The sequence below is a fragment of the Rattus norvegicus genome, chromosome 19 (assembly GCF_036323735.1).
Source record: "Rattus norvegicus strain BN/NHsdMcwi chromosome 19, GRCr8, whole genome shotgun sequence".
Taxonomy (NCBI): domain Eukaryota; kingdom Metazoa; phylum Chordata; class Mammalia; order Rodentia; family Muridae; genus Rattus; species Rattus norvegicus.
In genome coordinates, this window is record NC_086037.1 from 41,244,433 (window position 1) to 41,383,631 (window position 139,199).

General features: G+C 49.7%; 5 protein-coding genes, 4 long non-coding RNA genes and 2 other non-coding genes across 22 annotated transcripts in view; 4 read left to right on the forward strand and 7 right to left on the reverse strand.

Annotated features, from left to right (window-relative positions):
* Positions 1–21,483: 21,483 nt before the first annotated feature.
* On the reverse strand, positions 21,484–27,004 carry LOC134483629 (uncharacterized). Its single transcript, XR_010060448.1, has 2 exons — positions 23,694–27,004; positions 21,484–21,962 (listed from the first exon to the last, which is right to left on the reverse strand). It is a non-coding gene; the product is annotated as an uncharacterized LOC134483629 (long non-coding RNA).
* A 1,501-nt stretch (positions 27,005–28,505) lies between these two features.
* Positions 28,506–46,899, forward strand: LOC134483630 (uncharacterized). Its single transcript, XR_010060449.1, has 3 exons — positions 28,506–28,760; positions 29,310–31,071; positions 46,704–46,899. It is a non-coding gene; the product is annotated as an uncharacterized LOC134483630 (long non-coding RNA).
* Positions 46,900–58,254: 11,355 nt separating this feature from the next.
* Positions 58,255–87,751, forward strand: Adgre5 (adhesion G protein-coupled receptor E5). 7 transcript variants are annotated; one of them, XM_063278115.1, is made up of 20 exons: positions 58,255–58,388; positions 59,121–59,262; positions 66,952–67,002; positions 67,194–67,316; positions 67,719–67,871; positions 69,618–69,752; positions 71,403–71,549; positions 72,177–72,317; positions 72,396–72,442; positions 72,539–72,616; positions 73,363–73,528; positions 73,599–73,715; positions 73,830–74,053; positions 75,998–76,165; positions 76,900–77,091; positions 77,275–77,501; positions 77,582–77,651; positions 77,740–77,831; positions 77,940–78,108; positions 78,216–87,751. In XM_063278115.1, the coding sequence occupies exons 2-20, from the start codon at positions 59,232–59,234 to the stop codon at positions 78,528–78,530; spliced, it is 2,646 nt and encodes an 881-aa protein (XP_063134185.1). In that variant the 5' UTR covers positions 58,255–58,388; positions 59,121–59,231; the 3' UTR covers positions 78,531–87,751. The 7 variants fall into 7 exon arrangements, with proteins under 7 accessions (XP_063134185.1, XP_063134186.1, XP_006255340.3 ...); XM_063278116.1 differs by lacking the exon at positions 69,618–69,752 and having other exon boundaries at positions 58,270–58,388; positions 78,216–78,314; positions 78,392–87,751; XM_006255278.4 differs by lacking the exon at positions 58,255–58,388 and having other exon boundaries at positions 58,894–59,262; positions 78,216–78,314; positions 78,392–87,751.
* Positions 58,422–66,508, reverse strand: LOC134483332 (uncharacterized). The gene is made up of 2 exons (XR_010060183.1): positions 59,348–66,508; positions 58,422–58,905 (listed from the first exon to the last, which is right to left on the reverse strand). It is a non-coding gene; the product is annotated as an uncharacterized LOC134483332 (long non-coding RNA).
* Positions 75,550–75,622, forward strand: Trnaa-agc20 (transfer RNA alanine (anticodon AGC) 20). The gene has a single exon. It is a non-coding gene; the product is annotated as a tRNA-Ala (tRNA).
* On the reverse strand, positions 79,033–86,981 carry Ddx39a (DExD-box helicase 39A). Of its 2 annotated transcripts, NM_053563.2 has the most exons (11): positions 86,683–86,981; positions 82,723–82,934; positions 82,363–82,490; positions 81,628–81,720; positions 81,176–81,359; positions 80,441–80,559; positions 79,933–80,064; positions 79,739–79,848; positions 79,511–79,655; positions 79,269–79,416; positions 79,033–79,179 (listed from the first exon to the last, which is right to left on the reverse strand). In NM_053563.2, exons 2-11 carry the CDS (start codon positions 82,928–82,930, stop codon positions 79,163–79,165), a joined length of 1,284 nt encoding a protein of 427 aa, NP_446015.2. In that variant the 5' UTR covers positions 82,931–82,934; positions 86,683–86,981; the 3' UTR covers positions 79,033–79,162. The 2 variants fall into 2 exon arrangements, with proteins under 2 accessions (NP_446015.2, XP_038953975.1); XM_039098047.2 differs by lacking the exons at positions 81,628–81,720; positions 82,363–82,490; positions 82,723–82,934; positions 86,683–86,981 and adding an exon at positions 80,769–80,829 and having other exon boundaries at positions 81,176–81,312.
* A 1,023-nt stretch (positions 87,752–88,774) lies between the features above and the next one.
* Positions 88,775–88,881, reverse strand: LOC120098747 (U6 spliceosomal RNA). The gene has a single exon (XR_005497155.1). It is a non-coding gene; the product is annotated as a U6 spliceosomal RNA (small nuclear RNA).
* A 13,136-nt stretch (positions 88,882–102,017) lies between these two features.
* On the reverse strand, positions 102,018–116,323 carry LOC120098561 (uncharacterized). Its single transcript, XR_005496885.2, has 4 exons — positions 116,231–116,323; positions 115,978–116,012; positions 103,322–115,927; positions 102,018–103,057 (listed from the first exon to the last, which is right to left on the reverse strand). It is a non-coding gene; the product is annotated as an uncharacterized LOC120098561 (long non-coding RNA).
* Pkn1 (protein kinase N1) lies at positions 102,423–130,400 on the forward strand. Of its 2 annotated transcripts, none has more exons than NM_017175.2 (22): positions 102,423–102,617; positions 109,040–109,340; positions 111,344–111,495; positions 112,435–112,579; positions 115,044–115,189; positions 115,571–115,784; positions 116,825–117,019; positions 119,503–119,612; positions 119,698–119,841; positions 122,747–122,822; positions 122,906–123,047; positions 123,137–123,230; positions 126,888–126,967; positions 127,040–127,115; positions 127,205–127,296; positions 128,252–128,428; positions 128,548–128,610; positions 128,724–128,800; positions 129,077–129,219; positions 129,477–129,584; positions 129,682–129,762; positions 130,125–130,400. In NM_017175.2, exons 1-22 carry the CDS (start codon positions 102,597–102,599, stop codon positions 130,326–130,328), a joined length of 2,841 nt encoding a protein of 946 aa, NP_058871.2. In that variant the 5' UTR covers positions 102,423–102,596; the 3' UTR covers positions 130,329–130,400. The 2 variants fall into 2 exon arrangements, with proteins under 2 accessions (NP_058871.2, XP_006255307.1); XM_006255245.4 differs by lacking the exon at positions 102,423–102,617 and adding an exon at positions 107,772–107,904 and having other exon boundaries at positions 130,125–130,399.
* Positions 130,401–130,550: 150 nt separating this feature from the next.
* Positions 130,551–135,161, reverse strand: Ptger1 (prostaglandin E receptor 1). Of its 2 annotated transcripts, NM_001278475.1 has the most exons (3): positions 133,578–133,852; positions 131,657–132,624; positions 130,551–131,231 (listed from the first exon to the last, which is right to left on the reverse strand). In NM_001278475.1, exons 2-3 carry the CDS (start codon positions 132,605–132,607, stop codon positions 130,965–130,967), a joined length of 1,218 nt encoding a protein of 405 aa, NP_001265404.1. In that variant the 5' UTR covers positions 132,608–132,624; positions 133,578–133,852; the 3' UTR covers positions 130,551–130,964. The 2 variants fall into 2 exon arrangements, with proteins under 2 accessions (NP_001265404.1, XP_038953429.1); XM_039097501.2 differs by having other exon boundaries at positions 130,965–131,231; positions 131,657–135,161.
* A 531-nt stretch (positions 135,162–135,692) lies between these two features.
* Gipc1 (GIPC PDZ domain containing family, member 1) overlaps positions 135,693–139,199 on the reverse strand; it is an 11,954-nt gene continuing 8,447 nt past the window's right edge. For 2 of the 3 annotated variants that reach the window (XM_039098035.2, XM_017601372.3), the window contains 6 exons: positions 139,185–139,199; positions 138,308–138,493; positions 138,033–138,213; positions 137,283–137,395; positions 136,469–136,550; positions 135,699–136,367 (listed from right to left, as the gene is read on the reverse strand). The exon at positions 139,185–139,199 is cut by the window's right edge and continues 306 nt beyond it. In XM_039098035.2, coding sequence (XP_038953963.1) covers positions 136,216–136,367; positions 136,469–136,550; positions 137,283–137,395; positions 138,033–138,213; positions 138,308–138,493; positions 139,185–139,199 — 729 coding nt within the window. In that variant the 3' untranslated portion in view covers positions 135,699–136,215. Of the gene's footprint in view, positions 136,368–136,468; positions 136,551–137,282; positions 137,396–138,032; positions 138,214–138,307; positions 138,494–139,184 lie in introns of all 3 variants that reach the window. The other variant, NM_053341.3, reaches the window with a different exon arrangement.

Here is a 139,199-nt window from a genome sequence, read left to right on the forward strand (position 1 = left end):
AGTTCTGACACAGAGGTGGAAGAGGAATTGTTCCAGGGCTAAAACTAGCCCAAGAGGAGGTAATTGGTCTCTAGGGCTGCAGCTCCCACCTCTGCACATCGTCTCCACCAACCAGTCACTCTGTAGGCACCGCTACTTTCCAGGATTCTTGTTGATGGGAAGCCAGAGACAAGGGGCTCACTCTGCGGCCAGCTGCTCTGGAACTACGTAGGACAGATTGCCTTGAACTTGTGGCAATCCTCCAGTCTCAGGCATGAAAAAGTACTGGAGACTGCAGTGGTGTTGTACTTTGAGGAAAACTTTGAAGATCTTTCTATTTCTACCTTTCAGGGCTAGGACGGCAGGTGTGCACCACCACACCTCCAACGCCCTCTTCTGGCCTTCAAGGGTACTGCACACATTAGAGAGAGAGAGAGAGAGAGAGAGAGAGAGAGAGAGAGAGAGAGAGAGAGAGAGAGAGAGAGAGAGAAGCAAATGTGTAGAAGTCAAAGACATTTGACTGGTGGTATGGCTTGGTAACAAATACCTTTACCTGTGGGAAGATCTGTTTTGTCTTTTTTAAAAACGAACTTACTAGAAAAAAAAAATGCTGGGCATGGTGGCACACGCCTTTATTCCCAGCACTCTGAAGGCAAAGGCAGGCAGATCTCTGTGAATTCAAAGCCAGTCTGGTCTACAGAGTTCCAAAACAGTCAGGGCCACACTCAGAGAAATCTTGTCTTGAAAATAAAAAACAAAAACAAAAGAACAAAACAAAACAAAACAAAAAACCCAACAAGAAAATAAAACAAAAACCAAAAAAATCAAAACACTTAATAGGCTTTAAAAATTTCATTATTTACCGCAAGGCCCTGGGTTCGGTCCCCAGCTCCGAAAAAAAGAACCAAAAAAAATTTTTTTTTCATTATTTTATGTGTATAAGTTTTTGCCTGCAAGTATTTCTGAATCGCCCGTGTGCCTGGTGTCCGTCAGGAGAAGACACTGAATCCCCTGGGACTCTAGGTACAGGTAGTTGTAGCCACCATGTGGGTGCTGGGATTCGAACCCAGGTTCTCTGCAAGAGCCAGTGCTCTTAACCTCTGAGCCAATTTACAAGCCCCGCCCCCTTGCTTAATGGAGATGTGATTTTACTATGTACTCTGGTCTGGCCCCAAACTTCTGCCTCAGCCTCCTGATTAAGGACTCAGGGGCCCTCCAACTATTTTTTTTTTTCTTTTCTTTTTTTTTCGGAGCTGGGGACCGAACCCAGGGCCTTGCGCTTGCTAGGCAAGCGCTCTACCACTGAGCCAAATCCCCAACTCCTTCTCCAACTATTCTTTACAGACACCATCTTACAATGGTCTCAATTCAACCCCGTCCACTTAGCTTCCCGGAAGCAGACCTCAGTTTCCTTTGGGGATCCCATTCTCTGATAATCTCCTTTCTCTTTAGAGAAAATGTAACTTCCATGTTTGTGGGTCCCAGTTTTAAAGTTCAAGATTCAATCATAGCCATCCGGGGACCCTGGCCCTCAATTCTTCCCTTCAGCCTAAACTACCATCAGCCATATAGTCTACCCACTAGGGAAGACCACAGGCTAATCAACCCCCTTGGCACCCCAGGGAGGCTTCTGGAAAATAGCTAATTACTTCTCACACCCAGAGCCAGGCCATAGCCCGGATGGGGTTGGCGGACCTGCCGCCACTTACACACTAGTACACACCAACGCCGATAGAGTTTTAATTCCACGGCTATGCTTTGATTAGAGGGCCGACGTCTTGTGTGCGACCTCGGGGACCTCATTATTTTCCAAACCCAAGTAAATACGGTGTTCAGAGAGCAGGAGGGGCAGTGGGTTGGACGGAGGCAAGGACCAACAACATCTACAGAAAGAAACCAGACCTTGATGAGATTTTCAGTAAGACGCAAACCTCCCACCACCCCACCTCATCCCGCCCCACCCACCCTACCTCAGCCCACTCCACCTCAGCACACCCCACCCACACAGGCTAGCTCAAGCCTAGCCTACAAGCAGATGCTAGGCTGCAGGCAGGCTTGAGGTAGAGTAGTGCGAGTGAGAAGGGCACTGTGGGATGGAAGGGTTGGGGCAGGGTGGTCCTGGATTTGCTCAGGAATCTGGGTGTCTTAAAGCCCTGGGGAACATCTTGACTGTGGAAGGATGAAAGTGTACTTGGTCAGGGGCAGGACTGTGGCCCGGCTGACTAGAGGGAGGTTTTGAGAAAGATCTAGAATTTTTCTTTTCAAGTTACAGTTGCTTGCGTATTATTTATTCATTTATTTATTTTTAAGATTTATTTATTTCATGTATATAAATACTCTGTTGTTTTTCTCGGACACATCAGAAGAGGGCATCGGATCCCATTACAGATGGTTGTGAGCCACCACGTGGATGCTGGGAGTTGAACCCAGGTCCTCTGATTGAGCAACCCTGCTTGTGTATTTATTTGTGTTGGTGAGTAGCCCACGAGTACCATGACACGTGTGTGGAGGTCAAAGGCAACTTCTAGGAGTTGGTCTTCAGCTTCCATCATGTGGGTTGGGGAATTAAGATCAGCTCGTCAGCCTCGGTAGCGGGCACTGTCAGCTCCTGAGCCACCTTGCCTTCCAAGATGGCGGCGGCGGCTGCAGCGGCGGCGGTGGCGGCGGCGATGGTGATGATGATGATGATGATGATGGTGGTGGTGGTGGTGGTGGTGGTGGTGGTGGTGGTGGTGGTGGTGGTGGTGGTGGTAGTGGTGGTGGTGGTGATGATGGGTTTCTCTGTGTAGTCTGGTCTGTACTAGCACTCGCTCTGTAGATCAGACTGACCTCAAACTCACAGAAATTCTCCTGCCTCTGCCTCCCAAGTGCTGGAGTTAAAGGTGTGCAGCACCTGACATTCTCTATTAAGATTCCTTTTTACTATTTAAAATTGTTGTGCTGGGTCTGGAGAGATGGCTCAGTGGTTAAGAACCTGGATTCTTCCAGAGGACACAAGTTCACTTCCCAGCACCCACATGGTATCTCACAGCTGTCTGTAACTTCACTCCCAGAGGATCCAACTTTGTTTTCTGACCTCTGAGGGCACTGTTCCTCCACGGCGCGCACACATACTCACATATATATATATATATATATATATATATATATATATATATATATATATATATATATATATATATGTATATATGTATATATATATATATGTATATATATATATATATAACTTTGTACATGTTCTTTAAATAATTGTTTAAAGATGTATTTATTTATTCTATATAAGTACACTATAGCTGTCTTCAGACACACCAGAAGAGGGCATCAGATCTCATTACAGATGGTTGTGAGCCACCATGTGGTTGCTGGGAGTTGAGTTCAGGACCTCTGGAAGAGCAGTCAGTGCTCTTAACCACTGAGCCATCTCTCCAGCCCCTTTTTACATGTTCTTATACATGTGTTTGTCTGTGTGTGTGTGTGTGTGTGTGTGTGTGTGTGTGTGTGTGTGTGTGTGTAAATTCTTGAGCCTGAGGAGTCTACAAGAGAGTATTGGATTCTGGAGTTGGAGTTATAGACCAAAGGAAAAATTCCCTCACAGCTTAACTCTGGGAACTAGTGTTTCTCTGAGTTACTTACAGGAGCTTGGATGACTCAAAGGGACTGATTCATCAAAAACCTGAAAGCCTGGAGCTCTTTTCATGAGTGGACGTGCTACATCCTACGTATCTGGAAATCCCCCTCCCCCAGTGTCTCGTGTAAAAGGAGGAGCAGATGGGGAAAGTGGGGTACACAGTGGGAGACCAAACTGGAAGGTGTTGGTGCCTTCCCTGTCAACTTCCTCCTCCAGTGGAAGTGGGTTCTTGAGCAGCCACCAGGCTGAGGAACTCTTGCATGACCGGGGCCCTGGAGCTGAGGCGACTGAAGAACAGAGCATGAATTCCGGATTCCTGAACGGGTGGAATGAATTCTCAATGGCTCATGAATTCTCTGAGCCATTGCCCCCAATGTCATAAGAACAGGATCAAACACACCCTCCAAAACAGGCCAAGTCAACTTTGGACCTCACTGAGTTAAAGGGGAAGAAATGAGGGTGGAGCTGACACACTTCTGGATTAAGAACATCTGGAGCAGTGACAGTGGTGGTGCACTGCAGAGGGAGACCAGTGGACCTCTGTCAGTTCAAGGCCAGCCTGGTCTACACAGAGAAATCTCCCTGCTTTGAACTCCTCCCCGCACTCCCCACCCCACACCCCCCAAAAAAAGAAAAAAGAAAATCTGGAAAGGAGAGCTGGAAAGATGGTTCAGTCAGGGAAGGGCTTGCCAAGCCAGAATGAGGACCTATGTTTCAGTTCTCAAGTGAGTGTGTAGTGTGCACCTGTAATCCCAGAGCTGTGGATGTGGAGACAGGCGGATTCCTGGAGCTCCCCCGCCAGCCTCAGTTCCAGGCATGGGAGAGATCCTGTGTCCAAAAACCAGGTAGGGAGTGCCAAGGATCAGGGTGCCTTCTGGCCTCCACAAGAACATGCATTTGCATGCACACCTCATGCAGGTACACCTCACATACATGCACAAACAACATACATGCATAGACACATACATGCACAGACACGTACATAGATGTACAAAGGGCTCATTCGAGAGCCAGGCATGGTGGTCCGCAAAGACACATATACAGTAAGGGCTGGAGAAGGGCCTCAGAGAGCTTCTAAAGAGAAAAGAATTTAGTGTCTGGTTGGGGAGGGGCAGGAAACAGGATATGGGAAAGGGTTGTGAGCAACTGGGCTTTCCTAGTCCCTTTGTCTAAAACACCCCTCCACTTCCCTTGGCCCTACCATTGTTTTTAATTTGAGGTTTGTTTGTTTAAGGCAGGGTCTCCTGTAGCCCTGGCTGACCTTGAATTTGCTTTGTAGCAGCTGACAACCTTGAATTCCATTCTTTAACTCCAGATGTTAGGATTGCTGGGAAGTACCATGGTGCCTGGGAGGGGACAGGGAACTCTGGAAGGCAGGGCTGGGCGACTGTAGCGGTCGCTAATCCCCATGACATTAGTCACTTGCTCACTGTCAGCATGGCGGTAGTCCGCTCTGAAGGGCCACTGTCCTGCCTCCAGGATGCCAGTGATGCAGCCTTGGGCCATCTCCTAACTCAAGGCCTTGACAGAATAGAGGAGGAAGGAGAGACCCAGAGGGCACAGGCCTTCCCCCACAGTCATGAGGATTTCTCTGACAACTCTCACGGGCACACTCAGAGGTGCTAGTCACAGATCTCCCTGGTGTGTCTCAGTCTAGTCAAGCTGATGACTCAGATCAACCGTCACGTTTAATGTTATGTTGATTGTCTAGGCATTTTGTTACAACAGAACGCTGAGCGACATATCACTTCTGTGATTTGGAACTGTGTCACTGGGGATGGTGAAGTCTTGTCCCAAGCATAGTTGATGCTTTACAACATGCTACTCAGTAGCCCAAGGCCTTGGATTCCATCCTAACACTAAAGAGGGTGTTGGGAGGGGGGATTCCTGGTTCTCTATGAAGAGGTTGGCAATGCCCTTGACCCACATTCAATTGGAATAGGAAAAGTGTCTTCAGGCATGACCTTGTGACCTCATGTCCCTGGAGACCAAGACATCCTTTCCACTTGGCAACCAGTTATTCACTTTTGCTGTTTTGAAACTAGATCTCGTGTAGCCTGTGGTTAGCCTAGGACTTCCTGTGTAGCAGAGCTGGCCTTGAACTCCTGATAGTCCTGCCTCTCTCTCTCAATACTTGAGATCACCAGTGTGTTCCTAAATGGAGACTGTAATCAGCAGTTCTTGTGAGTCTGCATATAAAATCATCTGTAGGGGCTGAAGAGCTGACTCAGAGGTTAAAAATCACTGGATGCTCATGCAGAGGACCTAGGTTTAATTCCAAGCACACAAGTGTTGCCTAACAACAACTGTAACTGTCACTGTCTTCTGGCCTCTGGGGACCCACAGGGTGCTCAGGCATACATGCAGGCAAATTCATGCATATGAAATAAAATTAATGAAAATAAATCTTTAAAACTGACCTGAGGACTTAACACCCTCCTCCCCCAAGTTTCTCTGGGGTGAGACAAAGAGTTGGCCCTTTAAAATAATTCTAACATTCTGACGTAGGTCCAGTGTGTAGCTAAGGAAGACATAGTTGATTTCCTTTGTATTGTATCTGAAATACCAACTGAACCCTTCCTGTCAAAATGCCAGTCACATTTGGAAACACCATGCAGGAAACTCCAGAAACAAGAGGATGGGCTGTAGTTCAGTAGGATCCTCGCTTAGCACTCACTTTGACCTCCATCCAAACATAAACTGGGTGTGGTAGTACACACCTACAGTTTCAGATCCAGGGAGGTGGAGGCTGGAGGATCAGAAGGTTAAAGTCATCCTTTGTTATGTGTTAGTTTGACCATAGGCTCCCATATATGTTTGCTGTTTGGCAAACAGTGGAACTGTTTGGGAAGGATAAGGAGGTGTGGCCTTGTTGGAGGAGGCGTGGCCTTGTTGGAGGAGGTGTGCTACTCTGGTAGGCTTTGAGGTTTCAAATGCCCAAGCCAGGCCCAGTCTCAATCTTTCTTCCCACTTTCTGTAAATCAGTATAGAAACTCTTAATTACGGCTCCAGTGCCATGCCTGCCTGTCTGTCTGCCTGCCTGACTGCTGCCATGTTCCCTACATGATGGTTATGGACCAATCCTCTAAAATTAAGCAAGCCCCAGATTAGATGTTGTATTTATAAGTCACCTTGGTCTTGGTGTCCCGTCACAGCAATAGAACAGTGACTAAGACAGCTACATAGAGAATTCAAGACCAACCTAGGCAACATGAGACCTTGTCTCCAAAAAGTAAAAAAAAAAAAAGGGCAGAACCATGCTGGGTGACATATTACATGCACACCTTTAGTTCCAGCACTTAGGAAACAGCAGATCGGGCTGGAGAGATGGCTCAGCGGTTAGAGCACTGACTGCTCTTCCAGAGGTCCTGAGTTCAAATCCCAGCAACCACATGGTGGCTCACAACCATCTGTAAAGAGATCCGATGCCCACTTCTGGTGTGTCTGAAGAGAGCTACAGTGTACTCATATATAATAAATAAATTTAAAAAAAAAAAGGAAACAGCAGATCTCAGAATTTAAAGCCAGCCTGGTCTATATAGCAAGTTCCAGATGTCAGAGCTATATAATGAGACCCTTTCTCAAAAAACAAACAAACAAAAGAACTCACATAAAAAGCCAGACTACTGGTGCACATCTGCAACACCAGCACTCCTATGGCAAGGTGAGAAGTGGAGACCAGAGACTCACCTGAAAGCTCATAGCCAGTTGGGCTGGAGCACACAGTAGGATGGCGGGAAAAGACCCTGCCTAACGAGGGAAAGGAATACTGTCCTCTGACCACACAGGACACGGCATGCATACACCTGCACAAACGCGTGCATACACACATATACACATACACACACACACACACACACATATATACACATACACACATACATACTACACACACATATGCACACACATATATACCCACATATACACCTACATGTATACACACACATATACACACATACAAACATAAACACACATACACAAATATACACACATACACATATACACATACACACATATATACACACATATACACGTACATATATGCATACACACGCACACATGCACATACACATGCGCACACACATATACACACATATATACACATGTATACACAATACACACATACACATACATATATACACACGTATACACACACACAGACACACACACACACCTTTGAACTAGGTCTTAAAGCAATAGAAGTGAATTCTCTCACAGTTCTGAACATCAGAGCCTAAAACCAAGGTGTCCCAGGCCACTATGAAGGTCCTTCAAGCTTTTCTAGATTCCAGCAGTGGCTCCTTGAGACAGCCTTCAAGGCCTTTCCCATGCGTGTCCAGGTTTTTCTTTTCTCTGTCTTCTATGAGAACATTTGTCATTTTCTAAGGCTATAGAGTTAATCCAGGATGATGTCATCCTGAGATCTTTTCTGTAATTACATCTGCAAAGGCCTTTCTAGAAATTACATCCCATTCACAGTGTACAGGGTTTAGGGCTACGATATATTAGGTTTGATTTTAACTTTTTTGTACAGGGTCTCATGTATCCCAACTGACCTCAGACTTACTATGTAGTCAGTGATGACCTGGGACTTTTAGCCCCTTTGCTTGCTATGCTCGGCTGGGACTGCAGGCATGTGCCTGCTTATGGGATGCTGGGGATTGAACCCAGAGTCGTCCCAACCCTAGATAGACCTTTGCTACTTTGTGGGTGCTTTTTCCTTTACCCTTCTCTACCCTTCTTCATGTCTTCCAGCAGGACCCTAACACCAGATAGGAGTGAGAAGAGAATAAAGGGGAAAGGAAGACCATGTTAGTCTTAGACTGCTTCCTGTTGATTAGACATGTCCAGTTCCTGGGGCAAGTTTGACGTTTGCCATCAGGACATCTAATCTCTTCTTAACAAACTTTACAGACAACGACCAACAGCAACAACCCAACAACCACCCCCTTTAGGACCCTAGCATTTATATATCCCTTGGGAAGTCCCCGGAATTTGCTGAAACTATCTGCAGCTGGCAAAATCACAGCTCTGCTAGAGCACGAGACAAATCATAGTCACCTGCTGTGGACAGTCTGAAGCAGCCGCACATCCCACACCTGGGATTAAAATGAAAATATATTTTTATAATATTTCTGTGTTTTTTTTAAAGAAACCAAAATTCTCAGTACAGAGACCTTCCTAATTCATCTGCTAGACGTTGTGCCAGATGCCACCACACCTCTGTACCTCTTGGGACAGCACACAGCAAATGCTCGATGATTGGAAACTACTGCTACTCCCACCCCCAACCCCAGCTCCTCCAACAAGTAGGCTTTCGAGGCTCAGGCACAATGTCTGAGCCCGGGATTAAGATGGAGGGTCTCAGTTGCTCTTACATAACTGGCATCAGAAAGAAAATTGTGGTCAGGTATGGTGGTACATGCCTTTTGATCCCAGCACTTGGGAGGCAGAAACAAGAGGATCTCTGTGAGTTCTTGGCCAACCTGGTCTACATAATGAGCTCCAGAACAGCCAGCGATACATAGTTAGACCCTGCCCCTCAACCCCAAAAAGAGAAAGAAAAACAAGGTGCTCATGGGGGTGTGGCAAGGGCTGTCTCCAACACACTGGGATTAAAGGTGCACACACTCTGAGACTGGTAGAATCTTCATCTTTAGGAATGCGTTGTGAGGGGTTGGGGATTTAGCTCAGTGGTAGAGCGCTTGCCTAGGAAGCGCAAGGCCCTGGGTTCCGTCCCCAGCTCCGAAAAAAAAAAAGAACCAAAAAAAAAAAAAAGGAATTCGTTGTGGGTGTTAATTCTTGCTTGTGTTAATCTGTTTTTGAGGAAGCTGTGTTGTCAGGTTTTTTTTTTTTTTTTTTTTTGGTTCTTTTTTTCGGAGCTGGGGACCGAACCCAGGGCCTTGCGCTTCCTAGGTAAGCGCTCTACCACTGAGCTAAATCCCCAGCCCCTGTTGTCAGGTTTTGAACGAGGGTCTCCTTGCTGCTCCTGCAGGAAGCCTGGATTGACTGATTCTCAGCACCTACATGGTGGCTAACAAACATCTGTGACTCCAATTCCAAGAGATTGAATCGTCGCCTCCCCCCCCTCCCCCCCCCAGCTCCAGCCATGGTGCTTCTCAATCTGTGTGTCACAACCCCTTTGGGGTTGAATGACCCTTTCACAGGATCACTTATCAGATATTTACATTAAGAGAATATCTCAGGGTTGGGGATTTAGTTCAGTGGTAGAGCGCTTGCCTAGGAAGCGCAAGGCCCTGGGTTCGGTCCCCAGCTCCGGAAAAAAAAAAACCAAAAAAAAAAAAAAGAGAGAGAGAGAGAATATCTGATATTAAAGAAATTGGGCGGGGTTGGGGATTTAGCTCAGTGGTAGAGCCCTTGCCTAGGAAGCGCAAGGCCCTGGGTTCGGTCCCCAGCTCCAAAAAAAAGAACCAAAAAAAAAAAAAAAGAAATTGGGCTGGGGGAGGCAGGAAGGAGGGGGTCCACATTGCCCTGACTCTGTGGCACTTTCCCATGTAGGGCTGTCTCAGTCCATTTTCCTCAGACCCATCCTAATAAACACCCACTTGCACTAGTTTTTGCATGCCTCAGTGTCGCCATCTGTACAATGGGCATGCTTTCAAGGGATCATATAGGTAGCTAACTGTCCAGTGCATGATGCCCAGCATTAGTAGGGACTCTGTAGAGTGTGTCTGTACTAGCACTGGGTGAGCAGAGGGAAAAAGAAGGCTGGAGCAAGCCCTGGGGGCAGGCTTCACTCTACTACAGCCCTTGGGAAGACCTGTAAGAGAAAGAGAGGTGCTGAAACTGTCCCCTTTCACAGACCCAGCCCTCCCCACCCCATCCACAACTGCAGCCCACCGGAGAGTTGGAAGCACCCCACCCCCCAAAAAAAGTATCACCAGAGGGAAGCCTGCCAGGCACAATTACACTTTCATCCTCATTAAATGACATCTTCATTCTAATTAGAGTTTTGCAGCCTCCAAGCAATAAGGGCCCATTACTCCCCAGCTGCAGAACCAGCAGGCCACCCTCTTCCTACTCTGCCGCAGACAGCAGCTCCATTCTGCTCTGGGGCTCTCTCTGGGGCAACCAGAGAGAAGCAACATTTACTCCTTTCCTCATGCTCTGTGGTCTGTTCTCCCCAAAACCGACAGCCACCCGTGATGGCACAGCTTCTCACATCCAGGTCCGAGGACTGGTGCTGGCTGCTAGGATGAGCAGACAGCAAAGCTCCTGCTACGAATGTGGTTCGTTTAGTAGAGTGGTTGCCGGGCATGCGCAAAACCCTGGATTTGATCCTCATCACGCGGAGCACGGAGTAAACTGGAGGACAGTGATAAACACTTGTAAACCCATCGCTTTCAAGGTGGGGCAAAAGAGGATCAGGAGTTTAGAGCTTGCCCCAACTGTATAGTATAGTTTAAAACTAGCCTGGGCTACCCGAGACCCTATTCAAAAAAACAAAACAAAATAAAGCCCAAAACAAACAAACAAACAAAAAAAGCCACTCATTGGCTCTGTCCCATCCGCCTGCTTACAGTATAACCATGGTGACAGGCTGAACTGCAAGGTGCATAATGGCAGCTGACGATTCGCTGTCATTACTGTCCCCATTCCTGCCTCAGCGCTGTCTTCTGTACTTGTGTGGCAGCCGTGGCTACTCTCTGCTGTCAACTGGAAAGAGGAAAAACCGGAAAGAGGAAAACTCACACGAGGAACTGTGTCCATCACACGGTCTGTGGTCATATGTGTGGGACATATTCTTGATTAGTAACTGACACAGGAGGAATGGAACTGTGCCTGGCAGGTGGTCCTGGCTGCTGCGTGAGGAAGGTAGCTGATGTGGGCCTACGAGCCAATCAGCAATCAGCTTTCTTCCATGCTTTTAGGTTTCTGTTTTAGGTTCCTGTCATGGGTTCCCTCAGCCATGCACGGTAATCTGTAATCTGTAAAATGAAATAAACCGTTCCCCAATTTGTTTTTGGTCATGGTGTTTATCACAGCAACAGACAGGAACGCGTGACACAAATTGTACTGAACGTTAGCTGTTGCTGACAGACCTGGCTGTGCTGTTTCAGGGAGAAAAGTGGATGTTTTGGGAACTTGGGTCTAGAAAAGCCACTGGGTGCTAAGAACTAATAGCCTGTTCTGTGGGAGACTGGAAGATGAGGCTATGCGGAGAAATTCGGATGTGTAGGCCTGGCTCCTTGTTCTGACCCAGGTTGAGTGTTTCTGTCAGAGCCATGGAGTGAATCGTTTGAGTTGACATGTGTGGAAGGAAACCCGTGCTTTATTAGGTTGATCCGTGTTAGCCACTGTGGTGAATAAAAGACATCGCTGAGGCAAACTCTTCTGGGATGTGTTTTCTCTGGGTCAGAACATAGATGTGTGGTTCAGTCGGGGGCTAGGGCTACACCCGAGCTGGCGGCAGAACTTCACAAATAACGTGTAATAGTCTGCATGTGCTGAAGAAGTCAAGGAGAATAGGCTTGGCACTGTCTGGTAGGTTCCAGGTTCCTATAGAGACCCGAGGGAACCATTGGTGAAGGTTCGGACCAGCATGGTGGAGACCCCAGAATAACAGAGTTGCTAGGCCCAGGGGATGTCCGCCAAGAGCAGCACCAGGTACGACTGGAGCCAACCTGAGCCTATGAGACAAACTGTGTGCCATGAATGCCAAAGCCAGAGAAGTGGTGTTTCCCAAGGCCTTTGCAGCCCAGAAGATTATTGGTGAGTCCCAGATGTTCAATATTAAATTTGTGGGTTTTTTAGTATTCATTTGTAGTTTTTAAAAATTTTTTAATTAAAATTTAAAAATTTTAATTTTTAAAAATTTTAATTATTTTTAACCTTATTTTTAATGATGATTAGGGATGTGTGTGTGCCCACAGAGGCAGCGATGTCTGATCCCTTGGAGCCAGGGTTAGAAGCTTGTGAGCTGCCTAGCATGAGGGCTAGGAACTGAATTTGGGTCCTTTGGAAGAGCAGGAAGTGCTCTCAGCACGGAGATGTCTTTGTGCTCCCAGACACTGAGCTTTTTACACTGTTAGATTTTGCTTTTGCTTTTATATCATGGTAACTGTGCCCTGGTTCTTCCTTCTTAGAATAAGGAAGTATATAACTTATATTTTATTTTACAAGAGCCTACAGTTAAAGACACTCTGGATTTTTTTTAAAAGAGACATTAAACTTTTAAAGTGTTGAAATATTTAAAGTCTGTGAGACTTTAAAAAGGAACTGTATTTTATATTGTGATATTAGCATGAGATCTTGGGGATAAGGAAAGGTTATGGTTTAAACCTGATTGATGTGACTGTGTGTCAAGGTGACAAGGCGGAGCCCCATGCTGGCTATGTTGGTTATCCTCTAGACAATCCTGGAAAGGGAGAAGAAACCCAACTGAGGAACAGTCTCCATCAGATTAGCCCGCAGTTGGGTCTGAGTAGCAGTTCCTTGGTTGTTGATTGCTGTGGAAGCCTCCCACAGTCGGTGGTCTGAGCTGTAAAACAAAGCTAACTGAATGTGAGTCTGGGGTAAGCTAGTGAGCTGCTTTCCTTCATGGTTCTGCTTTCTGTTCCTGCCTGGAGTTTCCACCCTGATTTCCCCATCTGACATGGACTGTAGCCTATAAACTAAAAAAAAAAAATCCTTTCCTCCCCAAGATGATTTTGATCATGGTGTCTATCTTAGCCACAGAGAGCAAACTATAATTCAGGAAAGTAAGGACTGGAGAGGAAGAGATATATCAAGATTAACATATGAGGGGCTGGGTGGCTCGGGGGTTAAGTGCTTGTGCATGAACCTGATGACTTGAGTTTGCTTCCTGGAACCCACAAGAAAGTAGCATGGGAGAACCTGACTCCACAGAGTCATCCTCTGACCTCACATGTGGAGAGATATTTACACCGGCACTGTGGCAGGTGTAACACCCGCAACACACACACACACACACACGCACACTCACAGACACTCATACACACTCACACATTCACACACATTCACACACACTCACACACACTCATACACTAACACACGCTCACACACACATTCACACACTCACACACACTCATGCATACTCACACTCTCACACACACACACGCTCACACACACTCACACACACTCATACACTCACACACGCTCACACACACACACACTCACACACACACCAGACACAAAGCATGCACATCAATAATAGCGGTTGGGATAATTTGTAAGAGAGAAGAATCTATTCTCTCTCTCTCTCTCTCTCTCTCTCTCTCCATACATACATACATACATACACACACATACACACACACACACACACACACACACACACACACACACACACACACACGGCTGGAGAGATTGCTCGGCAGTTAAGAGCACTTGCTGCCCTGTCAAGAATTGGAAATTGCTCTGTGCGTGCCTGTAATGACAGTTCTAAGCAGAGGCAAAGATAGAATCAGGGGTCTAGAGAGATGGCTTAGTGGTTAAGAGGCCATTACTGGTCTTGCAGAGGACCCAAGTTCGATTCCCACCCAGCACTGATATCAGACAGCTCACAACCACTTGTGACTCCAGTTCCAAGAGTCCTCTGCCCTCCTCCTACGCAGACATGTGCACATACACATAAATACTAGCTTAGAAAGTATTTTTAAAATATGTATAAAGCTAATGGGTTTATTGACTTCCAACCTCAGAGTGACAGGGGAGGACACTCACCTGACGGCTTCTTCAGCTGTCCGTCACAGTGCACACACATTTGTGCACACTCACATAGACGCAGGCATGTGTACATACAAGTACATTTTAAATTTACCATACAAAACAGACTGGTTTGCAGAGAGAGAGAGGGAGAGACAGAGAGACAGAGAGAGAGAGACAGAGAGACAGAGAGACAGAGAGACAGAGACAGAGAGAGACAGAGAGACAGAGAGACAGAGAGAGACAGAGACTAGGAAGTCTTGCTCACTTGGGCTTCCTGTAACAAACAGAGCATGCTCAGGAAAGCCCCTCAATACACAATCATGGGAGAGGCGTGTGCTGTGGAGATGACCTGTAAAGGTCATGAGGTGCTTTTTGTGCTTTTCTCTCAGCTCACTAGTCCATGATTAGTCTCCATTCTCTAGAACACCTTCCTTGATTTAAAAGCCCATCCCTGGGGTTGGGGATTTGGCTCAGTGGTAGAGCGCTTGCCTAGCAAGCACAAGGCCCTGGGTTCTGTCCCCAGCTCCAAAAAAAAAAGAAAGAAAAAAAGAAAAAGAAAGAAAGAAATAAAAGCCCATCCCTGTGTTTTGACCGTTCAGAACATTTGCGGCTCTTTTTAAGGAGCTGGGTTTCATTCCCAGCACCCAAGTGGCTGTTGACAATCATTAGAGACTCCAATTGCAGGGGATCTGATGCTTGATAGGCATTTCCCGCCTTGGTGGCACAGATACAGACCAGATTAGACCAGATTAAAAGTAGAGGAAGGGGGTTGGGGATTTAGCTCAGTGGTAGAGCGCTTGCCTAGCAGGAGCAAGGCCCTAGCAAGGCCCTGGGTTCGGTCCCCAGCTCCGAGAAAAAAAAAAAAAAAAGTAGAGGAAGGAGGGTTTACTGGAGGCAGCTCTGGGGTGGGTTCGCTGATCTCACAGGTGGAGGTCAGGACGTCACACATCCAGGCTAAAGCAAGGAGATTTTATGGGCCCTGGGCATGGGATAATGATGTCTGAGCGAGGAGCTCAGACTGTCTCCATCCATGGTCAAACCTGAGCCCCTGGGCGGGCACTCCTGGGCGAGTTGCCGTAAATGGGGAGTAATGACACATCAGCCTAGAGTTTTCTCCAAGCAGACTGGGAGTTTTGTCTGTGAGGGCAGGAGTTGGGAGTAGGAGGGCAGATGGGGTGGGGGTTGGGGGGGGTTCCCAGCTTGTGCAGGGGATAAGCAGGGGTTCCAGCCTAATAATGCTCTTTTCTGACCTCAGTGGACACTGCACACACATGGTAGGTGTATATCCATGCAGGCAAAACACCAAACCTAAAACATAAACTAAGTAAATCTGGGGCCAGAGAGGTGGCTCCCAGGCTAGGAGCACTGGCTTCTCTCTCAGAGGACCGTTTCCAGTCTCTCATGGACATGCACGCACAAACATATCCACATAAAATAAAACGAAAACAATCTAGAAAAAGTTTTGAAACCATAAACTATATCTCTCTTCGTAACTGTATATCCCTACCTCCAGAGAAGGCTGTACTCACATGGGCAGCGGCTAAGCTTTAAGTGGGCCTTTAAAGTCTTTTACTATATTTCACTTCTCTGCTCTGCATGTGTAGGCTTAGGCATATCGAGGTGCACATGTGGAGGTCAGAGGGCAACTTGTGAACTTGGCGTTTTCTTCCATTCTGTAATCCCCAGAGATACAAACCAGGCTATCAGGCTTGGAAGCACACAAGGTAAGGCCTGGGTGGGACAAAAAAGCCATCTTACCTGCTCAGGAGGGGACACAGCTAAGCTACACTCGCTTGCACAGCATTGCCACTCCTCTGTAGGGGAAATGGGGCTCTGTAGGGTGTCAAGTGTGGGTACATGGTCAGGCGCTGACCTTGCCTGCTCAAGGTCCAGTACTGAAGACTAAGGCTAAACTGTACGTGCTGGCACCTCCCGTAACCCAGCACTGGGAAGCTGATCGAGGACGGGTGGGTTTCACTGTGAAATCCTAGAACCCTTCATCAGAGAAAACATTCTCTTACCACGAATACTACACCTCCAAAACTGTGTTTGCTTACGTGAATGTCGGTGCACGTGCACAGAGGTCAGAGGTCAGAGGTCAGGGTGTTGGTCCTCACCTCCTGCCTTGTTTGGTCTCCTGTTTGCTGCTTGCTCACCCCAGAAGCCAGACTTTAAATCTCTGAGGATTCTCAGGCTGTGCCTATGATATCTTGTGGGGACACTGGAATCCCAGATATGCATGGAGTGGTGGGGTTGTTAGGGATCTGAGTTCAGGTCCCCAGCTTTGCATGACAAAGGTTGTATCCACTGGGACCCACTTCCCAGCCCCCCTCCCCAGTTGACATCAATAGTCACTGTGCTCAGCTACCAAACTTATGAGTTTAGGACCATACTCTATTTCGCCTTTGTCATAAAACATTTTATTTACTGTTACATTTATGAATATCTTGCCTGTGTATATTTAAGTTTGCCACTTGTATGCTCATGGAGACCAGAAAAGGACATTGGATCGTCTGGAACTAGCTTTGCAACCAGCTGTGAGCGGCCATTGTGGGTGCTGGGAATCGAACCTAGGTCCCTGGCAAGACCAGCCAGTGCTTTCTTCTGAGCCATTTCTCCAGCCCCCTTTAGCAATCCCGTTAAGTGTGAACCAGACGAAGCCCCATTTTACAGACTAGGAAAGTCTAGTGGGTTATGTAGAGCGCCTGTTTCAGATCACAGTGTTGGTAACTGACAAGCCCTTGCCTCTTAGTCCCCACTGCCAACTTCCCTTGTGTTACTGTGTGCCATGAAACCTCCATGACCATTTATCTTCCCCAGTGACTCTGCAAAGAAAAAGTGACCCTCGTGTCACAGATGGGGAAACTGAAGCAGGGGTGAAAAAGAATTTACTGAAGAGTTTGACTCTGTGTGGAGTAGTGGTGACCTTTGGGGAGGACCCCAGGTCGCATCTCTTGGCAGGTGGGAGAACAAGCCCAGGAGGAGGTCCGGACCCAGGCTTTTGAGCTTCGGTGGCTCCTAAAGCTTACAGTGAGGTGATATCACCCATGGACCCTGCTTTTGGCTCCAGCTGGGACCTCAGACCCTGAATGTCACATCCTAGGGACTCACACCAACCTCAAGATCCTTCAGAGCTTGGGGACCTGTGACTGGCACATTGCTGATCCTACAGGGATTATTAATTAATGCTAATTGATGGATCTATTTCTAGATCCAACCAGCCCTTTTGGGCCTAGATTGTCCACAGGAGGAGAAATGCGAGAAACTTGGCATCATGCCAAGGAACACAGCCTTCACCTGCCAAGAATCCTCTTCAAGGATTTATGGATGATAAGGGGAAACTGAGGCACAGAAAAGCTTATCAATCGTGGAGTTTCCTGAGTGCTGTCAGGCAGGCTATGGTGGTATATACCCAGAATCCTAGCACTGGGGAAGCTGAGGCAGGAGGGTTGCCATTAGACTGAGGCTAGTCTGGGGTCCAGGCTACAGGCAAAAGAATCAGGAGATCAAGATCAGCCATGACTATGAGCTAGTTTGAGGCTAAACTGGGCTACGTGAGTCTCTATCCCAAGGGGGGGAAAAAAAGCAATTGTCATTTGAAAAGAGCAAAGGGATACAAGACATAGACCTTGGAGAACTGAGCTCCCTCCCACCCCAGGCCTTCTTCTCTTCTGTCAATAGGAACAAGAGAGGTTGCAGGTATTGGGAACACCCCAGACAACTGCTACATCTCAGCTACATTTGTAGCACTTTTTAAAAATTTGGGGGGTTGGGGATTTAGCTCAGTGGTAGAGCGCTTGCCTAGCAAGCACAAGGCCCTGGGTTTGGTCCCCAGCTCCGAAAAAAAAAAAGAAAAAAGAAAAAAAATTGGGGGGCTGGAGAGAGGCTCAGTGTGAAGAGCTTAACACTGCTCTTGCAGAAGACAGGAGTTCAGTTTCCAGCACCTATGCGCTCTCAGTGCCCTGTAACTTCAGCTCCTGGAGATAAGATTCCCTCTCCCGCCATCTTTGGGCGCCTGCACTAATATGCACAAACCCATATGGGTGGGTGCGCGCGTACACACACACACACACACACACACTCACACGTAACTTTTAAAAATAGTTTACATTGGGGCTGGGGATTTAGCTCAGTGGTAGAGTGCTTACCTAGGAAGCGCAAGGCCCTGGGTTCGGTCCCCAGCTCCAAAAAAAAAAAAAAAAAAAAAAAAAATAGTTTATATTTAAAAAATATTTTTATTTAGTGTGTATGAGCCTGGTGGCTGCAGACACCCTTGAACTGGACTTACAGACAGCTGTAAGCCTTCGTGGGATCACTAGGACTCGAACTTGGGTCCTCTGCGAGGACCGCCAGTGCTCTTAATGCTGAGCTATCTCTCCAGCACCTAAAAGTCTTTGTTTTTTATTTGAAAGAAGGCAAGATGGCTCAGGTCTGTAATCAAGTACAGGGTAGGTTGAGGAAGGAGGCCGGCCACAGGATACTGCCATGTTGGAATCTCAGGCCATCCTAGGCTACAGGGTAGGACTTTGTCTCAAAGTAAAATTCATTTTATAAATTGTGTTTTAGGGGTTGGGGATTTAGCTCAGTGGTAGAGCGCTTGCCTAGGAAGCACAAGGCCCTGGGTTCGGTCCCCAGCTCTGGAAAAAAGAAAAAAAAAAATGTGTTTTAAAATCTTTGAGACGGGCTCTTCCTCTGCGGCCCAGGCTAGCCTACAATTCACTGTCCTGTGGATAATCTTGGTTGTTGACCTGACAGTAGGAATTAACTGAAGTCCAAGCAGCCGGAGACACCTGTGAGGGTTTTTGTCTTCTTGATCAGATCCACCTTAAATCTGGACCATACCCTCTGGTGGCAGCCTATATAAAGGATGGAGAAGCCAGAAGCTCTGGCTCTTGGCTTGCCTGTCCTCACAGTCACTGGTAAACTCGTTCCTTGGCTGGCATTAGAGCCTACTTCTTTGGGATTCTGGTGTACACTGAAGATTCCCTGAGGCACTCAGCCTTGCGGGTGGGACAACTGTTGGCTCCTTGAACTTTCTGTGGGGAGGCAGTCATGGTTACACTAGCCAGACCACAGGCACTCTGATTAAACTCCTCTTATATATCCATAGATTTAATCTATAGAACCTTGGATAATTTACCTCCCAGCTCAGTCGCTAAGTGGTAAGAGTGGCATTGTGTGCCACTGCCCCCGGGTTATGTGTGTGCCACTGCACCTGGTTCGTAAAGTATTACTTAAGTAGAACAGACTACGTGTGGTTGGTTTCTAGTAGACAACCCCTGTTTCCGGCTCCTCTCTCTCAGGCCACCCTGTGCCTCAGTTTCTTTCCTGAGCACAGAAGGAGCAGCTCTGGCAGCTTCTCCCTCTGGACCAGATTCAGGCAGAAACCATCCCTGTACTCTAACGTTGGAGAGTCCAGTGGGAAATCACTTCCAATCCATCTTACCATGGGTAGCAGGGAGATATTTCTCTGGCCTCCGATTGAAAACAGAAGTTTCCTCCGCATTCGTGGAGACGGAGCAGAAGGATAAACAAAGACAGACATGCTCGGGCCAGAAAAATCCGATGTAAACACATCGCGGCAGACAAACACACGGGCATGCCAAACATACACACAGCCGGCTGCAGCCACCCGCTTGGGCTAGGGTAGCAGGCTCACTGCGTCCAAAGAAGCCTTCTGGATGACCACAGTAAAGGTCAGCGGTGTCCCTGAGTAGATGCTCTGGGCATGACCTCATCGGACGTACAAGCTCTTGAGTGTGCCCAGCCACAAGCCAGAAGTTCAGGGATTAATACACCACAGAGGGAGGAGATCTCTGGCGAGGTTAGTGGGTGAGCACACGGCCCAGCACCCAGCCCCAGCAGGTACTAGTCATAGAGACCCAGTGGCTTCTCAAGTGTCTCTATCCATAAGCTTCTCCTACCCATAAGCCTTTCCTACCCATAAGCTTCTCTCCAAAAGTCTCCTGGGATTATTAGCTGAATCAGGCTCTAGCCGCCCCCCCTCCTTGAGTCCTGATCTGATCTTGATCTAGGTAAAGGCACACGCCAGTTTATAAAGTCCTATGTGGGTCTGCCCAATAGACATTCTCTCCTTTTTCCTGACTATTCTTCTCCTAAGGCCTCCTTGTGCCTCAGTTTCCCTCCTGTACATTGTGGGGGTGGGGTTCCTGGAAGGCCCTCTGGACTCTGACCTCGGAGAAAGCAGGTATAACCCTGGAGTGGGGCTTGCAGTCGGGCAGCCATGGTTCTTCAACAGGCAAGGAGCCCACTGGAGATAGAGGTAGCATTGGGGTTCAGCTTCAATGACCAGGGACCTACCCAACATCCTCCAAACCGCAGGATGATCTCCCTCAAACAAGGAGCAAATGCCAAGAGACTTAGGAACCCTGGAGACCAGTTGAGCCGGATACCATAAAGCACTGAGCCAGTGGTGGTGGGAGCATTCGAGGCTGATGTGTCTCCCACCAGGGTGTAGCCCACCTGAAAGAGGCATTTTATAGTCTGGGGACGCTCCTGTGCCAGGGTTTACCAATGCTTTCTGAGGGGGAAGGGCTGGGGATTGAACCCAGGACCTTATTCTGCATACCCAGGAATAGTCTATCACTGGGCCACACCCCTGGCCCTAAGCTGTTTGTTTCTTTTATTCCACAGGTTTCATGGAGCCCAGGATGACCTTGAATTCGATACGAACAGGGTCCTCTACTTGTGAGTGGCAGATGACAGGTGACTCTGGTCTTGATGACAAGAGCATTTCTGATTTTATGCAGCACTGGAGCTCCAACCCAGAGCGGCATGCATTTTAGAAAAGCGCTCTACCAACTTCAGCCTACATGGTTGGTTGGTTATTTATTTATTTATTTATTTATTTATTTATTTATAGATAGGCTCTCACCATATAGCCCTGTCTGTCCTGGAACTTCCTGTGTGGATCATGTGGAGCTCAAATTCATGGAGATCTGTCTGCCTTTTTAATTTATTACTGGTGGAGGTAGCACATGTGTGGAGGCTAGAAGACAACAGCACAACCTGTTCTCTCCTCCCACCTTCATGTGGTTTCAAGGGTTTGAACTCAGGTCGCCAGGCTGAAATGTATTTTTATGATAGGTCACCCATTCATCTGGTTTATGAACCTGAGCAAGTCATGTGGCTAGCCCGAGCCTCAGTTTCTCTGTACAATAGAATACAAAAGCTGTGTTAAGTTTAATAGGATACCCACCTAGTAAGCTCATCCCTGCGTCCATAAATTGAGCATAGATTACACAGCTAGGAGATGGGTAGAGAGGGCACCTTCATCTCTACCTCACGCATGATCAAAATGCTTCCCAATCAAGCGGTGGACTCTGAAAAGGCGAAGTCTACAGGCCTCTTGTCTGCAAAAAACGCACACGGACAAACCACTAGTGACCGGTACCGCGACTGCTGCAGCGCGGGGAGCGAGCGCCATCTGTGGGCCGACAAGTGGAGGTGCAAGCGGCGCCTGCGAAAGTGGGTCACAGCCACCTCCTCCCCGCCCAGGGCGCACCCTCCCCCATCCCCAGGAGTAGTTTTAGAAACAGCTCACGTTTATGAAATTCTCCTGCAAAGGACGCTTTCTCAGCCAGAATTCGTCCACGTATTCATGCAACAGACATTTGCTGAGTGCCACTGCGCTTGTCCTGGTCTGGGGTCAGAGACAGGGAAGAGAGCATTTAAATCTGACAGAGCTCCTGCTCACATGAGGGTGGGGGTGAGCTCAGGAGGTCAACTAGGACCGGACAAGACAATTGCTGGCTTCAATAAGTGTCCTGAGAAGAAGGCCAACAGAAGGATGAAGTGACAAGCTCATGACTGAAGAGCCAGACCATAGGTTAGAGAGGGCTCAAAGGAGGTGTGGCTTGTGCAGAGGGTTGAAGAGCTCCGAGCCACCCCGTGAGCCATGAGCGACGCTCCAGGTGCCAGTACACACGCGCGCGCACACACACACACACACACACACAGAGAGAGAGAGAGAGAGAGAGAGAGAGAGAGAGAGAGAGAGAGAGATATTACATTAGGCTTTCTAGTTAGATGTGGCAAGTGTAAAGGCCCTGGGGCAGGCAAGCTTGAAGTTAAAGTGCTCTCCCTCTTTTAGATTTCTCCTATGTGCATGACTGTTTTCCCTACCTGTGTGTGTGTGTGTGTGTGTGTGTGTGTGTGTGTGTGTGTGTGCGCGCACCCCAGTTGACAAATTCTTATAAGAGAGATCAGGGGCTGGAGAGATGGCTCAGTGGTTAAGAGCACTGACTGCTCTTCCAGAGGTCGTGAGTTCAATTCCCAGCAACCACATGGTGGCTCACAGCCATCTGTAATGGGATCCCATGCCCTCTTCTGGTGTGACTGAAGACAGCTACAGCATATATACATGAAATGAATACATCTTTAAAAAAAATAAAAAAGAGAGAGAGATCAGGGTGGCAAGAACTGAGAGTGGGATGGTATCAAGACACCCCACCTTGGACAGAAATTTGCAGAAGAATAAGCCTTACTTACACTGAGCCAAAATCTATGGGTCACCAACCCGCTCTCAGCTGCCATGTGACTCACAGAAAGGACCCCTGGTTTATATGTAAGCCTAATTATCACTCTCTTTGGCCTTTGTCCCTGACCACAAAATTTTAAAAATGTATGAAGCTAGATGAAGTTGTAGAGGCAGGAAGACCAGGCAATCAGGGCCATCCTTAGCTACATAGTAAATTTGTAACTATTCTGAGTTACATGAGACTATTCTTAGTGTTTTGAGACCCTGTCTCAAAAGAATAAATAAAGTTTAAGAAGCCACAGGGTGGCAGGGGGTAGAGCATCTCTAGTCCCCTCCCACAGCAGGAGGCTTTTACTCCAGTCCTCAGTAACCTTGCTTGCTCTTGAAACGTTAAAATAAAAGTGTTCCTTTACTGTATGCTACTACAGATTAAGCCTACTGCTTCCTGCACGTGAGGCGATGATACCGCTCATTCTCAGACTCTCAGGAAACTTCACAGCCTGGCCTTGAGCCTGCTCTGTAGCTCAGCCAGACCTTGGACTATGGTGTCCAGCCTCCTGAGCAGCTGGGGTGAGTGACAGGTATGTGCCATACAGTGGCTTATTTGACTGTATAGACCTGGATTAGTCAACCATGAGCTATGTGACAGGCCTGGCCATCGGAATTCCATCCTTGTCCTCTGTCTCGCTTCATGGCAGACTCCAGGTTCTGCATAGCCATTTTGACTCTGGAGCCAATGCCTGGCCACAGATACTTAGAGTTAGTACAGGCCCAAGCAGGCTCCCTGTCCCCAGACAGCCTGCATGGCTAGGTGGTATCCTTTCTTCTCTGAGGCCTGAACCTCTGTTACCATCCCATCACCCCCGAGAGAGCTGGTTTCCCTGAGTTCTTTACCTCAACCTGGAGCTGCAGTGTGAAACCTCTCGGCCAGACCAAAAATGTCCTCAAACCAGAGGTGGTGGCACACGACTGTATCCTGTTCACCGAGGAAGCTGAGGCAGGAGAATCTTGAATTCACAGTGAGACTCTGCTTCAAAAGAAAAAAGGATTCTGCAAGCCCCTTATGGTAGACCCCAGCCTAGCCTTCTCGCATCCCAGCAGTTTTGTGTACTCTCACCAAGAATGACTTGACTCCAGGAACACTGCTTCTTTCTATACTTGAGGTGCCCCTGGCCAGACTGATGGCCTCCCCAGCCTCCTAGGAAAGCCAGGTCCTTCTCCTTGCCTGCTGGTGCGCTTAGGGAGGGGCGGAGCCTCTAGGGCTTCTAATTATGGCTTCAGCAGCACAGACTTAATTACTGCCTTGCGAAGGGTTAATTACTCCTAATCGGTTGGGAATCAGGCAATTTCCTCGCCTCCTGAGAACCAAAATATTTTCCCTTCTTAAAACCCCCTCACCCCCTCTCTTTCCTTGGGCTTTTTCTATTTTGCCTGCTTGGAGGGTCTAGGCCAACAGGTCAGAATCAGAATTCCCACTGGGAGCCAGCTTGATGGAGCCTGGTGGTTCTGACTTAGGGAATCAGCAGATTCAGAGGACACAGGTTCTGGTCTAAAGCAAATCTGAGGACGACCTTCAAGGGGTGGTCAAGAGCTTGTGTGAGAGGCTCCAGTTCCTTGGGCTCTAGTAGAATCCTGTCCCACCTTGGGCGACTTCCGGCCAAAGCTGATTGCTCTAGACCTCAGTCTCCCCATCTCTAAAAGTGCTGGCACCTGGGGTTGGGGATTTAGCTCAGTGGTAGAGCGCTTGCCTAGCAAGCACAAGGCCCTGGGTTCGATCCCCAGCTCCGTGAAAAAGAAAAGAAAAAAAAAAGTGCTGGCACCTGCTTGGGTGGCTTTGTAAGTGGCAAGGTGGCCTTTTGGGTGAGGGTAAGCAAACTGACACCTACTTGGGTGGCCTTGCAGTCAAAGGACCAGGGAGCAGAGAGTGGATGGGGCATGGTCTATTCCATAGTTAAGAAAGCTGGAGGAGAGGGAGGGTAATGTCAGGCTGGGAAAAACGGCCCAGGCCCTCTAGCAGGGAACCAGAACACACACACTTGATTGAGTCCTAAGCCCAAGAGACCTGGAGAGACATTGTTGCTAAAACTGTTAGGAAAGATAAAATGTAGCCTTGTGTCACCTGTGTGCAAGAAGGTGCTGGGTGATTCATTCTAAGATGTGGTGCAGACTGGAGGTGAGGACAGAGTTGGGTAAGCACTGGTGGTCGCTGAGAACTGACCTTCACCTACTTCAGACTGTTTTCTCTCCCACTGTCTTTCAGTCTTTGTCCCTGAACCAGTGTCCTTGAGGTTCCCATTGTTACCCTTTCCATGAGGAGCTGCCCACGCAGCTGCCCTAGCATCTCCTGAAGCCTGGGTCACCCCGAGTGAGGCTGCCTTGTGGTGGGTACTGTTGACTCTTCTCTCCATACTGTGGGGCTGGCCTGTGGAGAGGGAGGTTGGGGCACGGAGCCCAACCTCTGAGGACCTTGCAGTCAGCTGGTTTTGTTGTAGGCAAAGCTGCAGGCAGGTTGTATTGGAGAGGCAATCGAGGACGCAGAGCCACTGATGGGTAATCTGATAAGGTCCAAGACTGGATCTCAGCCCTAAGGGGATTGGCCAACTTCCTGTTTACCAAGATGCCAAAGACCAAACTTTCTATCTTCTCCCCTGCTCCAACTCTAGTGAGAGAGAGTGGTCAGGGAGCACCGGGGAGCCCAGAGAGTTCCAGAGCTGGCTACTGATAGTGTTAGGACCCAAACTGAGCCGAGACCCTGGCTTCCAACCCCAGAACCGCTAGGTGTGGCTTGTGTGTGCACATACACACAAACATACACCTGTGCTCCTGTGAGTCTGCACATGTGCATGTGACTGCATGTGTGTGTGTGCATATGTATGTGTGACTGCAGGTATAAATGTATATGACTCTACACATGTGTGAGTGTGGAAGCCACAGGAGAACTTCAGGTGTCCCGCCTCAGGAGTCATCTTGGTTTTTTTGACATGTGGTCTCTCCCTGCCAGCAAGGCCCAGGGGTCCTTCAAGCTCACCCCCCCACCCCCCAGTGCTCACACACATCCTGCATTTTATTCTGTGGGGATTGAACTCAGGTTCTTGTGCTCACAAGGCAAACGCCACCTATTAAGCCATCTTCCCAGGCCCCAAACTACTAACTTTAAAGGAGACACTGGCAGGTTTATGTATCTTTTTAAAAACATGGCCTTTCTATATTGCCCAGGCTGGCCTCAAACATAGGCAACTCTCCTGTCTCAGGCTGTCAAGCACTAGAATGTAAGAAACTGGTCTTGTGTGGTTTGCTGTCAGCCCGACGAAGATCTGAACTTCGCACCGCCTTCCCCTCCCCTCCGTGCCATTTGTATCAATTGTGAAGTCTAGCCCTTACCAGTGAGAAGACGCATAATTACCACTTACATATGGAGTAGAAAACAGGCAATTCTGATTAATATGTTTGCTAGCCCATTTTGAGTTCTGGTATTCCCCTTTTACAAAAAAGAAGAAAAAATCATTTTGCCAAGTTAGTTTCCCTTTGTTGATGTCCTCCTTTGTGGGACACCAAGATTATTATTTTTCCTAAGAATTTGGGTGTTCTCCAGAATTTTAAATACATCTGGGAGATTGTTAAGATCCTTGCCATTGGAGAGACATGGCCCACACCTGTTGTGGTGGCCCCCAGTATCCGGGAGAATGACACTTTTTTTTTCTTTTTTTTTTTCCAGAGCTAGGGACCAAACTCAGGGCCTTGCGCATGCTAGGCAAGCGCTCTACCACTGAGCTAAATCCCAACCCCTGAATGACACTTTTTTAAATCAATAAGGATCCCAGGAACTCAAAAATATTGTGACAAAAATAAAAAGTTGAACAAACAGAAGAAAACATCCTGTGCACAAGGTTAATTTTTCTGTTACCTTGATGCACATTCTGCATATCTGGAAAGAAGGATCTTCAATTAAGAAAATGTCTCTATCGCTTTCTTGATTGCGGAAGGGCCACAGTGTGGAGAGGAACGTCCACGGGACCACCAGTCATCAGTGGGCTCTGAACACTTCTCCAGTCCCACTGTTTCTTTCACGGGTTACAGTGTGTATGCAGGAACCCAGGGGAGGTAAAATGGGATCCAGATGGCACAAGTTGACATTCATAGTTGTGACAGTTGTGACTTTAACCTCTTTTCTTGGGGTGAGACCCTGGAATTTTGCCTGTTTTTTTGCTTGCCTTCCCTCCTTCCTCCCTCCCTCCCTCCCTTCCCTCCTTCCTCCCTTCCTTCCTTCCTCCCTCCCTCCCTTCCTTCCTTCCTTCCTTCCTTCCTTCCTTCCTTCCTTCCTTCCTTCCTTCCTCTCCCCAACCCCTTTTTCTTCCGGGTGGTGGTAGACCTTTATCTAGGCTGTGCATTCAGGCCTAGTACCTAGTCTACTCTCATATCCATGCTAAACTAACTCAATGCTTTTTCCCATTACCACGACCCATCATTAGATCAACAAACGCCCTAGAATTTTCTGCACCACAGCCATTCAGTCAGTCTGCACCTTCCAATGTTCTTCTTCCAATTTCCCCATTTATCTTTATCCTTCTCTCCCTCCAATTCCTTCTCTCAATTTCTTTCCTTCCTTCCCTCCCTCCCTTTCTCCTTTCTTCCTTCTCTCCCTTCCTTCCTTCCTCCCTTCCTTCCTTCCCTCCCTCCCTCCTTCCCTTTCTCCCTTCTTTGGTCTTCACCTTCCTAATGCCTAATCTGGATGTAGAAATGGGGTCTAGGGAAGTCTCCGCCCTGAGCTGTATTGATTTCCAAGGTCAATGCATTTCCATACCAGACCCAGGAGGTAACACTTGACCTCTGTGATTCTCTTCTACTTCTCACTCACTGTGTTCAGCTTTGACACCTTGTTTTACATGATGCATCCACTGGTTTCTAGAGGGGACTTGAGAACCTTCTCGGCCTCCTGTGTACAACAATAAAAGCATCAAAGGGAGCTGGCTGATTGCTGAGATGTCTAGACCTGGACGCTTACATGATTTGCGGTAGCCCAGGGAGAACTCGAGAGAGCACTGATCCCAAGTGGGTGGACAGAAGAGATGGCCTTAGGTGTGGGTGGTTACCCTTGGAGCCAGCCTGCTTGGGGGACACTGAAGACCACAGCTATGCTAGGTCTTCATTCCTGCTCTTTCTGCCCGTGTCTCCCAGTCTGCTTTTCTCTAACTGACACAGAGCACTCTTTCCCTTTTCCACACTCCTCTCCCTGCTTGTCTGCTTTTGTTTCTGCCCCCATGGAGCCCTGGGCACCCTGTGCTTTTGCTCTCCAGTTACTCCTACTTGGACAGACTAAGGAAAAGAACAGCTAAGGCCACCCCTCTCTAAGCTCCTAACTGCATCGCCACGGTTTTACCAACCCTTCCTTAACTGAGTTCTGCTGCTCACACCCTTTCTTTTTTTTTTTTTTTAATTTTTTTTTTGCTCACACCCTTTCAAACCATAAGTGCTGCTAAGACAGATCACTCTGTGTGTTCTATTAAGACGGTGTTTTCTATAAGGTTTACCTGGGAAATGAAAAACCCTAGAGTTTAACAGTGTGTACGCTGCCATTACTACCTTAGCCTAGGTATATCGTTTGAAGTCAACTGACTTTTATTAAAGTGGTGTTGCCCAGACAAATGGCTGCCACTGGTGTGACTTCCTACAAAAGATCGTCACCGCTGGAATTGTTGATCATTGTTCCTTCACAGAGGAGGGCGTGGCAGGGTCACTGGACCCTCACTGAGCATCCAGCCTCTCTCTCCCAGCCAGCTGTGTGCAGTTCTGCCCTAATTGCACTTGGCCTCAAGGTCTTAGCGGGGAGTTGGAGTCTAACAGTGGAGGAAGATTAGGGCGAAGAGCCTCCATCGACTAAGCTATTGGGGAGTCATCGTTCATGCTGGGTGCAGACTCTCCAGCATGGCTGCCTGTCAGTAACCCCTCAGCCACATTCTGTCAGTAAGCTCTTGGGTTCTCCAGGGTGAACTTTAGTGAAGTCAAATTTGGTTTACCATTGGGATGCTATGAAGAGGGTAGATGTTGCTTAATCCTTTCCTGGGGTGTGGGAGGGATATTCTCACAATACCTGGTAAGTTTCTTACTGTTATTATGTCCCATGATAAAATAAATAAATAAATAAATAAAAATGAAACCAAAAGGCTAATGCAAGTTACAAAGGTCCAAGCAAATGAAAGGGGTAATATCAAAATTTCTAAGGTCAAAGTTCAATACATTGCTGTCAAACCCCTGTTTACATCAATGGAGTTTAAAAAGTTTTAGGTTTTGCTTAACTCTGTCTAAATATAACACAGTAGGTAAAAGTACCAGACTGGGTAGCTGACTCTGGATGTCCATAACCCATGGTTGGAGGCTATGTTAATGTGGTCAGAGAGTTTAAAGGGAAAATATTTTCCCTCCTTGTCCTCCAAGTTCAACTAGACTGCAGTGGGTTATGGGACTTGCCAACTGTCCTGTAACTGTTGGGAGTCACCTGCTCCCTTCTTTCAGGTGGCCATGGAGATCCCACCTGATGGACTGTAACCAGGGTCCAGTCTACAAAGAAGAGGGCCAGCAGAGTGGGAAAATGTCCTCCCTGGTTCCGAGTAAAGCTTGAAGAGCCAAGTAAAGCTTTTGACTTAGTCTCACATAAAAGAAACAACTGGGAAAAAAAGAGGAGGGAACCAGAGGTCCCTCTCAAACCCAGGTGACCCCTGAGGACCAGAGACTCAACTGGCCTCAACAGTTAAAAGAGAAAAGGTTAACACTGGCCACCAGCACACTTCTCACTGCCCAGCAGGAAAACACAACCAAAGACCAATGATTGGTGTTTGCACGAGAGTCTAAGGGGTCACTCCCCAGACATTAGGCTTAACTCCATACAGGCCACTGTTTAGACAATTACTCCTCACTAATGATTGACATCTCGATAAGAAAAATGCTGTCCGACTTAAGGCCTCCGACCTCGGCTCGCTGTGGCACCTGCCTGCTGCCCACACGAGGGAGCCACTGTTATTCTCACCTTAACCTAAAACACAATGACAACTAAATATCTCTTCTCTCTACCCAGAAGACATAGGGGAGGGACCTCACACTGATTCGAGCCACTCCAGCATCTAGCAAGGTCCTGAAAGCAGACCCTGGGCTCATCACTCTGGAGACCAGCTTTAGAGGCCAAAGACAAACAAGGAGTGCAGTGAATGGAGCTCTTGTGAGCCCGTCAAGAGATCCTAATGGAGCTCGATTTTGACATTTAAAATCTTGATTCTGACTCCTGGTTCCCCGCCTGGGCCTTGCTATGCTAACCGACTTCCTCCACTTCTCCAGTCCTTGCTACACCCGACAGTTATACAGACGACACTGCCCGTGCATTTGGGGCGTCTTTTTTCCTAATAGGGCCACTAGAGATGAACCCTGACTGCTGTACCTAACGAGCCCTTTCAGCTACAAAGAGTCAGACCAGTGCTTGTCTGTCTTTATAACAGCACTTTTCTCTTCAGGAGGACTTTTTTAAAAAGTCAGAGAAGGGGAAACTGGGTTGATCAGTCTGTCTTGTCTTGAACCTTCCCTTCTCCTCTGTGCTGATTGGTAAGTTGAGTCAGATTGTAGCATTTCGACCCCACTAACAAGATGAGATGTAACCACCACCTTCATTAGGAAGGCAGGTGCCATTTTGCTGACTGTGTGGCCTTGCCTAGCTTCTGGTTGTGACGCAATCATTCCGTAAGAAGATCTCACCCTGACAAATTACTTTTACCTAGGTCATGTGTTCGTTGTGACACCTGAAGTATTCTTTTCCTACCTTGGGGTTCCCTGCTCATTCTCGGTACAGCCAGGGATGGAGCCCCACTCCTTGTGTCTGTGGAGCAAACGCTCCAACAGGCTGCATCTCCAGTCCTGCATCTGGAGGCCTGTAATGGGCAAATTACATGGTGCGTAAATTGTGCCTCAACAAAGCGATTAAAATGTCACCAGAACAAACCATAGGGATCGTCTTTCAGCTCGTGGGTGGGTTGACAAATACCACAGACCCTACTCTGAGAAGCCTTGGGGGAACAAACCAGAGAAAACTCTCCACTCTCCACTCGGGCCAGACGGTATCTGTACCTGTCATCCCAGCACTCCAAGCTAGAGGATCCAGCTGGAGGCCAGGTCGGCTGCGTGGCTGAGGCCTGGCCTGAAACAACGCACAGGTGGAGGATGTGAGATGCCCCAGTTGCTGAAGAGCTTGCTGTGCAAACACACGGACCTCGGCATGAGTCCCGGAACCCAGGTAAAACACTGGGCGGCTCATCTATAATCTTGGCACCGAGGGGTGTGACGGGGTGGGGGCTGGGGGAGGGGCGGGGGCTGGGGGTAGGCAGGTCTTGGAGGCTCACTGGCCAGTTGGGTCCTTGGTTCCACGAAAGACTGTGTCTCAAAAAAATGTGATGAAGAACTATTAAGGAAGATACGTGGCATGGACCTGTGCACACAGGCCAAGAAGCTGGGAGTGTTTGCTTTTGTCTCTAATCCCAGCACTTGGGAGGCTGAGGCAGGGGATTGCTTTGATTTAGAAGACAACCTATCTTAAAAGCAAAACAAAACAAAACCCCCAAAACAAGAGAACCCCCACCTTCCACAGGGCAGACAGGAAGCAAGATAAGCTAACATGCTGACAGTTGTGTTAAGAGAAAGGAAGCAGGGAAGGGTGGAGTTTTGTGTTTGCTTTTTCATTTGAGATAGAGTCTCAAGTATCCCAGGCTGGCCTCAAACTACATACATAGCTGAGGCTGGCCTTGATTGAACTCCTAATTCTCCTCCCTCCGCTTCCTGAGTGCTGATACTGCACACGTGAGCCACCAAGACTCTGGAGCAGTTTTAAGCAGGGGCATCTGGGGACGGAAAGACGCAATGTGGGGGCTCTGTGGAGAAGACTGCCAAGCAAAGGGATAAGCAGAAAGAAAGGTCCTGAGGCAGGGAACAGAAAGAAGACCGACCGTGGGGCTGAAGGGAGGAGGGAACACAGAGGTAATGGGACAGACCTGTAGGACCACAGGGAAGACTCTGACTTGGCACTGGCCAGAGAGAAAAGTAGGTGGAGCTAAGGGGGAGGAGCCAGCTGAGTGCGCTGGTTCCCGGGCCCAGAATGGTGCAGGACCAGGTGGAGGAGATGGCGAGCAGGTAGATCCTGGGCAGAATTTGAAATCGACACCTCAAAGTTTACTGGTTTGATGTTGAGGAACACGAACTCCAAGAGCTTAAACATGAGCTGCTGGGCCAACTAAGGCTCGCAGAAAGGGAAGGTGCTGCGGTTGGCGATGGCCGTGTCCCAGAGAGGCTGCCCAGGCGGCCGTCTTCTCCACCTCTCCCTTTTCATCCAACCTCTCTGTCCACAACGGCTCCCCTGGGACCCAGTCCAGGAGCTTCTAATTCCTTTGTCCTGAACTCAAAGGGCACAAGCTTTCTCCTCAGCCACCACCAGCCAAGCCTTATGTGGAAATGTTCGGATGCCGAGGCAGCAAGGAGGCGTGGCGTCTCCCGAGCCGGTGTGGACTAGCTGCAGTCTGGCCCCAGCAGCTCAGCTCCCCACTACTCTCCCTCACACTTCCTCTCCACCCTAGATCTATGGAGTTCAGAACCCGCCTTCATCTCCCACCGCTCCTCTGGTTCTCTCTCTGATGACCACACAGGGATGGGTCCCATACCCCTAAAGGCTTTGGTTTGACTGTGTGCAGCTAGCACCAAGGTGTTGCGCCCTCCCCAGGCTCTCTTATCCTGTGCTTTTAAGCTTTCTTTTCTTTCCCATCTAAGCATCCTTCATCCCCTCCTTCCTCCAGAAAAGGATCCTTCATTCTTGCTTCTTTTCCTGAGCACAGCCCTGAGGCTACTACAAAAACAGAAAGAAAAAAAAAAAAAAACCAAAAGCATAGAAGATAAGTTTTGTAAAGACCTCGCTGGGCATGGTAGTGCATGATTTTAATCCTAGTACTAGGGAGGCAGGTGGATCCCTGAGTTTGAGGCCAGCCTGGTCTACAAAGTGAGTTCTAAGACAGCCTCACGAAAAAAAAAGGAGGAGGAGGAGGAGGAGGAGGAGGAGGAGGAGGAGGAGGAAGAGGAAGAGGAGGAGGAGGAGGAGGAGGAGGAGGAGGAGGAGAAGAAGAAGAAGAAGAAGAAGAAGAAGAAGAAGAAGAAGAAGAAGAAGAAGAAGAAGAAGAAGAAGAAGAAAATTGTAAATACCTTAATACCTTACCAGGATAGGATAAACCAGCTGTGATTGACCCTCAAACCTAAAAGAGCAAACAAATGTTCCCATTTTACAGATTGGAAGACTGAATCACACAGAGAGAGCATAGCTTGCCAAGATCACACAGCTACAAAACAGCAGAGGAGGACCAAGCTACTCTGCCCTACCCCTTGAAACAGAAGGCAGCTGAGGCTTCCAGAGCCTCCAAGCTGGAGGAGAGATAGGAAGTAAATGATTAAGAAGGCATAGCAAAGGGGCTGGGGATTTAGCTCAGTGGTAGAGCATTTACTTAGGAAGCGCAAGGCCCTGGGTTCAGTCCCCAGCTCCGAAAAAAAGAACCAAAAAAAAAAAAAAAAAAAAAAAGAAGGCCTAGCAAAGAGGCTGGAGGGAGGTATGGCTCAGTTGTTAAGAGCACTGGCTGCTCTTCCAGAGGCCTTGGTTCTCTGCCTGGTCTACTGCTAACCATCCATGACTCCAGTCCTGGCAGGTCGGATGCTCTCTTCCAGCCTCCGAAGGAACGTGCAAGCATGTGGTACATGTGTAGACCTGCACTCCATCCTGCCAGATCCATACACGTAAAACAAGACAGTATTTAAAAAGAGGGAGAGAGCACTGGGGAGTAGCTCTGCATGTAGAGCATTCGCCATGCAAGCATAGGCACCGGCGCTCAGTCTCCAGAGCATATGTGAAAACCCATGCCCGTAGCAGGGCTGGGGAGGTGCAGATCCTGGAGCCCTCTAGCCAACCAGCCTAGCAGCTCTCAACCTTCATGCACCATGAGGAACCCTGCCTCAAAAATATAATGTGGGCAGGTGTGCTATTAGACACCTTATCCCAGTACTCAGAAGGCTGAGGCAGGTGGATTTCTATGACTTCAAGACTGGTCTACACAGGAAAACTCTGCCTCAAAATTAATTATTCGAGGGAATCTCTGCTACCTCTGGGGCCAGCAGAGTAGCAACCTGAGTCAAGAAGTTCATCATGACTAAGAAGCAGTGTTGGTTCAAACTTTGGGAGTCTGACCCCAAGCAGTTTATTTTAGGCATATTTAAGCACAGTACAATTTGGTGAAAATTTCCTGGTGATAATTAACTCAATCCTGTGTGCACAATAAAGCTTAAGACATGGCTATATTGGAGATCTTTGTAAATAAAGTATATGTGACAGTTTCCATCCAGATGGGGTTTGTACATTGACGACATGTGACAACTTTCATAAAGATAGGTTCTTACAGATTGACAAGTTTGTGATAAGGGTCTGGGGGAGGATCCTGTGAGGCCACACAGATCGCACAGAGATCACCGAGCTATGAGCAACATTCTCCCCCAGCTCTCTGGGCAGAAAACAGGTTATATGACTCTCCCTTTGGATACAACTCTGTGTTTACTATCCTTTTCTTAGTACTTATCCGTGAGGATTTATCTGAGACCCTCTGTCTTAGTCAGGGTTTTACTGCTGTGAACAGATGCCATGACCAAGGCAAGTCTTCTAAGGACAACATTGAATTGGGGCTGACTTCAGTCCATTATTATCAAGGAAGGAGCGTGGCAGCATCCAGGCAGGCATGGTGCAGGAGAAGTTCTATGTCTTCATCTGAAGGCTGCTAGGAGAAGTTTGGCTTCTAGGCAGCTAGGATGAGGGTATTAAAGCCCACGCCCACAGTGACACAACTACTCCAACAAGGCCACACCTCCTAACAGTGCCACTCCCTGAGCTAAGCACATTCAAACCATCGCACCCTCAGAACCTTCCACAATTAGCTAGTTAAAAAAAAATACAGGCCAGGGACAGGGGCACATGCCTTCAGTACCAGCACTTGGGAGGCAAACACAGGGGATTCTCTGTGATAGTGGTCTACGTAGTGACATCTAGGGCAGCCAGGAAGACTTTGTCTCAAAAAAAAAAAAAAAGTGTGGGTTGTGATTGAGAAAGACACCGCTAGCCTTCACATGTGTACATACATACCCATACACGGACACACAGACACAGACACAGACACACAGACACAGACACAGACACAGGCATACGCGCGCGCGCGCGCGCACACACACACACACACACACACACACACACACACAGCCCCAGAGCACGCTGGGACAATGCTGTACACATTGTTACAATGTATGTTGAAGTTGAATAGGAAAGAACGGCGCCTGCCTAAGGAAGCCTCCAGACTCAGCTTTCCCTAACTCTGCTAACACCGGCAGGGGCAGACTAGCCTGAGACCCTGAAGTGCATATCTGGGAACAGAGCTCCAGACAGAGAAAACAACCACAAAGGCCTTGAGGTATGACTGAGTATCCCAGCAGAAAACCAAGGTCATAGTATGCTAGAGGTCTGTCACTTTTGGATCCTGTGACAGAAAGGGTCCTGAGGACACCCCTCAAGTTGAGGCCTGAAGAACTGGGCTGCTGACTGAGTTGCACACCCAGAATGGAAAATGGAGGACAATGGCAGAGGCCAACTGGCTAATGCCTTCCCTGGAGTAGCTTAGATGTCTCTGTCCCCTCGGCTTCTGTATTAGAGGTTTGGTCCTTGGCAAGTGGGCACTGAAATGGTAAAAACTTTAAGAGATGCAATTTGGTGGTAGTGGGGGATGGTGCAGGTTCATGGACCAGAGTTCAATTCCAATCCCCAGCACCATGAGAAACTGGGCACATGGGGCTGAAGAGGTTAAAACTTTGCTGCTCTTACAGAGGATCTGGGTTTGGTTCCCAGCACAAGACAGCTCACACCTGTCCTTAACTCTGGCACCAGGGGATTCAATGCCCTCTTCTGACTTCTGAGAGCACCAGGTATACACATAATATACAAACATACGTGCAGGCAAAACGTCCATATACATAAATAAATGTTTAAAAGGGAGAGGGTCAGTATCTGGAGAGATGGCTCAGTGGTTAAGTAAGAGCTGTGTGCTCTTCCAGAGGACCCTGCATGGCTTTAGGGGTTAACCTAACTGGGGCAATGAGGGAACAAAGAAAGCGCACGCTTCCATGCCCAGAAAAGCTAGATTTGGGTAGGCTGTGCTTGCTCTGAAAGAGAGAACCAACCCACTCAGCAACACTGTCCAGAGACAGCCTGTTTGCTCTGAATACCTGAATTGAGGAGGCAGGTCATGCTACACAGCCAATCTCAGGAAGAGGTCTTGGAAGAGGAGCAGCCAGACTGCAGTCATCCCAGAGGAGGAAACTGTGGTTGACAGTGTTTATACACCCTGGTGAATCGTTCATAAACACTGAACTTGGACCAGAAGAAGGTTTTGCCTTTACCTGGGATGGACTTTGCCAATCCCATGAGGCACTGGGATCCTAAATGTGGCTACACCCATATCAACAATACATATTCACTCAGGATTTAATCTGCTACTTGCACATTGTTTCAGAGCTTCCTCTGCTCCCCCACAGTTCCCAGCACCCATATCAGTTGGCACACAACTGACTGTAACTCCAGCTCCAGGGGAGGGAATGCCCTCTGTCCTCTTGGGGCACCTGTACTCATGTGCACATATCCACACAGAGGCACACACACACACACACACACACACACACACACACACACACTTTAAAATAATAAAAATAAATATTCAAAATATAAACTGAAAATCTGAACATGTGGGAGTTCGTGTTTATAACCCTAGCTCTGGCAAGCTGGAGACAAGAGGATTCCTGGGGTTCGCTGGGCAGCCAGTCTGGCCTACTTGGTGAGCTCCAGACCAATGAGATATCTGTCTCAAACCACGAGGGGGACAATGCCTGAGAAATGACAGGCAGCCAAGATTAGACTGACCTCTGACCTGCACATGTGCAAACATGTGTGTAAATTCACAGCTATATTTACATGAGTACATATATACACACATCAAGAGAGGGAAAGAGGGTGGGAAGTGATTTAGTGCTGGCTCCTTAGGTCACCTAAGCCCTGGCAGAGGCTGCTGGACCCAGTCTCTCTCTGATATCTTGTCCTGTGTTGTGGTCCCGTCTCAGCACACATTTCCAGTATTGTGATACCAACCACAGGCCCAACCCATGTCTGACCCTGTGCCTCGGTCTTGAACTCTAAGAACTGTGAGCTAAATATCTTTTTTCCCCCAGTTTTTCAAGACAGGGCCAAGTTGGTTAGGCTGACTTGCCCAGGGGTATCAGGCATCTGCTTCCCTCCACCGCACAGCACTGGGAGTACAAGGAAGTGAACCACGTCCTTGTCATGCCGTTCTGGGGTTGACCTCAGGCCCTTGTCTGGCACCATAAACAGGTTACCGTCAGAGCCATCTTCCCGGCCTTCAGTTTGATTCTGACAACAGAATGTGATCCTGGCAGAATGAATGCTCCTTCTGAGATTGGGCTACAAAAGGCTGACATGTCTTGCTAACACACACACACACACACACACACACACACACACACACACAAGAGGGAGAGCCTAAAAATTAAAATTAGAAAAATAATTAAAAATAAAAATAATAAAAGCAGTGAGGCGGTAGTGTGGTAGTGTGCACCTTTAATCACAGTCTGTGGTGATGTGCTGTCAGCAACGGAAAACACACAGGCCCAGCAGTGCGAGCATATGGCTATATGGCTGCTTTGGGCTTCTGAGCTGACTGAAGGAGCTTGACAGAGAACACACAGGCCTTCACCCTGAGGTGAGGGAGCTGGTTCCGTGTCACTAAACTGGCTCTCTCTCCTCCAACCCACCCTCCTCTTACAGCCTCTCTACAGCTGGGATTATTGTGACCCCATACCCGGCTGTCCAGTGTGAGAGTTCTCTGCTAATTCTGGCTAGCAGCCTCCTGAGCAGAATGCATAAATAAGTCTTTAGTAGGAGAGAGACCAGAAGGAGCCAATATGGATAAAGACCAAATACTGCCCCACCCCCCTTGAAATAAGATTTCCCTGTACAGCCCTGGCTGTCCTGAACTTGCTCTGTAGACCAGGCTGGCCTCAAACTCACAAAGATCCTCCTGCCTCTGCCTTCTGAGCACTGGCATTAAAGGTGTGCACCACCACTGCTGGGCAGAGCTGAACTTTATTTCAAACATTGAAAGTTTAATTAATTATCTTAGGTCTGCTTTTTTTTTTTTTCATTCATTTTGAGTTTTACAAAATATGACTCATCAGTAAAGGTTTTTCTCAAATGATCCTGATGGTGTGAGTTCAATCCCTGGACCTGTATGTATGCTGAAGTGGGAGAGTCATTCTTGGATTGCGGTCTTAGGGTTTCCATTGCTGTGAATAGACACCATGACCAAGACAACTCTTATAAAAAGAAACATTTCATTGGTCAGCTTACAGTTCAGAGGTTCAGTCCATTATCATCATGGCAGGAAGCACCTTGGCATGCAGACACAGTGCTGGAGAAGGAACTGAGAGTTCTACATCTAGTTCTAGGGCAACCAGGAGGAGACTCTCTTCCGAACTGGGCGGAGCCTAAGCATAGGACCTTAACGCCCACCCCCGCAGTGACGCACTTCCTCCATCAGAGCCACGCCTCCTAAGAGTGCCACTTCCCATGGGCCATGCATATTCAAACCACTATAGTTGCCCTTCCTTACCCATCCTGCCCCAACAACAAATAAAATGTAATTGTTTTAAGTCCTAAAGGACATTATTGCTTTTGCTTCCTTGCAAGTGTGTGCCCTCCCTTGTGGAATGGGAACGGACGGGGGGGGGGGTGGGGGGCGTATTGTTGGGAGGTGTTGGGGGAAGGGAGATGGGGAGACTCTGGGTATTGTTCCTCAAGCGCTGTCCACCTGGGGTTTTCCTTTCTTTTTTTTTTTCTTTTTTTTCGGAGCTGGGGACCGAACCCAGGGCCTTGCGCTTACTAGGCAAGCGCTCTTCTGCTGAGCTAAATCCCCAACCCCGCCCTTTTTTTTTAAGGTTATTTATTTACTGGGCATGATAGCACACACCTTTAATCCCAGCACTTGTGTAGTGGTGGCAGGCAAATCTCTGAGTTGTAGACCAGCCAGGCCTACACAGAGACTGTCTCCAAAACACGCGAGTGCGTGCACGCATGTCTGAGACCACACGTGTGCCTGGTATACATGAGGGCCACAAAGGGGTGTTGGGTGTTCAGGAACTGGAGTTACAGACAGATATGAGACAGCATGTAGGTGCTGGAACTGAATCCAGGTCCGGTGCATGAGCAGCCATTGCTGTTGACCACTAAGCTACCTTTCCAGCTCCATCTTTTTCTTTGAGAAGGGACCTGAAGTTTGGCAGCTGGGTGAGTAAGTCATCCAGGGACCATAGGTTCTTGGATTTCTGTCCCTGCAGCAGAAGGCTACAGATGCTCTGACCTGAGTGCCCAGAGTGTGTGGGAGGGATGGGGGGGGGAGTGGGAGGGGCTTTCTCAGTGATTCATCTCCTCAGTTAGCCCAGGCCATCCTCCTGCCTCGGCCTCCCTAGGCTGAGATTACAGGTGTGAGACATACTTGTTTCAGGGCACTAGATTAGAATTATTAAAATCTTCTCTATCAAATGCTATTAGACATGTTTAGGACAAGGAATTCAAAACGTTTATCTTCCTTACTGTATACGAATTTTTCAAAAGATTATTTATTTATCACATGTAAGTACACTGTAGCTGTCTTCAGACACCAGAAGAAGGCATCGGATCCCATTACAGATGGTTGTGAGCCACCATGTGGTTGCTGGGAATTGAACTCAGGACCCCTGGAGGAGCAGTCAGTGCTCTTAACCACTGAGCCATCTCTCCAGCCCTAGTCTAAAACTGTGATGGCCTGGAGCAGTGACCTCTTTCCCCTTCCTCCATCATTTCTAGTGTGTCAATTGTTTTAAAACCAGCCAATTGGATAAGACTGTGAGGTGGGACCCCATCCAATGGGGAAAAGATGCGGTCACCACCTGAGTTAGAATAGAACCCAAACTTCCTGTCTCTGTTGTGTTTGTTCTTCTGAGAGCGCCCTGGTGGTCAAGAGTAAAGTTCTGCTGTTCTGACTTTTCTAGACTCTGCAGCTGGAGTAGTGGGCTCTTCCCACCCTGAACTTACTTCTTACAATTTGGGGGGTCATCCAGGTCCTAGCTCACATGGGGAGTGCTTCAGATCACACCCAGGGAGATAGCCAGGTGTTCCACCAGTATGTGTGTGTGTGTGTGTGTGTGAATGTGTGAGTGTGTATGTAAATGTGCATATGTGTTTGAGTATGTGGGTGAGTGAGTGTATATGTGAGTGTGTATACATGAGTGTGTGAGTGTGTGTATGTGAGTGTGTGAGTGTGTGTATGTGAGTGTGCATGTGTGAGTGAGTGTATGTGAGTGTGCATGTGTGTGAGTGTGTGTGTGAGTATGTGAGAATGTAATTGTGTATGTGTGTGTATGTGTTTGAGTGTGTGAGTGTGTGAGTGTGTGTATGCATGTGTGTGAGTGTGTGTGAGCGGGTGTATATGAGTGTGTAAGTGTGTGTGAGAGTGTGTGAGTGTGTGTCCATCCTCTGGCACCATCCACACTGGCAAAAGAACCTGGGGGTTTAAAAGTCTCTGTGAGCATAGGGCAGGCTCAAAGGAACACCCTGTGCACAAGCCAAAGGTAAGAATTGCTGTGGGAATAGCAGAGTTCCTGTGGCAGTTGATCATCTAGGGCTGTGTTTGGCATGAAACTGGGTATAAGAAATTTCCATAAAAGGGCACTGAGCACAGGATAAGCCAGGATGGGAAATCACCAGGGAAAAAGAGCCACTTGGGTCTTTACTTTCTAGATGCTGGGACATAAAGTGGCTAAGGAAAAAACACTGTGATACTGTCTTTTTCTGGATTATTTTATTTGTGACATCATAAAGATAGTGGGTACCACGTGATTTCATCACTGTCTCCTTTGATGTAACTGCATACACCAAACGATAGCTCCCATAAACTTCAAGGTGCCCTGAGCCCTCCCGGGATTTCCCCTTTTATAGTATAAATAGGAGGTAACACTTGATTTTACCAAGTTTTCTGTGTCCCACATTCTCTAAGCCACCGTACTTAATCCAAGATTGTGTGGGGTAAAGAATGCTAAGTCCTCTCTAACTCAGGCAGCGTCTGAGTGCTTTGCCTCCTATCAAGACAGAGAAATGTAAGAGGAAGTGACAGGTCATAAACTTGGAGAAAGGAGTCAAAGGGGACATTCAAAGGAAGTATTGGGAGGTTAACCCACAAAGGTGCCAAATCCTTCCCTAATGTACATGATCATCAGACGTTAACTGATTTTGTTAACATGGAGGGTTCCAGTTTGCATGTTTGTAAAGGCAGGTATTTCTGTTGGCTTGATCCTCTTCAATAATTACACACACACACACACACACTCACATACACACTCACACACTCACACACACATGCTCACACACATTCACACACTCACACCCAAACACACTCACATACATACTCACACACTCCCACTCACACACACTCACACTCATACACACACTCACACACATACTCACACACTCCCATACACACACTGCCTGCCATTCATCAGCAGTAGAGACATGAGGGGTGATCCTTCAAAACAGCTGTCGTGTCTGATATAGGTTACACACGTGCACACACACATTTTTTTCTCCCATTAATTCCTTTTCCCAATACACGACCCAATGGATGCTAAATCTATCCCGGTCATAAAGAAGTAAGGGAGTCAGGTGCTTCAGTCTATCTAGCTGTCTCCGGATCCTTTCCAATGTGAACCAGCGGGTTCAGTTTTGTGAAGGAACAATACTTTTGTGCACACTATTATTTATCAAAAGACACACAAAGATGTCTGTGCTGCAAAAACTAATGGGTTGTTTGTCCATGGATAAAAGGACACTCTGTGTGAAAATCTCTCCCTAGGAATTGGAGCACTGTAGTTTGAACGGGGATTCCTTGTGAGCACTGCCGGATGCTGTCACCATTGCTTGGTAACATCTCGCTGTGTGTCTGTTACACACAGCTATGGCAGTGACCACGTGTACTGTATGTACAATGTCTTGTGCTTTCTATAAGGTTCACCTGGGAAAGCCTCACAGTTTAACATTATGTCCCAAGTAGGATTCATTTATTGTATTATCGTATGAATGAAGTTTCTAATTCAGCTCTATTAAACTGGTGTTGCATGGCGCTTCCCTAAGCCAAACACCGGCCATTTCATAAGAAGGTCGGCTGTGTCTGCCTACAGAAGATGACCACTGCTGGGATTGTTACTGTTGGTGCTGCTTCACAGAAGGAGGGGGTGAGGAGGGTCCTTGAACCCTCACCTGAGTATCCAGTCTGCCTCCCAGCCAGTTGCAGTGACTCTGTCTGATCACGGCTGCAGGAAGACAAGGAAGAGACTCTGGCAGTGAGGAAGGTGCTCCTGTGTGCTGGGTTCCCCAGGGTGAACTGTGATGAAAGGAGCTCTGGTTTGTCATTGGGACCACACCCCAAGACTATGGTAATGTGCTCGGAGAGATTAAAAGAGAGAAGAACTTCCCCTCTTGCCCTCCCTGGTCAGTGAGGTCCCAGGGTCTTCTCTCAATGTCCCGTAGGAGAGTTACCTGATCAGGGAGGCTGCGAAGACCCGCCCAGTGACTCTAACCAGTGCTCAGCCTACAATGATAAGTCAAAACAGAGAAAAGATTTCCTTAGTGCCTCACAGAAGTCACAGTCAAGCAAGGCTCCGACTGATCCCCACAGAGATGGAACAACTGGCAGAAGCCAGGCTAGAGTTCCTCTCACACCCACCTAACCCCTGAGGCCTAGATCCCCAACTGGCCTTGACAGTACAAAAGAGAAAAATTAATTTTGGATACATTCATGGTTTTGAACACTGATGAATACATATATGTATACCTATACACATATACACATATACACATATAGATATACATATACACACATACATGCACGCATATATGTACATATACATATATATGCATACACATATATACATATACATATACACACATACACACATATATACACATGTACATATATACATACACATATATACATATACATATACATACATATATATGACCAAAGACTGATTGCCAGAGTGCAAGGACCCATACTCCCAGACCTTAGGTGTGACTTTGTATAGGATGCCACTTAGATAACTATGTCTTACTAATTGCTCATTGGGTAAAAAGTGCTGCCCAGGAGAAAGCCTTCAGACTTGGTTCATTATAACAGCACTGGACCTGGAAACAGATCTCCTACTGTTCTAACCTGAAAGTTAACCGATTGCTAAATATCTCTTCCTCTCTACCCAGAAGCTGACTCTAGCTGATGCAATAGGTATCATGGGGCATGAAAGCAGGTTGGGGTCTGGCTTGAGACCAACCCTAGAGTCCAAAGAAATACAAGGAGCCCAGTCGATGGGGATCTTGTGACCCCATCCAGGGCTCTGATGGACTTCCATTGGGATTTTTCCCCTTTTAACTTTATTTCTTTGAGGCAGAGTCCCTCTGCATATCCCTGGTATAGACCAGGTTAGCCTCAAAATCAACAGAGCTTCCACTACTAAGTGCTGGGACTAAAGGCATGCGCCACCATGCCTGGCTGAGTAGGGCGTTGGGGACTTGTCTGTGCCCTAGCTTCTCCTGGCTCTCTATGTAAGATCTGTGGTGCCAATAATGCTGTCTTTATCTCTCCTCAGGCCCTTTCCAGATGCCCGTCAAGCACCTCCCTTCCTGCCTACATCTGATAATTGGGGCCTCTTAGATAGACCCCCAAACTGCCACACCTGACACCCCAAATGGGGTGGAAGAAGCCACACCATTCACTACTCCAATCCCATAATGACCTTTAGGGTTTCCTCATGGGGGAGGGGGGGTGAGGGATAGTGAGAGCAGGAGGTAGAAACTGACCCGGAAGTTGAGGGTATAAAGACCTTAAAGAAGAGCAAGCCATCTCTTTCTCTGACTAAAAGCCGGGGAAGTCCTTGGCACTCTTGGCAGCCTCACCCTAGCCAGAGGTCAAAGATCCCAAAGTGTTTGGGGAACTCTGAGCTCTAATCTGGCTCCTAAATGATTCTAGGGAAATTTCATTCAAGTTCCAATGAAGGCCTGTTAGGGAGAAGCTGGTTAAGCATCTCTGGCCTGGTTCATGAGAACAGAATCTCTGGCCTGGGTGCAAACTTAACATTCCAATGGGGCTGGGTCAGTCTGCTGGCTAAGGAACCACCCCCAGGAAGGTGGGCTCAGCTTAAACCATGCTAACAAAATACAGGGAATAATTAATTTCTTATACTAGGTGCCTGACATACATGTAAACAAAACATTGGTGTGTGTGCATGTTGTCATCCCAGCACAAGGCAGCCGAAGCGGGAGGATAGTGTGTTCAAGGACAGCCTAAACCACATTCTGAGGCTCCGTCTCTAAAAACAAAGAACAACAGAGAGACAGAGACAGAGCTCACAGCATCAGAAATGGCGGGATTAAGTGGGAAGGTGTGGCTGGAGGCCTTAGTAACAGGGTGAGGCCTTGTACAAACAGCTGAGGGAGGAGGTGAGAGGGGATGTGGGTATTTTGGGGGGGGGGGAGGTAAAAGCTTGCATGCAGAGGAACAACCCTGCAAGTGCCCTGAGGCGGAGCTTGGAGGAACACCTCAGTGCAGCCTTGCTGTACTGAAGCTCCAAGCTGGGGTTTCTCTGCTAACACTAGAAAGGTGAATGTTGTCCTTCTTAAGATCTAGACAGAATAGAACACCTCTGGTCCGGGGTGGGTACTTTGTGACGTTGTGATCACCAAAGACTAGAATTTAGCAAGACAGTCTCAGGAGTGCCACTTTTAATCCCAGCACCCCTGAGGCAGAAGCTGGCAGAAGTTTGAGGCCACCCTGGTCTACATAAGGAGTTCCAGGCTAACCAAGATTACACCATACAACTGTCTCAAATACAAGCAGGCTGGGAAAATGGCTTGTGGTTAAACTGCTCTTACAAAATACCTAAGTTCGATGTCCAGCATTCACATCAGGTGGACCATAACCGCAGTACCCAGCTCTAAGAGAACCTGCACCACGTGCATATACCCATGCACACAAGCACACATATTAAAAATGAGAATAAGCCAAGGAAGGGGCTCACATCTTTAGCCCCAGTACTCTAAGGGCAGAGGCAGGCGGATCTACAGAGCAAGTTCTGAGACAGCCAGGGCTACACAGAGAAACCTTGTTGCAACCCCTCCCCCAATATCTATCTGTCTGTCTTATACCTACATATTTATAGACATATGGAGAAATTTATTCTATAAGTTCTGGTCCTCTAGAGAGCCCTGATTAATACACCGAGAGAGCATAAGGCATAGAGAGAGAGAGAGAGAGAGAGAGAGAGAGAGAGAGAGAGAGCGCGCGTAGGGGCGTAGGGGGTCGTAGGAAGCATAGGTAACTGGCAGGAGGGAATCCCCACCCTCACTCCCACCCTCACCCTCACGCCCCCTGGATGGGCTTTAGGTAGGGGAGAAGGTGAGAAGGGCAGGGTGCCGGGTGCCAGCATGGACTTTGAAATGCGTAAGGGATACGTGTAATACTGAAGGAGCCTGGGGGTCAGCATGTGCTTTGATATGCTGACAGGTGCCACAGGTAGCCATATGTCCCTTCTGCCACAGGTAAGACAAGTGACTCCTTTTGATAGATGAGAATCCGTCATGGGTTCCAGAGGAATACAGGCTTTAATCTAACACCAGAAACCCTCCTACCATCCAGGTCGAGCTCACTTCCAAATACGTAGACAGCCTGAGAAACTTAACTGTATACTGTTATCTCCTCCCTGTGAAAAATCCTGTGTGTGTGTGTTCTCTCAAAGGTAGTTACCCCCGTGACTCAGATTCCTTCCAGAGTCTTCTGCTTCTCCTTTTCACTGATAAAATACATCAGGGTGGTAAAGCCCTGCTCCAACCAATCGGATAGATGCAGTCACCACCCACATCAGTAGTAAAAGACAGACGTCTTGACTTTGTTTGTATGTTCCTTTGAGGACAAGATTATCCTTTATCTCCAGTATTCCTTAACAGTTAATACAAAGGGACCTGGGTTCGATTCCCAGCACCCACATGACAGCTTACTCTAACTGTCTAACTCTAGTTCCTGGGGATAGTGCCCTCTTCTGGCCGCGGTGAGTACTGCATGCAGGTGGTACCCAGTCATACACAGGCAAAACACCCACACACATACCCTGATTTAAAAATAAATAAAGATGGGGTTGGGGATTTAGCTCAGTGGTATAGCGCTTGCCTAGGAAGCGCAAGGCCCTGGGTTCGGTCCCCAGCTCTGAAAAAAAGAACCAAAAAATAAATAAATAAATAAATAAATAAAGAAAGAAAGAAAGAAAGAAAGAAAGAAAGAAAAAGAAAGATGAAGAAGATTTAACACAGAAGTGGGGAAAGTACTTGTGGGCCTTCCAAGTCTGGCGCCTACTTATGGCCTCTAAGGGCACCTGCATATGCATGCACAGGTGCAAACATAAAATATTAAAATCTTTAAAAAGAGTTAATTCAGTTGGGCCTGTCAGTCACCTCAGGAAGGAGGATTCACCGAAAACCAAGCTAATGAAACTGGAGAGATAATTACCCCCTTAACGAGATAATGTTCTTTTCCTTCCCAGAAACCCCTGCTCTCAGCTGTCCCTTACAGAACCACCCCCATGTAGTTCTGCTATAGGTGCCCACTTTTCTCACACACACACAAAACATAACTTTTTCTTTTTTTCTGTCTCTTTTTTCCCAAAATCCAGACACACATTTCCTGCCACTCTAGGCTTCCTTGAAGACTTCCCACCTTACGCCTTTGGCTGCTTGATGAACCCCGTTGGATCCCAGCTCAGAAAGTACAGCTTCGCCTTCTCCAGGCAGCTGCCAAGATTTGCAGCTCTCCTGATCTGTTGTTTCCTCATAAACTCTAATTAAATTGTCCCCAGGCTTCCTTCTGAATCCATTTCTAAATCCTTTTATTAATGAGACTAATAAATCAGTAAGGGCTCTTAGCTTCCCTGGTAACGTTACATAGTGGTAAGGGCCAGGAGAGAGAGGTGTAGCCTAGGGATTGAGGCCACACGGAGGGTCTGGGATTTTGCTCTGAAAGGTGGGAATCGAAGAGGATTTTGAGTTCAAAGGTATCACATGACCAAGGAGGGGACAGTCTGGTTTTTTTTCCATTTTTGAGACACGGTTTCACTATGCATTTCTCAGGCTGGCTTGGAACTCAGAGATCTCCCTGTGCCTACTTCCCTAGTTCTGGAATTAAAGTTGTACGACAGCATGTTCAGTTTATTACATTTTTTTAAAAGATTTATTCATTTATTATATATAAGTACACTGTAGCTGTCTTCAGATACACCAGAAGAGGGCATCAGATCTCTTTACAGATGGTTGTGAGCCACCATGTGGTTGCTGGGAATTGAACTCAGGACCTCTGGAAGAGCAGTCGGTGCTCTTAACCACTGAGCCATCTCTCCAGCCCAGTTTATTACATTTTTATTTGTGTGTGTGTGTGTGTGTGTGTGTGTGTGTGTGTGTGTGTGTGTGTGTGTATTCCGGCGCGCTAGCGCACAACGTTCACAGCATATGGACGCTGGGTGACAGCTTTGGGAGTTGATTCTCTCCCTCCACTGTATGTATGGCCTGAGGATCAAACTCAGGTAATCAACCTTTATCTGCTGAGCCATCTTTCTGGCTCAGGGCATCTGGATTCTTGAATTAACCCAGAAGTCCTGCCTCAGGGTAAAAGAAAACATCATTGACCCCTACCCTGTCTTGTCTGTGACCCTGGGCAATTTCTTTCTACTCCAGTCTCAATTTCCCCACCTGTAAAGCTAGATACAGCCCTTCCTGCTTGGCCTTCTGAAGCCAGAGGCTACTCAACTCCGAGGGGCTAGGAGAGCAGGTGTAGACCATCCTGTGTGTCCTTCCCGCACCTACGCATGCACCTGTGCCTACAACCACAGTAATCCACCGCCTGCAACACCTTAACAATCACAGCCTCCCTCATGGCTGAGAGACTTGTTACTTTGCTTTGTTTTGCTTGTGGCCGCCCTGGGGATCCCTATTGATAAGCAAGGACTCTTTACAGGGTGACACCCCAGCACCAGGTACACATCTCTCATGCACCCCTCACTCTCCCTCATGTTCCCTGATTCTAATCTAGGAAACTTCCTGCTCCAGGCGTGCTGCAGCCCCAAAGCCTCTGGCAGAAGCCTTTCTCCAAGCTTGGCACACTCTTTCTTACTAAGCTATCCTCTGGCTCTCCTCACACATGCCTCTTTTCTTTTCTTTTAAAAATATTTTTTTTATTTTGTATTTTTTTTTTTTGGTGAATGGCTTTTTTCTTTTCTTTTCTTTTCTTTTTTTAAAGATTTATTTATTTCATGTATGTGGGTACACTGTCGCTGTCTTCAGACACACCAGAAGAGAGCATCGGATGCCCATTACAGATGGTCGTGAGTTACCATGTGGTTGCTGGGATTTGAACTCAGGACCTCCAGAAGAATAGCTGGTGCTCTTAACCGCTGAGCCATCTCTCCAGCCCCCACTGACACCTTTTTCAAGTATTATCCCTTCCTTCAGCATTGTTTTATTTGTACCCCCTGATCTCCCTCCTTTGCTTTCCCTGTTTCTCCATTCCAAACATTCACCTTATTTTAGCATTCTTTTTTTTTTTTTTTTTTTTCTTTTTTTCCGGAGCTGGGGACTGAACCCAGGGCCTTGTGCTCGCTAGGCAAGCGCTCTACCACTGAGCTAAATCCCCAACCCCTATTTTAGCATTCTTATCCCCATCGCCTTGCTTTCTGCCCGTCTGCAATGTCTGCCTTGCAGGGCAGGCTTTTGGTGGGGTAGGTTCACACATACACATTTCCTAGATCGTGAGCAATGTGTGCAGTGGACGGGCTCACCGACTGCTCAACGGACAAACGTGGAAGAAGGAGAAAATGAGTACCTTGTCTCAGGGCTGTGTAGCTGTGGATGACTTTAACTCTCCATCCTCCTGCCTCTGTACGTGGGCCTGACACAGAGTTTTCTGAAAGTCTCCTGACAACCCACAGGCTCACGCTTTGAGAGTGGTGGGTGCACAGCCCACGTGTCAGTGTCGGTACAGCAGCACAGGATGCAAAAGAAACAAAGACTCAACTGAGTGCCTGAGAGGGGGCCCACACCTTTAGTCCCAGCACACAGGAGACAGAGGCAGGCAGATCTCCGAATTTGAAGCCAGAGCGGTCTACAGAGTGAGTTCCAGGACAGCCAGGACTACACAGAGAAACTACACAAACAAAAAATCATCTGAGAGAGAAGGCACAGTCATGCAGTGGGTGAGGGGAGGGAGCAGTAGTCCTCCCAGGAACGCTGGAATGGCTTCAGGAACTAATATTTTTTTTAACAAGTGTCTGCAGAGGCAGACTCCTATAGACTTGCCTGTATACTTTTAAAAACAGGATTTATTTATGTTTTTAAATTATCTGGGGGTTGGGGATTTAGCTCAGTGGTAGAGCACTTGCCTAGCAAGCAAGCGCAAGGCCCTGGGTTCGGTCCCCAGCTCCGGAAAAAAAAAATTATCTGTGTATATGAGCATCTGTGTGTAGATATGTACACATGAGTACAGGTACCCGAGGAGGCCGGAAGTGGGCATCCTATCTCCTGGAGCCGGAGTTCCAGGGGCTGCTAACTAACCCGTAAGTCCTCTGCACTTCAGCAAGCTTTCTTGAGAGCTTGTGTGCAGGTTCGAGCAGGGGAGCGCAGTACTCATAAACCCTTGATCCAAGACCACCTCCTCTATTCGGGGAAGGTCGTTCTTTTTGACTGAGTGTGCAGATTCAGGCTGGACACGCATAGAGCGGTGAGGGAAGAAGGGGACACTACCCAGCCAGATCAGCCGAATCAACCCTGGTGACCAATGGGGTGACAGATGTCAAAGCCAGATGGACTTCACATCCCAGCAGCAAGCATTTTTAACTGAGCCATCTCTCCATGCCAAGCCAGGAACTTTTGGTGGGCTTGGGGTTCTTAGCCTCGCCACCAGGCCTGAGCCCTCTTTCTTATTTTTTCACCTTCATTGTGCGCCCACATTCATCCAGCTGGCCCTCCAGAACCCTAGGCTCCAGCTTACAGGATGCCTGGAACTCCACAGAGGGGAAAGGGAAGACTGCCTTTCTGAGAAGGTGCTGGCTGAATTGTGCCTGAGACCGCCCGCCCCCAAACCCCTCCTGACAGGAAGCTCATTTCCTCAGCTTCAGAGAGACACGGTGCTTCAGCTAAGGGTGAGAACTCCTCTGACCACAACTCTGAAATACCTGTTGCTCAGGGAGCCGTATTCACTGCCACCAGGACTTCAAACCTTCATCTAAAGCCAGAATGACAGTCGGTTCCAAGGGGGTTTAATACCATTGTCAAGTTGCTAATCGGAAACTGACACTAAAGTAACCCCTTGCTTGCACCCTTCTGGTCTGCCTACTCCACTCTGGAGGAAGGTGGGCCAAGAGCCCAGCTGGGACAGGAGATGGTCCCCACTGACCCCTGCACCTCCACATCTTCAGTGCTGGGTTGGTTGGTGCTGCAAGAGGCCTGGCTACTTAGTCCTTCTAGTGACTGAACAGTACTCAGCTCCAGAGAGGTCCATTGTGTTTATCCACTAACATCTGCTGACTGACACTTGCATTGTTTCGGCTGTGGGCTACTGTGAACTGTGCGCCTATGAGTAAACATTCGGGGTCCCTTCTGTCAGTTATTTTATTTGGAACAAAGTTTGCACCTGTTTACTGTGGATGCATAGGCCTTAGTGTCCATGTCCAAGGAAGTCCAAAGATAGCTTCTGGAATTTGGGTCTCTCTCTCCTTCCACCACGTGGCTTCTGGACATCTGAGATCCTCAGACTTAGAAGCAACTCAGTGAGTCATCTCTCGATAATTATTTTAAAATTATGTTTTCTTCTCTAGCCCCTGACTGGATGGAGTATTCTAGGCAGGTATTCTAGGCTGAACCACACCCCTACCCTCCTCTCCTTTCACTCTGTGCCACCGAATAAAATGGCATTCTCTCCGGGTAGCTGAAAGACAGTTTGTGTGTGTGTGTGTGTGTCAAGGTCATACTATCAGTTATGGGGACCTCACAGTCGTGATCCTCCTGCTTCAGCCTTTGGTTGCTGGTCCGCTGGGATGGTTGCTGGGTCTGCTGGTATGGTGGCTGGCTGACATCTTCCTTTTTAGGATTTGACACGTGGTCCCCAAGGCTGCGTGCACACGCCCCAACTGGATGAGCAGTTGGTTCTGCCTCTTTCTGGGATGGTCATGACTGTCGATAGCTTCCCCATCCCTGGTGCCCAGAAAACCCACCCAGAGGTGTCTCAGAGGGAGGAAGCTGAAGGTCTGGGAGAGATTGGCCTTGGGGCTCACTGTGAACCCCTTTTTTCCCTAGCATCTTGCAGGCAGGTGCAAGGGCCAGGACACCCCCATCACCCTAACTTTGCCACAGGTTCCCAGACAGCTCCTGTAGAACGAGGCAGGGGTCTGCCAGTCACAGGGACACACCAAGTGTCCCTGGTATCTAGCAGGGCTGTGTGCAAAGCTTCAAGTTGCCTGTGCCCAGTCCCACCCATTCCAAACACTGACAGCTGCCCCTTCTGTAGCCAGCTGGCCCAGCCCCTCCCTCTCTTTAGTTCTTCCCTTCTAGGCTTTGTTGGCCCTTCCTCCTTCTTTTGTTTTATTTCAAAAACAGGATTTCACTCTGTAACCCAGCCGGCCTTGAGCTCACTGGGTAGCTTAGGCTAGCTTTTAACTCTCGCAGGGTCCTCTTATCTCCTGCGGAGCCTCTCCAGTGCTGTGATCAAAGGGGTACCCACCCCACCCCCTCAGCTCTTATCCTCCTTAAAAAGAAAAGAAAGAAAGAGTTGAGGCAGGTAAGGTGGATCATGGGTAAAGGGGCCGGCTGCCAAGCCTACTGACCAAAGCTAAAGGGCTAAGTTGGAGCACACGTGTTGAAAGGATAAAGTAAATCCTGCACTGATGAGAAGTTGTCCTCTAACTTCCCTTCCACACATGTGCAAGCCAAGACCTGTGCACCTCTCCCACACACCACATACCCTCAGAAAAGAATTGGTTTTTTTTCAAGACTTACTTGGTCTTGAAAGAAAGGTTGGTCTTGGCCTCAGAGGTTGAACTGCCTCTGCCTCCCAGCCCTGAGTAAAGGTGATGCGAAATAAAATTTTAATGTAAATAAAGTCAACGATTAAGTAAAAAAAAAATTTGTGCCGGGCACAAATTTTAGTCCCAGCAACACATGGGAGGCAGAGAAAAATGGAGCTCTGTGAATTCAAGAGCCAGTCTGGTCTACAGAGAGAGTTCCAGGACAGTCAGGACTACACAATAAGGACTATCTCAAGAAAAAAAAAGTGTGTGTGTATCTATTCACCTGTATGCACAAATGTGTGGGTGCTAGAGCTCTACGTCTACTCCAGAGTCACGTGTGTGCATGAATGTATGCAAGTGTCAGTCATTTGCTACTCTGATTATCTTGTTGGAGCTGAAGACCAACCCCAAACTCAGTAACCTGAGTTTTTGAGACAGTCACTCTCTGAGAACCTGGAGCCTGTCCGAGGGCCCCCTGTCTCCCCCGAGCTGGGATTACGGGCATGCGTCACTACACAAGTGTTCTGGGGGATCGAACCTGGGTCCTCAGGATTGTGTGATTGGCAGAGCCATGTCCCCACCCCTTTGCTTCTTCTGCTTCTTCCTAAAGCTTTCATTTATTTATAGTTCTTGTTTCTGTAATTTTGAGGCGAGTTTTCACCACGTAGCCCAGGCTGACCTCAAGTTCTTAATCCTTCTGCCCTAAGATTCCCCCACATTGGGGATTTTCGGTGCACTTCCTCCTGGCTCCTTATGTGTCTGTGGTGCTGTGGATACAACCACAACCTCTTGAATTCGCCCCTCAGCTTCTAAAGTAAATAAAAGGAATGCATCATGGAGACCCAGCCATCTTGCTGGCTCCCCTTTTTCACAACTGTATAACATTCCAAAGTACTTTACACAGTACTGCTGAGGAAGGGTTAAAGTCGCAATCACAACCCCGCTCACGATGATCAACAGTCGCTCACAGTCCAAGGCTGTGGCTCTGGGTGCTACCTACACTTAGCCACTTAGCCCAAGGGAGACTCTGGGTTCCATGGGGGGGGGGGGCAGAACAGAAGGAAGAGGAGGAGGTGGGGAAATTCCACAATTTTCCTGTTAAGAACCTCAGGCTTGAGTTCTCCCACTCTGCCCCAAGTCTTGGTGATGGATGCTTTCTGGATGGGGTGCAGCTGGCTGTGAAGAGCCTTGCGTGCAGGGCTTCCTGTGGAACTGTGTGGCAGCAGCTCTTTTTATCTGATCTATTTATAACCCCAACCCCCACTGCTGCCCGGCCCCCAGCTGTTGCCACCAGTGAGCTAAGAGGCCATGGGAAAGGGGAAGTGTGTTGCTAGGTGCTAGGCTTGTTGGGGTTCGGGGTTGCCCCTGCAGTTTCCTGAAACCTTCATTTCTTAGAAGCTGAGAACATTCAGCGTCATGCCCCTTTCCCATGTTGACAGGGAGAAGGGGAGGTGGGTATGAGACCTAAAGCCCTAAAGGGGTGCACTGCCCTCCAAACTAGTTTGTCTCTCCCAGGGGCCATCACCCCTAGGGCCTTTCCACACATGTGGAAGTGACTTTGACTGCTGCTTGCCCCTCTCCTGCCCCTCCCCTTCTTTCCTCCCTCCTCTGCCCCCACCCCCCAGACTTTCCCTACATAGCCTGGCTATCCTCGAACTCAGGATCTTCCTGCCTCAGTCTCGCAAGTTCTGAGTAGGAGACAGGCTGCTGTTGCACTTCTCCCACCAACCTTTCCCAGTTTTCCAGGGTTGAGAATCCCCACAGCTCCAGCCCCAGGGGACTGTCAGGCTGGGTGATCTTAGGGGCAGTGACAACTCAGGTGGCAGGTGCGCTTCCCTTCACTCTACTTGAGGCCCGGGGCTCCAAATAGCCTAACTTCTATATTTAGGCGCTGTCGCAGCACTGTCAATGACTATAAATACAGACACTGCGTTGAGTGCCGACTCCAGGCAGACTGGGATTCATTAGACAGGGTGAGGAGGAGACCGCTGCGGCCAGGAGGAGTCTACAGCTGTGAGGCGCCAGACTTGGGGGAACCCGGGTGCTGGGGACTGTAGGAGGAAGAGCACGCTTCCCTCCCTTTTCCCTCTCCCGTGGGGCTTCCTGGCTCGGTGACAGCTGTCCCGGCTCACAATTGTGCGCCCGCCCTGCTGGAGCCCAGGGCTCGCTCATCCGCGCAGAGCTGCCCGGCCCCTTCCTCTGCCATTGTCTCCAGTCGGTGGCATCCTGTTATGGCCCCTCCGCCCGGGATCCTATTCGACCCCTGCCCTGCCTAGGTTTGTGCATGTGCTGTTGGACCTGTGCTGGTGGGGCATCGAGGTCCCCGCCTGCTCGCCACACCCCAAAGGCAGCTGCTGGTCTTTGCGTCGCTGTGATGCTCCGATGCTCTGTGCAACTGGGCTGGGTCACTCCCTCGGGATCCTAATGAGCTCTTGATGTCCCTAATGGGGACACTAAGGCCCAAAGAAATATCACTTCCCCAAAAAGGGCAGAACTTTGCCTAGACCCTCAGATATCGGGTAGATTGGAGTGCTTTGTGCCACCAAGCGAGTCATTATGCTCTTGGGTGCCTCCGTTAGTGGAAACCATACTGCCTGCTTCCAGGAGCTATTGGTAGGATGAATGTGTTCCGGGGTTGAATCGCTGGAAAGGCTACAAAGAAATCGCAATGGCTGTCGGTCTAGTCAGTAAAGACGCTGGATTCTAGGCTCCATCTCAACACTTCAGGAAAAAGCAGGATGCACAGTAGCGCGGGGTAACTATTGCAGCTGTAATAAGGATGATTATGATATGGAAAGGAGACCATACGGCTCAGGGCTGGCTGCTCCTAGGCTGCTAGGGTACGTGGTGACTTGAATCCTAGCACTCAGGAGGCAGAAGTGGCACATCTCTGAATCTGAGGCCAGTAAGGTCTACAGAGCAGGTTCTAGGACAGCCAGTGTTACCCAGAACCCTGTTTCCAAAAACAAAACAAACTATAGTTCTGGTTGCTCTTGCAGAGGACGTGAGTTCAAACCGTAGTACCCACCAGGGATTCAGTACTCTTCTCTGGTCCCCTTGGGCGCCTGCATAAACATGTACATGCTCACACAGAGACATACCAGTAAACAAAAAAATTAATTAATTAAAATAAAATTGTACTAAGAATAAAAAAAAAAAAAGATAGGAACCTGAAGCCTTTCTCCTGTTACTCTGTCCCCTCCGCACTCTGTCCCTCAAAATACTGGAGTTTGTAGCTCAACTTTGCTCTTTTGGGGGTTCCTCTTTTCCCACCCTTTATTCCCTCCAACCCTGTCTCACCTCCGATCACTAGATAGGAGAGAAAGAATAGAGGGAGGGAAGGAGGGGGGAAGGGAAGGGGAGAGAGAGGGGGGCGAGAATCCTTCAGTCTACTTTCTTGTTTCAGCTTTGAGCGTGGCTACTAACAAACCTCAACCAACCCCCACCCCCACCCCCACCCCCACCAAACGTCAACATCTATCTGGTTGTGAGCATTTATATACCCTCTGACAAGTTCCCAGAATTCCGAATGTCACACAATCACAGAAGCTATCTGTAGCTGGAAAAACCTCCTTCTAGCTAGAGCACCAGGCAAATCCTGGTCAGCAGCTGCCAGCAGCTGTGGACAGTCGGAAGCAGTCCCACATCCCATACCTGGAATCAGAACGAAAGCATATGCTTATAATATTCCTGTGTTTTTAAAGAAGCCCAAATTCCAGAATTCTCACTACGGGAATCAGATTTTTATTCCTGTTGATTTGTTTTTATTTCATGTATATGCATGTTGGCCTGCATGTGTGTTTGTGTACCACATGCATGTCTGATACCTAGGGAGAGCAGAAGGAGTTACAGATGGTTGTGAGCCACTATGTGGCCTGGGAAGCAAACCCAGGTCCTCTGGAAGAACAGCCAGTGCTCTCAACCACAGAGCCATCTCTCCAGCTTTTTTTGTTTGAGACCCACTCCATCCATGCCCTGGTTGGTCTGGAATTCCCAGCAATCCTCTTTCCTTTGCTCCTGAGTGCTGGGATGACTCTGGTGGGCCACCACACTGGGCTTTTTTTTTTTTTAATCTAGTTTTTGTTTTTGAGACAGTATCTCTTGTAGCCCTGGCTAGCCTTGATATGTGAAATGGTCAGGGTTCTCTAGCACAGCAAAGCAGATAGCATGGGTATTTTGGGGGCTTTATTAGAGTGACTTGCAGCTGGTGGTTCAGGTAATCCAACAATGGCTGTCTTCCTGACAGTCCAAGAATCTAATAGTTGTTCAGTCCATGAAGCCAGAGGCCTCAGCTGGTCTTCAGTATACATCAAAATCCCAAAGAAGTAGGTGCTAATGTCAATGAAGGCACAAACTTGCCAGTGGCTTTGAGGTTACTACGAGGAGGTGTGGCAGATTGAAGGTGGGTCTTCCCAGTTCAGATGATCTAATCAACTATAAATATCTCTCACAGGTATGTCATAGTCTTAAGCTTTTCATTTATTTCAGAGGTAGTCAAGGTGACAGCCAAGGACACCCACCACATCATGTGAACTAGTTAGTCCTCTCTTGTCTTGAGCTCATAATCAATCCCCCTGTCTCTACCCTCCTAGCACTGGGATGACAGACATGAACCACCATACTTGGTTTAATCTCCATTCAAAAGACAGAAAAATCAAGTCCCAGGGAGGCTCTGCCTGCCAGTCTGCGGGACATTGTGCCCCAAGGTTACTCCATTTTTGGAGAAAATAAGACCCAAATTCCACTTAAGCCTCGGAATGGCCCTTTCCCCTCCTACCTTCCTCTCTGCTGGCTCTTGTGCAAACCCCACGGGATTAAACCCTGAACTGAGGCTCTGCTCTCTCATAGCAACTCACTCCTAATGTGGCCACTGGTCATTTTTTAATGTCGCCTATGAATTACTATGTACCACACATGTTCTTTTCCTTTTTTAAGATCCACACACCAAGGTTTAAAGAGAAACTTCTATCATGCTTAGAGTTCTTGGCCCTAGTCTTCACTCCACAAACCTAAGGTTCATGGACTTTTCACTACTTGAAATATGGGTGGGGAAGTGGTTTAGTGTAAGGATGGGAAGGAAGATACACCAGAATGGAATTGTCAATATTTTTTAACCCTTCGAAATAGATGAAGAAAGATACTTATATATGACAGTCAATGAATCGTACCTAACACATTTAAATTACCATTATAATTCACAAGGTAAAAATAAAGATTTAAACTTATTTAAAATGTAAGACCTATGTAAGAAGCTGACTTTTTCCAAATAAAACATTTATCTTATTTTTATGAAATGTTTCCTCTTCTATGTGTTTATTTGACAGGAATTCTGTCTTTTATTATTCTTTTAAAGATTTATTTACTTAGGTAGGTATATGAGTAAGTTGTCCTCAGACACACCAGAAGAGGGTATTGGACCCCACTACAGATGGTTGTGAGCCACCATGGTGGTTGCTGGGAATTGAACTCAGGACCTCTGGAAGAGCAGCCAGTGCTCTTAACCACTGTGCCGTCTCTCCAGCCCAGAACTTGGATTTTAAAAAGTTCTTATTCTTTGGTTATTTTTTTTCGAGACAGGGTTTCTCTGTGTGACAGCCCTGGCTGCCCCAACTCACTCTATAGACCAGGCTGGCTTCCAACTCACAGATCCACCTGCCTCTGCCTCCCAAGTGCTGGGAGGTGTGCACCACTGTCACCCGACTTGAATCCAGAATTTATTAAGGTGAAAAGGAGGCCTGACACTCCTGGTGGTTTATGCCGGTGATTCCAATATACTCAAGCTTCAGAGGCAGGAAATCAGGAGTTCAATGTCATCCTAGGCTACATAGAGCTGAAATCCAGTCTGGGCTATTTGAGACCAGGCTTCAGGGAAAAAAGAAAAAGAAAATTCATAATATTTTGAAAAATCAGTAGATGTGCCTGGAAGTGTAGTTCACTTGGTGGAGTGCTTGCCTAGTATGCACAAAGCCACGGGTTTGGCATCCTTCCCACCCCCAACACACACACATAAAAAGAAACCATGGTTATACAAGTAACTCAAACAGGAAGCCAGTGTACATCACATGATTCTCCATAGATTGTGGCCAGGCCAACGCGTGTAACCAAAGCCCTGCAGTGGTTAGCGGTGTCCAATGGTCAAAGCTCTCTCTTCCTCTATTTTAAGTTTGCATTACATTTTATTTATTGACTTGTTTCTTTAGTGTTTGGGTATGTGTACCTGTGAAGGTCAGAGGGCAACTTTCAGGAGTTGGTTCTCTCCTTCCATCCAGGAGGTCCTGGATATCAGAAATCAGGTCGCTAGGTTCTGGGGTAAGTGCCTTTACCCACTGACCCATCTTGGTAGTACTCCCCCACCCCCTTTATTATTTATTATTTTTTATTTTTGAGATAGGCTCTTGCTTCCTACGCCTGGCTGGCCTGGAACTCCTAAGTAGCCAAGAATGGTCTCGGGTTTAGCCTCTGCTTTCCAGATTGCAGACTGCAGGTATTAGTAAAGGCCAGCGCAACCATGACATTCTCACTTTTTCTTTGTGGGACAAGGTCTCTTGTAGCACCGGCAGGCTTCAAAAGCGACAAAAGGGAGGATGAGTTGAACCTCGGATTAGTGCTGGGACTACAGGACAGCGGTCCTCCTCAGGTTTACGTGGCTTTAAGGCCTGGAGCATGTTAAGCAAACACTGCACGCACTGAGCCACATCTTCAGACCTTGACATTTCTTGTTCCGGGACTGTCATCCCGGCAGGATCCTCAGTCCTCCCCTGGTTCTTATTTGGCCTCTGGCTTCTCTGAGCTTCAGTTTCCCTCCTGGAAAAGAAGCCAGCGAGTCCTGCTGGTGGGAATAGGGGTTCGCTTAGGAGTCCGGGACATCGCTCCGAGGGGAGCTCCACTCAGCTCTCTCCCATGTGCTTTGGTCCCTGTCCCAGCTCCCGGGGGGACCGGGTGTCGGGGCCGCGCGCCCAGTCGGGAGTAGCGTTTGTTCCAGGCGCGGGCGCGCGCCGCGCCCTGGGTCTGTTTCCCCGGCACTTTCCTGTTACTTTCCAGCGGGGAGGACAGTTCCGGGGAGGGCCCTGCCCACGCCCGCTGCATAAAGGCCCAGCCCAGCCGCCCGCCACAGCTCTCTGTCAACCCAGACGCTGTCCGTTCCGCGCCACCATGAGGGGCGTCAGCTGTCACCTCCTGCTCGGTGAGACCTCGGGGCTACGCGGGGCGGGGAGGGAGCTCGCGGAACGTGGCCAGGAGGGGCAGGGACAGGCAAAGCCCGCGCGCACCTGTGAGCTCCAGAAGGCTGTCAGGGGGATGCCAGGTCCTAATGGGCTTGAATGTTGCCAACTTGGAGGCTAAGAGGAGGAAAGTGAGGCATGGGAGACACTTAAAGGGGGTGGCAAAGCGGGCATGGTGTCACAGGGCATTAGGGAGGCTGAGGCAGGAGGGTCACCAATTTCAGGTCAGCCTGAGTTACACAGCAAGACCCTGCCTCAAAAGACCAAAAGAAAAAGAAATGCAGGCTAGGGCTGGGGTGGTGCCGAGGTTAAGAGCATTAAGAGAGGACCTGGTTGGGTCCCAGCACCTATGTGGTGGCTCACAAGCGTCTGTAACTCCAGTTCCAGGGGATCCACACTTTGTTCTGCTTTCTCAGGCACCAGGCATGTAGTGTACAGACACACATGCAGTACATAAACATACATGCAGTGTACAAAGGCACATGCAGACAAAACACATAACAGTAGTAAAGTAGTAAAACACAAAAATAAGTGCAGGTTAAAGTACGCTTTGCAAACTGTTTGCCATACAGACGCTCTTAATGTGAGGTAAAACCCTTGTGAGGGTTTCCATTTTTTTTTTTTTTGAGGGTAGGAACTCTCCCCCACCCACCATGACACACACACACACACACACACACACACACACACACACACACACACACACACACCGTCCCCTGCTGTCGCTGTCTCAGGACCTGCCTGGGACTGAGCTGTTTGCTGAAGGGATCTTACCAGGCTGTGTTTTGAACTTGGCTTTCATTGTGATTCTCCTGGTCTCCTTTCCCACCCCACCCTGGGTGCCTCAACCGTTGTCTGACTGCTGAGTTACCTAAGTAACGTGACAACAAACAGAAAAAAACTGGAACTTGGGGCACAAGCTGGAGTTACCCCAGGATATGGAACTTGGGTCACACACCGGGGTTGCCCTAACCACAATGACTGGCCTGTGTGGTAGTGGCTGGTGGCAGGTGGCAGGCAGCTCAGTGGTTTGGCTCTGGAGCCAGGAAATAAGAGTCCCAGCGTGTCACAGTTGGTGGCAAACAGCTGCAGAGGCCTGCCTGGCTGTCACTAGGCTGGGTCACAGTGACCTTGGGTTGCACTTTCCTCCTCTGGGAAATGGAACAAGAGCAGCTGCATTTTACCGTAGTGTTTCAAGGGCCAGGAGTTTGTATACAAACGTTCTGGTTTACAGTTTGAATTAACTGAACGTGTGGGTGTGTGGTGTCTATGTCTGCTATCGTGGTACCCAGGTAGTTTGGCAGGAGGCTCAGAAGTTCAAGGTCATCGTTCTCTGCTGCATGCTGAGTTTCAAGCCACATGGCACCTTGTCTTGCAAACCAACCAACCAGCCTAGCTAGCTGGTGTCTAAGGTTTGAATCCCAGCACCAAAGAGGCTGAGGCAGGAGGCTTCTGTAACCCTGGGAGTTGGAGGTCAACCTGGTCTACATAGTAAGTTCCAGGCCAGCCAGAACTACACAATGAGATACTGTCTCAAAACACGCCACACACACACACACACACACACACACACACACACACACACACACACACACACACGCCTAAGTAGACACTTTTATCACTGTGATTATTCTTTCTGGGTGAGATGCAGGGATGTCCCTGGCAGGCAGCACAAAGGCTGCCTACCCCCCACTTCTGGATTCCCTAAGAAGGAGTCCCTTGGCTCCAATCTGAGCTTGGGAATTTGAACCAGATGTGTCTGGGAGCAGAATGGAACGGCTCTGCTCCCGTTTGATTACTTTCCAAGTCTCCACATGTAGGCGGTCTGGCCAATGGCTTTAGGATGGTGGGGCAGAGCCCAGCCCAGCCCAAGGGATGAAGAACCCATCCAGGCTTGGGTAGCTCTGTTACTCCAGTCTATTGTCCCTGCTCTGGCCTGGTTGGACCATTCATCTTTTTTCTCGCTTCAAGCCTCAGTTTCTCCTTGTGTATATCGGACATAACCCCGGCTACCTCCTGACCCTCCTGACCCTCCTGACTCTCCTGATGGATGTTGCTCTGAGTCCTGTTTGTTTGGTTATTTGTTTCTTGTTTTGTTCTTGTAAACAAGGTTTCAGGGTGGCTAAGAGGACCTCTGGTCCTCTGGCCTCCACCTCCGACTGCTGAAATTACAGATTTGTGCAATAAGGTCTGGCTTCATTTTGAGTCTGTTTCGGTTTTTGTTTTGAGACAGGGTTTGGCGCTGTAGCTATGTAGCCGTGACTGATTTTGTACTATCCCCCTACTTCTGTCATGTTGCTAAGATAGGGTCTTCCTGTAAAACTTTGGCTCCCTATGTAGACCCGGCTGGCCTCCAGCAGAGTTCTCCCACAGTGCTTCTCCAGTGTTGGCACTGAGAATGTGCATCACCACACCTGGCCATGGTTCTGAGACTTAAATCCCTTAAAGGGCTGGAGAGATGGCTCAGTGGTTAGGAGCACTTGCTGCCCCTGAAGAGGTCAGAGAGTTCCCAGGAACCACACAGTAGCTCACAACCATTTGTAACTCCAGTCCTAGGGCATCTAATGCCCTCTTCCTACCTGCCTATGCCCCAGGCAATATACATGCAGACAGAACATCCAGGCACCTAAAAATAAATCAATATTATTTTTTCAAAAGTGACTTGAGGGGGTTGGGGATTTAGCTCAGTGGTAGAGCGCTTACCTAGGAAGCGCAAGGCCCTGGGTTCGGTCGCCAGCTCCGAAAAAAAGAACCAAAAAAAAAAAAAAAAAAAAGTGACTTGAGGGCTGGAGGGAGGGCTCGGTCAGTAAATGATTTGTGTGAAGGCAGCTGGATGTGATGACACACTTGTGATCACAGTGCTTTATCCCTGGGGCTTGCTGGCTACCTAGCCAAGCCTGCTTGATGAGCCGAGGTTCAAGGTAGAAGGCACCAGGGCCGTTCACACACAGACACACATACTGGTACTGGACTTTAAGAACTGAATTGCCCTTGGGGCCCAGCATGAAGGGAAGGACATTTTGTGGTCTGTCCCCCAAAGAGGAACTGGGTTCTGATGGATGTGGGAGAAGAAATTCAGCTCAATGGCCCGAGAGGAGGAAGAGGAATTGAATTCTGAGTTGAGGGGAAACTGACTGGCTAGAGTGCCCCTCCTCAGGACACCAGCTTTGAGGGGGTGAGTTTCACTCAAAGCCTCTCTATGGCCTGAGGGAACCCAGTCAGACAAACACGGAGCTTTCAAGGGACCCTCTGAGTTCACTGGCCCTGCTCTACCAATCCTATTCATAATGTATGACCCCAGGAGTCCCCTGGGAACCTGGCATGCAGCCAGCCCAGTGGTGGGTGAATCATCAAGGAAGTGACTCACCCATCCCCCACACCAGCCCTTCTCCCAAGGGCTCCCTCTGGGATTCCTGTTCCTGGGATTATTTTCTTGCTGCTGTCTTCCCCACATTGGGATCAACCTGTCCCCTAACTGCTCCCCAGGTCTCCTGCTCCTAGGACACTTTTCCTCCCAGCTTTCTGTCTGTACCCCTGCCCCGATGCCCACTCTTTTCTTCTGTACTGAGAGGGAAACCAGGGATTCACGGCTGCCAGGGTCGCACCTTCACACAGCCGCCACTCCAGTTTTTTCTTGGCTTTTATTCAGAGACAAGCTCTTGCAACTACACCTGTAGCCCAGGTTGGGGACTTCCAGTCCTCTTTTGTCAGCACATCAAGTAGTTGGCATTGCATGGCAGCCCTGCTGCCTGCTGGCTTCCCATTTCTCTCTCTCTCTCTCTCCCTCCCTCCTTCCCCCTCCCTCCCTCCCTCTCTCCCTCCTTCCCTCTCCCTCCCTCCCCCGCAATGTATTTGGTTTGTGTTTTTGAGAGCTTTGCTTACATACATGTGTATGCACCACATGCATGCCTGTGCCCTTGGAGTCCAGAGGACAGCACCTAAGTCCCTGGAACTGGAGTTACAGGCTCTTAGGAACCACAGTGTGGGTGCTGGAAATCAAACCCTGAGTCCACCAGAAGAGCAGCCAGGGCTCTTTTTTTTTTTTTAAAGATTTATTTATTTTATGTATATGAGTACACTGTTGCTGTCTTCCTACACACCGGGTAGTTGTGAGCCACCATGTGGTTGCTGGGATTTGAACTCAGGACCTCTGGAAGGGCAGTCAGCAATCTTAACCACTGAGCCATCTCTCCAGCCCCACAGCCAGGGCTCTTAACCTAGGAGCCATCTCTCCAGCTGCCAGTTTTTGTTTTGTGTGTGTGTGTGTGTGTGTGTGTGTGTGTGTGTGTGTATGTGTGTGTGTGTACACTCACATGCAATGACACCATGTTGAGGTCGGTGCTCTTTTTCCGTCATGTGGACCCCCACTCCATTTCATGGTTTGATCCTGGGGATGGAACCCAGGGCCTTGTTTCAGTCAGGTTCCTGCTAAGCTACCCAGGCTGCCCTTGGGTTTTGTGTTGCTTTTAACTGAGGAGCCTCCTGCCTCAGCCCCAAGCCACCGGTTGCCTTCATGACCTGCTTCTCATCTCCCTCCGAGCCATTTCCTTTCTTCCCACCTCTGCTTTCCCGGGTGCTGTTTCCCAGGCTTGCCTGGGTGGGATGCCTGCCAACAACAGGGAGGCATGGGGTGTGTTCAGCAGTCACCCACCCTCCACCGAAGCCACTTCCTGTGTGTGAGGACATGTGGCCACCAGGTCATGGGGTTGACAGTGGGTACACATGTGGTATTGCAGTGTCAGAGCTTGGATGGGACCTAGAAGACCAAGCTTTCATTCTTCCCTTTAGATGGCAGGGGACAATCCTGGTGGCATAGACCTGCACCAGCATCTCAGAACACGGAAGCAGGAGGATTTCAGGTCAAAGCCCAGCCTGAACCTGGGAATGAAGTAAAAAGAGGGCTTGGGAGTGAGGCTCAATGGTGGAGCACTTGCCTAACATGTGAGTGCTGGGTTCTTTCCCAGCATTTCGGGACAAAAAAACGATAGAAAACAAACTAAAGCAGGGAGGAAGTATAAACAAAGTATTCCACTGGGGCATGGTGACGCACACCTTTAATCCCAGCACTGGGGAGGCAGAGGCATCCGGATCTCTGGGGGTTCCAGGGCAGCCAGAGTTATATATCGAAACTCTGTTTCAAAGCAGATGGGGATGCGGGAAGACAATTTTTTTTAAAAGATTTACTTATTTCATGTATATATGAGTACACTGTCGCTCACTTCGGACACACCAGGAGAGGGCATCAGATCCCATTTCAGATGGTTGTGAGCCACCATGTGGTTGCTGGGAATTGAACTCAGGACCTCGGGAAAAGCAGTCAGGGCTCTTAACCACTGAGCTATCTCTCCAGCCTGGGTATGTGTATGGGTGGAGACAATGTTAATTGTAGGGGATTGGTCTGGTGCTGCTGTATATTAAAATGCTGCATACTGGCCCCAGAGATCCTCATGTACACCAGGCTTGTTGTGTACCCCTTGATCACCCTTCCTAAGTTAGCCCTCATTGGTTAATACAGATGCCCACAGCCTGGGCTGGGCAGAAGAGACAGGGGAGAGCTTCTCAGGCAGGGAGCACCAGGAGAATGAGGGAGAAGAAAGAAATGACCATGGGATGAGTAGATGGATCGTGAACACATGGCCATGAAGGTTGACCTCATGGAGTAGGAGTGGCCTAGGCAGAACATGTGAGGAGACATCTCGGGGTTATGACAGGGACATAGACAAAAGAGCACAGAAGGTTGATATCTGCCCAACCTTGGCGCTTTTAAGCTTATTATAAATCTAAAGGCTTTTGTGTCTTTGATTTGGGAACTGTCTGGTCTAGATAGATAATACATAGATAAAATCAAAAAGGGGTGTAGCAAACCCCCATAATAATGACTACAACAAACTGGCCCCTGAAATAATATTTATTAAACTTATCCCTGTCCAGTTTTAAATGACTGATACTCAAGCTATGATATTTACTTATGTATTAGGCTCTGCATAGTTACTGGAGGATTACCCTAATCTAAATATCAACTATAGTCTGGCTACTACCTCAACTGTGCTCCACAAATAATTGTTTGAAATTCTCCGGGTTATTTCTGCTCCAGCAGCCTGGTGTCCTGGGGAGGTACCCACTCTGGTCCATCACGACTTACAGAGACCACCTTCTCCTCCTCTGAGATCCTTCTCTTTCTCTCTTCTCTCCTCTGTGCTCCCTGCCTGTGATCTCCAGGCCTGAAACTCAAACCTCACCTCCGCAGTAGTTGGGGAGCAAGGTTTACATAAGAAATGCTGGTATCTGTGAGGATCTTGGAGCAACCGGGTGTTGGGGTTCAGAATTTAGCATTGAGTGCAAGCGGCACCAGACCAACCCCTTCGGTTAGTTGCTTAGCCACATACGGTTTGTCCCCACAAAGCCAGGCCATCCATCGTCTTCTCCATCCCCACAGAGAGGGAAACTGAGGGAGAGACTGAGGAAGCTATATCCAATATCCAACTGTAACAAGGGGGTTCCTCTGTCCACCCCATAGGCCTGGAGAGCCAAGCCTAGCTTCCTGTATCCGGACCCCTCCGGTCTCCAGGTCCTGGGCTGCCCCACAGGTCACCATGTGTACTGATCCTCTGGTTGTGGGTGTCAACACCTGAGTTGTGTATCTTTTCCCTCTGTTTTATTTTTGAGACAGAACCTCACTGTATAACTTAGGCTAGTCTCAAACTCATATCTAGCTTTTTGTTTGTATTATTGATTGATTGATTGATTGATTGATAGGATTCATGTAGCCTAGTTTGGACTTAACCTCAATGTGTAGCCAAGGATGATTTTAAACTTCTGATCTTCCTGAACCCCCTCCCATATATTGGGGTTTCAATCATAAACCCCATTCTTAACTGTGCAGTTTGTCATCACCACCACCACCACCACCACCACCACCACCATCATCATCATCATTTGCTTGTTGAGTTTTTTAAAAAGATCTATTTATGCATAAATATGGGTGTTTTTCTGCATGTTTGTCTGTTCACCGGGAGAAGGCATCAGATCCCATTACAGATGGTTGTGAGCTGCCATGCTGGTACTGGGAATTGAACTCATGACCTCTGGAAGAGCAGCCAGTGCTCTTTTTTTTCTTTTCTTTTTTTTTCTTTCTTTTCTTTTTTTCGGAGCTGGGGACCGAACCCAGGGCCTTGCGCTTCCTAGGCAAGCGCTCTACCACCGAGCTAAATCCCCAACCCCCCTTTTTTTTCTTTTCATCTTTTTTTTCTTTTCTTTATTTTTTTTCCAGAGTTGGGGACCAAACCCAGGGCCTTGCGCTTGCTAGGTAAGCGCTCTACCACTGAGCTAAATCCCCAACCCTGCAGCCAGTGTTCTTAACTACTGAATTATCTCTCCAGCACTAGCTGGTTGTTTGTTTATTTGTTTGTTTTGTTTTTGTTTTTGTTTTTGAGACAGGGTCTCAGTATGTAGCCCAGGGTCAGCTTTGAACTCCTAATCCTCCTGCCTCAGCACCCCGAGTGATTGAATTATAAGCAAGTGTCATTAGGTACATCCCCTGGTTCTGTCTTCTTGTTTGAGCTGGGCAGGGTCATCGCCTGATGCCCACAGATGCACAACTTGGGCCTCCTGTCCCTGCTCTGGCTTCCAGCTGACCTTTTACTTTCTTACAGTGTTATGCTTTGTACCGAATCTCTCAGGAGTTGGAACCCAAAAGGCATCGGGTAAGTCACAGGACTGCACAGCCAGAGCTGGGGAGGGAATCCTGCCGCCAACCACAGAGCCCTGGGAAGACATGAAACACTGCTGGGGACCGTTAGGGCCCTCCTCACACCTTTGTAATATTCTGTTCTTGGTGGCACTTGCCCTCTACTGGGCCTCCTTCACTTTCTTACCAGAGTGTCTGTCCCCACAGGCTGTGCCAGGTGGTGCCCTCCCAACTCAGAATGTGAGAGTAACAGAAGCTGTAAGTGCAAGCCAGGCTTCAACTCCTCCTCGCCCGACGGTTTGATCACTAACCCTGCACAGAGCTGTGAAGGTACAAAGGCTGGGGGATGGGCACAGGAAGAGATGACAAGGTGCGGTCTGGGGCCAGGGGGGTTTATCCTTCATCAAAGACAGAGAAAGAAAGCAAGGTGGGAGGCAAGAGGTGAAAAGAGGGGCTTCCTGAGAGGTGTTCCAGGAGTCTGTGCCTGAACTTGGCTTTAGGAACTGGAAAGAGAAGGCTGACTTTCCATTCCATCCCCACACTGGTATTGCTCAAACCCTGGGTTCCATCCAGACGATGGAGAGGAGCAGAACAGACCAATGAGCTTCAGGAGTAGCTTGCTGGACCTAGAGCTCAGCCTTATGAGTACTAACACATCAGCAGGTCCCAGGTAGTCAGGTAGGGGTGGGAGTCTCATCCTTGGGAGAGCTTTCAACTCCAACTTTGTCGTAGACATCAACGAGTGTATACAAACCGATAATCTCTGTGGACCGTATGCCATGTGTATGAACTCAGAGGGGAGCTACTACTGCGTCTGCAACCTGGGATACAAGCTCCTTTCTGGGGCGGAATCTTTTACTAATAAGAGTGAGAACACGTGTCAAGGTAAGAGTCCCCCTGTGCCTCACCTCATCAATGTCAGCTTCAAGGTCACCAGCATGTGTCCTGTAGCAGCCACAGGCTTAGAACTGCAGGGAGGAGAGGAGATTCAGGACACCCTCCCAAGGCCTCATCCTGTACCCATGCGTGTGTGACTCAGAAAGCCCTGGTTAGTCGGCACATGTCTGTGAGCCAACACTTTGGGGTTTTGAGAGTAGAACGTGAGCCAAGTAATGCATGGGTAGCAAGTTCCAGGACAGCCAGAGCTGTGGAGAAAGACTCAAAAAACCAAAAATAGCCTGGTGGAGACAGCACACACCTTTCATCACAGGGCCTGGGGCTAGAGGCAGGAGGATGGCTGTGAGTTTGAGGCCAGCTTGCTCTATAGTGTGAGTTCCAGGACAGCCAGGGCTACACAGAGAAACCCAGTCTTGAAAAACAAAATCAATCAATCCAACAAACAAAGACTTCTCCACACTCCTCTCCCAGGCTCTTCTGTCTGTCTCTAACAAAGAGGTTTGTTCTGTATTTATTAAACAGCACAGAAGCACACAGCATGGTAAAGGAACTAGGGGTCCTCTACAGAAGTCTAACGGATTTTTACAGGGGAAAAAATAACTTACTCAGAACAGCAAACGACGGCAGACAGACATCGCCCTATATCCACATGCTATTTCTAGCATCTGTGGGGGAGATTTGTTGTATAACATTGTTCTCAACCTATTGTTGTTTTCAGGAAATGATTACCACAACACACACCCGCACACACAGAGTCACACATACATCGGGTCGGGAGCATGGAAAAATACACAACTTAATGCATTTAGCTTAGGTTGTAAAAGTTGATTAAATGGGAAATCTAAGGCACAGTAAGGTTGGTCACATTGTCCTCTTTTTTTTTTTTTGGTTCTTTTTTTCGGAGCTGGGGACCGAACCCAGGGCCTTGCGCTTCCTAGGTAAGCGCTCTACCACTGAGCTAAATCCCCAGCCCCCACATTGTCCTCTTAAAGGCTGGTTAAACTTTAACAGGCCGAGCACACAGTAGGGCAGTATTTTAACAGGCTGGGCACACAATAGGGCAATAGGTTAAGTACGTAGTCTTAAGTGATCTCAAGGCAGATAATTAACTTGATGGCAAGATCTAAGAAAAAGTTTGTTCTCTTTCAATGCAAAAGACATTTCAAAGCCAGGCATGAGGCACACTCCTTTAAACTCAACACAGTAGAGGCTGGCAGATCTCTGTGGGTTCGAAGCCAACCTGGTCTATATAGTGAGTTTCAGGACCTGACCGAGCTTCATAGTGAGACTCTGTCCCAAAGAGAGATAGAGAGAAAGGTTGATTTTCAGAAAAATGTTATCACTACATGAGGTGACACAGGAGTCTCCACGGACCCCAAGGAAGGTGGCAGAAAGCATCTGGCTTAGAGCAGAACGCATTCAATGCCTAAGGCGCTCCATCCTGCATCGCTTGGAAGACATGGCCATCTGGATCATACTCAAAAGATGTCAGGATTCCTTGGGCCATAGCCTCTTCTTCATCTCTACTACCTTGTTATGGAAGTTCAGAACTCCTTGTGTCCATCTGCATCTCATTTGCATAAGCCACCATCCTTCTGTCATCTCATCTCATTTGCATAAGCCACCATCCCTCTGCCCATCTGCATCTCATTTGCATAAGCCAAAGGAATGGCTTTCAGAATGCTCTGCATCTACCACAAGCACGTCCCACTGCAGTCTCTGTCCTCTTCCCAGCATCCGTGGACACTGGGATGATACCTGTGCCCTCCAGCATCCACACAGTTCCTACTGCCAGAAAGCTCCCGGAGCAGCCAACTACAGTGCACCCACGGACACAGCTGGGAGACTCAGGGGAAAGGACCCCCAAGGGTAGGCCACATTCTCTGCCATTACTTCTACTGGAAGACAATACTTGGTACCCCGACTCCCTTTTTGATCGGCTGTGTCCATTGCTCTGCCCAATCAGCGTTCTAACTATTCCCGGCAATTCTGGTTCCCTGAATTCAGCATTGAATGGTATGGCCAGATTGGGCAGGGTGCCATCAACCTCCATCCCCCAACACATACCCAAGAGAGTTGAAGGCTAGCGCAATGCAAGGTGTCATGGAGGATTGTTGCTTCACAACCTACCCTTACCTGACAATGTCAGCCACCCACGACTGCCAGGCCAGACAATTCAGCACATCCCCAGGTCTGTGGCCATGACAGGAAAAGAGAGGACAGAAGTATCCCTCACTCCCGCCCCCGTCAGTACATCTCCACCTCCGGGCACTGTGGTCTTGAAGGGCTAGCCTCGGTGGAAGAGATATTCTTTCCCTCTATAACTTCAGGAAGTGGTGGCTGTCTGCCCAGCAGCTCGCCAGCCCTCAGCCAGCTCCCACTGTGTGGCACCACGGTCTGTCTAGTCTTATCCCTCTTGCCCTGCCTCTCCTCTTGAGTTTCTTTCTAGAGGGAGTATGGCTTGTGGGGGGACACTCAGTCCTTCTCCATTGACAGAACAGAGGTCTGGGGACCTAGTGTGACTGAGGCTAGCATAGTCTTGAAGGTTCCTGGAAGTCTATGTAGGACTCTGCAAGGAAACAGTACCCTGTAAGAGTGGAGACAGAGACTCCCATGGGGAATACAGAGTCCCCCCCATCCCTGCACTGGCTCCTAGGGTCATATGTGGTCTTCACTCCAGATCTTCAGACTGGGACACTCATAGCAGCCCCACTCCTATTGCTGGCAGTCAAGGAACTCTTGACTGCTTCCCTGTATCCAGACAATAGAGTCCGAGCTACCATGGACCCTATTTGATGCCTTTATATGAATTAGAAAGAGGTCTTTTCACAAGGAGGAGATTGAAATGTTCCAGATGCTTCTGTGTCACGAAACGTGTTCAACCTTGAGCCTGAGGTTTTAACTTGAAGCACATGATCACCTCTGCTGCTTCTCGTGAGCAGAAGAAGGTCTGAACCCTAGACTCTGTAGGAGCCCAGCATTTGCACCAACCCAGGGCAGCTCACTCACAGGCGTGTACCCTGAAGGGATACACAGGTGGAAGTCCACCCAGAAGAAGCCTAAAACTGGACAGGAGCTGCGAGGAGACAAGGTCTGTTAGCCTGAAGAGGGAGGTCTGCAGGGTGGCAGGAGCTCCAAGAATTATGAAGACTTCCCTGAGGACTCAGCTCCCAGCAACATGTCACTCCAGGGTAGGAGGCCCAAGGAACTCCATGGAGCTCCCAGACCTCAGCTCTTCCTCATCTCTGAGAGCAGCATTACGTCCTGTGTTGACCATGGACTTACTTGGTCAAGAAGTCCAGTGCTGTACCTCAGTCTCCGTCCTAGCTTTACGGCCTCTAAATTGTGACCCCTGATTTTGGCTGAGCCTGTCTTGCAGAAACCACCATGAGGTGCTCTGCAGGTAAAATGGAAGTTCTCCAGGTGGTAACTAAATTTGCAGCGGTGAGAAGATGGGAAAGTGTTACGGTGCATGGAGGAGTGAGGGGGGCAGGGATGACCCTTTGGTTTTGTTCCCAGATGTGAATGAATGCACCTCTGGGCAAAACCAGTGCCACCAGTCCACGCACTGCATCAACAAGATGGGCGGCTATTCCTGCATCTGTCGCCGAGGCTGGAAACCTGCTCCTGGATCCCCCAATGGCCCAGTCAACACAGTGTGTGAAGGTCCGAGTGCAACCTTTCTAAGGACTCCCAATCACCATAACTAATCTCACGTTCAAGATTTGTTTATTTTAGCCAAGAGTGCTGACAAGCGCCTTTAATCCCACCACTTGGAGGGCAGCGGAGGCAGGCAGATAGATCTCTGTGGGTTTCATTTCATATGTATGCACCGTGTGGCACACATGCCCAAGGAAGCCAGAGGAGGCTGTCAGATCCTCTAGGACTGAATCCACAGGTTACCAGTGATTGTGAGCCATTCGATGGGTGTGCTGGGAACTGAACCGACAGGTTCAGCCATCCCTTCAGTTCCTCTGTTTTATCAAAAGAGTGAAAGAAGGCTCTGTTAGGCCAGGGCTTAATCTCCTGAGGCTAAATTTGAAACGCTGTGGGGTCCAGGAAAGGAGCTAGAATACCAAGGGGAAACCCCAGGGGACCCCAGATGCCTTCAATTACTGAAAGTCCATAGTTCGTATTTTCTCATGCACATCTCCACGAGTTCGGCCTGTGCACATTCCCTCCCCGATGTGTGCTACTGAGTGAGGCCACCAGGGGTCAGTACCTCAGCTAGAGACTGGAGCAGCACTACTGGGAACGACAGAAAAGGCTGTAACCCCTTCCTTGTGTCCCCAGATGTGGATGAGTGCAGTTCTGGCCAACATCAATGCCACAGTTCCGCCATCTGCAAAAATATCCCTGGCTCCTACAAGTGCCGCTGCCCTCCAGGTTGGATAGCAATTCCTCGTGATAAGCCAAATAACACCGTATGCCAAGGTACCTTACCCAGCCACCCAGACTCCATGCCCTGCAAGTGCACTCTGAGGTTACTGAACTATAGTCCTGTCTCCACAGAACCACATTTCCCTACCTGGACGCTGCTGCCCACAGCCCACAGCCAGGTGAGTTGAGACCAGGAGATTGGATCTTTCACACAGCCTGTCCATCCCCATCAGCCGTGCTGTTGCCCACCCATGACCCACCATTTCCCTTCCCAGGCTCTGTTGAGTTTCTCTGTTGAAGTCCAGAATCTGCTCAGAGACTTCAATCCAGCCACGGTCAACTACACCATCCAGGTAAGGGGGACTCTGGGGATTCCGGTGCATCGGGGAGCAAGCCACAGGATTCAAGGGCAGACTGACAGCATTCCATCCGTTCGAGCAGTACTTTTGGTTTGGGACACATGGGTCTGACATGTGCAGCTGTGCGTGTGACTATTACACTAGGGTTATAATGGCAATGACTGGGTCAGTTAAGACTGGAGTTAAGCAGAGCATGGTGGCCCATACTGCTTGGAGCCTAAAGAAGGACTCAAGGTCAGCATTGAGACCCTGAAAACAAACAAACAAACAAACAAACAAACAACAGGGCTGGGATGACACAGTTGGTAGAATGCTTGCCCAACATGCAAAACACCCTAGGATTGCCCCCCAGCAGTGAGTAAACAAGCTATGGTTGATATAACTTGCCTGTAACTACAGCAGGTAGAGACAGGAAGATCAGAAGCCCAAGCCAATTTCAAAATTTTAGGGCTGGGGGTACGGCTCAATGGTGGAGCACCAGCCTAGAATCCCCAGTTAGGGGCTGGGGGAGTGGCTCAGCAGAACCTCGGCATTCACTGTGCCTTCTGTGACACACAGGTGCACAGGGCCATAAATTTCATCTCCTTGTTTTCTGGCTACTGTGTAAGTCTTAATGTATCCCACCAGCTGGTTCCCCAGGGAACCCACGTGGCTTTCCAGCTGGTGGGAAGAGTGATCAGGGTCCTTCATTTACTTCCTGTTGTTCCATACCTCAACATCTCTGTCACTCATCATCCCAGAAACTCATCGAGGCTGTGGACAAACTGCTGGAAATGCCCATGGATATAGGGACTCAAACCCAACAAGTTGCCACCCAGTTGCTCTCGAACCTGGAGCAAAGCCTTCGGACCTTGGCCCAGTTCTTACCCAAAGGCCCTTTCACCTACAAGTCCCCTTCAAACACTGGTAAGCCTTCTTCCTGCCCCACCTCCAGGCACCATCCTTGGTTTCCCCAATCATGTCCCTGTCTTTTCAGAACTGGCCCTGATGGTCAAGGAGCAAGACAACAAAGATGTTACCACAGTGCACCACAGCCAAGCTTGGATGCAGCTGGACTGGGCTGTGACAGCTGGAGCCAAAAGCTCAGAAAATGGTAGGGGCCAGGGAGGGCACCTGCCAGGGAAACCAGGGTGAGGTCTGGAGTGTAGGACAGGTAGACACCAGCCCATTGGGAGGACAGGAATCAAGCCTGCATGTCTGCCCCCAGGCTACTCAGTGGCGGGCATCCTGTCCAGTCCAAACATACAAAAGCTGCTGGCCAACACCTCCTTGAACCTGGAGCAGAAGAGGGACACCTTGGAAGACCTCTATGGAAGCCCGGTTCAGAGCGTCACACTTACGTTCCTCTCGAACATCAACGCCATCTTTCTGACCAACACAGACACTGAGAAGCTCGCCTCAGATGTCACGTTCAAGTTCAACCTAACTTCTGTGAGTCCTCGAACGGGGGGGGGGGGAGGGAAAGGGAGAGGATGCTCTGTGGCTCACCCCCTAGCCAAAGTCAGTGTCTCTGTGAGTTTGAGGCCAGTATGGTCTACAGAGAATTTCAGGATAGAGCTCTATAGAGACCCTATCCCAAAAAATAGCAAAAAACAAAACTAAAATAGATAAATAAATAAATAAAATGGGAGCTGGGTCTTGTGGCGTAGGCAACCGCTGGAAGGCAGGAGACGCAGTGTTAAAATCTCGCCTGAACTAGAGTGAAGGGAAGGCAACCTGGGCAACTTGGCCAGACCCTATCATCAGAATCAGTGCTGTAGTTGATTGGCATCCAGAAAGTCCCTGGGTTCAGCCCTTAGCAGTGCTGAATTCAATGAACGAATGGATGAATGAACGAACGAACGGACGAATGAATGAATGAATGAATGGATGGATGAACGAACGGACGAACAAACGAACGAACGAACGAACGAACGAACGAATGAATGAATGAATGAATGAATGAATGGATGAACGAACAGATAAGTTACTGGCATGCAAGGCCAGTAGATGATTCAATGATAGAATGCTTACCTGTTAGGGTAAGGTTACAGGGTTTGGTCCTCAGTATCATAAAACGTTTAAAAACATCTGGAGAGATGGCTCACAGTTAAGAGCGCTGACTGCTCTTCCAGAGGTCCTGAGTTCAAATCCCAGCAACAACATGGTGGCTCACAACCATCTGTAATGGGATCCAATGCCCTCCTCTGGTTGTTCTGAAGACAACTAGAGTGTATTCACATAAATAAAACAAGTAAATCTTTTTTAAAAATGTATTCCTGGTCTGACAAGATGACTCAGTGGACAAAGGTGTTTTTCACCAAACCTCAGTTTAATTCCCAGCCTGAGTTGGAACTTACAAGGTAGACGAAAACCAGTTCTCATGAATTTCCCTTTGCCCTCCTTATTCATTAGTCCAAGGGCAGCCCCCACCAATGTAGGTTTTTAAAATGACGTGTTCTGGTGTTTACCTGCATTTATGTCTGTGCACTACATGTATGCCTAGTTCCGTGGGGGCCAGAAGACATCCTATTCCCTGGAACTGGAATTAGACAGTCGTGGGTAGGGTGAGCCACCATGTGGCTGCTGGGAATTGAACCTGGGTCCTTTGGACCAGCCAGTGCTCTCAACCGCTGAGACATTTCTCCAGCTCTTGGACCTCCGTCTACGTCTGTATATGAGACAATGTCTCACTGTGTGTTTCTGGCTGACCTGGAACTCAGAGATCCGCGTATGTCTGCTGTAAGTGCTTGGATTAAAAGTATATGCCACATCTAGCTATATTCATGTTAATTTTCAGTTAGAAATTAATCTAGGCTGGTGATATAGCTCTGGTGATATTGGTGCAATATTTGTCTAACATGCATGAAGGCCTGGATTCAACGTCTAAAATATCTAACTGTAGTCCCAACTCAGGAAGTAGGAGGAGAAAAAAGTTGGCCTCGGGGTTGGAGATTTAGCTCAGTGGTAGAGCACTTGCCTAGCAAGCACAAGGCCCTGGGTTCGATCCCCAGCTCCAAAAAAAAAGAAAAGAAAAGAAAAGAAAAAGTTGGCTTCATCCTCAGCCACAGAGAGTTTGAGGGCAACCTGGAGTACTATATACATCTAGTCCGAGGACATCTAACAAACCTTGTTTTTGTTTTTAAATTACAATCTGTAGGTAACCATTCCCACTGGCTCTTTTAATTTCCTTGGCATTTATACTGCTTGTGATTTGTTTCAACTCAAGGCAGGGACTGCTGTCCTGTTCTTCCATTGCTGGCTCCCCACGCTCTCTGAGCACAAAGTAGATGATATATTTATGTAGCTAAAAACAAGATTCTCTGTTCACCCCAGACCCTGACCCTGAGTGTGCTGGAGTGCGCTGGACACCCTAACCACCTGTCTGTCCCGTAGGTGAAGTCACTTAAGGCACGTGAAGAACTGATGTGTGCCTACTGGAAAAGCCATGACAATGGGAGTGGGTCCTGGGCCACTGACGGCTGCTCAATGAATGACACTGGCTTCTGCCACTGCAACCACCTGACCAGCTTTGCTGTCCTAATGGCTCAGTACCACGTGCAGGTAAGAGTAAGCGCTGGACCCACAGGTAGCCACTCAAGGGTTTTTGTTTTTTTTTTTTTTTTTTTTTTTTGTTCTTTTTTTTCAGAGCTGGGGACCGAACCCAGGGCCTTGCGCTTCCTAGGTAAGCGCTCTACCACTGAGCTAAATCCCCAGCCCCTTCAAGGGGGTTTTTTAAGCAGTCCCCTTTGGATGGCCCCACGCCCTGCTTCTTACTTCCTCCCCTGGGATCCTCTTATGACCCAGCAGATGATGGATTCAGGCCTCCTAGAAACACCAGTCCGGGCAGATAAGTTGGGTCAGTGAGTAAGGCAGGCAGCCTAATAATCTGAGCCCCGTCTCCAGAAAACACAGTGGGAACAGATACTGCCCCCCCCCAAACCCCACAAATATGTAAGTGTAACTTTTTTTTTTTCCGGAGCTGGGGACCGAACCCAGGGCCTTGCACTCGCTAGGCAAGCGCTCTACCGCTGAGCTAAATCCCCAACCCCATGTAAGTGTAACTTTAAAAAAATGTGTAGAATGTCCCAGGCAGTGTAGCTTTCTGAACATGGCCATAACCTGGGCCACACGGTCAGCTTGAATTAGTCAGTTGGCCCTGTGGTCCAAGGCAGGATGTAGGATCTTTGACTTTTCACATAGGAGAGGCCCATCTGGGGTTCTGAGTGTAGGGAAAAAGGAGCACCCCGCTTGGAGGGGTGTGAGGGACATCACCCGTCCTGGTTGCCTGCCCCTAGGACCCAAGGCTGGAACTGATCACCAAGGTGGGGTTGCTGCTGTCCCTGGTCTGCCTGCTGCTCTGTATCCTGACCTTCCTGCTGGTGAAGCCCATCCAGAGTTCTCGAACCATGGTGCACCTGCACCTGTGCATCTGCCTTTTCCTGGGCTCAGTCATCTTCCTGGTTGGTGTTGAGAATGAAGGGGGCGAGGTAGGTTCCTGTCCTGACCTCACCAGAGCATGGGGTCAAGTCCTAGGGGTAAGGTAGCCTGGTGTCAGGCCTGGGGCTCAGTGTGGAACCGGAACCTGATGGAGCCCAGCTGCTGGGATATGAGGCGGTGGAGCCCAGTGGTCCTGCCTGGCTCTGCCTCTCCCTAACTTTCGGTACCCACAGGTGGGTCTGCGCTGCCGCCTGGTGGCTATGCTGCTGCATTTCTGCTTCCTGGCCGCCTTCTGCTGGATGGCCCTGGAGGGTGTGGAGCTCTACTTCCTGGTGGTGCGTGTGTTCCAGGGCCAAGGCCTGAGCACGTGGCACCGCTGTCTGGTTGGCTATGGGGTGCCCCTCCTCATCGTGGCCATCTCGGCAGCTGCCAGAATGGACGGCTATGGGCATGCGACCTAGTGAGTATACTGATGTAAGGCCCAGGCTGGGCTGGGGCTGACGCTGAGCTAGGGCACTGAGACACTCTCTACTCTGGCAGCTGCTGGTTGGACTTCAGGAAGCAGGGCTTTCTCTGGAGCTTTTCGGGCCCTGTGGCCTTCATCATTTTCGTAAGTATTCTCTGGGTACTGGAGGCCTGAGCAGGAAGATTGCTAACTACTTGCAGCCCTATAACCTGAAAGCCATGTTCCCCACCAGTGCAATGCTGCCATTTTTGTGATCACTGTCTGGAAGCTCACCAAGAAGTTTTCTGAAATCAACCCAAACATGAAGAAATTAAGGAAGGCGAGGTGAGAAGGGTAGGGAGGGGGCTTTGAGCAGAGCCAAAGGCTAGGGCTGAGCAGGTCGTTTGGTGGGCTGGGGACCAGGATGTTAGCTGCAACTGTCCACCCCTACAGAGTGCTGACCATCACAGCCATTGCCCAGCTCCTCGTGCTGGGCTGCACCTGGGGCTTCGGCCTGTTCCTCTTCAACCCTCATAGCACATGGCTGTCCTACATCTTTACCCTGCTCAACTGCCTGCAGGGCCTTTTCCTCTATGTGACGCTCTGCCTGCTCAACAAAAAGGTAGGCTGACCAGAGCTGGCTCCAGGAAGAGCCCGGGGTGGGAGGAGGCAGGGCCAGGCCCGAGTCCCAAGCCCAGCTCCCCATAACCTGGTGCCTTGGGCTCACAGGTGAGGGAAGAGTACTGGAAATGGGCCTGCATGGTCACCGGGAACAAGTACACAGAGTTCACCTCTTCCACAACAGGCACTGGCACCAGTCAAACACGGGTAAGGGGCTGGCCTGCAGTAGGACTGGGAGGGTGTGCCTGGCTGAGCTCAACCTCAAGGGCCTCCTTCCTCTGCAGACCCTCAGGCCCTCAGAATCGGGGATGTGAAGGCAAGTTCCATGTAGGACAGCAGCACATATTCAAGGCCGCCATTTTGCCTTCTGTTCCCGCCACCCTCCCGCCTTTGGCCCCACTTCAGATAAAGGAAGGGATGTAAACCCAGCAGTGAGCCCTGCAAGAGGGCAAGGGGCCACAGCTCCTGCTTCTGGTTGCCTCTCTGCCTCACCGTGACAGCTATTGCCTACCAGAGAAACAAAGCCAGACAGCCCAGACCTGCAGCCCACTGCCTGGTACATGGGGCAGGCAGTCCTGCGACAAAAGCGAAGATCCCTTGAAACCTGGGCTCTTGGCCAGGGTGCTGGGTTCAGTTTCTTTAAGCTAAGACTGACAAGGCCATGTTGGCCACTGAGGACCTGCCTGCTACTGAGGCTCACGGTACAGAGGCCTGGCTGCCCCACATCCAGGGCAGAGGGTCTCCCAGTTAAAAGACTAGGTTTTGTAAATTTTTTTAACATGTAAACCTTTCAATGTTGATACACAAAATTAAATCTCCTGATAAAAAAGATGGCATGCTTGCTGGTGGAGAGGTTGGCCGACTTGAGATGTTGTCTCACTCCATGAGATATTGGCGAAAAGAAAGATGGGGCTGGAGCCAGGTATTCACAATAAAAGTTTATTCTTAACATAGCTAAAGCTTTGGAACAATAAAAAGAGAGGCCGCCGATTGCCACCTAGGAGGAGGATCTGAAGCAGCAGGAGAGAAAGCCATGTGCCTGGCTACACACATGGTTACCGGCTCTGCTCAACTGTAAAGACAAGAAAGTCGCAGTTAGGACAGCTAGAGGTTTGCTCCTGAAACCCAGCAACTCTTCCCAGAGTGGCCCCAGGCACTCACTGTATGTGGAGATATCTATTTCTTCTGGAAGCTCAGCCACATTCACTTCAAACCGGTCCTGAACGTCATTAAGGATTTTGGCATCATTCTCATCTGACACAAAAGTGACTGCCAGACCCTTGGTACCAAAGCGACCAGCACGAGCCACCTGCAGAGATGGTGTCAGAAGACAGGTACTCCTTAGGATCTGAGGAGGAGTGAGGGAGACCCTGAGCCCACACATGCTGGGAGGAAGCACTCACTCGGTGCAGGTAGGTATCCGAGTCCTCTGGCATGTCATAGTTGAAGACGATGTTGACTCTCTCAATGTCCATGCCTCTGCCAAACAGATTAGTAGCCACTAGGATGCGACGCTGGAAGTCCTTGAACTGCTGGTATCGGGACAGGCTAGAGTGGGAGACAAGCAGAGGTATTAAACCTGAGTCCTAGGTGTGAGTACCCGTGACCCCGAGTGGACATCAAGCACTCACCGCTCCTCCTGGGCCATGCCTCTGTGAATAGCGATAGCCGGAAAATTCTGTTCCACTAGGAGCTGGGCCAGGGCCATGCAGCGCTGCACAGACTTGACAAAGATCACCACCTGAAGAAGAATGGTAATGTTGTTTAGGCCAATGGATAATCACCCCCACAGGCCCGAATCGTGGGTGTAGTCAAGAAGCATCACCTGGTTAAACTCTAGCACGTCAAGGAGGTCGAAGAGTTTACGATTCTTCTCACTGTCCTTGAGTTTGACGTAATACTGCTGCAGCCCATGCAGTGTGAGCTTGGTCTCGTCGTCCACAAACACCTCCATAGGCTGTGTGGGAAGGGAAGCAGGAAGGGGCGAGTAGGGCTCACTTCTGGACGTCTCATGTGCCCGGCACCGTCCGGGGAGCAGCTCCTCTGTATTGATGATTCCCAGAGGGCCTGTTGCACCCAACCTCAGTAAACAATTCTCTCCCAAAAGCCGGATGTAAGCTCTGCCTCTGGCTCAGGTGTGGACCACTCAGCTCCCAGTTTGACAAACCAGGGGAAGGAAGGAGGCCAGCGAAGCCTCCTAGCATCCTCCAGGCCATGAGAGCAGTGTGCTTGTCGCAGAGTGGCCCAGCCCTCAGGGAAGGCCAAAGCTGCTGCGCTGAGGTGTTGGCCACGGTGGGCAGGCAGGCAGCCAGCTGGGGCGTCACCCTACTCACATCCTGCATGAACTTCCTGCAGACTGGCCGGATCTCCTTGCTCAGGGTGGCGCTGAACATCATACATTGCTTCTCATGGGGTGTCAGACGAAAGATCTCCTGTACATCCCGGCGCATGTCTGGAGGGGACGCCAACAAATAGCAAGCCTGAATGTCTTGTTTGACTGAGCAGACCCACACCAGAGAGGAACCAGCCCTTCCCAACCTGGGCCAGACAACATTGGCACCATAGCCGCGGTGGAGTGGGCCCAAGGGTGTCCCCACTGCCTGAGGGGCTGGGCTCGGATGGGCGGGAGCGCAGGCATGGGAGGAGCTGCGGTCCACTTACTCGCTGCCAGCATGGAGCGGCCCTGCCAGTGCGCCTTGAGCCACGCTTCAGGAAAGGGAGCCTGAGGCAGAGACAGCCACTGGCGTGAGAGCTGCAGCTTCTTCCCAGGACACATGCCCATCTCTCCCAGCCCCTAGTGGGTGGCAGAGGCCACTCTACTCCTCTAGATTCCCTGGATGTGCCTACATGTCCTAAAGGGATGGCAGCTCATGGGGCCTATGGTCCCAACCAACTTGGGTTCAGAAGCAGCACATACTCTGTTCCCTTAGGGTTCTCCTAGGAGCCTTGAGTTCTGGCCACCCATGTGACCCACTATGAGAGCCACTGCCTGCCCCATCAGGCCCCCTAGAAAATGGCTGTGACTCTGTGAGTGGGAAAGCAGCTGGTCAGGCCAGTAGGATGCTCACCCAGCTGTTCCAGCATCTTGTCACATTCATCTAGCACAAAGTGCTTCACATTCCTCAGGTTGAGGCTCCTGCTCCGCACGAGGGCCAGGATCCGGCCTGGTGTCCCCACCACAACATGGGGACAGTTCTTCTTTAACACATCTTCATCTTTCTTAATGGAGAGGCCTCCAAAGAACACAGATACCTATGGGGATAGAAAGAAAGCTGTTTCTACCCATCCTGAGGGAACCTGACACTCCAGCCCTACTCCCTCAGAACCCAGGGGAGACTGAAGAGCAGGTGCAAGGCTGAGGTATGTGGGACCAGCACAAGCCTGTGGGGGCTGGGCATAACTCATCAGGCTTATAAGGAACGTAAGTTACCACAAACCTCAAGATTGATGAATGCTGCTTGAGGCCAGTATGGCTCCAGAAGGCCACATGGTACCCAACACAGAACCTGAGGAGGCTTACCTTGACACTGGGCATGTACTTCGAGAAGCGCTCATACTCCTTGCTGATCTGGAAGGCCAGCTCCCTTGTGTGGCACATGACCAGTACTGATACCTGCAAAGTGGGCAACAAACACAGGTCTTCTTTCCCAGAATCCACATCACCCTACCAAACCTACAGCAACCTATTACAATAGTTCCTTTCCCACAAGTCATTTGAAGCCCAAACATCTCCACTTCTCTTACCCTAACCTATTCTCCTCATGGCTACTGAGGCCTGTCTCCCCCAGTAGGCCAGGAACAGAAAATGGCAGCACTGACCCTAGATAAAAGGGTTACCTCAGGCTGCCATGTCTTCTTGACCACCCACAGCATAGCCCTTCCCTAAATCCTCATGCTCTTGTCAGACCCTGAAAAAACAAGCAGACACCCACCCAAGAACACAAACCAAAGCCTCACTCAGGCCACCCAAGAACTCTACCATAGAGCCACACTCCAGCCCACCACAACATGACTTATGACCGCCCACCCCCACCCCGGGTTCCCTATCCTGGAGTCCAGCATGAGACCCTACCATTTATCTATAATGGTGGTATTAGAACACCTGCAAGACCAGCCAACAACAACTGCAGCAGGCATAATTTCACTTCCCAGGCTAACTTCAAAAGCCCACAAAGAGAAAATGGAAACCGTTTCATGAGACCCAAGGCTACACTGTCACATGGTAACTCTAACCCAGAAAAGAGCCCACATTTACCTGGCCATTGATGGGTTCAATCTGCTGCAGGGTGGCCAGCACAAACACAGCTGTCTTGCCCATCCCAGACTTGGCTTGGCACAGGACATCCATACCCAGAATGGCCTGGGGAATACATTCATGCTGGACTAAGGAAGAAAAAAGTATATGAGTTAAGAAACTGGCTGCTGCCTCTCTGCACACTCCTCAGCCAGAGAAGGTCAGAAGAGCCAGGCCCCAACCATTTGCTTGCACAGAGGCTGCTGATATAACTGACTCATGGGGAGGGCATACCCCCTATTTAAGGCACAGGAGAAGCACAGGATGGACAGGATTAACTCTGGGAAGAGGGCATAAAGGGGTGGCACCAGGGTAGCATACCCTCTGAAGGATGTTCAAAGCCACAGTCAACTATAGCTCTCAGGAGCTCCGGCTTCAGCAGAAAGTCCCGGAAGCCAGAACTGTGGATGGAGACATAAGATCCTTTGACATCTTTCTTCGGGGGAGCTGGAGTGCTCTCCTGGGGTACCTGGGGCTCTTCATCTTCATCATAATCCAAAAGCTCATTTTCCACATCCTGTTCTGCCATGTCACTGAGAACAGAAGAGATGGGGAAAGCAGAAATGCATCTGAGAAGCACGCAGAAAAACACACTTGGTAGAGAAGGCAGAAATGCATCTGAGAAGCACGCAGAAAAACACACTTGGTAGAGAAGGCAGGTAAGGTAAGGGGTTTGCAGGGTCAAGCCCTGGAAACAGGCAGCTCAATGGTGTACAGGACTTCCCACTTAAGCCTACTGTCCTTTGTCACCATTCTCTCAGCAGCAAAGCCCCATTCTGCCTCCCACCTCAAGCATCCTAAGGTCTACAGTGAAATACCAATTTCATATTACAAATGGGGATGTGGCTCAGTGATAGAGCATTTATCTACCAGGTTCTATCCCAACTCAAATAAGTGATCATATGATACCAGATTCTTCACTATAGTCTTCATGGCCCGGATCCTGCTCACTTCCCCACACTTCATCTGATCAGAACCTCCACTGGAAGGATGCCCTGTTCTCAAGTCTGCACACACAAGAACTTTTTAGATAGCCCCAATAGTCCTGGCTGGTCCAGAAATGGCAGTTACAGGTTGACATTACTTCTCCTGGCTAATGTGTCCTCCCTGGCACTGATAAGGTTTCTCAGACCACCCTCCCAAGGAGCTCCTGGAACCCACAGAATGGACCCGAAGTTGTATCTGCCTCGCTGCTGAGAAAGGAGTGGTGGTCAAGAAGCAAGCAGCAATTTCTTTACCATGCCCAGTCAGCCTCCCCTGCTATTTGTGGTCTACACAGGGGAATCATTAAGAGCTTTTAAGGAGAGGATTCCCACTGGGCCAGGCCAACAAGAAAGCCAGCCAGTTGAGATGCTAAGTGGAATTTGCAGGAGTCAGCCCTCGCTTTATTAATCTCTTACACACCAAGTACAAGGCATACACCAGCCAGGCTTGCCCCTTCCTTGTCTCCCCTAGCCTACAGAAATAGTTCCATCTCCTTGAGGCCAAAATGCTAACACAGTAGGACCCACTCCTTATACATCCCTCCACAACTTTACCCAATGATACTCAACCATTTCTATGTTCAGTTTCCCCAACTGTCTACAGTCATATGCCTTTTCCACTGCAGAACTGTGAGCAGCTGCTTGCCCATGGCCTTACAAGCTAAATTCAAGCGGCCTATATACAGCAAAGCTTTTTGTTTTCACCCCAAGGGGCTACATTCCCCCATCTCAGAAACAATGATTCCATTCTCGGGCAGACTTGACTGACCAACAAATCTTACCCAGTAAATTGCACTTACCAAATCCAGTCAGGCCTACCTAGCCACTTCTCACAGAGAAGTGACCACGCTGGCCCCAAGTTGAAGTGACCTTTTGTTTTTTTCTTTAAAATCAGAACAGCTTTACTAAAACAGTCATAAGCTATACAACTCACCAGTCAAAGTACACAATTCAGGAGTCACAAACACGCTCGCACAATCAACTCTAACATAGTTCACCACCTTTAAAAAAAGAAAACCTTCTGGATAGCCTGAAGAGATGGCTGATTAAGAGCACATTTTCATTCAGAGCACCGAGGTTCAATTATTCCCAGCATCCACATGATGGTTCACAACTGTCCATAACTCCAGTTCCAATGAGACCCAAAGTCCTCTTCTGACCTTCTGACCATGAAGCATGCCCTTTGAATATAAATGCATTCAGACAAAACACATAAGCAAAATAAATAAATCTAAAAAAAAAAAAAAAAAAAAAAAAGGCCCCTGGCCTGGGGTGTGGCTCAGCCACAAATGCCTAGCATGTGAAAAACCCTGAACTCCACACCCAAACCCACAAAGCCTGCAGCCATTGCCTAACTCCCAGAAACAATCTGTTTCTGGTCTCTGCAGACTAGCCTTTTCTGAGCATTTTCTATAAATAGGTTCAGACAGCATTACCTGGCCTTTTCCTTTCTGATTCCTTCAATCTACCATTCTCAACACTCACCCACAATGCAATGGAAATAAATGCTGCATTCCCTTTATAGCCAAACAATATGAGATCATGTGAATTGAACCCTGGTGCTCTGAAAGATCATGTGCTCTTAATCGGTCTCTCTCTAGCCCACCAGAAGGTTTTCTTTCTTTCTCTTTTTTTCGGAGCTGGGGACCAAAAGGTTTTCTTTTTTTTTTTTCTTGGCTCTTTTTTTCGGAGCTGGGGACCGAACCCAGGGCCTTGCGCTTCCTAGGTAAGCGCTCTACCACTGAGCTAAATCCCCAGCCCCAAGGTTTTCTTTTTTAAAGGGCTTATGTTTCAGTTGATTGTACTGATGCCACAGGATGTAAAAATGCATATACTATCACATGATGTCATTTGGATTAACACTGTTTTGTCTGTATTACACCAACAGCCTACTCCATGTCCACTGACCCTATGCACTACACAACTCTCACAGCAGACAGAGGGGGCATACTCCAGCTAAATCATATCTGGCTTGTCACTGTGTTGTGAGTCCCCCAAATCCACATAGCGAAGAAAACTGACAAATTGTCCTCTGATCAACATGCACACACCCCTACACAGACACAAAGTAAAAAAATGCTTTAACTAGGTATTAAAGCTCTACACCCCAGCAAAGGTTTAAAGCAGAGACAGCTAGGACAGCTAGGAGAGGACAGGAGAGCTGGACAGGCCCAGGGCCTGTGTAGCTAAATTGCTAAGTCGTGGAGAACTGCTAAGTAGGCTTGGAATTGAGTGATTCATTAAGAATTTGCTCAAGTGGAGATAAGAACGGCAGCAGGGAGAAACCAGTCCTCTGAAAGGTGATCAGCTGTGGGGGGAGCTGAAGTAGAGAGGAGATGCCGAAGAGCTCAAAGCCATTCCTGAGGAGAAAAGAATCACACTTGAATGGCCTAGATGTACTACCTATTTTTATTTGAAATTGGGTCTCCTGCAGCCCCTCAAACTTGCTATGTAGCTGAGGCTAGTCTTGAATTCCAGATCCTGTCTCTAGTTCCCAAATGCTAGAATATATTAAAAAAATTTTTTTAAATGCCTGAGACAGGGACAGGCAGAACTCTGAGTTCCAGGCCAGCCAGGGCTACATAGTGAGAGATCTTGTCTCAATAACAACAACAAAAACCTTAGAAGTTAAGTTCTAAGACTGGCCAGGCAAGGGGGTGCTTTAAAAGTGCTTAATGATGGGGTTGGGGATTTAGCTCAGCGGTAGAACGCTTGCCTAGCGAGCGCAAGGCCCTGGGTTCGGTCCCCAGCTCCGAAAAAAAGAAAAAAGAAAAAAAAAAAAGAGTGCTTAATGCTCTTTCAGAAGACCTGAGTTAGGTTTCTCAGTTCACAACAACCCTCTAACTCCAGGGACAGTACTTCCGGTATCCAAGAGCACCTGCACACCACAGGTGTTCATTCACATAAATATGCCTAAATAAAAAACGACAAGGACAGCCTCGATTTCAGGAGAACTTATCTTAGGGCCTCTCAGATGTGTACTCTGTTTTTAGGCAGTATTGTTTAAAAAACACTTCTTATTGTGCTGGTTAAAAGATAAATGTGAAGCCCGGCATAGTGGCACCCGCCTTTAATACCAGCGTTCCGGGAACCGAGGCTTGTGGATCTCGGTAAGTTCGAGCCCGACCTGGTCTTCAGAGAAAGTTCAAGAACGGCCAGAATTATGTAAAGAGATCCTGTCTCAAGAAACGAGATACACAAAAGGTTCCGAGGTGCACCTCGGAATGTATGCCTCCAAATACGTCAGGCCTTCGTTCAATCAGGAAAATGAAATAACTGAACCCAGGCTGTCACAGACCTAAAGTTTCAAACAGGCCCAGGAAGACGAGATGCAACTGGCTGAACCGGCCTCACACCGGGAAAACGACACCCGGTGAATGGCCTAAGGGCCGCCACACCGGCTTTCCGCTTCGGAGTCTGGAGGTGAATCTCCTGGGAGAGCGGCGGAGCAAGACGGGAAGCAGGTGAGTGCAGACTCGGGGCATCTGCCCAGAAAGCCTGGGTCCTCTCCCCGCGACCGAAAACGCAGCCTGGAGCCGCCCCGTGCCTCAAACCCACCACAGTACACATGCGGGCCTCCGAGAGCCGCCATGACACCGATCCCGGAAGCCAACGCACTAACGGCCGGCCCGCCCCTGGCGCATGCTTACTGGAACCCAACGGCCGCCGTCTCCAGTGGGGTGCCTAACCGTCCCGCCGCCGCGCGCGCCCACTTTTCCCACTGCACCGCGCTCCGCGGCGTCCCTTTCGGCGAACCCACAGCCCCGCACCGCAGCCCGGGCCTCGGGACCCGCCACTTACCTGTTGCCCGGTTCGCCTCCGCGAGCTGCGAAGAGAGCCACCCGTACACGCCGCGCCCCTGGACGCGAGCTACAACGCTTCCTTCCTTGAGCCCAACTCTGGTCTTGCTCACTGGACAGCTGGTTTATCACTCAACAGAGGAGGAAATGATGGTTGGATTATAAGGACGCTGTCGGCCGGCTATTGGTGAAAAGGGTGAAAGAGGGCGTACCTAGAGCTTCGTGTTCATTGGGCAGTCGTAGAGTGGGCGTGTCCGAGGGGGGAGTGGACCAATCAGCGATCCCGCTCAGTCACGTGCGATGAATTGAGGGCCTGAGTGGACGCTGCCACATTTAGTACTGGCAACCGCACCTTAGTCGCTCTTGTATGTGCCCCACCCTTTTAAAGTGTCCCTTTCCTGCTGGTGTAGAACCCCTGACTCTTTTGTTTGGTTGTACCTTTTCGAGATAGAGTTTCTCTGAGTACCTCTGCTGTCCGGGAATTCCTCCATCTGTGACCAGGCTGGCCTCAAACTCAGAGATCTGCCTGCCTCTTCCTCCGTGTGATTAAAGGTGTGAGCGCTGTGATTAAAGGTGTGCTGTGCCTGTGTGCTATGTGCTACTGCACCTACGGAAGCCCTGGCTCCCACATTTCAATCCACTGACTCACCTGCAGAAGCTCAGAAAGGGCTTTGAGGATGGAGAGATTGAAACTAAAAGAGTAATTTGGTTTGTTCACATAAACAAAAGCTGCTACTTTGGTAAAAGTCTTAATCTTACGTTTCTTTTTACTTATTGGGGGAAGTATGCCAGCCTCACAGTTGAAATACTCCAGAATCAATACTTTGATTTTTGAGACGGTTTCTCTGGGTAGCCCTGGCTGTCCTGGAACTTGCTCTGTGAACCAGGCTGGACTTGACCTCAGAGATCACCTGCCTCTGTCTGCCGTCTGTGTGTTGTGATTTAAAGGCAGACTTGTGGCATCACGGCCTAGCCCAATTTTTTAAACGTTTTTGTTTGTTTTTAGTCGTTTTTTTTTAAATATTTATTTATTATATATGAGTACACTGTAGCTGTCTTCAGACACACCAGAAGAGGGCATCGAATCTCATTACAGATGGTTGTGAGCCACCATGTGATTGCTGGGATTTGAACTCAGGACCTTTGGAAGAGCAGTCGGTGCTCTTAACCACTGAGCCATCTCTCCAGCCCCGTTTTTTTTTTTTTTTAACCCCTACGTTGTAACACCACCAAAACAAACACAAGCCCAGGTCACAAACTGAGCTCAGAGCTCCAGAAAGTCTGCTATGAGGAGTGCAGAAGAGAAGCACCCAGATATCTGGTGATACAAAAAGACTGTGTCTAAGGAAAACAGTTAATCCCCATTCTGCCCCTATGAAACCCTCCTCTCCTTTCCCATCCTTAGCTACAAACACCCCAGCCTGAAACACAATCTACCTACATTGTCTTGATCACCGTACCGAGAGGCCACCTGCCAGATAAAACTTACTCTAGCTGTTAATGCTAACTAGTCAACCTTCCTTCCTTCCTTCCTTCCTTCCTTCCTTCCTTCCTTCCTTCCTTCCCTCCTTCCTTCCTTCCTTTTTCTTTTTTTATATGGAACGATTCACGAATTTGCGTGTCGTCCTTGCACAGGGACCATGCTAATCTTCTCTGTATTGTTCCAATTTTAGTATATGTGCTGCCGAAGCGAGCACTCTTTTTTTTTTTCTACAAACATAATTCTTACAACTAGTAGCTGGGAGCACAGGAGAGCACTACCCGGCCTGGCTCGACAGTTGGTTTGTTTTGTTGGTTTGTTTTTTCCTAACAGGGTTTCTCTGTGTGGTCCTGTCACCCTGTAACTTACTCTGTAGACCAGACTGGCCTCAAACTCATGGAGATCTGCCTGCCGCTGCCTCTTGAGTGCTGGGATTAAAGCCATGCAACACCACCTCACTTGCCTGTAATTAACAAAAAGGTTAACAAGAGCTAGGGTGTAACTCAGTGGCAAGGCACTCACATAGGATGCACAAGACCTATGTTCCAATCTCAGTTTCTTTTTTATTCTTATGCATATGAGTATACTGTAGCTGTCTTCAGACACCAGAAGAGGGCATCAGATCTCATTACAGATGGTTGTGAGCCACCATGTAGTTGCTGGGACTTGAACTCAGGACCTCTGGAAGAGCAGCCAGTGCTCTTAACCACTGAGCCATTTCTCCAGCCCCGTTATGTTCCAATCTAAGATTGAAAAAAAGTGTTGGGTTTTTGGTTTTGTTTTGTTTGTTCTTGTTTTGTTTTGACTTTTGAATTCTAGCACTTCGTAGGCAGAGGGAGGCTGGTCTTTGAATATAATTCCAGCTTGGTCTGTAGAGTGAGTTCTAAAACAGCCAGGGTTACATAGTGAGACTCTGTCTCAAAAAACAAAATAAAACAAAAAAAAAATAGTCAAGGTAGCCACACCTTTAATCCCAGTTCTCCAGAAGCAGAAAACCCTATGCATCCAACCAGCCTAGTCTACAAAGTATAGTCAGAGACAGGCAGAATGCTTTGAGTCTGAGGCTAGCCTGGTCTATACAGTAAAGTCCAGGATAGCCAGGGCTACAAAGAGAGACTGTGTCTCAAAACACACACACACACACACACACACACACACACACACACACACACACACACACAAAAGAACCAACAAACTAACTGCCCAAATGGGTCTGGATTCCAACCCTACAGAGCTGAAATCACTCTTAGTTATGACCATGGCAACTCATAAAAGAAAGCATTTCGTTGGGGGCTTGCTACCATTTCCAGAGGCTTAATCTGTTATCATCATGTGGGGAGAATGGCGGTACACACACAGGAACGTCTTACTTTTCACACTTCTTTGCTGCAATGGAGGCCAGCGAGCCCTGAAGAGCACACTCAGGTCCTTCAGGCTTGGCAGCAGCAGCGTCTCACTGGCCCTTTATTTTCATTTTTTGTTTGTTTATTGAGACAGGATCTCACCAAGTAGCTCTGGCTGGCTTGGAAATCATTATGTAAATCTGGCTCACCTTGAACTCAGAGATCCGCCTGCCCCTGCCTTCCAAGTGCTGGAGTTAAAGGTGAGTGCCACTGTACTCAGCATACTTTGTTCTATATCACTCAGCTGCCCAGGCTACCCTGAAGTCACCATCTTCCTGCCTCAGCCCTTCAAGTTCTGGGATGGCAAGTGTGCCTTGCCCGGGTAGCTTGGTCTGGTGCTTTGTAATTAGCAGGGTTTTGGTGTTTCTTATTTGGTGTACTGAGATGGACTCAGGGCTGTATGTGTGCCAGACAAGCCCTCTACCACTGACTACAACCCCAGTCATTGTTTTGGTATGATTTGTTTGGGGGGTTTGTTCTTTAGATTTAAAAAAAATATTCTGTCTCTGAGCCTTTTGCCTGCATGTATGCATGTGCGGTAGCCCCAGAGGTCAGAAGATGGCACCGGATCCCCTGGAACTGGGGTTACAGACAATTGTGAGCTGCCATGTGGGTGCAAAACACAACAAAGCCTCTAACCATTGAGCCAACTCTCCAGTCCTGGTTTTGCTTCCCTCCACCCCATCCCACCCCCGCCCCAGGACAGGGTTTCTCTGTGTAGCCCTAGCTGTCCTGGAACTCAGAAATTGGCTTGACTGGCTCTACCTACCCAGTGACAAATGGTGTTGAGCTACCCCCACCGGCTATGGTTTTGATTTTTTGAGATAAGGTTTCATATACCCCAGTCTAGTCTGAAACCTTTAATTCTCTGAAAAACTACATAGATGTAGGGTTATGGGTCCCATGTCCACTCTGACACACTGCTCGACCACTCAAGGAGGCAGGACATGGGAGGTGACTGAGCTTACCTCTCGCTGTCACTGGGAAGGTGTTGGGCCTTAGGGAAGTCCCGGGGCACTGCTCCAGGGGTGGGGAAGCACAGTCTGAGGCCAATAACCATAAAAATAAAAATAAAAAAGCAATAAAATAGCTTAAAGAATACCCCAACCTGCACGGATGCCCCCAAACAGGAAATGGAACAATGACACTGTGTTATTCTCAAGGACGTGTGCATGAGAGCTGTCAGTGCCTAACTCAGGGCTGTGATAGCAGCACTTGGCAAGCTGAGGCAAGAGAAGTTTAAATTCCAGATTAACCTGGGCTATCCAGTGAGCTCCTATCTCCAAAAGTGCATTTGGTTTGATTGAATTAATAATTAACTCAGAGTCGGCAATAATGCATCTGTGTCGCATTAAGGAAAGAAATGAAAGCCCTTCCTCTTGGTGTCATTAAATCAAGAGCAAGCCCTGATTTAGATTCTCTCCCCCACTCGCCTTGTCCTCTGTCATCCCCATCTGTTGACTGTAGCCTTCTTCCTACATGAAGGCTGTCCTGTGAGTCTGCCCCTGTGTGTGTCATAACAAACAGCTTCCCTCTCTGGTCGAGCAGCCCAGAGAGCATCACATGGGGAAGGAGGGACACCTCCCAGAAATGTTAACAGTTTTACAAGGGATTAAGTCAGTAAATCCAACTAGCATAGGTTAGTGAAAAGCTTTACAAGTATCACTGTTTATCAGGTAATGTCCGTACACTGATTTCAACATTCATGGTGCGTATTCTGATATTGTTTTCAGCAATTGATGATCATGACCAGTGTATAAACGCACATGTATTAGTTATTCTTCGGTCAGGGGTGTTGACCAGCACATAATTTAAGATTACAGCTGTGGGGGTTGGGGATTTAGCTCAGTGGTAGAGAGCTTGCCTAGCAAGTGCAAGGCCCTGGGTTCGGTCCCCAGCTCCGGAAAAAAAAAAGATTACAGCTGTGCGTTAGCTTAGGTTGTAAAAATTGTCATGGAAATGGGAGTCAAGAAAGGCTGATGTATTTCTTTTTTAAAGGCGGTTTAAACAAGCCAGGCAGTATCGTACACGCCTTTAATTGTGAGTGTGAGGCCAGCCTGGTCTACAGAGCTAGTTTCTAGGACAGCCAGGGTTGTTTCGCAGAAAAAAATCTTGTCTCAAAAAAACAAAACAAAACAAAACAAAACAAGCCATGTGGAATGGGAGAATATAGTTCTGAAGAATGGTGTGCCGATTGTAGACTTATGCCCTTGGAAAGTTGGAGAACGGGATCATTGATACCTTGGTGGATAAAGATGATTGCTTCCAAACTGGACAACCTGAGTTCAGTTCCCAGCAACCACATGGTGACTTGCAACCGTCTATAATGGGATCTGATGCTCTCTTCTGGTATGTCTGGAGACAGTTATGGTGTACTGTACAGTGTATCAAACATAAATCTTTTAAATAAATAAGTACTGAACTAGTGAATTCTAGTTAAAAGTCTCCTGGTCTGGGATAACCATCCCCGCCACAGACCCTGCTAAGCGCAGCAATAGCTGCTAGGGTGCCAGAGGCCATGTCACCAAAACCCACCAGGACCCTAAGACAGAGCTGCCGTTCTCAGACATTTGGGTCTTTTGTGTGCTTGCTCAGTTTGGCTTGATTTGGTCTCAAGAAGGTTTCTATGTGTAGCCCTGGTTATCCTGGAACTTGCTCTGTAGACCAGATAAGCATCAAGCCCAGAGATCTACCTGCCTCTGCTGAGATTAAAGGTGTAAGCCATCATGCACCCTTTGGTTTGGTTTGTTTCCTTTTAGGCTGCGACAGTTTCTGCATGTAGCCCAGGCAGGAATGCTGGAATTAGGTGTGAATTACTGCATGACAGTGGCAGGCGTCGACCCTAAGCACAGCTCTCACTTTAGAGGAAGTGGCAGTTTGTTCTAGAGCCAAACCTGAGTGGCCATGATCCAGGGAGCACAGAGTTAGGTTACGCCACAGTCTGGTGTTCCAACATGGAAGCAGCTTCACGGGGTTGTTACAGGAATAGGACCAAGAAGGTCATAAATCAAGGCACTTTTACTTACTTTGTTTCTTGAGTTTTGTTTTGTTCTTGAGACAAAGTCTGTGTAGTCCTGGGTATCCTAGAACTCACTATGTAGACTAGGCTGTCCTGGAACTCACAGAGAGATCTAAACCTGTTCCTCCCCAGGGCTAGGATCAAAGCCTGCACCCTCCCAGTAGAGGAACAAGGACACCAACCCACCCATGAAACTTTTGACCCAAAATCTGTCCTGTCTAAAAAAACTGGAGGAACAAAAACCGGAACAGAGACGGAAGGAATGGCCAACCAATAACCGGCCCAACCTGAGGCCCATCCCATGGGCGGGCACCAATCTCTGACACAGTTAGACTCGAACTAACTGTCCTCTGAGAGACTCCACCCAGCAGCTGACTGGAACACACGCAGTAACCAAGCCAAATAGTGTCTGGAGGTCAGGGACTCTTATGGAAGAGTTGGGGAAGGATTGAAGGCCCTGAAGGGAGATAGGAACTCCACAGGAAGACCAACAGAGTCAACTAACCTGAACCCCAGGGGGCTTTCAGAGACTGAGCCACCAACCAAACTCAGGCTGGATGGGGGCCCTCAGCACACAGGGAGCAGGATGCGCAGCCCCATGCCGGTCCCCCAACGACTAGAGAGGGCGCTATCCCTGACTCTTGCTTGCCTTCTTCCCCTACCTGGGTTGCCTCAGGGGAAGAGGATGTGCCTGGTCCTGCAGTGATTGGATGGGTTGGTACCCACCCCGGGGTGGACGGGGCTCCCCCTTCTTGGAGGAGAAGAGAGGAGGGTGGGGGAGGGACCGTGCAGAGGACAGAGGTGGCTGGGATCGGGATGTAAAGTGAATAAATTAATTAACGGAGAGGGAAAGGAAAAAGCCTAAGCCTGAGCCTGAGCCGTGGCACCCAGATAAATGAAGGCATTTTTCTTTTCTTTTCTTTTTTTAGGAGCTGGGGACCGAACCCAGGGCCTTGCCTAGCAAGCGCTCTACCACTGAGCTAAATCCCCAACCCCCAAATGAAGGCATTTTAAAACCGCCTCCAAAGAAACATCAGAGAAGTGGTTCACCACCACCAGGCAGACCGGCCTCAATAGCTGTCTGTCAGCATTCTTAGCCTCCCTTCCCCTGAGAGAAGAGGGGTTTCTTTCTTTTTTCTTTTTTAAGATTTTATTTATTTACTTCATGTATGTGAGTACACTGTCGCTGTCTTCAGACACACCAGAAGAGGGCATTGGATCCCTTGACAGATGGTTGTGAGCCACTAAGTGGTTGCTGGGAATTGAACTCAGGACCTCTGGAAGAGCAGTCAGTGCTCTTAACCGCTGAGCCCCAGAAGAGGGGTTTCTAAGTTAACACATTCCACTGTTTTGTTTTTACCAGTTTATCAGGATGTTAGGTCTGACATAAAAGACTGGGTTGGCTCTTTAAGATTGAAAGCTAGCCTGTGAGAGGCTGTAATTAGGTTCCGGACCTCCAAGTTCCGAACTCTGCACAGTCATGGACATTTTAACCAAGCAGCCTTCCTCTCAGGAACCCTTGCTCACACAGTGTTTACTCCCAAGCTTTCAGTCTGAACTCAAATGAGCCACTCCTTGCACATGGGTCTGTTGCTTAGGCAGAATCTCCCTCAGCCTAAGCTGGTCTTTAGCCCCTGGTCACCCTACTTCAGCCTCCCTAGGCATGCAACATCCCAGTGGGTTCTGTACCAGGTTTCCCTCAGCATAGCACATCATTTCATTTTGTTTGGAAGGGGTGGTGATAGAGCCCAGAGCCTTAGAAAAGCTAGGCAAGCCCTCTGCCCCTGAGTCCACCCAGCCCTGCCAAATTGGTTCTTGTTGAGTAGGCTAGGCAGCCCAGGCTGACCTGCAGGTCTTAATCCTGCCTGAGCCTCTGGAGTGACACATTTAGTATTGATGGTAGGTAAACCTGTCCTATAGAGTGTGTGTGTGTGTGTGTGTGTGTGTGTGTGTGTGTGTGTGTGTATATATTATGTATATATATGTATGTATGTATATGTAAGTATATATATTCCCTCCCTCTCTATGCGAAAGCCAACAAGATGTCAGATGTCTTCCATTGCTTTCCATCTATTTCAACAAGAGAGTTCTCTTGATGACGGAAGCTTGCCGCTCTGCTCGGCCTGTGCCTGTCTCACAATGCAGAGGCTGCAGGTGCCCACACTATGCTCAGCGTTGCACGAACGTGCTGGGGACTTGAGGCACTACTGCTCATCTTATACATCAAACCATTTCTTTTGTTTTCCTTTTGGCAAAAAGGGTAAGGGTTAATTTCTCTTCCAGTTCATTTTATTTCTGTGTCTATATGAAGATCTCCTTGGAGCAGGGGTTATAGCCACTGGGAATCAAACTACGGTCCTTTGGAGGAACAGTAAATACTCTTTTTTTTTAAAAGATTTATTTATTTAATGTATTTGAGTACACTGTAGCTGTCTTCAGACACACCAGAAGAGGGCATCAGATCTCATTATAGATGGTTGTGAGCCACCATGTGGTTGCTGGGATTTGAACTCAGGACCTCTGGAAGAACAGTCAGTGCTCCTAACCACTGAGCCATCTCTCCAGCCCCAGTAAATACTCTTAATCACTGAGCCATCTCTCCAGTCCCCAGTGTTTGAGGGGTTTGTTTTGCTTTAGTTTTATTTTTAAGATTTATTATTTATTTTATGGATATGAGTACATGATTGCTGTCTTCAGACACACCAGAAGAGAGCATCGAATCCCATTACAGATGGTTGTGAGCCACCATATGATTGCTGGGATTTGAACTTGAGGTCTCTGGAAGAACAGTCAGCACTCCTAACCGCTGAGGTATCTCTCCAGTCCCTGGCATTTTGGGGATTTTGTTTTGTTTTAGTTTAGTTTTGATTTTTGAGACAAGGCTTCTCTGCATAGCCTAGGTTGGCTTTGAACTCGCACCAGTCCTCCAGCCTCAGCTTCCGGGTTGTTGGGATGACGTCCTCACACCACTGTGCTCAGCTTTAGATTTGGTCGGCAAAGAACTTTTACCTCTTGAGAAAACTCGACATCATTTAGCTCCACCCTGATAAAGATTTTCTGATTGTCACTGACTCAGAGCCCAGGAGGTGTGGCCCTGGATCTCTGGTGTGAAGCTGTCTGTGGTTTCCTTCCAGCTCCTTAAAACAAAATGTCATAACACATGCAGTGGGGCTGCCATCTCAGGAGCTATGGCCTGTCCCTCATGAGCTTCTCTACAGGGTCATTTTCTCAGGCCAGCTTGTACCCATAGCCGCACCTGTCTATCAAACACTCAGACCAGATTCCAGCTGTGCCCAGTTTACTCCTCTTTCCAGTCACTCGGTAGCTATGTTGCTGTCATTGTTGTTTAGCCTTTGGTGTTTGGGGACATGGATCCAGCCTCCCATATGCTGGGCAAGTGTTTCACCATGTGAGACAAATGCCTGGCTCCTCACTGGAGGATTCTAGGTCAGGGCTCTCTGCCGCGGGCAGTTGGTAACAAAGTTTCCAGTACATTCTAGACTTCATCGTAGAAGCTTGGAACTCAGTTATGAACAAGATAAATCCCTAATCTCAGAGAGACAAGGAACAACAGAAAATGTATTAACCTTTGGTGGGACCTAGTTGCACAGGCTTGTAATCCCCAGTTACTCCCGATGCTGAGTCAGAAGATAGAGTTTTGAAAGCTTCCTAGTCTACAGGGTGAGTTCAAGGACAGCCTAGGCTATGAAGCAAGACTCTGTCTCAAAAGAAAAGTTGGGGCTGGAGAAATGTCTCAGCAGTCAGTAGTTCTACTCTTGCAGAGGACATGAGTTTGGTTCATAGCTCTCATGTCAGAACCACGTGTAACTTTAGCTCCTGGAGCGTCGATGTCCCCTGTCTGGCTTTGGTAGACACCTGCACGAGTTTTTATATAATATACATGCATACATTCATAAATTCTAAAAATGACCTTTTTCTAAGTCCTTATCATCCTTTTTTTTTTCTTTTCTTTTTTTCGGAGCTGGGGACCGAACCTAGGGCCTTGCACTTGCTAGGCAAGCACTCTACCACTGAGCTAAATCCCCAACCCAGTCCTTATCATCTTTATCTGAATGCTGGGAGAATAAAGAGTGGTTTTCATTATTTTTTCTTCTTTCTTTCTTTCTTTCTTTCTTTCTTTTTTTTTTTTTTTTTGGAGACAAGGTTTCTCTATGTAGCCCTGGAACTCACTCTGAAGCCCAGGCTGATCTCATCAGAGATCCACCTGCCTCTGCCTCTGCCTCCTGTGTGCCTGGATTAAAGGCCTGCGTCATCACCGCCTAGCTCATCAATTTCTATAATTAAAAAAACCAAAGAGTCCCAGTCTAGACTTCCTGGGGTCATCTTTTTCCAAGACCTAAAAATCCTGTTTTTAAAATGAAAGTTATTAAAGAAAAAGAAGAGGGCTGGGGATTCAGCTCATTGCTAGAGAGCATGCATAGCATGAAACTGTTCAGCCTTACACTACCAAAAGATTACAATCTGCAGGGAAGAGAGATGGCTCAGTGGTTAGAACATGGGCTGCTTTTCCAGAAGACCTTGATTCTTTTCCTAGTACCCGCACTGTGGATCACAGTCATCTGTGACTGCAATTCCAGGGGATGTGACTGCCTCTTCTGGTTTCTGAGGGCACTGGGCACACACATACTATATAGATGTACATGCAGGCCAAATACCTACACATGCAAACTAAGTGAAATAAAAAAGATTATTTTCAGGAAAGCAGAGGATGTACCTGAGTAGTTGAACCTCTGTCCAGATGTACAAGGCCCTAAGTTCAATTCTAAGTACCATAGAAAAACACTGTTTGTGGGTGCTGGCAAGATGGCGCAGTGATTAAGAGGATTTGTCGCATTTGCAGAGGACCCACATTTGGTTCCCAGCACTCACTTTTGGCTTACAACCCGTATAACCCCAGTTCCAGGCGATCTGATGACTTCTTTTGACTTCTGCAGGACCAGGTATGCATATGGTACACAGACATACATACAGGCAAGACACTCATACAAACAAAAAATTACATATACATATACACATACACACATATCACATATATGTACATATACATATTGTGATGGTTTGTATATGCTTGGCCCAGGGAGAGGCACTATTCAGAGATGTGGCCTTGTTGGAATAAGTGTGTCACTGCGGGTGTGGTCTTAAGACCCTCACCCTAGCTTCCTGGAAGTGAGTCTTCCACTAGAAGCCTTCAGATGAAGATGTAGAACTCTCAGCTCCTCTTGCACCATGCCTGCCTGGATGCTGCCATGCTCCCGCCTCTATGGTAATGGACTGAACCTCTGAACCTGTAAGCCAGCCCCAATTAAATGTTGTCCTTATAAGAGTTGCCTTGGTCACAGTGTCTGTTCACAGCAGTAAAACCCTAACTAAGGCACATATATAGTAGATGGGACTTGTTTTAGGTGAAGGTGCCAGAAAAAATCTGGCTTAGGAGGTAACATTTGAACAAAAGTAGAATGAAGAGAGAGAGAAACTTAAGATAAAAAGGAACACCATTATAGATAGAGAGAATAGCCAGTTCAAAGATCCTGAGGTCAGGCAGGCTTGTTTTGTCTGAGGACCAGTGAGGAGGCCTCTATGACCACAGTGGATTAGTGGAGGAGAGAGAAGATGGGGGACAGAGAAGCCAGTAGTGCCCCAGAGCTTAACTGTTTTCCTTAAGGATATCTGGACATCTCCCACCGCTCTTCTTTCCTTCCTTCCTTCCTTTTATTTTATTGAGACAAGGTTTCACTATGTGGCCTCAAATTCACAGAGATCTATCTGCTTCTACCTCCTGGGTTCTGGAATTTTCTAAGCGTTGAGCATGTTTTTACTCATTCTTTAACACTCAGTGCCAAGGCCAGCTCCTCAGGGAAACCTGCCTGCTCACCACCATGGTAGAGTTGTCAATAGGCTTCCATAGAAATAGTGTTCCGCTCACGGTGTCCACTCTACAGATGGAGACAGCAGGACCTGTATCTAGTTATTGTTCTATTGTTGTGAATAAACATGACAATGGCAATTTTTGGTAGAAAGTATTTAAGTGAGGTGTGGTGTACAGTTTCAGGGGATTAATCCATTATCATAACCATGGTGGTGAATGGTGGCAGTCAGGCAGGCAGGCGGGTGGGTGGGCAGGCGGGCATGGCGCTGGAGCAGCAGCTGAGAGCTTACATCCTGATAACAGGACAATGCAGAGAGAACGGTGCAAAGTCTAGGCCTAGCATGGGCTTTGGAAACCTCAAACCCACTGCCAGTAACACACCTCCTCCAACAAGGCCACACCTTCTCGTCCTTCCCAGACAGTTCACCAACAAGGGACCGAACATTCAAATGTCTGAGTCTATGGGAGCTGTCCTCATTCAAACAACCACATGTGGAGCCGAGTGCCTTTGATATTAAGTCAAACCATGCCAAGGTCTGGAGATGCCATTAGGGGCGGGCCGTGAGAGTCGCAGGACAGCGACATTTCCTCAGATAATTAAAACAAATAAAAATCATTTAAACATTGGCCAGTGAAATTCCTCAGAGGGTAACGGCATCATCATTGATAACCAGAGTTCGAGCCCAGGACCATGGTGAACGATGAGAATGAGTCCTGAAAATTATCCTCTGTCCTCCATATATGCCATTGACAACACACGTGTTCTCTTGTACACACACACACACACACACACACAGAGAGAGAGAGAGAGAGAGAGAGAGAGAGAGAGAGAGAGAGAGAGAGAGAGAGAGAGGGGCTAAATATATTGGGCCAGAGAAATGGCAACAACTAGGAGGACTTTTTGCTTTCCTAGAAGACCCAAGTTTGGTTCCCAGCACCCCCATGGTGGCTCACGATCATCTGTAACTCTAGTTCCAGGGGATCTGATACCCTTTTCTGGCCTCCATGGGTACCTGGACTCATGGCCACATATCTACACACACACACATATATATACACATAAAAATACATTTAAATAAAAATGTTAAACATAATTAATTTAAACAAAATAAATGAGCAAAGAGGACCAGCCTCGGGGAGATGTGACAGGAAGACATTTTAGACCAGATAGCAACCTGTGCAAAGACCCTGTGGCTGGCAGCAATATGAAGAGACCAGAGTGGCTGGACAGACTACCTTGAAGGCCAAATGAGGCTGAGAAACCTCTTCTCAGACTCTCTGGCATGGAGAAGCAGAGCCCGGTGACACGGAACATGTCTGGGGTCCAGAGTAGACTGGAAAGAGGCCAAGGATGCCTCAGGGATCTGGTCGGACTTTTATCATCGCTGTGTGGAGATTTTACAATGAGTTCTTTGTCTGTGCCTTTTTTTTTTTTTTTTTTTTTTTTTTTGGTTCTTTTTTTCGGAGCTGGGGACCGAACCCAGGGCCTTGCGCTTCCTAGGTAAGTGCTCTACCACTGAGCTAAATCCCCAGCCCCTGTCTGTGCCTTTTAAAGCCCAGACTACAGCTGCTTCCAGTCCACCCAATTCCCTAGCAGACCGAGATAAAGACTTACTGAGTAAATGAATGCTAGAAGGTTGAAGGAGAATCTGGCTGGATTCCCAAGCCTCCTCCCCAGAGGCGGCCCAGAACCTGGCAGGCAGGGCCCCAGGCAAGGCTTTCTCCCTGCCAAGTCCGTGCCCTCCTCATCTGTAAGATGGGTGGGTTCCTTGCCTATTATGCAAGGGACTATGAACATCATGGCTTGATTATGAAAGCAAGGGGCGTCTCTCTTTTATCAATCGGCAAAAAGGAAGTTGGATGTCTGGTGTGGCAAGTTATTTTATTCCCTCCACAAACCTTTGAGGTAGAATGCGGATGTCAACTTGTTGAAGCCGTGAATGAACACAGATGTGGAGAGAGCAGGGGCAGCAGATGACAGAGGGGCTCCTCCTGGAAATGTCTAGACTTAGGCCCTGTTGGTCTGTGGTTTGGGGAAGAGAATGTAAGGAGGAGGAGGAGGCTGAGGGACAAGGAAGAGGCTTCTACTGTAATCCTGATAGTTCAGGGATGGTGTGCTGGCCCTGTTCAGGGCTTAGGGAAGGTGAACCACCCCACCCCCTAATGATAGAGTGCAGAAGAAAAGTGGTCTTGTAAGTTACTCACTGACCACCACACATTTGCCTTGGATGTGCGTGTATATGCACGTGAACACACACAATAAATAGTGTAAAGATTAAAACAGGAATGGAAGAGATGGCTGGGTATTTAGAGTATACTGCTCTTGTAGAAAACCAAGTCTGGCTTTATAACTTCATTTTAGGGGATCCCATGTCCTTTTCTGACGTCCAGAGGATCCCCACACATGTTTCATAACTCCCACAAAGAAACACATATATACACATGTGAGAAATCAAATATGAGTCTTTCCTAGCAAATAGTATACAACTTGTGTTTTGGACAGTTGTTAAAAAAATCGTTCTCGGGGGCTGGGGATTTAGCTCAGTGGTAGAGCGCTTACCTAGGAAGCGCAAGGCCCTGGGTTCGGTCCCCAGCTCCAAAAAAAAGAACAAAAAAAAAAAAAAAAATCGTTCTCTCCCCTACCTTGTAGGACTTTTAAGGAGATGTTTTAATTCTCCCCGCATCACAAAGGCCACCCTACTCCATTCTAGAAAATTGATTGCTTAGAGCAGTGACCCCTTTCCTCCTCAATTTCCTCTGCGCCAAATTTTTTTCAGACTAGCCAATTGAATAAGAGTGCGAGGTCACCTGAGTTAGAATAGAAACCAAATGCACTTCCTGTCTTCTCTTAGCTTTTCCGCAGCACACTGTTTTGATGAAGAGTAAAGTTTGCCTTGTTCGGACATTTCATTTTGAAGGGTGGCTTCTTCCTTTGCCATCCCGGAACTTATTTCTAACACACATGAATCAAAATAGAGTCTTTAAAACAATAAGCTAAAAGTGACAGCCACTAGCGTTTATTGCTCACTTGGGGGTCTGTACACTTGCCCTACTCTTCCTCATTAAGTTTTACAGCCATCCTTGTCCTAAGAGGTACGGTGGTCCCCCAAGGCCCAGGACACAGGCATTTGAGTTGAAGTCAGGCTCTCCCTGTGCTTGCCTACGGGTAAATGGGAGGATGGATGCCTCTATGCAGCTAGGCGGTGTGTGTAGGGAGGTGGATCGTGACTTTTGCTTTCAGAGGGGTCCGAGGTGGGGGACAAGGTTCGTGAGACTCGCGGCCGCTCAGGCCTGTTCAGAGTCCCCCTACGCTATGAGGAGCGCTTGCCACGCAGCACAGCGAACAGAGATCCCACTCCCCGCTGCAAGCCCCGGGGGCCGCCGGGAGCCCCGCCCCCGCCCCCGCCCCGCCTCCTCCCCAGGCGCGGACCTCGGCGCTCACGTGACCCATCCTGCAGCCGCTGGGGCCCGAGGGCGCAGCTCGGCGGAGGCCTGGCCAGGCCGGGCCGAGCGCAGCAGGCCGGATCGCGCAGCGCGCCAGGGAAGGTCTGGGCTCCGCGCTTCCCGCCCCACACGCCGACGCGCTCGCAAGCCCTCCCTCGGCGCTGGGACCCCTGGCGGACATGGCCGGCGACGCCGTGCAGGTAGGCTACCCGCGGAGCGGCCGGACGGCGCGGAGGACCCCAGGCACGGGTAGAATCCGAGACGAGGTCCCCATCCGGAGCCCGCGCAGGCCCTTGTAGCAGGTGGAGGCGCCGACCTGGTTGGAGGAAGGGGTGCTGTTCGGGATTCTACCACTGCATCCCCTCTTCCGGCCCTCCCCGAGAGTCAGCGGGTGCAGCGGGGTCCCCACTTCGGTGTCCGAGGCCAGCTGCGGGTCCCGGTGCCTCTCGTCCCCACGCCCTACTCTGGGTCCTCAGCGTTCGGTTTCTGGCAGGTGCCGCTTCACCTGGAGCAGGTGCCTGGCACCCTGCCGCGGACCGGAGGAGTGCCCGGCCCGATCCCCTCCCCCGCACAACAAAGCCCGGGCCACCTCCGCCTGCAGACGTCTTTACGATGGTCTTGACGCCACCCAGATGGGCACCTGTTGGAGGAAGTATCTTAAGTCACTTCATTAGGCCTGAGGCAGGGTTCCTCCTTCCGCCCTGTTCCCCGTAACCACCCTTCAGGCTGACAGATGGAGCTGTAACCCAGGTGGGGCGTGTCCTGTCACACAGACAGGAAGGATTTTATGTCTGGAAGGTGACAGGGCTACTCCCCCCCCCCCCCCCGCAACAGACACCTGTGACTGGCATCTGCCAGCCACATAGCCTTCCCTGTGTGACCTGTTGGGTGTTACTGAACTCACCTTCCCAAGAGGAAGCAAGGTCGGGGTGACTGACTTCTCACCCTCTAATTCAGTGGCCCAAATCTGAGGTCTTTGTATCTTCGTGGCTCCATTAGTTCTTCACCATGCAGTCCATTGTCCTGTGTAACCAGTTCTCATCTCCTTCTACACCTGCCCCCATGTCTCCCCTGTACCCTCCTGTACCCCTCTTCCCCAGTCCTGCTGATGGCCTGCCGGCCTTGCCGAGGAGCTGGGCGTATCTGGTGCTGCCGATCTCACAAGGTCAGACCTCCAGGCTGATGCACCGGTGCCAGCTCCCCTTCAGACCCACTGAGGGCTGTGTAGGGCTCTCCCAGTACATGCATGTGCTTGGTGTGTCCCACATAGGACACATATGGAGGCTGCGATTCCCAGAATGAGGCAGGACCTACATCTTGTTCCTGTTCTGGTCTTCTCCCATATGTTCATTCCCGCTTGGACTTGCTGCCCTGTTCCACCAGCTCCATGTCTGTGTGTTCTGTGTCTGGCAAACGGATGTCCTGTCTAGATTCTGGAAACGCCCCAGGCATTGAAATCTCAGGAAATGGGGTTTTGGGTTCCTAGCCACTTTGCCAAGAGGGTTTCCCCCATGGTGACAGTTCTTGGTCTGGTGTCTCCAGATCTGTAATGGCAGGTGGAGAAGCTGACACTCTTAATTCCTCAAGACCAGGTCAGGCGTTTGCCCTGCTGCCCTCAAGTGACTCCTTGTCCCTGGGCAGAAGTGACTCACCCAGGGGAGGAGGACAAGGAGGCCCTGCCTCCCTCCCTGCATGCTTTTCATATTCTCAGGCCTTCTCTGCTGGAGGTGGGGCCTTCACCTTTCCTCTGCTCGAATGCTTGAGCTGGCCCTGCTCTTGGCTGTGTACCTGCTTTGCCTGCTGGGTTTGGGGCACTGGTGGGTGACAGTGGGTGGGGCCTGGTTATGTCAGAGTGTTGCTCAGTGAGGCCGGGTTTAAATACCAATGCTGCCTTCCCTGATGAGTTCTTGGGTCAACTGCCTTCGCCTTACTGAGTCTTGTATCTGTTTCGGAGGAGGCAATGGGTTAAGAATAGTGACGAGGGTCTGGCGGTGGTGGTGGCACACACCTTCGTGTGGGAGGCAGAGGCAGGCAGGTCTCTGAGTTTGAGGTCAGCCTGGTCTATAGAGTTCCAGGACATCCAGGGCAACTCAGAGAAACCCTTAGGGTGGGGGTGAGGGTGGAGATGATGGTTATGGGGAGAGAGGTGGGGCTGCAGCCAGTCCTGTGCTTCTGTGACATCTTTACTTTGAACATGGAGCTTGGCAGTCTAAGCTGGGAGCCCATGTCCCTCTCCAAGGCCCCAGCAATGGCCTTTGTGCCTGGATCATTTGGTGGTGGGGGGCTATCCTGTGCCCCTCAGGATGGTGACATTTGACAGGTGCCCCCTCTATACTTTGGTTGTAATGACAACAAGAATGACCTCAGACATTGACATGTGTTTCTAGAGGGGAGGAGAAGGCAACCCCAGCTTCACTGAGAGCACAGCTATGGCCTCTTTGAGCCTCAGTTTTTCCCTGTGGTGACTACTGCTCAGGTACACAGTGAGGAGATGACAGGGTCACAGGATCTGTGTTCTTGGCCTGCACCCTCATCTTCCCTCCAGAAGGGCTTACGAGCCTAGGAGAACATCACTTACTGTGATGGTGGCTCACTGCTGCGAGGTGTGGTGGACGTGGGCTTCTTCCCGGCTAGTGTCAATCTTGGACTTCTCTCTTGCTGCCTGTGGACCTGTGTCATGCCCCCTTCTCTAATTTTTTTTCTCTATTCTATACCCTGCTATTCTCTCCTCTGTCACAGATAGCTTGACCATGTTCAGTCTACTAATTTTTTTTTTAATTTCTTGTATATAAGTACACTGTAGCTATCTTCAGACACACCAGAGGAGAGCTTTGGATCCCAATACAGATGGTTGTGAGCCACCATGTGGTTGCTGGGAATTGAACTCAGGACCTCTGAAAGAGCAGTCAGTGCTCTTAACCGCTGAGCCATCTCTCCAGCCCTCTAATTTTTTTTTAATTGAGACAGGGACTCGCTGTGTAGCTCTGGCTGCTCTGGAATGCTAAGAGATCTCTAACCCCTGCCTCCTGAGTGCTCGGATTAAAGGCAGCGACAAGCTTTGCTGGACCTCAGTTTCTTCGTTTTGAAGATGGTATCATATCTCTCTGTCTCATGTATCCATCTCTAGCATCTGCATCTTGCTGTGCCAAATGCTAAGGTGCTGTTACAATCCTAGCACTGGCAAGGTGGATGCGGGAAGATCAGGAGTTCAAGGCCAGCCTTAGCCATGTGTTAGATTCAAAGCCATCTTGTGTTCTATGAGACCCAGTCACAAAACCATATGAAGCAAAACAAAACAAATAGCGCCCGAAACATGGAATGACGTTAGCTGAGACCTGGAATGAGGCTGTGGTAGCTGCTGTCTTTTTAGTTTTGAGGTAGAGCTTGTCTAGGCTACCAAGTTTTACCTTCTGCCCGTAGCCGCTGTTATCACCACCACTACTATTACTTTTATTTATTTGTTATTTTTAATTATATATGTTGGGGGGTATGTACATTTGCCCACAGAAGCCAGAGACATGAGATCCACCCAGGTTACAGGCATTTGTGAGCATCTGTTATGGGTACTTGGGTCTGAACTCAGGTCCTCTGGAAGAACAGTGCGAGCCTTTAACTGCTGAACCATCCGTCCAGCACCACTACTAATGTTTTAAAATATGATAGATTATTTTTTAGAGCAGTTTTAGGATCACAGCAAAAACCGGTAGGAAATAGAATGTTTTCACATGTATCTTGATCCTGATATGAGCAGCCTTGTAACAGCTATCTCTGACAGCTGAGATTTAGTATATACTCGGCAAACAGTTGTGGGCTGCTGTTTGGGGCCCCTCGGGGTTGTTTCTTCCTGGTGTTAGCTTCAGGGAGCTGCTACTAAGCCAGGTGGGCTCCCTAGGCCTCCAAGCTGTGAGCAGCCAGGGTGGACATCTGGGTAGGAGGAAGCAGGAAGTTGATGCTGCCTGTGTACCGGAAGCATGCTCACAGTACCACCCCCAACACACACACCCTACAGAACTCACTGTTCTGATCCTTAAGAGGAAGTTGGGGACAAGGGACAAGTGGGAGGGTCTCTCAATAGTGACATGAATAGGCAGTAGCAGGGTTGAGGGCCTGAGAGACCTCGAGGCTGCTGTTCGTGCATGAGTAGTGGATCTGAAAAGAAGTGTGAGCATGTACAAGTCCTGAACCTCACACACACACACACACACACGCATGCACACACACACACACGCACACACGCACACACACACGCACACACACACGCACACACACACGCACGCACGCACGCACGTACGTACGTGCGCATGAGGGTGTGTGAGTAGCTTCCAGAGGGACTTAAACTAGCACCAATAGCTGTTTGTTCATTAGGGTCTGTGCAGGCAGGTGTGGGAAGTGTGCAGATTTATGATGCTGTGTCCCACTTCCATGCTGACCCCTGTGGGAGTGCAATATAAGCGAGACTACTCTGTGCACTCCCGAGCCCGTGTCCCAGACATACACCTGCAGGTGTCTGTGTGCAAATTAGTATCCCGTGTACACCCTGAGCCAGGCACAGACCTGCACAGCTAGATGCACACACCTTTGGGAAGCTGTGTTCTACCCACACACTCCTGCAGGTGGGGACTGGTCTAGTCTGCCTTCCGTCGCTGTGATAAAAGACTGACCAAAAGCAACTTGGGGAAGAAAGGGTTTATTTGGTTTTATAAATTATAGTTCATCACGGAGTGAAGTCAGGGCTGGGGCTGAAGACAGAAGCGTAAGGCAAAACCGCAGAGGAGCACTGCTCACTGTTCCCTCCCTCTGGCTGGCTCAGCTCCTTTTGTACACCCCAGGCCCACCTGCCCAGGATGGCACTGCCCACAGAGAGCTGAGCCCTCCTACATCACTTAGCAGTCAAGAAAATATCCCTTAGACAGGCCCACCGGCCAGTCCCACAAGCCAGGCCCACACAGGCCTCCTCAACTGAGGGGTGCAGATCTCACAGCTGCAAAGCTGGAACTGTGTCTGCACCGTTGAGCCCATGGCCCCACACATAAGATCCTGCCTGCTATGTAATATCCTGTGCATGTGTCTGCCAGTGTGTCAGGCACTAAAAACTTTCTCCCTGGCTCACCTCCAGAGAAACAAGCATGGCCATTTAGGGGGTGATGGGGGAAGAACCTCTTACATGGCCCACACCTACCTGGGATATAGAAGCAGGTAGATATCTGAGTTCGAAGTCACCCTGTTCTCCATAGTGAATTACAGGTCAACCAGAACTACATAGAGAGACCTGTCTCAAAAACAAAACAAAATAACTCCTACCCCTAACAACAACAAAAAACTTGCCCTAGAGCTGGCCTGGCGCAGAGGATGCTGGGAACTGGAAGGAAAGAGGAAGTGGCAGTCCAGAGGCCCTGTCAGGGCTGAGGTTCAGGAAGAGGGCGTGGCCCTCAGGCCAGACCTAGGACCCAGATGGCAGCTGATCCCCCTTTGGATTTGGAGCTGGAGGTAGGGGTTGGGGTCTCCACAGGGTGGCAGAAGGAGGACTGCATGAGGCAGAAACTGCGACTAAGAGCAGGAAGGAGGAGGGGAACTGGTGACTTCTCCAGGTGGAGGGTGAAACTTGGGTGCTGTGTCAGTGCTCAGGTTTGGGAGATGTGGGAGGAGATGAGCTCTGCTCTTTGGAGCACCAGATACAGGAGGCTCTCGGGAAAGCCCAGGGACCGTCTAGCTTGAGAACGCAGATGAGAAGCCAGGATTTGTCTCTCAGGTCCTCCTGGGTTTGGAGGACAGCAAAAGAAACAGTAGCCTGCCCTTGGGACTTCCTGGTTAGGAATGCAGGAGACCAGAAGAGAAAAGGGGTCATCTGAGAGAACCCCATTGCATAAGTAGTACATTGAGGGAGATGGGGCATACCTGTGGGGACCCCGGTGAGCACCTGGGGAAGGAAGGGCCTTAGTCTTGGCCTAGTCTTTGACCTCCTATTTACTTACTGATATTATTTCCTTATTATGCATCTGTGACTGTGGGGTTGTGCACATAAGCACACTAGTGCCTGCAGAGGCATCAGGGCCCCCTGGATCTGGAATTAGAGATGGAAACTGAATTCAGTTCTTCTGCAAGAATACTATATGTTTTTAGCTGCTAAGCCATTTCTTCAGACCCAGATTTGTTTGTTTATTCGTGCATCTACGTGTGTGTGTGTGTGTGTGTTTGTGTGTGTGTGTGTGTGTGTGTGTGTGTGTGTGTGTGTTGTGGGGGTTTGTCAGAGGACAGTCTTTTTTTTTTTTTTTTTGGTTCTTTTTTTTCGGAGCTGGGGACCGAACCCAGGGCCTTGCGCTTCCTAGGCAAGCGCTCTACCACTGAGCTAAATCCCCAACTCCGAGGACAATCTTTTGAACTTGATCATCTCCTTCCACTATGTAGATTTCTAGGGGTGAACTCAGGCAGGCTTGGCAGCAAGAGCCTTTACCCCCGAACCATCTCTCTGGCCAAGAAATCCCATTTATGAGGGTCAGGTCTCTCTGTCCTTGGGATTCTAGGGTGGAGTAGGGTAGGGTGGTGGCTGGTCAGGTGAACTGTGTCCTGGTGAGGCCAACTGCCCTTTAGCTTTTGACATTCTGTGTCTGGTCCCTTCCCCTAGAGTGAACCTCGCAGCTGGTCACTGCTGGAGCAGCTGGGTCTGGCTGGGGCAGACCTGGCAGCCCCTGGGGTGCAGCAGCAGCTGGAGTTAGAGCGAGAGCGGCTGAAGCGGGAAATCCGAAAAGAGCTGAAGCTGAAGGAGGGCGCTGAGAACCTGAGGCGGGCCACCACTGACCTGGGCCGCAGCTTGGCCCCTGTGGAACTGCTGCTGAGGGGCTCCGCTAGACGGCTTGACTTGCTGCACCAGCAGCTGCAGGAGCTGCATGCACATGTGGTGCTGCCCGACCCTACAGCGGGGAGTGGTGAGCAGAAAGCCTGAGAGTGCATTCCACCAGGACACTGTCCTGAATCCATAGACGCCATGGGAGAGGCCAGACTCACAGGGCCACTATCACCCGGATAAACATAGTCACACCTGTTCCCAGACCCCACTCAAAACTGTCCTTGGCATTAGGAGTACCTAGATACACACACCAGCATCCAGATAATACCAGATACCTAAGGACACCATTACAGCTATTCCCAGGACATTTGAGTGACATGCTGCCACGTGAGAACCCCGAAGCTCACAGTCACACTAACAAACACCCAAATATTGCACATCCGTCACCCTCATGGCTCCCTAAATCATTCTAGTACAACAGAAGTTGTGGACTATTTTTCTGTTGTTTTTGCTTTGTTTTATATTTTTTGTGTTTTATATATTTATGCTCTTCTCGGTTTTTTTTTCTTTTTATTGTTTTTTTGAGACAAAATTTTTCTAGGCTGCTAGGGAAGGGCTTTTGTTCCTGAGTGGCAGAGATTACAGACCTGGACCTGGTTTTTAATTTGATGGTGGTGGCACATGCCTTTAATCCGGGCACTCCAGAGGCAGAGGCAGGCAGGTTTCTGAGTTCAAGGCCAGCCACTATGGAGTGAATTCTAGGACAGCCAGGACTACACAGAGAAACCCTGTTTTTAAAAACACAAAATTTTGTTTTTGATTGTGGTTAAAGTAAAACCCCACAGGTTGAGGAGTTCTGCTAGTAGATACTTTAGTATTAAGTATTAAGGCTCAAATTTGGATTCCAAGCACCCAAGTAAAAAGTCTTGTACACGTGTTGGTAATCCTTGCATTTGGGAGGTAGAGACACGGCGATCTCTGGGCTCACTGCTCAGTTACACAAGTCAATCAGAGAGCTCCAAGCTCAGCAAGAGACCTTATCCAAAAAGGAAGGAAAGAAGAAAGGAAGGAGGGAGGAAGGAAAGAAGGGATGGAGGAAAGAATGAAAGAGAGAAGGAAAGAAGGAAGGAGGGAGGAAGAAGAAAGGAAGGAAAGAAGAAAAGGAAGGAAGGAAAGAGGGAAGGAGGGTAGAGAACAGCTGAGGAACTCACCTGCTGTTCTTTTAGCTTCCATGTGCACACATGCATGCACACATGTGTATACATCCACAAAAAGAAAACACAGCACGATTTATCATTGCCACAGTTCAGTAGTTTTATGCAGTAGCAAAGCAAGGCCACAGGGCCTTCATCTTGTAGCTAAGATGTTCATGGTCACAGGAGCAGGAGAAGATACCCAGAGTCTGTCACACATATGCCACCCGGCAACACAGCACACATGATCCCATGTTTCGAGAGAGAGTAGCACAGTCCCAACAGCATCCAAGGTTTGCATCCTGTCACTTATACCTAGAGACACACTAACCCACAATGACATTAGAGCTCTCCCATTGGGTCATACCACCCTCAGAGGTGTCCCACCATTGTCCCATCCACAGCTGACTTCACATACAGCCAACAGGCTCAGCCCCTCTGCGTTTTGCTGTGTCCCCTATTGGGGTCCAAGGTGGAGTTCAGTCAAGAGTCTGAGCTCCCTTCTGCAGTGAGTTCCCCACCACTGCATCTCTCCTGAGGTACAGACCTCACCTCTGACAACAGCCAAGTCTCAAAACAGAATCCCAGAAGCCCCTAGAGATCAGAACTGAGCTATACCAACAAGAAGCCATGTAAGTGCCATACACCCACATCTAGGGTACTCCCACCTGTGGCCTACAGACATAATCACACTCACACCGTGGGCCTATACACCCTGAGGTAGATGGGGGCATTTATTCCAGCTAACCCTGAAGACCTGCATACCTGGTCACTAACTCACTCTCCTTCGTGCAAAGCCCATTTTGTCACTGAGAGCCATGTGTCTCCTGCCTGTGTACTTGCCCCCAGGCTCCTTTTCTGGACGAAGGCTTCCTATTGGCTGGGACAAAATCTCCTGGGTCTCCTGGAGTGACCACTGTATGAGCCTTTTCTCTTCTTGTTTCCTCAGATGCTCCCCAATCCCTTGCAGAGGGCAGCCCTGTCTGCTCATCCACCAACCTGAGCCGAGTGGCTGGCCTGGAGAAGCAGCTGGCCATTGAGCTCAAGGTCAAACAGGGGGCAGAAAACATGATCCAGACCTACAGCAATGGCAGCACCAAGGTAAGACAGTCCCGAACATTTCACCAATCACTGTGTGGAAGCTGTGTCCCGACTGCACCTACTAGTCCACTCCTGCCTCTGGGTCGGTCTGCTCTAGGCATCTCATGTCACTGCAGCCATTTGTCTGTGATTCTGTAGACACTTGCACAGAGATGTTCAGACAGGTGAGGAGGATGTAGCTCCAGCTGGTCCAAACTAGATCATGAGTCCTCAGTCCAGTGGAGGTCCAGACTTTGCAAATGAGGGTGCTGAGGCCCAGAGAAGAAAGCCAGCCTGAGGTCACAAAGCTAAACTGTAGTGACAATTTTGGAATTTTTGCTTCCTTACAAAGTCAGAATAAGAATATATTTTCATTTTAATCCCAGGTGTGGGATGTGCGGCTGTTTCAGACTGCCCACAGCAGCTGACTGTGATTTGCCTCGTGCTCTAGCAGAGGCGAGCTTTTGCCAGCTGCAGTAGTTATTGCAATTGTGTGACGTTTGGAACTCTGGGGACTTTTCAAAGGGTGTACAATTGTAGAGCCCCAGTTGGCAGGGTGGGTGGCTGTCGGTCACTCAGGGAGGTTGGTTACAGTTTGTTAGTAGTCATGCTCAAAGAAGAAAGATACAGAAATTAGACCCAAGGATCTTTCTCCCCCTCCATCCCCTCTATCCCTCTTCCTCTCCTATCTAGTGATGGGGGGGGGGGACCGAGGGGGATAAAGGGTGGGAAAAAGAAGAACCCACAAAGTAGCAAAGACCAGTTACACTCAGTTGTCAGGTAGCAAGCAGAGCTAGAACTGAAGCCCATGGACTTCCTATCACTGCACTGGCCCAGGACAATGGGAATGTGTCCTTGTATGCACGTGCGAATGCTCTTACCTTTTAGGATGTGGACAGCAGGGTCAGTGCTCAGACTTGAGTTCCCTCTCTGCCTGTCACCTTGCATGTCTGTCTCCAGGACCGGAAGCTGCTGTTGACGGCCCAACAGATGCTGCAGGATAGTAAGACCAAGATTGACATCATCCGCATGCAGCTTCGCCGGGCGCTACAAGCACTCCAGGCTGGCCAGCTGGAGAGTCAGGCAGCTCCTGATGAGGCCCACGGTAAGACCTTCCCTGGACATTGTCTGCCTGCATTTTGCCTTCCAGGGGTCACCCTTCAACCCATAATGTCCTGTTGTGGAGGGCAAGGAGGCAGGAATTAACCTCATGGTGAATGGAGCCTATTCCTGTCTGTTTCTGTTTCCTTCAAGGTTTGGGACAGAATAGTTCCTTCCTTCCTTCCTTCCTTCCTTCCTTCCTTCCTTCCTTCCTTCCTTCCTTTTGTTGTGTTTAGGATGGAATACAGGGGCTCCTATAAACTAGGCCTGTGTTTTTATTGAACCATGTCCCCAACTGTTCAATGATAAAAATCTATGTAGGCACTGTAGTACTTAATATGCCCTATTCTTGTTTTTAAGGTTGTTTTAAAAATATTTGTGTGTGTGTGTGTGTGTGTGTGTGTGCGTGCGCGCGCGTGCACACAAGTGCCTCAGAGGCCAGAAGAAGGCAACAGATCTCAGGGACTAGAGTCATAGGTGGTTGTGAGTCATCCATTGTGGGTCTGGGTAAACAGATTTGAGTCCTCTGGAAGAGCAGAAAGCTTTTTCAAACAATCAAGCCATCTCTCTAGCTCCACCCGCTGGTTGCTTTTAGTTTAGTTTAGAGACAGAATCTTTCTATTATAGCCCTGCCTGTTCTGGAACTTACTATGTCAACCAGGCTGGCTGGCCTCTAACTCACACAGAACTCTTCCTGCCTCTGCCTCCTGAGTGCTGGAATTAAATGTGTGTGTTACCATATCCAGCCTGTTTTTGTGTTTGGAGACAGGACATCATTATGTAGCCCTGGCTAGCCTTGATCTATGTAGCCCAGGCTACAGAGATCACCTCCATTCCCCTCTCTATCTTTTTTTTTTTCCTTTTGCTTTTTTTCTTTTGAGGAAAGATTTCACTCTGTGGCCCAAGCTAGACTTGAACTCTCAGTCCTCCTGCCCTCACCTGTGAGTGTGTGGAATCTCAGGCTTGCACTACCAGACCCACGTGCCTCTGTAAAGAAAGTTTTATTGGCACGCAAGTATAACCATTTTTTTCACGTTTGCTTTTTACCACATGCGCAGAGCTGAGAAGTGGTGACTGAGCCTTGGTGAGCCAGGTGTAGTGACACAGACCTATCATTCCATACCCTTTAATCACAGCATGCAGAAGGCAGAACAGGCACATCTTTGGGAGTTCCTGGCCAGCTAGGGCTACATGGTGAGACAAAATAGAATAGAACAGAAACAACCATCACAGATGCCAAGAGCTGAACATCTGTCCTGCTGCTCACTCACTGGCCCTGGACTTGTGGTAATTCTCCTGCCTCAGTCTCCCAGATACTGTGGTTGATCATAGGCATATGCTACTATGACCAACATTTTTTTTTCTTGTTTCATTTTGTGTGTGTGTGGTGTGTGTGTGTGTGTGTGTGTGTGTGTGTGTGTGTTGGCACAAGAAAGTGAGTCACCTTTGGGAGTCAGTTCTCTCTCTACCATGCGGGTTCTGGGAGTCGTCTTGATGGCAGGTTCCTTTATCTTCCCTGCCCCTTTGCTTTTTGGGGTGTGTGTGGGGGGTAGGGTCTCAGGTACCTCAGGCTGGCCCGGAACTCACGCTCTACTCCAGCTTCTGTGTCCCAGGTGCTGGGATCACGGGTCTCCACTCCACTCAGCTCCTTGTTTGCCTTTTGGGTTTCTTTTTTTTTTTTTTTTTTGGTTCTTTTTTTTTTTTTTTTTTTTTTTTTCGGAGCTGGGGACCGAACCCAGGGCCTTGCGCTTCCTAGGTAAGCGCTCTACCACTGAGCTAAATCCCCAGCCCCGCCTTTTGGGTTTCTTGTGTTATTTGTTGATGCTGCTTCAGGTGCTGAGGATAGAGTCAGGCCCTCCTGCACTGCAGTCAGGATTTACTAGTGCACCACACAGCTAGCTCTGTTACTCCTCTAAGGGCGATGCTCCCTCATGCCCTCATCCGACCCAGAGGCCCTGACTCCAGTGCCACCTCACTGGGGACGAGTCCCACATGTAAACCGGCCCAGGTTATACACACTCAGTGTCTTACTGTGTCCCTATTGGTGGGAGTTCAGTAGGACACGGAGGACCAGTGTCACATAAGAGTCTGAGTTTCGTCTTTGATAGTCCTTTGGTAAAAAATGTAATGTGTGGGTGAGGGCTGCTGGGTGTAGATGCTCTCTGCCCTTGTAGATTTTAGTGTTCCTTTTGTCCTATGCCAGTCTCTGGGAATGACAAGGGACTGCTACAATATATGTCCCTAAGCCTAGGTTGTCAGTGTGCCTGTGTGTCATCTCATGAAGGTAATTGGGTAACCATGTCCCTAGACATTATGGTGTTTGAGTAAGAGTGACTGAATTTGAGTGGAAGGTGACAGTCTCTTCCAGGGCAAGAATCACGATGTGCTTTGGTGGCTGTGTAGGCGAGCTGTGTCTGGGATCAGGCTAGTCTGAAGGTTGTCTCACTGTCCTGGGCCCATGTCCGTAGGAGATCCAGACCTGGGAGCCGTAGAGCTACGCATTGAGGAGCTACGACACCATTTTCGAGTAGAGCATGCAGTGGCAGAAGGCGCCAAGAATGTCCTGCGTCTGCTCAGTGCTGCAAAGGCCCCAGACCGCAAAGCAGTCAGCGAGGTGACATTGAGGGCTTCTGCTGGAGGCGTGGCATTCAAGGGATGTAAAAGAGAGAGGTCCTGGTGAGGGTGGCACAATAACTCAGGTGGACTGCCACTGGGTGTGAGCCTCAGTAGAGAGGAGGACAGCATTAGTCCTGTCTATGCTAGAGCTTCAGGGGGAGGTGAGGCCTGCGAGAGGTCCTCACAACAAGAAGCTTTAATGTGGGTGGTACCTCAGGGGGTCCTGGCACCAGCGAGGGGCAAAGCCTAGTTTTCAAGGTTCCACCTGATGGGTCTAAGTAGGTTTGAGGTTTAACCTTGAGGAAGAAGTTGCTAGAAGTGGGTGGGTTCTTGGGGAAGGGCCTATGCCTGTTCTCAGCTCTCTGCCTTCCTACCTCAGGCTCAGGAGAAATTGACTGAGTCCAACCAGAAGCTGGGCTTGCTGCGGGAGTCACTGGAGAGGCGCTTGGGGGAACTGCCTGCTGATCACCCCAAGGGACGCCTGCTTCGGGAGGAGCTCACTGCGGCCTCATCGGCAGCCTTCAGTGCAATACTGCCTGGGCCCTTCCCTGCCACTCACTACAGCACCTTGAGCAAGCCTGCACCACTCACAGGTGGGCTTCTGACTGACTGCACTCTCGGGACCTGGCCCTGAGACCACTTGCCTGGATCTCCAGGCTCCCAGCCATGACTGTGCTGACCCCATCACCTCCTTCCCCTCCATCACTTCCTTCCCCTCCATCACCTCCTCCATCACCTCCTTCCCCTCCATCACCTCCTTCCCTTATCACCTCCTTCCCTCGTCACCTCCTTCCCCACCATCACCTCCTTCCCCTCATCACCTCCTTCTCTGTCACCTCCTTCTCTGTCACCTCCTTCTCTGTCACCTCCTTCCCCTCATCACTTCCTCCCCTCATCACCTCCTTCCCTCATCACCTCCTCCCCTCATCACCTCCTTCTCTGTCACCTCCTTCCCCTCATCACCTCCTCCCCTCATCACCTCCTCTGTCACCTCCTTCTCTGTCACCTCCTTCCCCTCATCACCTCCTCCCCTCATCACCTCCTTCTCTGTCACCTCCTTCTCTGTCACCTCCTTCCCCTCATCACCTCCTCCCCTCATCACCTCCTCCCCTCATCACCTCCTCCCCTCATCACCTCCTCCCCTCATCACCTCCTCCCCTCACCACCTCCTCCCCTCACCACCTCCTCCCCTCACCACCTCCTCCCCTCATCACCTCCTCCCCTCATCACTTCCTCCCCTCATCACCTCCTCCCCTCATCACCTCCTTCCCCTCATCACCTCCTCCCCTCACCACCTCCTCCCCTCACCACCTCCTCCCCTCATCACCTCCTTCCCTTTAATCCTGGTCCCCACTTTCATCTCTGCCGGCCAAGCAACCCCATCTTCTTGCTCTGTTCTGACATTAGACTATTGTCCTCACCCTCCTCCTCCGCCCTGTCAGCAGTCCATGGCAAATCATCACATCTCAGCCTAGTCCTGCTGTCTCCCCTTGGCTGCCCTGAGTGTCACCTCCTTAGACCCCTGCCTCCCTGGCTGACCGTTCTTTCTCGACTGCCACTTGTTCAAGGCGAGGTCCCTTCCCTGTTGTGCTCTCTCCTCTGCCTGCTTCCCATGCGTCTGCCCTTCCTGCAGGGACCCTGGAAGTACGAGTGGTGGGCTGCAAAAACCTTCCCGAGACCATCCCTTGGAGCCCTCCCCCCTCAGTCGGGGCATCTGGGACCCCCGACAGCCGCACTCCTTTCCTGAGTCGTCCAGCTCGGGGCCTTTACAACCGAAGTGGAAGCCTTAGTGGACGGAGCAGCCTCAAGGGGGAGGCAGAGAATTCCAGTGAGTGGTCACGGGAGGCTGAGTGGGTGTGCGGGTGGGTGAAGTGGCCGCGTTTGTGGCGGTTTTTTTTTTTTTTCTTTTTTCTTTTTTTCGGAGCTGGGGACCGAACCCAGGGCCTTGTGCTTGCTAGGCAAGCACTCTACCACTGAGCTAAATCTCCAATCCCTGTGGCGTTTTTTTTTATTGGTTTGTCTATTTGCTTACTTATGTAAAGCCAGGGTTTCACTGTCACCCAGGCTGCCATCCAGCTCTGGGCTCAAGAGATTCGTGGTTCAGCCAACTGAGTTGGCTGTGCCATGGCTGCCATGGCTCTGTACTAGTTACACAGTATAGGGCACTAGACAGGGACTCGAGGGGAAGGAGTGTGTACTGAGTTTGCAGAGGACCCCGACCCACATCAGGTGTCCTTTAGCTGCCGTCACCACAGTTTCAGAGGATCTGATTCTCTTCTGATTTTTTTGCTTACTACATCCATGTGAACAGACTTCCATACTTTCTCTCACACACATAATTAAAAAATAAACATTAGGTACCAGAGAGAAGGCTCAGCAGTTGAGAGCACTGGCTACTCTTGCAGAGGACCTCGGGTTAGTTCCCAGCACCCACATGGCAGCTCACAACCATCCATGACTCCAGTTCTAGAGGCTCTGTCACCTTCTGACCTCTTCAGGTACCAGGTACATACCTAGTGCATATACATACATGCATGCAAAACACACGTACACATAAAAGTAAAAGTAAATAAAAATTAAAATGAATACATTAAATAAAAAAGTATGTGACATCCATTGGGATGACTTACCAAATGATGACAAGACAAACAGAACAAAATAAAACCCCACAAATGTAGAGAAGACGTAGAGAAATCGGAACCTGTGTTGGGTGTGGGAATGCAAAGCGAAAGCCATCTTGGGGAGTCAAACATGCTGGGGATGCTGGGGACACAGGTCAGCAGTGGAGCTGCCTAGAATGCCCCGGTGAGTAGCCAGAGTGTGGCTGGGATAGAACTCCTGCCTAGAGCCCCCTCCCCAGTGGGAAGGTGGGGCGGGACTCAGTGAGAGAGCACCTGCCGAGAGCCTCCCCTGAGGCACTGGAGCCACTGATTAAAGGTAGACTACTTGCCTGCTATACTTGAGGTCTTGGTTCCTTTCATCTAAACCCAACAAAAGTAAAGGTGAAATTAGCAGTACATGCTCTAGCAGTTCAGCTTCTACACCCTCAGAGAACTGAGCAGGGCCTGAGTTGTTAGATGCCCAGCTTGAGGCATTATTCACAACAACAAGAAGGGAGAAGCCAGGCCACAGGTGGACAGGCACACAGTGGGCTAGGATTCAGTCTTAGAAGCAAGGATAGCATGAACCACACCGTAGCACAGAGAGACACTGAGGATGGCGCAGGAAGCAAAAGAAGCCAGTTGTAAGAAGACAAAGATGGCCTGATTCCGCTCATAGCATGTCCCAGAGCCACAGATGCACCGAGACAGGAAGTAGAACGAATGGCAGATGCTAGAGGCTAGAGAGTGTTCAATAGGGAAGGGTGTCCTCATCCTCTGGAATTAAAGCTCAGAAGCCGTCCCGAGTGCAGGGGGTGACTGGTAGTAAGAATGCAGAACTCCAGGCTGGAGAGATGGCTCAGTGGTTAAGAGCACCCGACTACTCTTCCAGAGGTCCTGAGTTCAATTCCCAGCAACCACATGGTGGCTCACAACCATCTGTAAAGAGATCTGACGCCCTCTTCTGGTGTATCTGAAGACAGTTACAATGTACTTATATATAATAAATGAATAAATCTTAAAAAAAAAAAAAAAAGAATGCAGAACTCCATGGATTTGCACTTACACAAGCCCACAGAGGTTAGGTGGGATTTGCCTAGCATGCGTAAGACCCTTAGTTTGATTCCCAGCCCTGGATAAACCAAATAGGGTAGCACACGTCTGTACTACCAGCAGGCTTGGAAGTCGAGACAGGACAATCAGAAGTTCACAATACATAGTGTCCAGGGCCAGCCTGAGTTACACAAGACTGTCTCAAAAACAAACCAAACTCATATCTTGTGTGGTCCTACAAGCCTCCCAGAATTTAGAAGGTAGAAGCAGGAAGATCACAAGTTAAGGGCCAGCTTGGGATACATGAAACATCATCTCAAAAACAAAACAAAAATGAGGGCTGACCTGTGGTGCATGCCTATAACCCTAATACCCAGGAGGCTAAGGTAGGAGGATTCAAAGCCAATCTGGGTTAAGTAGTAAGTTCTAGGCTAGCTTGGTCTTTAGAGTAAGATTGTATCTCAAAACCCAAAAAAAAAAAAAACAAAAAAACAAAAAAACAACAACACACAAACAAGCAACCTCCTTCCCTAAACCCACAGTCGAATTAAAGGCTTTAGTGTGAAAGGCAAGTTAGCAGAGCGTCCAGGAGGGCCTCTGACAGGATTAGGAGCAAGCCCTCCCCTCCCTCTTTCCTGCTGCCCTCTCCTGGTTTCAGCTGAGGTCAGCACCGTGCTCAAGCTGGACAACACTGTGGTGGGGCAAACAGCCTGGAAGCCATGCGGCCCCAATGCCTGGGACCAGAGCTTCACCCTGGAGCTGGAGAGGGTGAGCTGTGCATGGGGGCACCGGGCAGTAGAAGAAGGGGAGTTGAGGCATCAGACACAGGAAGTGATGACCGTTTTTCCTCAAGGCTCGGGAGCTGGAGTTGGCTGTGTTCTGGCGTGACCAGAGGGGTCTGTGTGCTCTCAAATTTCTGAAGTTGGAAGACTTCTTGGACAATGAGAGGCATGAGGTGCAGCTGGACATGGAACCCCAGGGCTGCCTGGTGGCTGAGGTATGGCCTGGTTTCTGACTTCTGACCCTAAGATGTTTCCTGCCTCCTTGCCTCTGATTGTCTAGTATGGGGGAGATTAATTTCAGATGCTTCTGAGCCTTAATGGGAAGTAAGTTTCATGAAAGCTGGGATTGGTGCCAGGAGCCACACATCACACAGGAGGAAGAACCAGCAGTGACAGACCACATACGTGACAGTGCTCCCAGAAGGCTGTGCCTGTCAGTTGTGTGTTGGTCTGGTGATAGGTAGGGCCCAATGGGTAAAGTGCTAGCCTAGCATGCACAAAGCCATGGGCCAAATTGTTACTTCAGATAAAACTAGGCGTGGGTACTGGAGAGATGGCTCAGCAATTAAGAGCACTGTCTGCTCTTCCCAGAGGACCCATATTTGATTCTCAGCTCCTACATGGCCACTTAGAGCTGTCTGTAACTCCAGTTCTGGGGGATCTGACACCCTCTTTTGGCCTCAGTCACTAGGTTCACATGTATTACACAGATATACATGAAGGCAAAACACCCACATACATTAAGCAAGCAAACATGAAAGCTAGATGTCATACAGCCTTAAGCCACATGATGAGCAAGAGACAGGAATATAAAGACTTACCAAAAAACACAGCCAAAGCTGAGTGAGCTTTAATCCCACAGTGTGGGAGCAGAGGCAAGCAGACTTCTGAGTTTGTGTCCCAGGCCAGTCAGGTCTATAGAGAGCCCCTGTCTGAAAAATAGAAGAACAAGCCAGGAACATTTTCTGCCACTGCAGTCTAGTGAGGCCTGCCTCAGAAAAGCAAGCACTGGGTGAGCCTTGTGTGGTGTGCTGGGCTCACGCCCTCAAAGTTTCATCCCCAGCATCGCACGGCAGCAACAACCAACCCAACTGGAGGTGGGTGCTGGTGGGAACCTCACAGCAAGGGGTGGCTGCAGCTGACAGACTCTCCCAGAGTGCTGTTGTCACTGAGCCCACCATGTCGAGTTCTACCATGGATAGAATGTTCTGTCTGAACTGTAGCTGGTGTAGCTGGAAAGCAGAGTTTTTCCCACTGACGTTTTGAGTGATTTAAATTTGATCTGCACACATGGCACCTGCACAGGAACATCTGGGTCTAGAGACCAGCGCCTGCTGAGTTGGACTTGGAGGACTAGGCTAAGTTATCCTGGGATTCGCACATGGGCAGCCCCATCACCCCCAAAGGGCCAGGTTCCATCCCTCTTGGCGCTGATGCAGTCTGAGATAGGGGTCTGAGAGTGTATCTCTCAGGTCCCAGGTAAGCAAAGCATCTTTCTGTCACTGTGACAAATGCCTGAAATAATCAGAAAGAGAAAGGGTTATTTTGGCCCAGGGGCTCTGCCCATGGCCCCTTAGTTCAAGTGGAGGAGGCATGTGTACCCAACGGAATACAGAAGCAAAGAGAGACACAGGAAGGGGCTAGGCTCCCAATATCCTGTATGTGGACGTACTCCAGTGACCTCACTTCCTCCCACTAGGACCTGCCTCTAATGGTCACACCACCTCCTAAATAGAGCCATAGGTTTGTGACAAAGTCTTCCATACACAGGGCCAATTTAACAGCCATGCCAGATGATGCCATTGTGGCCAACCTGCCACTATACTTGGGAATCAAGTCAGGTGATGGCAGACTTGTTTTCCAGACTTCCATGTCAGTCTTGTGGGCATAGATGACTCCTTTCCCTTCAGAGAAGGGTCTGATTGCCTGCGTCCTCCCTTTTCAAGATGGAAGCCTGTCTCGGTTTGAATATGAAGGTTCCTGTCTTAGGTGTTTTTCCTGCGACTGTAGTAAAGTTCCCTAGCAAAAGTTTTAAGGAAAAGAGGGTTTCTTTTGGCTCAGAGTCCACCGTGAAGGGCAAGTCAAGCAGTCACACTGCATAGGAAGTGAGGTCAGGAAGCAGAGTGGTGAATGCCTGGTGCTCAACTTGCTTTCTCCTGTCCATACTGTCCAGGACCCCCGCCTAGGGAAAGGTGCCTCTCATAGCTTTGGTGGGTCTTCCCCAACAGACATGACTACCATAGGTAATCCCTCACAAGTGTGCCGAGAGGCTGGTCTAGGTTATTCTAGTCAACTTGACAACCAACTTTAACTATTTCAGTCCCCATGAAGACGCCTGTGTTTGAACACTTGTCCCCAGCTGGTGCTCTTTTGAGAGGTAATAGAACTCCGAGGAGGTGGAGCCTCACTGAGAGAAATGTCACTAGGGTTATCGTTAGGCCCTAGTCCTGCTGCTTTCTGTTCTTTGGCCATCTGAGATGTACCTGGGCTTCAGTCGTCTGCCACTGTGGACCCCACTGCCGGTGCTGCCGTGTCCTCCTTCTGTGACGGACTATATCCCCTCAGCTATGCCCAGCTTAGAGCTCCCCCTGCAGTTGTTTCTGTCAGGTCCTCTGTCACAGTGAGGAGAACACAGACAGCACTGAGGGCAGACAGTGAGCGCGCTGACCACCTCTCCCTGCTCACCAGCACTCTGTTACGTGACAAAATACTTGGGAGAGATAAAGGAAGCAGGGTTCTCTGGGTTCATGGTTTCCAGGCAGCAGCCGTTCATCCTGTTGCTTCTGGGCTTGTGATGAAGCACTCTGTGGAGTCGAGCTGCTCATGTGCTGACAGGAGACAGAAGGAGGATGAGGGAGTAGGTCTGGCAGCTAGAGACCTGCTTCTTTTAATGACACCCCTCCTTGTGAAGTCCCCTGCTCCCCAACGGTCTATCAAGCTCTGAAGCCATCACTGGGTGAATCCATGAGTGAAGTCCTTGACCCTTCTGTGCATAGCCACTGTCAAAGGCTTAGCTTTGCACGGCTGCTAGGCCAAGCCACGCGTCCTCAGGGACGCTTGGTGTCATAGGTTGTGGTGCATCTGTTCCTGCCACCACTGCAGCTGAGCATGTCCCCACAGGTCACCTTCCGTAACCCCATCATCGAGCGGATCCCTAGGCTCCAAAGGCAGAAAAAAATTTTCTCCAAGCAGCAAGGTAAGGAGGCCCTGAGTGAGCTGGGCTGGACAGCCAAGGACCCCAGGATGTCATGGGTGGTGACCCTACCCTTGCAACTTCAGGGCAGACATTTCAGCGTGCCAGACAGATGAACATCGATGTGGCCACCTGGGTGCGGCTGCTCCGGAGACTCATCCCGAACGCCGTGGCCACTGGCTCCTTCAGCCCCAATGCATCTCCAGGCTCTGAGATCCGGAGCACTGGGTAAGGAAGGAGTGTGGGCCCAATGCCACTTGTTGCTCCTGCTTCCCAGGGTCCTGGGTTCTCAACTCCTTCTCCTCCCTCTCCTGCAGAGACATATCCATGGAGAAATTGAATCTCGGTGCTGACTCAGACAGCTCGTCCCAGAAGAGCCCCGCAGGGCTGCCCTCCACCTCATGTAGCCTGGTGAGTGTTCACAGGGGAGCCTAGGGGATCTGATGCTAACCCAGGATCATCCAGGAGAACAAGACCAGTTGTTTTTGTTGAGTATAGTTTCGGGCTTTGAACTCTTGAACTCCTGCCTCAGTCCGCTGCATCCTGGGATTACCATGTTTGTAGGGTACTGGTGATGAAATCCAAGGCTTTCTGCACGCTAGGCAACGGCATCCCCAGCTCCTCCCCTGTTTCCTATACCTGCTTAAAATATCAGTGTGGAAGCTGGGCAAGGTGGCGCCAGCCTATCTTCCGGCAGTGGCGTGACTGAGCCAGAGTGGTCGCCACAAGTTTGAGTGTGAGTGAGACTACATAGTGGTCCTAGGCCAGTTTAGGCTACATATCCAGCCGCGTCTCAGAAGCCAAAGTGGGGCTGGTCATGGGGACAAAAGTCTGCTCAGTAGCAGAACTCCTGAGCACTGTGCTTGCAGCTCTGGCTTCCATCTGGGCTGAAGAAGGAAAGACCAAACGTAAAGTGTGAGCTGTGACGGGGCAGCAGAGGTGCCTGCGTGACTCCTGTGCTGGGAACGAAAGGTCACCGCAGCTGTGGAGCAGATTTTCTAGGGGGGACGGGATGCTTTTCTCTTGTTTTTGAGATTGTAATATAGCTTTTCTCTTTCCAAATCCTCCTGTAAACCCCTTCTTCCTCTCCGTCAAATTCATAGCCTCCCCTTTTTTCATTAATTGCTAATTGCATGCATCTATGTATGTATAAATATTTATATATTCCTACAGACGTTTTGTGCAATGTGCATAATGTCACATTTCTGTATGTTTTCAAGTCTGGCCATTTAATACTGGGTAACTTTTTCTTTGGGAAGTCAGCCTCTCTCTCTCTCTCTCTCTCTCTCTCTCTTACTCGAAGCACACTTTAATCGGCTGTAGTACTTTCAGAAGGGTTGGGCCTTGTGGGCTTTTCCGTATCCACTGTGGCGTTCCTATTGTCATCGTCCTTGTCCAGCTCACACAGGGTGGTTATGCTGTTGAGTGACAGGTGCAGCTTCTGACACCGCCTCCCCAGTCCTCTGGCTCTTATAGCTCCCCCCTCTTCCTCTCTCAGTGCTCTCTGAGCCTTAGGCATGGACGTGTTTTGTAGCTGTATCCCTGGGACTGGGCCACACACCTCTGCATTTTGACTGGCTGTGGTTCTCAGTCGTGGTCTCCATCTGTTGTAGAGAAGCTTCCTTGATGAGGGTGAGGACCACTTGACCTGCGGGTGTCAGGCAGTGGTGTTCAACCTTGCCCATGCTGACCCTTTAATACGGGTACCACCACTTCCTTATGGTGTGAAAAATAAGACTCTTTTCATTGCTACTTCACAACTGGGATTTTGCTACTGTTATGAATCATAATGTAAACATCTGTGATAGTCTTTTTTTTTTTTTTTTTTTTTTGGTTCTTTTTTTTTCGGAGCTGGGGACCGAACCCAGGGCCTTGCGCTTCCTAGGTAAGCGCTCTACCACTGAGCTAAATCCCCAGCCCCTATCTGTGATAGTCTTATGTGGCCTGTTCAAGAGTCAATCGACCTGCCCCCAGGAAGTCACGACCTGCAGGTTGAGAACCACTGGTCACCATAATATTTAGAGTGTAGGTAGGGGTTATGCTGGTTTAGTATAGTGGTGGTTGTCGGGTCTCCTCCAAGGTCTATGACTTCACCAACCCTGGAGAGTTGGCTAGGTTTCCAGTACCTGGCATGTTTCTCTCTTATTAAGGAGTGGGCCTTAAGGTCAGTTAGGGAGCTGTTGATCTAAAGCACAAAGGAAAAAAATTTATATTAAGGACAAACTGTGTTGCTCTATTGATAGGGGTTACCAAAAGAAGTGGGGGTGCAGCTGTCATGAGCTTCCTCTAGTTCTGTAGCCATAGATGTTTTATTTTTTGGTAAAGAAATAAGGAACTGACTCTGTGAACATGATGAGAGCTGCGTGGGTGCTGGGGTCGCAGCCATGCCATGGAGAGACTGCGTGTGGTTACCAGACATGCCTTTCCTTTCTACCCCTTCAAGCACTTCTAGCTCTGGTAGGCTAGCTAACCATAGGCTGGCCCATTGGTGGTCAGCATCGCTGGGCTCAGGCTGGTACATGGTGCCTGTGCTTTTATCAGCCTTGCCTATCTCTATCTATCTATCTATCTATCTATCTATCTATCTATCTATCTACCTATCCATCCATCCATCCATCCATCCATCCATCCATCTATCCATCTGTCTGAGACAGGGCCTCTCCATAGCTCTGGCTATCCTAGAGCTCACTTTATAGACCAGGCACGCCTTGAAATCACAGAGATTGCCTTCTCTCTCCTAAATGCTAGGATTAAAGACATGTGCCACCATGCCTGGCTTCTTTTTACAATTTTTATTACCATTCACTTTATCTTATGTGAGTGTGAGCGCTCATGGAGAGGTCAGAGAACAACTTGCAGGAGTCAGTTCTCTCCTTCCACCCTGTGGGTCCCAGGGCTCAAACTCCAGTTGTCAGTCATGGCAGCAGGTGCCTTCACCCTGGTGTTGGCCTCGTTTTCCTTCCATTTTGATCATTCTGCCCCAGCTTCTCGAGTGCTAAGAGTGTGCCTGGCCGCTGTCTACCTGCTGCCTCTTCTCCATTTGGAAAAGGAAAGAAGCTGGAAGCCAGGGTCTCACACTCGAGGCCAGCACTATACTACGAAGCTGCACCCTCAGAGCCTGAGTCTTTTGTTGGTTTAACTTTTGTGTTTGTATGTTGTTTTCTTTGGAGGGGGACTCATGTGCTACACCTTCAGGTGTGGAGATCAGAGGACAACTACAGAAGTTGATTCTCTCCTCCCACCTCTGGATCCAGAGGTCTCCCTCAGGCCAGCAGGCTTGGTGTAGTAAGCACCTTCCTTCTCTTGAGCCAAGGATGCCCCAGGCCCTGATTCTTTTCAGTCATATGCTCATGTGGTATGCCTAGGCTAGGTTGAAGCTCTGTACCAGAATGCTCACCTAGTAGGAACACGGTCCTGGGTTCCATGCCCAGCATTATAAATCAGTCAAGCCATTAATCTGTAAGTCACCATGTGGTTGCCAGGAATTGAACTCAGAACCTGTGGAAGAGCAGCCACTGCTCTAACTACTGAGCCCTCTCTCCAGGCCTAATCTGTGCAGGTTAAACCCAGTAAATTAAATAAGCCCACAAAGGGTATTTAAATATGCAGAATTCTGGGAGGAAAATGGCAGATGGACAGGGTGTGCTAAGGGTCTCTGTTCTTTAACACAGGAGTCAGCTGATCCTCATATAGACAATATCTCAGGAAGGGTTACAGAGGAGAAAGAGCTGGGCCATGCAAGCCTGGGGTCCAAGTTACCCAACAGGCTGAGGCAGAAGGAGCACAGGTTCAGGGTACCTCGGGCAGGTGGTGAGAATAAAGCACAGGGCTGGGGAAGCAAGCACAATGCTCAGGTCTATCCTGTGCTGCCCATGTGAAGGGAAGCAAGCACAATGCTCAGGTCTATCCTGTGCTACCCACGTGAAGGGAAGCAAGCTAAAAGAAGGTGGTCCTGGGGAGGAGGGTGTATAGCAGTCACAAGCTGGAGAGGATGTGTGGCTCGGGGCTCTTGAGGCTCTTGAGGCTCATGAGCTTTGACTTATGACTACTGTGACCTCTGCACCACAGAGTTCTCCAACCCACGAATCCACCACCTCTCCAGAGCTGCCTTCAGAGACCCAGGAGACCCCAGGCCCTGGCCTGTGCAGGTGATACCCCTCCCTAGTCCCTACCTGTGCCCTGCACCCCCTCCAAGTCCCCACAGCTCTCTTTCTCCACAGTCCCCTGAGGAAGTCGCCCCTGACGCTTGAGGACTTCAAGTTCCTGGCAGTGCTTGGTCGGGGTCACTTTGGAAAGGTGATGCAGTGGGAGAACTTAGGGGCTCAGGGTTTTCACCCCAAGGGCCTAGGCTGTCCACTGAGGCCCCTGTGTCCTCTGTGTGCCAGGTGCTGCTGTCTGAATTCCACTCCAGTGGGGAGCTCTTTGCCATTAAAGCCTTGAAGAAAGGTGACATTGTAGCCCGGGATGAGGTTGAGAGGTGAGGTCCTGCCCTGACCCTTGGGAATTTTTGGAAAACAGACCAAGAGTGTCTTCTACTGAGCATTTCAGTGAGAGGGAATCCATGGACTAGAACTTACATCCCTCTTACCTGTGAGTACTGACAGGAAACAGTTCCTCATTTGTGACCCCTTCCCTTTCCTGGGTGAATACTGACTGATATTGTCCCCGTTCCTGCTCAGGATTTAACAGTGCACTCGAGGTCACACAGTCACAGGCAGGAGGTTCAGGACTCAAACGCTGGGTCTTGGGGTTGCCTTAGTTCGGGGTCAGGGTCATGGTCATGCCTCTAACAGATGTGCTTCCAGATGCTGGGAAGGGCAGTCCTCCCTTAGAACTTAGCCTCCTGGTCTACCCATCAGATGCCGGTGGATCTCACCCTTACGACTATCTGGTACATTAAAGAGAAGGTCTAGGCAAAGCATCTTCACAGTTCTCGATCTCTGTGGAGGCTTTGTGCTGTCCCTAGACTTTCCAGCCACCTTTTTAATGACCAGGAACTTTAATAACCAGGAACGAAAGCTCAAATAAGTAAGAGTTTATTCATTGATCCGGGCAGCAGAAGTCCAGTTGTGTCCACCTGAAGGCGCCTCTGTCCTGATGCTTGGTGCCTCTGTTGGTCGTGTGCTCCTCCGTGGCTGCGCTTGCAGCCCTCTCACAGGCAGGGTAGCCTCTCCACCCCCATCAGACCCTGTTCCTCCTGCTGCCTGAGTCCTCACACCTGCACTGTTGAGTGGGCCTACAGGTTCCCAAGCCAGTCTCCAGCATGGGCTTGGACTGTGCTGTTGGCGTGATCCTTGTACACTTACCCATTTCCCAAAATGAGAAATGAATTCAATCGCTCAAAGTTGCACAGCTGTGCAACTCAACAGATATCTGAGTGATCCCTGGAGGGCAGGGGCAGCTGGGCTCTCTGACTTCTGCCTCCTGCCCAGCCTGATGTGTGAGAAGCGGATTTTGGCGACCGTGACCAGGGCAGGACATCCCTTCCTGGTGAACCTTTTCGGCTGTTTCCAGACCCCAGAGCATGTGTGCTTTGTGATGGAGTACTCAGCCGGTGGGGACTTGATGCTGCATATCCACAGCGACGTGTTCTCAGAGCCTCGGGCTGTGTGAGTCTAACGTCCGGCACCGCCCTGAGACAGCCTCCTGCACAGCCCTGGGAGCCCAGGCCTCAGGGGTCTCTGGTGCCTGTGGGGCCAGGCTTGTGTGACCTCGTGCGTCTTTGCAGCTTCTATTCGGCCTGTGTGGTGCTGGGACTGCAGTTCCTCCATGAACACAAGATTGTCTACAGGTGTGTATGTGAGAACATGTTCTGCCCACAGACTGGACATGGTCAAGCTCTGCACAAAGCCCCGATCCCTACCCAGTCACCCTCTTTACATCCCCTGACACCCCATTCCCCAGGGACCTGAAGTTGGACAATTTGCTCCTGGATACTGAGGGCTACGTCAAGATCGCAGACTTTGGCCTCTGCAAGGAGGGTGAGGGGCTGCAATCCTGGGATGAGAGGAATAGGGGGTGGGCTACCGTCTGGTGCAGCTGTACCTGGGTGGTCAGATGACATTTTCTTCTCTATGGGCTTTGCTGTCAGCCACCTGCTCACCCTAGCAGCTTCAGGATAGTTCGCCAGCTCTAGCCCCATCTGGGTCACCCCATACTGACTCGGGGTAGGGCTGGCTGGATGTTTGGAGTATCTCATGCTCCTGCTTCCCTTAGCTACTATAGGCTCACATGGCCTTGCTCTCCATCCCACCCAGGGATGGGCTATGGGGACCGGACCAGCACATTCTGCGGAACTCCGGAGTTCCTGGCGCCGGAAGTGCTCACAGACACATCCTACACTCGAGCCGTGGACTGGTGGGGACTGGGTGTATTGCTCTATGAGATGCTGGTTGGAGAGGTGAGTCTGGGCTGCCTTTCTTCTGTAGAGAACATACATGTGCCTCAGAGTGAAATGGGAGTCTGCTCCTACCATGAAATATGATCTGGAGCCACCAGCTCTACCTCTCTGATCTGTTTCCATAATTGTAAAGTGGGATACTCACCCCCTGTAAGCTAGCAGTGGTACCAGAGTGCCCCAGAGGGGTGGGGTCCTTCGGTAATGCTGGACTGGCTAAAGGTGGGATCTTACAAAACCCGGCTTTTTCTGCCCCACAGTCTCCGTTCCCTGGGGACGACGAGGAGGAAGTATTTGACAGCATCGTCAATGATGAGGTTCGTTATCCCCGCTTCCTGTCTGCGGAGGCCATCGGCATCATGAGAAGGGTAGGCACACCTCCCACCTCTCGACCACCTAGTCAAGGTAGGCTGGGAAGGGGTGTCGGGACTGGAATCCAATAGACTGACTCAGGCGTCCTCACAGCTACTGCGGAGGAACCCAGAGCGGAGGTTGGGATCCACTGAGCGTGATGCAGAAGATGTGAAAAAACAGCCTTTCTTCAGGGTGAGCAGACCCCTCTACATTCTCTCAGCCACCCCAAGGACCTGAATATTCTTCCCAGTTCATTCCCACCCCAAATCTAGTAGCTGTATCTTAAAGAGTTTTGTTGCCCTGCCCCAACCCTCCAGCCGTCATGATCCCTCTCAAATGTTATCTCGGTTTGTCTGCACCCTTCCTTACCCTTAATCATCACTACCACTGCTTCTCCAGGCCCATGTTGTCATTACAGGACTTACCCTGGACCACCCCAGACGCCCTTTCTCTGAGTTCCCAGCCCCTCTGCATCTTCAGCTTCCTGATGATCTCCAGACTTCCGTTCATACTGCTCAACCTCCATCTTGACTCTCTTTGTCCTCTCTCCACAGACTCTGGACTGGGATGCCCTGCTGGCCCGTCGCCTGCCTCCACCCTTCGTGCCTACACTTTCGGGGCGCACAGACGTCAGCAACTTCGATGAGGAGTTCACTGGGGAGGCCCCCACACTGAGCCCTCCCCGGGATGCACGGCCCCTGACAGCTGCGGAGCAGGCGGCCTTCCGGGATTTCGACTTTGTGGCAGGAGGCTATTAGCCCTAAGCCCCTGCCTTGCCCAAGAGTTCTTGGTTTTTAAAAAAGCCTTTGGGGTTTACTCCATACATGCATTTTCAGCCTCTGTGTGCAATCTGGGATGGGAGTGTGCTTGGAGCAGGTGACAGAGGCAAGGCAGACTCTTGAGGGTAGGACTGATGGGGCTCATTTGAAAGGTCAAGATGGGCATGCAATGGGGCTCAGGGGTGCGTTGGGGCGCATTTGGGGTTTTAAAGCTGTGTGGGTACAAGGTGTTGAGATTCTTGGGAGAGTCAGAGACCAAAATGAACAGAACAGTTGCAAGAGTCTACTGTGGCGACAGAGGTGGGACGTGAATCCAGAACTTTGCTCTACTTGCGGAGATCCCCAATCTTAGAACTAAGGTTGCAGCATTGTGCGCATGCTCTTCAAGCTTCCGGCCTGGGGAATCCCACCTCTGGTGTTTGGAGCATCCCCTGTATCTGTGCCATCTCGTGACCAACGTTCGAACTGTACTCGTCCCCGGTGGTGCCTCTTTCCCCCCAGTGCTGTGACAGTGTTGCGGACCCACAGGATGCAGCACCCTAGGCACACTGAGTTTGAGACTCTATGCCCTTGAACCCTTGAGCCCAGAATGGTTTGGCCTAGCTTTGGGCACATTCACAAGTGGCTGAAGCCACTGTGCCGGGAGCTACGCAGTGAACTGGCCTCCCAGGCACTCTTGGTTAGGCTCAGCTCCGTTGGACCACCCTTGGCACTAACCCTCAGGGGTAGGAGGCGAAGAAGTTGGCGCAGCATAGCCTGGCGCAGCAGGATGTACACCCATGGGTCCAGGATCTGGTTCCACGACGCGAGGCGTACAGCCAGAAAGAGCGGCCGCTGCAGGGAGTTAGAGTTCCAGCCCCCGATGGCCAACACCACCAATACCTGCGAGAGAAGCAGGTGTGAGCCGTGGAGCAGTGGGAGACAAGGGGTGGGGTGGAAGGTCAGGACGGGTGAGCCATGCAGGGCAGAGAATCTGTGAGGGAAGGAGAGTGACTAAGCAAAGGTCCTCAGTGACTGCGGAGAGTGGCTAGAGAAGACCCAGTATCCCAACACACACTGGACTCAAGAAAAGTTAAAAAGCTGGGGAGGAGGAAGGCTATGAATGGATGGAGCAGGAGGGGCGTAGAAAGTGTACTGAAAGGCTTGAGTGGGTGAAACTATTTACAGAGATTCCCAAAGAGAGTGAAAAAGGTAAGGGTTCTGGATAGCAGAGGGGCAGGCTTTTGTCTGCAGGCAGGGTCTTTAGCGGGCAGAGGCCAAGAGGGGGCAGAAAAGAGTTTGGCTTGAGGAGCGACTGCGCCCCTCACCAGCAGGGGGCTCCAGCAGATGCACGAAACCACCATGATGCCCACGAGCTGGCCCACCATTTCCACGTCGTGTGCGTGAACCCTGCGCGCGGAGCCGCCTCCCCGAGAGCTGCGGAGGGCAGCTGTGGTTGAAGTGATGGATGACGCAGACGAGGCGGAGGCCAAGCGGAGTCCACGGGACCCCCAGCGCCGGCGATCATCGGGACCTGCGTTCTCTCGGAAACGTCGAGAGCGACGCCGCCTCCAGCGGGCACGAAGGAGCGCCAGGCCGCTGAGCGTATTACACACTAGTGCGGCAAGGAGCGCAGCCAGGCCAAGGCCGGCGAAGAGGCCCGCAAGCAACGCCTGGCGCCAACCTCCAGGAGGCCCAAGGCTAATGAAACACCAAGTGCCAGGGTACTGTAGCTCGTAGTGACCCACGTGCACTAGTGGCAGCAGCGCCACTGCCAAAGCCATGGCGGCCAGCAGGGCTAGTGCCAGGCGTGCGCGGGCTACGGACACGCGCGCCGCGTGGATCAGCGGCTGCGTGACACCCACGCAGCGCTCCACGGCCATGCCACAGCCAAGCAAAAGTGGGCACAGGCCAAAGAAGACCATGCAGCCGCCCAGGAAATGACAGGCCCCGCCAGCGGGCGCACGTCCTGCAGTATACAGGCGAAGCACCAAGGCGCCCGGGATCACATGGCCTGCTAGGTCGATGGCAAGCAGGCTGGCGACGAACAACAGGAAGGTGGCAGTCGAGCGGCGGCGCCGCAGTCTGCCTGCAACCTGGGCCAGCAGCGCCAGCGCCAGCACGTTGGACACAGCACCCAGCGTCATGGAGAAGATAGGCAGCGCTGGTGATGTGCCGTTACCGCCTGTTGGCAGCACCACAGATGTATTGGGGACCCTGGGTGTTACACACGTTGTTGCCTCATCCACTAGGCTCAGGTTAAGCCCGTAGGGGCTCATATCAGTGGCCAAGAGGGCTGCGTAGATAAAAAGAGGGCACAGTGAGGTAGTGTCCCAACTTTCTGTGCCCAGGGCACCTCCACATGACCTTGGCTGCTCCCTTTCAGATCCCACTTCACCTGTCACTGCCTTCATCTCTTACGCCGGGCTTCACTCTGCCCTCACATCTGCTGGGGGGGCTTGATTGACTTGGCACAGGTCACTGGTATCTGTCCTGATCTCCACCCCACCCCCACCTCCTGGTTTCCACCCATCAGTTTCCTGGTCTGTGGCCCGGTGGACTAGACACTTACTGGCTTCTAATCCCAATCTCAACCCTCATGTCCGCCTGCCCACTGCTCCTTTTCAGAAGTCTCCTTGGCTTGCCCTGGAACCAGCCAGGCTAACCTTAAACTCAAAGACCCGCCTGCCTATGCCTGCTGTGTCTTGGGATTAAAGGCTCACACCACCGTGACCAGCTTTTGTCACCTTTTAACTCTGTCCTTGATGTCCATGTCCCGACACCTCCACCACTATAGTTCATCTCTTCCAATGGCCGTGTGGTACTAACTCAATCTGCAGTTTCATTTCTCCCCAAACAACACACCTCTACACCTTTAGACCCATTCCTGTGCCCCGAGGCCTCTCTGCCTGATCTCTTGTCTCCGAGGTCCTCTCTGTTCCCACAGCCCCCGGCTGCCACGAACCCATCTCTGATCTCTATGGTGCTCTCAGACCCCATGGGTCCACCTCTTTTTCCATAATCCCATCTCTGTTGCCTCCCTGTCTTCATGGCAATCTCTCACCAGTCTGGCATTGCCTCATTCAGATGCCCATCCCACGTCCCTATTTGAACCAGCCTCTGGCTTGTCCTTTCTCTCGTTGAGAGGAGATGGACAGCTTAGGGCTGAGAGCCATAAAACAGCAAGAGAGCAGGATGGCTAGAGTTCTCCTCCTCTGGCTTGCCATCCATCACGTCCCAGCTTCTTACCCAGTGCGCTCAGGATGCAGGGTCCCCATGGCCTGGAACTTGGCTCCTGCTGCCCACTCCAGCTACTCCCTGGCTCCCGGCAGGCCGCTCCCTCTTCCTGGGGCGGCTCCTCGGCTCCGTGCCGCCTCCACCCGCACTCCACTGGCCTCCAGGGGCTGCTCCACCCCATGCATGTCTGCCCTCTGGGGCTGGGAGCCTTGAGTGGGCAAAACCTCTACAGCTGGCAATGGTCAGGGCAACTGGGCCCAGCTCCTTCTCTTCAAGGACTGAAGTTTTCTGAATTGGTTTGGTTTCTGTGACCCCCTCCTCTGAGCGGGACAGGAGCAAACCCCCACACCCTCACCCGGGCCTCTTGCCCGCCTCATTAATAAAGTGGATAAAAATCTAAACACTGGAAAATGTGAGCATCGCCTGGGGCGAGCTGGGAGGGCTATGAACTCCCGTGAGGGGGGCGGGGGTGAGTGTGTGTGTGGTGGGGGGAAGGTGGGGGTTGTCCTCCTTGGGCTTGAGGGTTTGGGAGTTGCCTGTGTGATGGGTGCTAGCAAAGCCTCCTACCCTTGCCTTTATTGTTGTCACAGCTGGGCAGAGGGCAGCCTAGGCCAGGGCAAACAGGGAGTCCTCCTAGGAGAAAGGGAGCTGGTTAAATGGCTCAGGGGAGCCAGGCTATCATCTGCCTTAAGATGTGGAGGGCAATTCGCAGGGTACCTGAGTCTTTCTAACCCTGAACCCATAGCTATGCCTCACCTTTTATCTTGAAAAGGGGCCCATGCAGCCACTGTCAGATCCATCGTAATGGGAAGTAAACACTGGAGAGCACTCACCATTGCGGACTGTAACATCTATTCCCAATACGGACCCTTGAAATTGATGCTTGCCCACACCTCGGCACTGGAGGTAAATCTCACTGGCACTGTAAATCTGTTCCCAGCCCCAGAGCACACCTCCTGATGTAGTCCCCCTCAGACCAATGCCCATGGACCCCAAGAACTTGTCCTGAGACACATAATCACATCTCTAAGGCCTGGCTGGCTGTTTATCCTGAACCCCCACTGAACACACTGAACACAGCTCCCTGAAACTCAGAGGACCCAAGGCTCACCCACAATACTCACAGCTCTGGCTCGCCCTGGCCACCAACCATCCACTACACATGGCTCCACCCAACAAAGCCACACAATCCCAGCTGCGCCCAGCAGACATGCAAGACCCCAGCACGGGGCTTGGGGTACAGTTCAGTGACGGAGTGCATCCTGAGCATGTGTGAAGCCATGGGTTCCACAATCAGCAATGAAAACGGGCCTGAGATCAGGTGTGGCAAATGACCGCTGGCAAGTAGCCACCTGCAGGGCTCTGTCCCATATCCAGGATACTCATCTCTGCCTGGTACCAGCGAGCCAGCCCCACTCAGCCTTCCTGCAGCACCGCTGCTAGGCTCACCCCCAAACATTCCTACCGGGTGCTAGAGAGATCTCTGGCCTGGCTCCCCTTTTTCCAATTGCCTTCCTTCTCCCAAAGTCTGGCCAGGGTCCCACCCCACCCTTTCCTTGATCTCCCTAAATCCTAGGATAAAAATGGTCTGTCAAAACAAGCTTGGCAGGTTTATGTCTCTGTGAAGCACTGTGCCCCAAGTACAACCGGGCACAACCTGGGTGCTGTAACAGCGCAACAGGCTTTGCTGCCACAGAGGGGTTAGGTGTAGCCTTCTCACACAATAGGAGCATATGTGAGGCCTTGGTGAGTGGGGACCAGGTCTGAACCCCAAGCTAGCCAGAAACTTCAGCACTGCCTGGAAGCTTGATGGCCTCCAGCCAGGGGGAGGGGGCGGTGGGGCAGCCAACTCCTAATTCAATTTGGAATCCAGGATAGATTTCAGCTGCTGCATTCTTCCCCTGGCCACCCCTCCTGCCCCAGAGTCAAACAGCTCCCACAGTAAAATCTCTATATCCAAGGGCGTGTGTGTTGATACAAAAGCCACTGCCTCCTTCACCCCCACCCCCCACCACTGACTAAGGGAGAAGGAACCAGGGTTAACAACCTCCACTCAAATGGGAGGTAACAGAACCCAACTGAGGAGCTCCTGTCAGGTGGGAGAAGCTGAAGGGAGGCAGGAAGAACTGGGAGTGGTGATGCACACCTTTATTCCCAGCACTGTGAATGCAGATGCAGGTGGATCTCTGTGAGTTCAAGGCCAGCCTGGTTTACAGAAGGAGTTCCAGGACAGCCAGAGCTACATAGTGACTTTGTCTTGAAAAAAACAAAGCAAAAAAAGTAAAGTAGGGAGGTCATGACCCCGAAGAGAGCTGAGGCCAGGGGGACAGAAGGGGCAGTTGCCAGCTGATAGTGGGAAGTGTTGGGGATAGAGGTGGCTGGCTGCCTAGTGTGTTGGTCCCTCCCCATGCGCTTACTCTATTGAGGTAGGTGGGGAACCCGGCAGGGGTTGGCCGGGGACCCCAACCAGGCTGGGCACCGTGGCGGTACTGATTGGAGCGGGGCCTGGACCACAGGGCACTTGCAGCCTGTGCCATCCCCAGGCTGCGGAGTTACAGCCTAAGCTGTCAGCCCAGGTCTTGGCTGTGGTTTCTGGAAACCCCAGCTGGGCAAAGCCAGGTTATCTCAAGGTCCAGGTTCAGTCCCAGTCTTAGTAGCGGCCAACCTTGGCATCCCCGATGGCTCCCCAGACATCAAAGACGAATTCATCTGGGAATGCGAAGTCACCGAGCCGTTCATCCAGAGCTTCTGCCAGTTCGTCTGGGTTCCTTTTGTCTTTCCCCAGCTCCACCATCGTGGCAGCTGTCAGGGAGGAGAAAGACGGAGGCACGATGTAGCTCAACTCCGCCTGGGTGGGACCTGGAAGCCTGCTCCCACCTTCCAGGCACGGGTGCCCCACTCACCCAGCTCTGTGTCTCTGATCCCCATGTAGCTCTCTAGCAAGTCATCCACCTTTTCAATGGCCTTTTCCTCAAAAGCTGACGGCTGTAGAGGGTGGGGACAAGACAGTACAGTAATGTCAACAGATGTCAGTGCTGGGGACAGCATGCAGGCATCAGCTCCAGTGGTGAGCTGCATGCACCCACTGGTGTGGCTGCCGCTGTTACTTATTTAATGTAGAGGATCCTTTTGTCTGCACATATCTGTGTGTCCTATGTGTCTGCCTGGTGTCTGTGGAGGTCAGAAGAGAACACTGGACCTCTGGACTGGAGTTAAGAGATGGCCACCCGTCATGGGCACTTGGAACTGACCTGTGTGGTCTGCAAGAGCCACACCTCCTATAAACTGCTAAGCCCATCTCTTCAGTCCCAACATCCAGAAATTACCATTCTCATACCCAGACATATTCTAAGTTGCCCAAACTGGCTTTGAACACTTAACTCCTATCCAGTAGCCTGGAGAGGATTATGGGTACGTATCTACACTGGGCTGCCTTTCATCTATTTTCATATAAGAACCTGGTGACAAGGTCTTACGGTTTGAGCGAATGTGAAATCCTCCTGCCAGAAATTCCGTGCTGGCAGCCCTTTTTGTTTACATCGCTAATGTCTGCTCTGACAAGAAGTCACTGAACCTACTGGACAGGGAGGAGACCCCAGGCTGCCCGATGGACCACCGTAGGTCCCAGAGCTGGTAAGAGTAGGCTTAGGCAGAGAGAGGTGTCCTGAGCCTTTCACATAATTAGAATGGTGTCACCGGCCCGGGGGGCTCACTCACCAGATCCTCCACTGTGGCAGGGCCCCGGGATCGGAGCCGGAGGGTCCCTCGGCCAGTGCCCAGTTGTGGGCCTGAGCCAGGGTGACCACCTGATGAACGCTGGCTGATCATATCTGTAGAAGGCAAAGGTAGTGGGGAAAATCAGCCCACGGTAACACAGTACGCAGGCTTCACACAACCACCTCCCACCACCTTCAAAGTTCTGCAGGCTCCTTGGGTAGGGACTGGGTTCCAGCAAGGCAGGACTTTGCATGGATGGTGAGGGGCAGCTAGGGGCCAGACATAAAAGCAGCTGGAGAGAGAATGGAAGGTAGCTTCTATTTGAAGGAGTGAGGGTTGAGAAGGGTGAGTGTAACTGCTGAGTCTCAGATAAGCCCTTTCTACCCACATCAGGGGTGCCTCAGGCCCATTCCTGAGAGTTAGTGAAGCCAGGTAGAAACGGGGGGGGGGGGGGGGCGCCGGGCACAGGAGCCATACAAGGCAGCCAAGCCTCACTTCTCCAGGCTGAGGGGGCTGGCCAGGGTTGGGGGCACTCGGCTGGGCTAATGGCTCCTGGAAGTCGGGTGTGGGGGCGACTTCCTTCTGGCTGGGCTGTCAGCCAGCACTCAGTTCTAGGGTAGGGTGGGGCTGCCCCCACTCTGCACTGCAGGCTTGAGTGCCACCTGCTGGTGGTTCCCAGGACTACAATCTGTATTTCTTAAGAGCTCAAGGTCAGCCCGGTGGGTGGTCCAGGTTGCAAGAATGGCTCACCAAACGCCTTCCGAGGTTCGGTGAGTTTGAGGGTGAAGGTGCGGCCTCGGGGCAGCTCTTTGAGGAGCCTGGCAACCTCATAATGCCGACAGCCCAGCAGGCTCTGCCCGTTGATGGCTTCAATCATGTCACCCACGCTGATGAGCTGGATGTGGTCAATCACACTGCCTTCCTTGATGCGCTGTGGAGGGGCAGGCATCAACCCTGGAAGCTCCACTCTAGGTCCCATTAAAGACCCTGGCCACTGACTAAGGGTGTGCCACCCACCCGGGCACCTTAATGAAGGCATAGCCGGCCCCGTTGTCGGTGATGGTGAGCCCCAGAGCATCCTCAGACTTGAATACTTCCACCTCTTTGCGCTGCCCCTTGACATGGGCAAAGATGAAGTCCTCCAGCCCGATCTGGCCCCCCAGCAGCTTGTCCATATCCACTTTATGGGTGTTGAGGGTACAGAACATCACCTGCAGAGGTGGGGCAAGATGCTCATCCTTCCTCCCTGGGTCCCCTATCCCAGGGACTGGTAACACCCAAAGCCAAGGAGAGGTCCACTGGCACATCAAATGCTATGAGCAGGATTTCTGTCCTGGTAAAAGCTCAAGAGCTAGCTTGACATACAGAGATCACTCGATACTTACTGAGGGGTGAAGGGGGTCTAGACTCCCACCCAGCCTTCCTACCCATCTCCACTTGAATCTCAGTCCCACTGTTGCCCTCCCAGTGGCTTCTCAGCTTCTAGCTTGGAGTCATGCCTCCAGGGCACCCTGGAGAAATAGAAGCTGCTCCTAACACCCTCCCTCCCCCTCTTGAGGTCCCACAGTATTTGGGGCACAAGCTTCCCAATGCCTTGGAAACCCAGCTGCCACCTGTGGCTGTCATCCTCCAGGACACAGGCTACTTCAGACCTGATGGGAAATCAGTATCTGCAGACCCACAATTTACTAGATTACGAGCCTCGTAAGGCCCGTTGGGAAACCCCCCCCATACCTACTAGGGTACAAGTCTCTCAAGGCCTCATAGGAACTCAGTATCCTCCTGTAGCCACGCCTCCTAGGTTCAGGGGCTGCTGGCCAGCAAGGAACACGAGCCCCAGCTCACAGGAATACATGCCCAGGCCTGTGGCTTGCTCTTAAGGGACCGTGGTCCCACTGGTACCTCAGCAGCCGGTAG

What these genes read in the sequence shown, in the direction of transcription:
- Adgre5 (XM_063278114.1), top strand. Translation starts at nt 58,980, where the DNA reads ATGTGCTTTGGTCCCTGTCCCAGCTCCCGGGGGGACCGGGTGTCGGGG. An exon ending in GAGTGAGAACACGTGTCAAG is followed by an intron (nt 67,872 to 69,617) that starts GTAAGAGTCCCC and finishes TCCTCTTCCCAG; the next exon opens with CATCCGTGGACACTGGGATG. An exon ending in TCAAGTTCAACCTAACTTCT is followed by an intron (nt 74,054 to 75,997) that starts GTGAGTCCTCGA and finishes TCTGTCCCGTAG; the next exon opens with GTGAAGTCACTTAAGGCACG.
- Ddx39a (NM_053563.2), bottom strand. Translation starts at nt 82,930, where the DNA reads ATGGCAGAACAGGATGTGGAAAATGAGCTTTTGGATTATGATGAAGAT. An exon ending in TTGAACCCATCAATGGCCAG is followed by an intron (nt 81,721 to 82,362) that starts GTAAATGTGGGC and finishes CCCACTTTGCAG; the next exon opens with GTATCAGTACTGGTCATGTG. An exon ending in GGCATGGCCCAGGAGGAGCG is followed by an intron (nt 79,656 to 79,738) that starts GTGAGTGCTTGA and finishes CTCCCACTCTAG; the next exon opens with CCTGTCCCGATACCAGCAGT.
- Pkn1 (XM_006255245.4), top strand. Translation starts at nt 107,869, where the DNA reads ATGGCAGCTGATCCCCCTTTGGATTTGGAGCTGGAG. An exon ending in CGACCCTACAGCGGGGAGTG is followed by an intron (nt 109,341 to 111,343) that starts GTGAGCAGAAAG and finishes TTGTTTCCTCAG; the next exon opens with ATGCTCCCCAATCCCTTGCA. An exon ending in ATGAGATGCTGGTTGGAGAG is followed by an intron (nt 129,220 to 129,476) that starts GTGAGTCTGGGC and finishes TCTGCCCCACAG; the next exon opens with TCTCCGTTCCCTGGGGACGA.
- Ptger1 (XM_039097501.2), bottom strand. Translation starts at nt 132,742, where the DNA reads ATGAAGGCAGTGACAGGTGAAGTGGGATCTGAAAGGGAGCAGCCAAGG. An exon ending in TCTGCTGGAGCCCCCTGCTG is followed by an intron (nt 131,232 to 131,656) that starts GTGAGGGGCGCA and finishes CTTCTCTCGCAG; the next exon opens with GTATTGGTGGTGTTGGCCAT.